General features: G+C 40.4%; 1 protein-coding gene across 4 annotated transcripts; it reads left to right on the top strand.

Moving 5' to 3' along the window:
* The first annotated feature begins 4379 nt into the window (after nucleotides 1-4379).
* Nucleotides 4380-65681, top strand: Ocrl (OCRL inositol polyphosphate-5-phosphatase). 4 transcript variants are annotated; one of them, XM_021240573.2, is made up of 23 exons: nucleotides 4380-4548; nucleotides 8277-8356; nucleotides 14541-14579; nucleotides 29537-29647; nucleotides 30061-30150; nucleotides 30819-30939; nucleotides 31024-31185; nucleotides 32699-32800; nucleotides 33710-33824; nucleotides 35086-35202; nucleotides 35304-35491; nucleotides 37997-38108; nucleotides 40176-40285; nucleotides 42305-42440; nucleotides 46592-46702; nucleotides 47308-47473; nucleotides 47743-47978; nucleotides 57394-57417; nucleotides 60491-60607; nucleotides 61265-61349; nucleotides 62043-62170; nucleotides 63000-63111; nucleotides 63265-65681. In XM_021240573.2, exons 1-23 carry the CDS (start codon nucleotides 4487-4489, stop codon nucleotides 63387-63389), a joined length of 2649 nt encoding a protein of 882 aa, XP_021096232.1. In that variant the 5' UTR covers nucleotides 4380-4486; the 3' UTR covers nucleotides 63390-65681. The 4 variants fall into 4 exon arrangements, with proteins under 4 accessions (XP_021096232.1, XP_021096233.1, XP_087055969.1 ...); XM_021240574.2 differs by having other exon boundaries at nucleotides 60509-60607; nucleotides 63265-63581; XM_087199843.1 differs by lacking the exon at nucleotides 57394-57417.
* Nucleotides 65682-124442: the final 58761 nt, after the last annotated feature.

Below are 124442 nucleotides of genomic sequence, written 5' to 3'. Positions count from 1 at the left end.
CTTAAAGGTCTTTCTCTTTCTCTCTCTCCATTTTTAAAATTTTTTATTAGTACATGTATGCAGTACATAATGATTACATTCATCATAGGGAGTTGGTACATGTTCATGACACATCTTAATTCTATATGTGTTGTGTTGTGTTATTTTGCAGTGCTGGGCATCAAATCCAGGGCCTTGTGCATGATAAGCACATCCCCAGCCCAAGGTCTCAATTTTTAATTTCATCTCTGAAAATCCTGTAAGTTCTAGGTATTTAGTGATAGTTATCTAATGAATAACAGACAGGCACTGAACATCCACTTAATCACATGGAGGGGTGGTAAAGGTGGTTAAGATTTGTGTTCTCTTGAAGAGAAAATTTCATTTATTTCCATTTTATTTGCTGATCATTTAACTCTTTATATTGAGTGTCTCTTATGTGCAATCATCATTTCCTCTGAAAGGGACTTCAGTTTTTAGTGTCCTTACTTCAATATGTTTATTTCCACACAATCTCTTATTATTCACTGAACAAATTGCTATTTAGTACACATTAAATGCCAGCCACCATACATAGTTGCTGGAGATATTACATACTTGGATGAAATGTCTTGCATTTTTTCTAAAAGTAATTTTCTCCATCTTTACCTTGGATCTTTGTTCTTCCCAATTACTAAAGGATTTTGCTTGCACCTTGCTACCTCTCTCTTCTAGCAACTTGAACCACTCTCTCTCCTGGCCCCTTCCACCTTAAAGTGGCTTCAGGCTTTGTGGGAAACCTTTGTTTGACCCTTCTAATTTAATTTAAATTGTATTTTGCTCTTTATTTGATTAAAGATCACCTCTTTAATATGTGATTTCTCACCTTCATTTCCTCATGATACAGTGCCTTTCTCATTCCCTATAATCTTGTTCCTATCCTCACCACTTACTGAAACCACAATTTGGCACTCTCCAGTCCTTGAGAAATCTAAAGAAAGTCTTTTGAGCCTCAATTTCCTTGACCTGTTTTCAGCATTTCACACTGCTAACCTTCCCTTACAGATTATTTCTTTATTTTTCATTTTCACTTATTGCAAACTATTTCCAGTGCAGGGAAGCACATGGGATAACAAAACCAATATACAAGCCCCCTACTCAGTTCTATCAAATCTTGCAACATTAACTTTCAGATTTCTTTTTAAGAACTAAGTATTCTAAACACAGTTGATGTTCCCTGTAGTATACCCTTCTCTAGTTTCAGTCCTCTCCTCTTAAATTTCGTGTTAATGTTCTTCAATGTTTTGTATACTATTACCACATGTCTACTGTAAGTAGCCATGAGCTACAGATGATAGTTTCAGACTTCAAGTAAATACGGTATATGTTTTATGATTGCTTTTTGCTCACCAGTATATTTTTGAGATTTAACTGTTATTACATACATGATAGCTCAAATTCATTCATTTTTAATTACTTTTTCCATTTTTTACGGTGCTGGAGATTGACTCTAGGGCCTCATACGTGCTATGCAAACACTATTAACACTGAGCTACACTCCCAGCACCTCATTTTAGGTTCAAAATAGTACCATATTTAATTTAGTGAATACTATGATTATGCATTCACTTACCAACTAGTATTTAATTTGCTTTCAGCTTCTGAGATTACAAATAATGCAACAAAGGACATGACTTATTTATCTCTTTAGTACAAAGGGTCTATACCTAGGTACTGAATTTATGAGTTAAGAGTACTGTATTCTCAACTTCATTAAATATTATCAAATTGACCACCATAGCAATACTACCAACTTGTATTCTTTCTTGGAGTAGATCAGAGCTCTCTCTGTTCTACATCCTCAACACACTTGGTATTACCTGGCATTTTAAATTTTTGCCAAACCAATGGTTGTGAAATAATATCTCATGTTTTTATTTTTTAATTTCCCTAAATAGTAATAAAGTTAGGCATCTTTTCAGGTCTTTATTGGCCCTTTGAGTTTCCTTGACTATAAATTGCTTATTCGTATATTTTGTCAACTTTTCTTCAAGGTTTTCTTCCTTTTCCTTATTATAGGAGTTGTTTTACATCCTGGATACTAATTAATTAATTCAATCATTCATCTAATCAATATTTTTCTAGCATCTACTTTGTTCCAGCAGTGGTTCTAGGCACTAAAAATACAGCTCTGAACAAAACAGACAAAACACTTACCCTCATGGAACTTACACTGTACTGGGGGAAGGACAAATAAGCTTGAGATAGAACAGAACATAGTGATAAATCTTATGAAGAAAAATAAACAGGAAAGAGGGATAAGGGACATATGTGTATGGGAGTGGAGAAGGGGGTTACTGACTTGAAATTTTTAATAAAGTGATCTAGGAAGGTCTCACTGAGAAAGTGAGATTTGTGCAGACTTGAAGGAGGTGCAAGTGCAAGCAAAGAAAACAGCAAGTGCAAGGAGCCTGAGGCAAAACTGTACCTGACAAATCCAAGGAAAAACACAAAGCCAGTGGGATGAAGCAGAGCAAGTCAGAAAGAATGATAGGAGAAGATGTCAGAAAGGTGATGACAGCTAGATCTCATTCATAGATTATCCTTTGTTGAATATATGCATTTATGCACTGAAAAATACCTTCTTGCACTCTGTGGCTTGTCTTTTTTTTTTTTTTTTTTTTTTGGAGTACCAGGAATCAAACTCAGGTCCTTGTGATTGCAAGGCAGGCAGTGGAACCACTGAGCTTAATCCCCAGCCCTGTGGCTTGTCTTTTGTTTATATTGTGAAGTACATATATTTTGAAATTTGATGTAATTATTGGTATCATTCTCATTCCCTATTTCAAAATAATACAAATGTTCTTTCTTTCTCTTTTTTTGGTCCTTGTTTACGCTAACCATGTGCCATATCACTGCGCTACACTCCAGCCTCCTATTCTCTCACTTGCTTCTGAAAATTGAAATGTATTGCTTTTCACACTTAGATCTGTAGTCTATATGGAATTGATTTTCCCTCTGTGGTATGAGGAAGAGGTCTAATTTAACAATTTTTCATATGAAAAATCAATAGTCCCAGTACCATTTAGAGAATAATCCATCACCCTACTGATCTGAAATATCACATATGCTGAATATCAATTTTCCAAATATGTGTACTGGGGAAAGGGTCCATTTTGAAGCTTTGTATTCTGTTCCATTGGCCTCTCTTATCTCTACACTATACTCTTACTATAGATTTAAAGTCAGTCTTGATTTCCAATCCAGTGTAGTTTCTAAAGCATATGAATAACACAATTGAAACATTACTTTGCGAAGAATATTTTTTGTGTCTGTCCACAGAGATTAAAAACAGTGAGATGGGGAGGGGGTGAAGTAACCCAGATAGGATATCACAAGGGCTTGCAATAAAGTGATGGAAGTGTAAAGGGAAAGAAAAAACTGAAAAATCATTCCAAAGAGAATATTAACAAGATTTGTTGACTGCTTGGATACAGAGATGAGAAGGAAAGCACATGACTTTGAGGTTTCAAGGCCGGGTGGCTGTGTAAAATGATGAGTTTAGTTTTGTCACACAGTGTTGTTATAACAATAGTGTATACGAGGTAAGATGCCTGTGGTAGGGATATATACTTGGGCTTTGCTTACTTAAAGGTGACCTGGAGGGGATGCAAAGGAGAAGCAAAGGCCTGAGCTTTGGGAAATTTTCCAATGTAGGAGATGGAAGGAAGAGGAAGGGGAGAACACTGAGAAGATAACCAACAGGATGCATCATAACCTTGATAAAGGTCTTTTGACTGATATGAGCTCTATTGCCCCAATACTTTTGAGTGCCCTCACAGGTATGAGTGTTTTGTTTCGATGGCAAACTTCAGTGCCCGCAGGATACTGTAATTCTGCTACATCACAAAATAGCATTTAAAATGTATTCCTTGCTGGCCAGGGTAGAGAAGCCCCCTGTCCGACAGGTCTCTGCAGTTCCCCAGGTTGGCCGCAGGGGGCGGAATCTGCGGCGGCCTGGAAAACTGGCGGGGGCGCTAGGCGCCGCTCTCTGTCGGGTCAGGCTCTCGTCTCCCGGCTCCACGGCTCCCAAAGCTTGGCGCGGAGCTGTTTGTCTAGCAACGCGCAGCTGAGCCGGGTGGGTGGCAGGAGGCGGGAGGCACTGTGGTCGGATTTGCCCGCAATCCGCAGCTCCGCCGAGCCTGGAGGCCACCCGAATGGAGCCGCGGCTCCCGGTCGGAGCCCAGCCCCTTGCTGTATCCGCCTGTGAGAAGGGGGAGGGGAGGCCGCGCAGGGCCGGGTGGGCGTCCGAGGGACTGCGGATACCGTAGAGCGGGGGCGCCACGAGGCCGGGCGGCGGAGCTGAGCGGGGGACGGGGCCGGCGCGGGAGGCGATGCTTGGGGGCAGGGGGAGGGCACCTCGGGGGTCTAGAGAGTCCAGTCACCCCGCTCCGCGGCACCCCTCTCTGGCCATGCTTCTGAAAAGGAGACCCTTGACGAGCGCCCGCATACTGTCGAGGGTTTGGAGATGAAGGGTCCTCTCCGGGAGCCCTGCACCCTGACCCTAGCCCAGAGGAACGGACAATATGAGTAAGTAACCACCTGGTTCCCACGGAGGAGGGGACTCTACCTTTAACTCCCAGCCCTAACTGCGACGAGCCACCCACCCTCCCACCGAGGCCACACGGGCAACAGGTTCATGTCCAGGTGTGAAGTGCGAGTGGTCTCTAACAACATACAGGGCTTTGTCCCCAACTTCCAAGGCAAAAGATTGCTCTTGGCTGTATTGCTCAGTGGAAAGACTCAATGGTCGGGGAAGTAGGAAGCCTGGGTTCTTAGTTCCTGCCTCTGCAACTGACATGTGTTGTGTAAGGCAGTAAGACTTTCTAGGTCTTGGTTTCCTCATCAGTTGAATAAAACATTAACTGCCTTACTGCCTTGGAGGATGTAACTGGATAATAATAAACGCGAAGGTGGTTTGTGAAAAGTAAAAGTGCTGTGGTAATGCTTCATTGTTAATGTTGCAGACTTCTTGTCTTAGCCCCATTCAGCTGGTTCCTCAGGGCCGCCCCCCAATTCCAGTTGCTTGAAGGTGTAGTCATTAATTCAGCCTCACTTGGCTATTGGAAAGAAAATGAGATGTGTAGAAATGTAAGTGATACTTGGCATTTTATCAACATGTGTCACCTCCCACTCTGCTTTGGACGCAGGCGCTCAGTAAATGTTGTTGACTGAGCAAAAGATTATTTTGATAAGCTATCACCATAGCTGCTAACCTCACTCCTATGTCACTAATGCCTCGTCTTAAAAGTATCTGTAGTGACCATTGCCTATCAGAGACTCCCATTTCTGTATGCCCAAGCCACTTCCTTTGGTTGTTCACTAGTTTCTGAAGTATTTTTCCTAGTTTAAAACGTGTTGATCACTTAACCCTTGCCATCTCCTGACACTAGGTTCTGCATAAAGACAGCTTTTCTCAGTCTCTACTTTTAAATCTTCTGTTTATGCTGCTTAATTTACACAGAAGAAATTCCCACTAGCCTAACTTGCACTCAGCTGAGATTATTGGTGCCAGTGTAACATCAGCTAGTGCTATGAAGTAGCTCTTTCCAAGGTTTTGTTTGGCCATTTCTGTTGATATGAGAAATTCATCCTATTTTCCCCAGATTTCATCAAACCCTGGAAGACCAGTTTAATAAAATTAAATTCAACAGAAAAGTGAATTGAAAAGTGAAACACCACTACCACTTCCAAAGGTTAGAATGGGTGAAAAGATGTGAACCTTAGTTCAGTTCAAAACCCAGTAGTTTTTGCATGTGTGTCTTGGTTTCCTCTTCTGTGAAAAACAAAATTATGAGAAATGAATAGAATAACTGCATTGTTGAGATGACTTCAGCTCAGGATCTGGTCCCTTGATTTAATAGGTTTGGAACTCTATTCAGCTAATAAAGGAATAAGCAGCTAGCCTTGAGATAAGTGCCATATCCTATCTGCACTTTTGTATTAGAAGAACTTTAAAACTTAGCAGCAGTAGCTCTCCTGACTACTTGTATCTTCCCAAGGAGAGATCAAATTCTCATATTCCAATTCTATATGTTGTGAGGGTGTAACAACAACACACTAACACTTGATGTGTGCCAGGTACTGTTCTGAGCAGTTTTTATTAATTTAATCCTCACAATATTATAATCATCTTCATTTTACCAGAGAAACTGAGACACAGAGAGGTTAAGTCACTTGGTAATTTTTGAGAGATAGTGTAGTTGAGATCTGAACCTATGCAAAGTATTTCTTTCTTTTTTTGGTACCGAGAATCGAACTCCAGTCCTTGCGCTTGCGCAGCAGGCAGCAAAACCACTGAGCTAAATCCCCGGCCCAAAGTATTTCTAAATTACGTTGAGTAGTTTCTTTGGCAGCCATTTGCAGGAGACACCTACAATCATCATGCTATCTGTAATCCTTAGATTCTGTTCCCCTGAATGCCTTCTCTGATTTGGGTGTCCAGAACTTTTGGGCTTTTTATCCTAGAACTCTATCTTAATATGTACATTAGTGGTTCCTACTATCAACTATAGGAGAAATTTACTTGAGGAAATAATTAAAATTGAGTTTTATGGGAAACAGGATCAAACATTCATTTTTTCAAGGGTAATAGATTATGATCTATTATGACAGTAGATTAGAACCTGTTGAATTTCCATTGTATTGCCATATACCTATTTTAAATCATTCTATTCTTAAACGAATAATTATGTTTAGATATTTTTATGCTTCTTATTAGTCTTTTACTTCAATTTATTAAAGGCTAACATAGTAGATACTCAATAAATGTGTACTCTTAAGATCTCAGTTTGTCTTGTGATGGTTTTTAACAATATAGTTCAGCTGAAGCATTACTGCTAATGGTAAACACCATTTCTGTTTTACATATTTTGACGTTATAGTGGTTTATGCAGTATCAGTACTTTTATTTCCCTAGTTCTGTCTAAGCAACAACTTACCCTGGAGATATTCCCTTCAAAGTTAACACATTTGAAAAAGAGATCCAAAAAGTAAAAACAAGCCCCTTATAAAGAAAACAAAATAGAAATCAAACCCTTCAAAAAAATGACATTTTTAATGTCACAAGTTGAACAGATATATTTAAAAATTCACCTCTGCTTATAACTTAATTAAGCCACTTCACTTATCCCACCAGTATTTAATGAACATCTGTTATGCTGCAGACAAAACTGAATATGATCGGGTCCTGGCTTTCAAAGAGTTAAAATTAGTGAGGGGAAGTAAATATAACCATATTGTAATGTGCAAGCACTCTATTAAGGGCCAAGCAAAGTGGGATAAGGCCAGTGGTTCTCCTTGGGAGTAATGGAGAATGATTCACAGAGGAGGAAATGATGTTTGAGCTTGTCTCAGGAAGAAGAAAGGAGTGTTCCAGGTAAAAAAGTACTGCCTGAAGAGTGCTTGACTTTAGGGAAGCTAGTTGATATTCAAAATGGCTGTTTATCCAGGAAGTTAGACTTTGATTCTAGGCCACTAAAGAAGGATAAGTAAGGAATGAAAATTAAAATGTCAGAAATACATGTGTATTTAGAAATATTGCATTTCATACTGGGAAGCCAGGTTCAGTCATGTTCTCAAAGAAATAGCATGAAGTTGAAAAACAAATGGACAAACACAAGGGATGTGAAGGAATTCCGATTGTGATACCTTACGGTCCCTGGGGTTATTTTGACTGATCCCGCTGGCTGAGTATCCCCTCTTATTCCAGCTCCATGAACCTGCATGCTTGTTTGAAGAGAAAGAACCACTCTGGTAAAAGCTATGGGAATGTAATTGGAACGCTAATGTATGAATTTCTGAATTCATAGATTCAACACACATGAATGTCTGTAATGTGCCAGGATCTGTGCTAGGTACTAAAAATACTATGATGCAAAAAGACAGTCATAGTCCTTGTTGTCATGGAGTTCATGTCTAGCTGTTAGTTCTTTACTCTGCTATGCATATTCTAAAGCTGTATACTCTATACCTCATGCTCCTAAGTCTGTATGCTGCTTTTAGGACACAGATAATCACATGTTCTTTATGACATAGAATTGTGTGAGTGTTCTGATATTGATTATCACTAACAACCTTATAGCCCTAGAGCAGTATCTAGCTTTCATGATGCTCAGATCCACAGAACTAGATACAGCAAGTCTAATAAATACAAACTAGAATTGTGCAGCAAGACAGCAAAGTACTTTGCTGCTAAAGATTTGGGAAGATTTGGACTTTTCAGTAGCTATTCATTGATACATTCTTCTGTTTCCTAGGTTAATAATCCAGTTGCAAGAGAAGGAACGGCACAGTCAAGATATTATTCCTATAAATAGCCACTTCAGATGTGTTCAAGGTACTAGCTTTAATTGCTTAGCTAATTTTGTGTTTTCTTTGGTCATTATTACATTGTATTATGTTGTACATATTTAAAGTTGTCACTACAAGTAAAACAAATTACATTACTCTTTGCCTAAAAAGTTAACATTTATAATCTACCATTGAGAAGATAGTATTTCTCTTAAGAGTGCTAAAGGGTTAAATTGTTTCCCTGGCTGGGGTTAGAGGTATATATAGTTTGTTACCTGTGTAGGTGGTCTTTTTATGCTGACTGACCTATATGTGGATTTAAATGACATTGTTGGGGTTAACTGACACTCTGTTCATTGTGAAGTATCAAGGTCACTTGGATTCACACATATTCAGCACTTTATTCCAAAACAATTTGAAATTAAGACATTTGGCAATGTGCCTTGCCAGATTGTACTACCTTACACTCAATTGTGTTAATTCTCAAACATTGATATGGGTGAATCATAAGAAAATTGACTCTGGGAAGGAAATACTTGGCTTCCTGTCCTCAAATTTGGGGTCTGAGATCAGAAAACCTGTTTTATCTGCTACAATCGAACTCAAAAAATATGGAGATTTGTATAGGAGGTGTTGCTTCTACTATCTCACATTGCTCTAGAAAGGAAATCGATTACTAGAAAAACAAATGTATTATATTTCCAGCAGGTCCAGTGGTTTTTATCAGGCAGAAACCTTCTATATTAATTACAGCTTATTGGAAAAATTGAACCCTACCGTGCATAGATTCTTTCTTAAACTGTTCATACTATTTTGATCAAATAGTAATATGCATACACTAAAAAGTTTGGAAAGAGCAGAAAAAAAATAAGTCACCTAAATTCCACTTTATATTGTTCAGCATTCCCTTTGCTGGGAGAAAATAACTGAAATCCACAAGTTAAAAGAGGAGTTTAGTTGCCTCATAACTTTAGAGGTTTCAATCCATGGTTAGTGCAACAGAAACATCATTGTAGAAGGGCATGGTAGAGCAAAGCTGCTCACTTCATGGCAAATGGAAAACAGCGTAGGGTAAGAGCACCAGCAAGATACACACCTTCCAAAGGCACACCCCCAGTGAACCATCTCCTCTAAATGGTCTCTACCTCCTAAGAGCACATTAGCTATGAACATCAGTAGATTAACCCACTGATGATTCTAGCACCCCCATGATCAATCTACCTATCCAGGAGTTTCTTAATCTAGTCAGGTTAACAATTAAGATTACTTGGCACAAGTCTGCCCCTTGTCAACTTGACACCTAATCACATCTCCTTAAACCATACTTAATTTCCAAATAAACATAAGTTAATAATTCTACTTAACATGATACAGTTATCCTGTATACAAAAAAAATGTGATTCCTGAAAGTCTCATCAGTTCTAGCATTGCTCAAAAATCCAAGTCTCATGTCTCCTCTCAGACTCAAGGCAAACTCTTAGCAGTTATGGGTTAGATCTAAAATGTCCCCTCAAGGTCTCATGTATTCAGAGGTGGGACTTCTGGAGAGTTAATGGATTGTGGGGACACTGTGCTTATCAGGAGAATAATCCACTGATGAGTTAATAGTTGAATATGATGTTAGGAGGTGGGGCCTGGTCAGGAGAAGTGGATCACTGGAGGCATGACCCAGAAGGGTATATTCCTGTCCCCAACTCCTCCATTCTGTCTCTTCTCTCTCTGCTTCCTGGTTGCTATGGGTTGAAAAGCTTTTCTCCATTCCATACAGTTTCTGCCTTGGAGCAAGCTGACCATGCAATTACTGAACTCTAAAACTATGAACCAGAATAAACCTTCCCTCCTTTAAGTTTGGATATTTTTTGTTCCAGCAACAGGAAAGTACATAATAGAGCTGTGAAGCCTTGCAAAATTCAAATAGTAGGTTAACATATTCCCAATATACAATGGCACAAGTTCAACATTCCCATTTCAAAAGGGAGAAATAGGGGGATAGGAATAAGACCAAAGCAAGACCAAAATCAAGCTTGGCATACATTAAATCCTGTAGCTTCATGGCAAGATATGAGTTCCAGAAGGGTTGGGTGGCCCCACCCTATGGCCTTGCCTGTTGCATTACACACAGCCTCTCAGACTGGTTCTACTGGCTGCCTACAGCTTTCCTTGACAGAAGTTACTGATTCCTGGCATCTCCAGCTTCCTGATATCTCTACTGCACCTTCAGCTTCATGCCTCTCACTCTCAAAGCCACATTGCCTGGCCTCCCAGGAATTCCTCTCAAATCTAGGTGGAAGCTTTCATGACCCCGCAACTCTTGCATTCTGTGTACTTGTAAAGATAAGAACATGTGGAGAATACCAAGTTCTGCCACCAGCTCAAGCAATAGCCAGCCCTCCCTGGAATAGATTCTAAATTGCCTGGATGATTGAGCACAGTGAAATGAACCCCAGGGAACCAGTTCCCTTGGTAGCTCTTCTTAAGCAGGGCACCTAGGCTCTCTTCTCAAAGGAAAGATTTACACTTTGTCCACTTGAGTCTGTGGTGGGTAAGGTCTTGCTGATTCCTGAGATATCCTCAAGACATTTTTGTGTCCTGGTTCAGATTACTTGGTTTCTTTTTAATGATGCGAATCTCTTCAGCAACCATACCTCCTTTGGTCTCAATTTTATACTTGGTTCTTTTTGGACCAAAATTTAAAATTTTCATATTTTTCTCCTCTGCTTTTTGCTCCTGATTCTCACAGTAAATGTGGCTAAAAGCAGCTAGCAATACCCATGCCACTACCTGAACGTTGGACTTTCTTAAAATTCCCATTGGCAAATCAAATAGTCAACCACCTTTAAATTCAGCCTTATGCAAAGTCTTGGGACATGGATAAAATGTAGACAGAATTTTTTACCACAGCATAACATGCATGCCATCTGCTCCAATTCCTAATAGAATCTTTATCCTATCTGAAATCTCATGAGCCTGGTCTTTACACTATCCACATTCCTATCACCATTCTGGTCTTTTGTGCTTTTACTGGATTTATCCATCAAGCTCTACTTACAGCATTCTTGCCTACAAATCATTTCTATAGACTTCTGAACCACATGGTTAGGTATATTCACAGCAACAACTCCACTTCTTAGTACAAATTTTTTCTATTGGTCAGCTTTCCCATTGCTGATACAAAATCTGACATCTACAAATTAGGAGAGGTTTTTTGGATTACAGTGTCAGAGGTTTCTCAGTCTATGATCAGCTGGGTCTAAGACAGAAATATCGTGGTGGAAGGGTATGATGGAGCAAAGCTCCTTATTTCATGGTGACCAGGAAGTAGAGTACAAGGGGAGAGCTCCAGTGAGAAATAGGCTCTCCATAGCACACCTTCAGTGACCCACCTCCTCCAGTAGGGCACTATCTTGTAACTACCATTCAGCTATGTACATCAGTGAATTAACCCACCGACAAGTATAGTGCCCTCACAATCCAACCACCACCTATCCAAGCATCTCTTAATTCTGTCAAGTTCACAATTAATTGACATACTAACTTTAAATAACATGTCTAACATTTTCCTTTTAGCTACACATTAAACCTCAGAGTAAGTGGAACTCATCCTATATAATTTTTGTTTGTTTATTTGTATTTTTGAGACAGGGTCTCACTATGTATTTCATGCTGGGCTAGAACTCATATAGCCCAGTTGGACCTGGAATTTGTGGCAATTCTCCCACTTCATCATTCTGAGTGCTGGGATTACAGGCATGTACCACCATGCCTAGCATCATCCTATGTAATTTTCTGTCTGTTCCACATGCCATTATATTTTGAGTGCTTTCCATGGTATTAACAGTGATATATTCTTCCATTTTATGGATGTTCTATAATGTAATTATTCCCCTATGTTTGACATTTCAGTTATTTTTCACTATATAAATAGTAATGTGATGACATCTCTATATGTAAATCTTTCTGAACATCTCTTTTATTTCCTCAGAATTTATTCCTCTGAGTGAAAATAGTCAGTGAATATGACTTTTAAAACAGCATGTTAAAAATAAAAGACAGTATGTATTAAGACTAATGATACCTGCAATGAGTAGTATCTACATTGCCTGTATATAGAAGAACAAAGTCATAGCTATTTACCTGCCTCGTGTAAGAGAGATGTGTTAAACAAAGCACCTGCATAACATAGTAAGTTGGCTGTGGTCACCTTGTTTTTCAAGTTGTAGCCCTACACAGAAGAGAAAAACCAAAGGATGTAGCTTAAAATTAGTATCCTATTAGCCTTTTACCTTTTTATTTTTACTAGTTCTAGAGTCTCTCTCACCCTGTTTCTCTTAGTATTATTTTTCGTAAAAAATAGGTTGTAGAGTTGCTTCTTGGGACCCTGAAAATTTCTGCACGTGTACTCTGTAATTCTCTCTGACAAAATGAAAAGTTAATATCTTTGAGTTTTCACTTCCTTTCTTTTTCCTGACCTATGCATCTATTTGGAAAGCTGTCTGCAAATGATCAGGTTTTGTAGAACTAAAAAGATACTAAATAATAGTGGTGAATATGTAATACCTATATCCTGATATCCTGTTTAGTTCACCATGCTAGTAATAGTATTGAGACTACATTCTAATATTAGGCAACTTAGTTCCTTACCATTTGCTTCTGTACTACCTAAATAATGGAGTCAAATATACAGTCCAGTCTTGTAAGGGACCTAGAAAAGTTTGAGACTACTCCTTCTCACCAACATAGGTCCAGGCTAATCCTTAGAAGTCAGTACCCAGGATTCATTTGGCCAAGAGGGCAGGTGCTATTGGTCAAACTCAGAGAAATCAGATAGGAAGAGGTATATTGGGTCTAGGGACAAAATACCTGACATCTACAAATTAAACTGGGGACAAGAAAGGAAGTCTAGGAAAGGCATCAAGAGAAAAGAGAACTGTGAACTTGTCAACTTCTTTGTGCTGTTCTTTTTTCATTGACACAATTGTAAATATTTTGTAGGTACACTATGATAATTCACATGTATACATTGTATAATGATCAAATAAGAGTAATGAGCATTTTTTGTGCTGGGAACTTTTAAACTCTTATCTTATAATTAGTCTAAGTTATATAATAAATTATTGTAAACTATAGTCACCCTGGTGTGCTGTAGAGCACTAGAACTTATCTAACTGTGTCTATCTAACTATACTTTGGTACCTGTTATCCATCCTCTCTCTATCCTCCCTTCCTCCTACCCTTCCTAGCCTCTAGTGACTACTATTTTGTGTACTTCTATGAGATTAACTTTTTGGCTTCCACACATAAGTGAAAATATGTGGTATTTCCCCTTCTGTGCTAGGCTTATTTCACTTAACATAATGACCTCTAGCTCCATCTGTGTTGCCACAAATGACAAGATTTAGTTCTTTTTATGGATGAATAAAATTTCATTATTACGTAGTATGCATTTTTCTTTATCCATCCATCCCTCTGTGTCACCTCAGTTGATTCTATACATTGGCTATTGTAACTAGTGCTGCATTGAAACATGAAAGCATGTTTTATGCATCTTGTTGGTTGTGATAGACCTTGGGCTCACAGGTGTTAATTGAAGACAGAAGGCAAAGAATTTCAGGTATACTCTGCTACTCTGCTATGGTATAGGACAGGGGTAGAGGTAATGAGATCAATGGGAAATTTTCAGTCTAGATCTGAGTTGAGAAAGTAATTTACCTCTGGGCTTTCAGGATCACTTCCTTGACTTTCTGTAAGAAGTATCTAAAGGACACAGATTATATTAAATCAGTATGTTATAGTTGAGGGGAATTAACTTGCCTGCACTTGAAGTAACATGTTGTTACGTTCCCTACTGTTTGTCATTCCTTGATTTGCTTTGAGGAGTTCCATTTGCTTACTTGTTCAGTTCATTGTTCTCTAAGTTGAATTGCTCATAGTCTTTAGAACTAGCACTACTAAAATCCTTTTAAAAAATGCTAAATAAAAAAAGCAAAGGATTTTTAAATATGTTCTAAAACCAAGGAGTAGTGACTGAAAGAAGTAGTTGTTGAGCTGGGCATGGTGGTGCATGCCTGTAATCCCAGCACTCAGGATGCTAAGGCAGGAGGATTGGCCACCAGTTCAAGGCCAGCCTGAATTACAGAGAGAACCTGTCTCAAAAAATATATATACTTCTTTTGGTTGTAATAAATAGTTTTCATTTCCCTCATCTGGTTCTCTCTTTTTTTTCCTTTCAGAAGCAGAAGAAACCCTTTTGATTGACATCGCGTCAAATAGTGAGTATCTTTCCGAATGGAGTTTCATTCAACAAGTATTTGCTTGAATATTCAGTGTATTCAAGACATCATTGTTGGCACATTTTGTATTTTACCATCTACTATAGTTTCCATTTTCTTAAGGCAGCCATACAAATCAACATTGTCTATAAAGCATTTAGGTTAAGCCTAAGAAAAAGCAGGTAGTTGGTAAGAACCTTAGTAAAAATGGAAAATATGATCTGCTTTTCTAATGCTGAACTTTGAACTACCATTATTATTCCTGTCAGTTAAATAATTGCTGTGGAACTGATAATTGTATGAAGGGTTAGTAAAATGTTTAAAGTACTTAAGGTTTATAGGGTTGTTTTGTTGTTTTTTAACTGCTGTTATGTTTTACACTTTTTTCTCTGTTTTTATTTTTTCACATTAAATCATAATGTTTTCAGTTATTTATTACCTTAATTTAGGAGGCTACAGGGTCCCTAAAATTGGTTGTGCAGGTATTCTTTCTCTTTTTTAAGATAATTTTGGTCTTTTATTTAATCTTCATCCTTTAAGGCGTCTCTATCAAAGGGAACATGATCTTCCTTTTCACTGTTTCTATTCTGTCATTTTTATCCGTTTGAAACAAATCATCGACTTTCTGTGCAAGCTGTTCTTTATCATCTAATTGTACTGTGTTATGGAGAAGAGAAAATGGGCCCTTGGCTGCTACCATGACTACTGGGTGGTTGCTATGGAAAAGGGTATCTGACCACATGAATCTAAATTGGATTGCCTTATCTCTTGGTTGAGTCCTTAGATGAGTGGGACTTGGCACTTACCTTGGGGCTGCAGGTTGTATATAATTTTGTTTAGATGCAGTCCTTCCCCTTGGCACTATTAATTTGTTATGAATGGTTTAGGTAGGCCTTTTCTATTTTGGGTTTTATTGTCCCTTTCTTTAATTATTGATTTTAAAGTCTTAAGAACTGTTCCTGAAATGCTAATCTCGCTGCTGGCTTCTGTTGCAAATATCTAAGAGAGAAAATAACTCAATATCTTTGTCTTACTGAGCTTAGACAGAAGAAGACAAAAACAATACTAAAAGCAAAAATCGAGGAAAGTAATTCTGCAGTGACTGACATTACTGTTGAAATAAGATACTGAAATGTTCAGTTCTTTGTGTAAAAAGTTATTCAATCCAAAGCTGAGAAGTTATATTGACCAGTGCCTTTTCTCTTATGCACACTGGATTGTGGCATTAGTTTTAATTTTGCCTATATAGAAGTTAGTCATGTGTTGCTATAGAGTTTAACTTACTGAATCATGAGGGGAAGTAGTTTGAGTGACGGCTTATAGAATCCTTTATTATCTCTCCTCATTTAGTAATGGGTTTCATATAAAAATCTATAGAACACACGATATGTTGTTGGAACCCTGAGTTTGTCATGAAGGCCTCATTTTAGTGTAAACATATATTTTCCCACTGTCTGAATATTGGTATTAAGCACTTTTCAAATAATATTTTTATTATAGTGTTATGGACTGGAGATGTATATCAGTGGCAGTATCCCTACCTAGCATGCACGAAGCCCCAGATACTGTCCGCAGTAGCACAGAAAAGTGTCTGATTATAGAGTTAATACTTCTTCATTATGTATAATTTATAAAGTCAGAAAAATTTAAAGTATCAAATTAAAATTACTCTCCTAGAGATCACTACTATGGCTAACAACTTCATATATTTTCTTCTAGTCTTTCTTCTATATAATTGGGATCCTTATAGCATTTTTGTTGTTTTTGTGGATTTTTAGAGGGGAGGCTATTTTTGTTTTGTGTGTGTGTGTGTGTTTTATGGGGGAAGGGGGTTGGGGAACTGAACCCAGGGCCTTATGTGCTAAGCATATGCTATACCACTGAGCTGTTCCTTCAGCCCTTTGTATATACTTTTTATCTTGCATTTTCATTTACTATTATATTGTGACATTTTCTTTTCTCATTTAAACTTATTTTAAAATATTGTTTTCAGTGACCAATATTTCACTAAATCTACATGCCAAATTTTATTAAATTAATTTATTTTTTAAATTAATTATATTGGTACATTTAAGGTATACAATATAATGTCATTCATCATTGGAAATTTGCACCTTTACATAATCCATCTTGGTTCTTATTTTTCCCCATTCCCCTGCCCTTCCTTCAACCCCTCCCTATCTACAAAGACTTTGTTTCCATTTTTTTATTTTCTCATATTAATTCCATTCCTTTCTTTCCTTTCCCCTACCCCTCCCACTTCTGCTTCCCCTTTGCCCCTTTTCTTCCAATTTCACATTATCTATTATACCTTTCAGTCCTCATTTACACTTTCAGATTCTTACACTAGAGAAACTATTTGGTATTTACACGTGTGTCCTATTTATTTCACTTAAAAGTATTCCCTCAATGTGCATCCATTTAGCGATAATGTCTCTAGTTTCTCGTTCTTTATGGCTGTGTAGTACTCCATTTTATTTTTTAAAAAAGACATTGTCTTTATCCAGTCTCCAGTTGATGGGCAGTTGGGTTGTTTCTAAGTTTTAGCTATCACAAATTGTGCTTCTGTGAACATGGGTGCACATATATCACTATGGTATGATTCTTTTAATTCGCTGGGGAAGATACCCAGCAGGGGAATAGCTGAGTCAAATGGGACTTCCAGTCCTAGTTCTTTCAGGTATCTCTATACTGATTTCCACAGTGGTTGCACCAGTCTACACTCCCACCAGCAGTGGAGAAGGGTTCCTCTTTCCCCACAACCCTGCCAGCATTTGTTATTGGTTGATTTCATAATAGCAGCCATTCTTTCTGGGGTGAGGTGGAATCTCACTGTTTTTTTCATTTGCATCTCTCGAATGACCAGTGATGTTGAACCTTTTTTCATATGTTTATTTGCTATTTCTACTTCCTTGTCTGAGAAATGTCTGTTCATTTCAGATGCCCATTTTCGGATTGGGTCTTTAAATTTGGGAGGTCTGATCTTTTTAAGTTCTTTATAGATTCTAGATAGTAGAACTTTGTCTGAGGAACAGCAGGTGAAAATTATTTCCCACATTGTGGGTTGTCTCTTCACACTGTTGGTGGTTTCTCTTGCTGTGTAGAAGCTTTTTAGTAAGAAGAGAGCCCACTTGTTGACTGATTGTGCTAGTTGACAAGGAACTGAGGTTTTGTTCATAAAATCTTTTCCTGCACCAATGTCTTCAAGAGTTCTTCCCAACCTCTCTTGCAGGCGGTTTAATGTTTCTATTTTAATATTTAGATCTTTAATCCATTTCAATTTGAGTTTAGTGCATGGTGAGAGATATAGGTCTAGTTTTAGTCTTTGGCAAGTTGAATCCCAATTTTTCCAGCACCATTTATTAAAGAGGCTATCTTTCCTCCAGTGAGAGTGTTTGGCTCCTTTGTCAAAGATGAGGTGGCTGAGTGTGTCTGGAGTTGTTTCTGGATCTTCTAATCTGTTCCACTGGTCCTCAGGTCTGTTTCTTTGCCAGTACCATGCTGTTTTTATCACAGTAGCTTTGTAGTATAATTTCAAGTTGGGGATTGTGATACCCCCTACCTTGTCTTTATTGCCTAGAATTGCTTTTGCTATTCTGGGTCTCTTCTTGTTCCAAATGAATTTTTGGATTGATTTCTCAAGATCCATGAAGTATGCTGCTGGGATTTCAATTGGGATTGCATTGAATCTATATAGCAGTTTTGGAAGTATGGCCATTTTCACTATGTTGATGCTTCCTACCCAGGAGCAAGGGATGTATTTCCATTTTCTGATATCCTCTTCAGTGTCTTTTTTCAGAGGGCTATAGTTTTCAGAGAAGCGGTGTTTGATTTCTTTTATTAGGTTGATTCCTAGGTATTTCAATTTTTTGGATGCTTTTGTGAAAGGAATTATTTGCCCCATTTCTCTCTCAGTGAGTCTCTTCTTTGTGTACAGAAAAGTGTGTTGACCTTGTATCCAGCTATTTCACTGAATTTGGTTATTAAGTCTGGAAGACTTTTGGTGGAGCTCTTAGGGTCTTCTGTATAGAATATCATGTCACCTGCAAATAATGACAATTTCATTTCTTCATTTCCTATCTTTATTCCTTTTATTTCTTTCTCTTGTCTAATTGCTGTGGCTAATGTTTCCAAAACTGTATTGAAGTGGAGTGGTGATAGTGGACATCCTTGTCTTGTTTCTGATTTTAGTGTGAAGGATTTCAGTTTTTGACCATTTAGTATGATATTGGCTGTTGGTTTTTCATAGATGGCTTTTATCAGATTGAGACAGAGACCATCTATTCCAATTTTTTGTAGGGTTTTTATCATAAATGCATGTTGGATTTTGTGAAATGCTTTTTTTGCATCTATGGAGATGATCATATGGTGTTTGTCCTTGGTTCTATTAATATAGTGTATTACATTTATTGATTTGCGTATGTTGAACCATCCCTGCATCCCTGGGATGAATCCCAATTGGTCAGGGTATATGATCTTCTTGATGATCTTCTGCATTCTGTTTGCTCGTATCTTATTAAGGATTTTTGCATCTATGTTCATTAGTGAGATTGGCCTATAGTTCTCTTTTTCGGTTGGGTCTTTCTCTGCTTTGGGGATCAAGGTGATGCTTGCTTCCAGGAATGAATTTGGGAGTATTGCTTCCCTTTCAATTTCATTGAAGAGTTTAAACAGTAGTGCCAGTAGTTCCCCTCTAAATGTCTTGTAGAATTCAACAGTGAAACCATCGGGACCTGGGCTGTTCTTAGTTGGTAATTTTTTAATTACATTTTCAATTTCATTAATACTGGTTTGTTTAGAATTTTTAGGTCATCTTAGTTGAACTTTAGTGATTCACATGAATCTAGGAATCTGTCCATTTCTTCTGTGTTTTCCTTGTTATTGGGGTATAGGTTCTCGAAGTAGGTATTGATGATCCTCTGGATTTCTGCTGGATCCGTTGTAATTTCACCCTTTTCATTCCTAATTGCATGGATTTGGGCCTTTTCTTTCCTTTTTTTGATAAGGTTGGGTAAGGGTTTGTCAATTTTGTTTATTTCAAAGAACCAACTCTTGGCTTCATGATTTTTTCTGTTGTTCTCTTAGCCTCCATTGTATTGATTTCTGCTCTGATCTTTATAATTTCCTCCCTTGTATGAGCTTTGGGTTTGTCCTGCTCTTCTTTTTCTAGAAGCTTGAGATTCAGCAAAAGGTTGTATAATTGAGCTCACTCAGTTTTCCTAATATGAGTATTCACTGCTATGAATTTCCCTTGTAAGACTGCTTTCATTGTGTCCCATAGATTTCGATATGTTGTATTGGCATTGTCATTTAGTTGTAGGAACTTTCTGATTTCGTCTTTAATTTCCTCTGTGACCCATTGGTTATTCAGAAGTGTGTTGTTCAATTTCCATGTGTTTATGAAATTCTTGTGGTTTCTTTTGCTATTGATCTCCAATTTCATCACACTGTGGTCTGACAGTATACAGGCGATAACTTCAATTCCTTTGCACTTACTAAAACATGTTCTATGAGCAAGTATGTGGTCTATTTTAGAGAATGACCCATGTACAGCTGAAAAGTATGTGTATTCTGATTTTGTGAGGTGGAACACCCTGTAAACATCTGTTAAGCTCATTTGTGCAAGAGTTTGAGCTCTAGTATTTCCTTCTTTATTTTTTGTCTAGCTGATCTATTTGTGAGAGTGGGGTATTGTGGTCCCCCACTACTATTGTATTAGTGCTTATATGATTTTTTTATGTCCTTTAGTATTTGTTTTATGTAGTTGGGCACACTAGTGTTTGGTGCATATATATTAATGATTGTCATGTCTTCCTCTTGGATTGTTCCCTTTACAACGATGTGGTGTCCTTCTTTGTCCCTGTTAATCAGTGTTGGTTTGAAATCAACTTGATCTGCAAAGAGGATAGCTACTCCTGCTTTTTTTTCGGGGGTCTGTCGCATGGTGTATTGCTTTCCACCCTTTAACTTTCAGTCTATGAGGTTCTTTTTTAATTAAGTGCATTTCCTGTATGCACCATATTGTTGGATCTTGCTTCTTGACCCATTCTGCCAGTCTATTTCTTTTGATGGGTGAATTGAGACCATTAACATTGATGATTATAATTGATACGTATTGCCTTATCCTTGTCATAACTTTTTCTTTTTGTTGGATTCTTCCCCTTTGTGTTTAATTTCTTGTCATGCCTGATGGATTCATTCTGCAGGGCTTCCTGGGGTTGTGATCCTCATTGTCATTTCCTAAGATATTGTCTAAAATGTTTTGGAGTGCTTGTTTGGCATTCGTGAAGTTCCTAAGGTGCTCTTTGTCATGAAAGTATCTTATTTCTCCATCAATTTTGAAAGATAGTTTTGCAGGGTTCATCAGTCTGGGTTGGAGATTGTTTTCCTTTAGGGCTTGAAATGTCACTCCAAGCTCTTCTTGCCTTCTGGGTTTGCATTGAGAAGTCTGCTGTGATTTTGATGGGCTTTCCGTTGTATGTGATTTGTTTCTTTTCTTTCCGTTCTTCTTTTTCTTTTCTTTTCTTTTTGTTCTTCTATTGGGTTGCTGGAATCTTAACTATTATATGCCTATCTATAGATTTTTTTTGATCAAGGCTAGTTGGAATCCTATATGCCTCACTTATCTGTATGTCAAGTTCTTTTTCCCTACTTGGGAAGTTTTCTACCATCCCTTCTGTGATCAGTTTTTTTTATGTCATCTGCACTCTCTCCTGTTTCCTCCTTGACCCCAATCGCTCCGATGTTATTCTTCTTTGCATCATCTATCAGCTGCTGGGTTGATTTCTCGTGGTCCATTACTATTTTAAAGCAATTTTTCTTTTCCTGGTCACTAATTGCAATCTTATCTTCTGTATCTTAAATTCTATCCTCACATTGGCTCATTCTGCTGTGTATACTTTCAGTGGAGTTTTTAATCTCCTGGAAATCTGTTTGCATCTGTTTTATGGATTCCATTTGTTTCCTATGTTGGGATTCCATCATGTTCCTCAGCTCTATTTTTGTTATCTGTGTCCACTCTAGATTTATTATTCATGTCTTGCACTATGGGCACCATCTCTTCTGTTATCTGAGAAATTATTTCTGATTTCATTTTTCCCAGGTCCCCTTTTATTGCTAGTTCAGGGGATCCAGGTGGTTGAGTATCAGATTGTTCCATCCCGTTGTCCTTTGGGGTTCCCTTAGTTGATCTGGAAGTCTGGTGTTGGGACTTATTTACATGCCTTCTCATTTCAACAGATGTAGCCTGCTGTGTCTTTCTTGAGGCGACTTTTTGCTCACCCAGTGGTCTTGAATTCTCAGCGAGCCACCGACCAGCCTTTAATCTGATGCTCACCAGTACACCAATTCCTGGGTTCAGAGTGGTGGCCTTCTAGATCCCTGAGCTGACCTGTTGTCTGGGTGGGCTTCTGGCTGGGCCTTGAGCACACTTTGGATGGTATATAGGCATGCCTCTCACTGGGGACCCTATGTAGCTTTTGTCTGGGAGGGCCTTTGGTTGGGGGCTGTGCACCCCAGTTTCTGTTGTCTGCACAGGCTTTGCCTAGGGTCTCCTCGCACTTATCAGTGGTATCAGGGCAAGCCTCTGGGTATTGCTTGTGTGCCTGTACTGCTCTTCTCTAGGCGGTTCCCTGTCTTGGCCGATGGTATGGCGAGCCTCTCTGGCTTCAGAGCCTCTCTGGCTGAAGCCCTTGTGCCTGTGCAGCCCCTTTCTGGGCAGGCCTTTGGCTTGGGCAGGTGTGCCTGAGCCTCTGGGCTCTGGGTGGACCCCTGGCTGGCATCCGCTAGCAGAGGAACAAGTCAGGGCTACACAGCTGTTCCCTGGGATCTGCCTGCACTCACGGATGGAATGGTCGGCCTCAGGCGGGAGCCTGTGTGCCTGTGCAGCTCCTCTCTGGGCAGGCTCCTCTTAAATTAATTTCTTTATAAAATTAAATAACTGTCAAGGAACATAATACATCTATCAAGTCCTCCTTAGAGATCCCTCTTATAAACTCTGTGCTGTAAAATTTTGTAATTTTTCATTTATATCATTTTTAGGTTAATAATTTTATGGTGAATTATATTTGCTGCTATTGTGAATTGAATTTTATTTTCCAATTGCTTATTACACAAGGATACAGAACAATGAATGAGTTGTAGATATTTATATTTTATCTACTTTACTGCAATTTATTTTAGTAGTTTTTGCTGTTTTATTCTTTCATTTTGATAAGCAATCTTGATTACCTACAAATAATAATTTTGTCTTCTTTCTAATATCTCTAAGTTTTGCTTCATGCCTTATTATACCCATGAAAATTTTGGAACCAGTGTTTTCCTTGGTTAGCTCCTGATTTCAGTAAGAATGCCTCAGGTTATAGTTAAGGACATATGTTCCTGTTGTTTTGACAGATTTAAAAAAAAAAACATGATTTTTTAAAAAAAAATATTAAGAAACAGTTTATTCACGTTTGTGTATTCTTTAAAATCATGACTGTACACTGAATTTTGTTAAATGTCTTTTCATTATTTATGAAGATAGTTATTTTTTTCTTTCCTGTGTTTTTCTGACTTACTAATGGAGTATAGTATACTAATTTCTTGATATCACTTTCCCTAATTTATTATTCAACAAATAATTGCTGAGTGCCTCCTATTTGCCAGGTGTGGTTGTAAACACTGCATAGCATTAGAGAACAGCGTAGATAATGTTGCTGCTCTTGCTTTGATTCTTGCTTCTGTGCTATTTGGTACAAGAGCTACATAGATGCCTACAATTCATTAATTCATATGCCAGATACCATGCTAGGTTTTAGGGATAAAGCAGAAATCAATGCACTTTTCACACTTTATGGATTGTAATGTAGGAAACAGACTTTAAACTGATAAGGTACAAATACATAAATGCAGTTTTGATAAATACTATCAAGAATTAGCACAAAAGTTTATAAGAGGGGTAACTTAAGTTAGGCAGGGCTGTGAGGGAAGGCCTCTTTGAAGAAGTGGCATTTAAATTGAGATTGGGGTTTAAGTAAGAGACAGGTAAAGGCAGAAGAGAGAAGAGTATTTCAGAGAAGGGAACCACAAGCTCCAAGTTGAGAAGTATTTTGTGCAATAAAAGAAGGCCAGGGCAGGGCTGTGGGGAAAGAGGAACCCTGCTCCACTGCTGGTGGGAGTGTAGACTGGTGCAACCACTGTGGAAATCAGTATGGAGATATCTCAAAGAACTAGGACTGGAAGTCCCATTTGACCCAGCTATTCCCCTGCTGGGGATCTTCCCCAAAGAATTAAAAGAATCATACTACAGTGATATATGTGCACCCATATTCATAGCAGCACAGTTTGTAATAGCTAAAACTTGGAAACAGCCCAATTGCCCATCAACTGGAGACTGGATAAAGAAAATGTGGTTTTCTCATAAAATGGAGTACTACTCAGCCATAAAAAATGAGAAATTAGAGACATTTATAGCTAAGTGGATGCACATTGAGGCGATACTCTTAAGTGAAATAAATAGGACACACATGTGTAAATACCGAATAGTTTCTCTGGTGTGAGAAACTGAAAGTGTAAATAAGGACTAAATGTATAATAGGTAATGTGAAATAGGAAGAAAAGGGTCAAAGGGGAAGGAAATGGGAGGGCTAGGGGAAAGGATAGCAGGGAATGGGATTAATATGAGAAAATGGAAAAATAGGAACAAAATCTTTGCAAATAGGGAGGACTGGAGGGGTTGAAGGGAGGGCTGGGCAATGGTGAAAAATAAGAACCAAGAGAGATTATGTAAAGGTGCAAATTTCCAATGAAGAATGTCATTATATTGTATACCTAAAATGTACCAATGATTAGAATGAATAATCGATAATGTAAAATAGGAAGAAAAGGTCCAAAGGGGTAGGGGTAGTGGGAGGGGCAGGGGAAAGGAAAGAAGGGAAAGGAAAAATGATGAGAAATGGACAAAATGGAAATAAAGTCTTTGTAAATAGGGAAGGGTGGAGGGGGTGAAGGGAGGGCTAGGAATGGGGAAAAAATAAGAACCAAGATGCATTATATAAAGGTACAATTCCCAGTGAGAAATGTAATTGTGTTGTATACCTACAATGTACCAATAAAAGAATTTAATACAAAAAAAAAAAAAAAAAGAAGGCCAGGGTATGTGGAACAGGGCTTGAGCACCAAAGAAAGACAGACTAGGACCAGATCCAATAGAATCTTGTAAGCGATGGTGTTGAATCTGCATTTTTATATTTTTAAAAAGTAGAAGAGAATGAAACATTTTATGCTGAGGTATTATCATTTTCATGGAAGCAGAAAGACTAGTTAGGAAGCTGTTTCAGTAGTATATGGTAGAGTATGGTAACAATAGAAATGGAGAGAAATGGACAGATTTGAGATATATTTAGAGTTAAATGAAAATAATAGGAGTTGGTTTGGATGTAGGGGCTGAAATGAAGAAAAATATCAAGAATACTAGGTTTCTGACATGAATATGGATGATGGTACTATTTGCATAAATACATTGCAAAAGGAATGAGTTTTACTTTGAGGGAGTATCATGCACTCAGTTTTAGGTGTATTGGGATTTCTTTGAGACATTTGAGTGTAGATTATAAATTGGCAGCTGAAGCTTAGAAAAAAGGTTTGAGCTACTAGCATATAAATTATATTTAAAACCATGAGAGATAGTGTGATTGCATATATAGTTGTGCTATCTAATACAGCAGCCACTAGCTATATGAATCTCTGTATATTAATTAAAATAAATTAGAAATTCATGTCCGTAGTGGCAGTACTCATATTTCAAGTGTTCATTAGCCACATATGGTTATTGGTTACCATACTGGACAACACATCTGTAGAACGTGCCCATCATTACAGAAATACCTATTGAACAATGCTGGTATAGAATAAGAGTGATTTAGGATTGAACTCAACTCTAATTCTTAAAGATTAGATTAAAGGAAGAGATACCTCAAAGGGCCTTAAAAATTAGTGATGGGACAGACAAATTAGTTGAGTATAGTATCGTAGAAGCCTTTGGGAGAGAGTATTCTAAGCATTGATCAACTGGTGGTTTCTGCTGATAGTTTTAACAAAGTGGCTGAAGAGTAGCCATTGGATTTACCAGTATGGAGGTTATTGGTGACCTTAAAGCAATTATACGAGGTGGTGGGTGTAGAAGTCTTCCTGGAGCTAAAAGAGAAATGGGAGAAGAGCAGGAAGTGACTGTGTTTTTTAAAGAAGCTTGACTGTGGTGGAGGTGGGGAGAATACAGAGATGAACTAGAGTTGGAGGGAAATATGGGGTTCAGGAAGGTGTTCATTTTTCAAATGGGAAAGACTCGGAATATGATTTCATGCTAATGGGGAGGAGCCTGTGAAATAGATATTTTAAAGATATGAGGGTCTTTCTAAGGAGTGGTTATAAGATTGCTGAGAGGATTGGAGGAATTCAAAGTGAAGATGGTCTTGATAGGGGGAATCTTCTTTGTATCAGAAGGGACAAAAAGGAGATGAGAACAAATACAAGTAGGTCCATGTAATGGCTTCATTTATCTCTGAAGTATAAGGTAAAGCAGTTTGCCTGGAACAAGAAGGCATGAAAAGAGAGGGATCCAAAGTCTGAGAAATGAGATTGTAAATGAGAAAGTATTAAAATAGTTCTTCCAATAGTAGGAAACTTGTTGATCATGGAAACTGATTGCTTCTTAGGATAGTGGACCTAGTTGAGGTTGATAAGAAAGACTTTATAGTGATAGCAAATCTCTCTTCCTTTCTCTCTCTCTCTCTCTCTCTCTCTCTCCCCCTCCTCCCCCTCTCCCTCTCCCTTTCCCTCTCTCTCTGTGTATGTGTGGACACGTCTTCTGCTTGCTCAGGTACTATGAGTATAAAGAAGGTATTTAGTTGGATTTCTGATTGTTGGAATTTAGCTCAGTAGATGCCGTGAGAGACCAGCAGTAAGGTAGTTGTGGGGTTTTGTAAGAGTGTAAATATGGCATCTGTTTGAGAAAAGGGAAAGTGGAAGCAGGAGGGAGCTGATGGATAGTGAGAAAGTGGAGGAATCAGTGGGCTGAAGGATCCCATGAGGTAAAGGAATGATGACAACAAAGATAATGAACAAGTAAGTTAGAATAATAGGTCAGTGCAAGATATTTGAATTAGGTTTGTGCAAAAGTCATTGGATGAGAAAGGTGAAGGGGTTAATGGGGTTTTCTGTAGTAATTTTAAAAAGACCCAAAATAATGCCAGAGTTTGAGTGGAAAGGAAGTCTTATATGTTAGATATTGAATCCTGATTGAGAAGTTTCTGGTTTCTACAAGGATGGTAGATTGTCTCATAGAAAAAGAAAAGGAAGAAGATGGTATGGCCCTATGGGTAAGCCTCAAAAGAGAAAACTTTTCCTGAGGGAGGACGGGAAAGAATTGTCTAGAATTGGTATTAGAACAAGTACAGCCACCAGCCTTAAATTCTATCAGGTATAAGCCAGGCATAGGGGTCTCCTGTAGTTCCAACACTCAGGAGGCTGAGACAGGAGAATTGCTTCACCCCAGGAGTTTGACGCCATCCTGGGCAACACAGAGACACCTCTCTCTCTCTCTCGTTCTCTCTCAAAAAAAGGGGGAGGTATTGGGCACAGTGGCACACTCCTGTAATCCCAGGTACTCAGGAGGGTGAAGCAACAGGATCGCAAGTTCAAGGTGGTTTGAGTAACTTAGCAAAACTGTCTCAAAATGAAAATGAAAAGGGCTGAGACTGTAACTCAGTTGTACAGTGCCCCTGCGTTCAATCCCCAGTACAGTACTGCCAAAAAGATAGGATGGGGGTCTCAAAAAATAAATGCTGTCAGATGGGAGAAAATAGCCTCCATTAAGAGGGCTGCAAGGGAAGTACCTGCCTCTTATAGGGACTAACCAGTCAGTTTGCACTTGACTCTGATTTCATTCTGGACTGCATACTAGAATTGCCTGGGGAATATTTCAAAAGCTACCAGTGTCCTGGCTTCACCCATGGAGATTCTGCTTTAATTGTTTTGGGATAAGGTTCAGATGTCAGTGTTTTTTTTTTAAAGTGCCTCTGGTGATTGTAATGCATCCATACGTGAGCACTGCTGATAGGTACAGGGAAATGTTCAGATGAAATGGAGGGTATAATAGTTTTACTGATCACAGAAGGCCAGAGGGTTTTGGAAGGGTGGAGAATAGAAGGTTGGGTCATGGGAAAATTTGTCCACTTTTCCAAGTAGTGTGGCAAGAGCACATCCAATGTTTTGTTTTGTTTTTTGTTTTTGTTTTTGTTTTGGTGCCAGGGACCGAAATCAAGACCTTCAAGCCTGCAAGGCAGGCATGGTGCCACTGAGCTAAATCCCGGGCCCCAACATCCAGTGTTATTTTATACGTAATTTCCAGTATTTTCTAGCTATTAAATGGGCCAGTTTTATGTTTGTTAAAATATATCTTTCAAGAATTGTGGGAGAAAGAATATGAGTTCTTGTTCTAAATTCCTGTCAGATTGAGACTGCTCCTTTTTAACTACTTCGAATATAAATTATCTGAGCAAGGGAGGGCTTGTTATACCCTGAAGGAGTTTTTCCCTGTATCTTTAAGGCTGCTTTCCCATGCCTAATTGACACTTTATTCAGTTCCTGTCCTTTGTTTTCATCATTGCCCTTGGCACTCTCATTAATTTTCTTATCTCTGATCCACTTGGGTGCCTGCTTTCCCATGTTTTTTCTCCATTTGTATCTTTTCTTATGATCAGTGATTTTATTTTCCTTTCTTTAACTTGTAAAGATGCAACAAAAAGTGCAAAGGACAAAAAGAGAGCCAGAGGTTCAGAAGTGGATGTCTGCTATAAGGAAACTAGAATTTTCATTTCATTTTCTCAAGTGTGGGAGAGTTCACTTCAACAGTCATTTATTAAATGACTCTGTGAAGTCTGACACTGATGTCACCAGGAAAGTGACCAGCTAACACAGGACTGGTTTATCTGGGATTTTCTCAGTGTCAGCATTGAAAGTTTTGAGTTGTAGGAAGCCTTATGACTCCAACTCCATCTCCAAGACAATTGGTCACCTAGACCATGGAAAATATTGGGTGACCTGTACGTGTAACTTGCCTCTTATAAGCTCCCCTTACGGAGTTTATAGTTTCCAGGACCAAGGAAAAGCAACATACATAATCAGTTAGAATAGGAATATAAACAAATATATTTGGTTTCCTAAACTACCATATCCAAAGAGTTGATTAAGACAATAACTATAGGCCATCAGAAAGGGAGAGACAGTATATTATACCTGTAAAAAAGTAAAGCCATAGGTAACTTTGCTTCTAATTCTGGTATTTTTCAATTGGCTGTGCTTGAACCAAACCTCCCTTGGACATGGACCATTACATTGCTTTTGCAAGTTTATTCCAGACATACATTTTTCACTTGAGGTAATGAAGTTTAGGTGCTTGTCAGAATACTTCATTCTCACTGTTTTCTTTCTTCATTTATAAATTGAATCTGAACTTAGGAACAACCATGCTACTTCCTTTGTTCCCTTCACGTTTCAGATACTCTTACTATGTGATCTGGATTTAAAACGGTAGCAACATCCAGCCTGAGGATAGGAGGAGGGTGACTGAAGAATTTTATCTTTTGCTAGAATTTGGAGGTCCCTGCATTGACATCTGAGAGATAGATGAGACACAGAAAACCAACTTTAGTATGTAGTATGTCTATCACCAGATCAGGCTGCTTACCGACACAAGTTTTCAGTCCTAAGACTTCTATCTTCCCTTCGGCTTCCCTCTCTGCTTTACCCCTTCTGCCATTACCATACCAAATGCCTTGTTTTTGTCCATGTGAGTCCTCTGTGAGAGTATAAGAATATTTGTGATCTGGACCTTCTGATAACCTGGTACATGAAGAATATGATTCCAATAAAACATTGCATCTCATGGATATATGTGTATAGATTTCAATTCTTTTTAGGTGGCTGCAAAATTCGAGTTCAGGGGGACTGGAGCAGAGAGCGCCGTTTTGAAATCCCTGATGAAGAACACTCTGTGAAGTTCCTCTCAGAGGTCCTTGCTGCTCAGGAAGGTAACTCAAGACTCAACAGTTTTCTTCTGTTCTTTCAGTGGGAGTAAAATTCTAACATACTGATTCAGAAGTGACCATTAGCAAAGCACCTCACCCCTTGGGCTCTGATAGCTGATATTTTTCTTCAGAAACATACCTAGGAATAAAGTTAGAGAGCAAGTCCAGCCAGCTTTAAGGACACTGAGCAATTTCCAGAATGTTCAATGCATGCCCTGCATTTACCTTAGGCTGTAATCCTCCTCTTACCCCAGATGACCCGAGAGCTGCCCTTATTTTCTTCGACTCTTCCACTATTTTCAAGAATACTGCTGGCCCTTACATTTAAGAAGTGTTAAATGAGTAGCTTTTGATTATGGTAAATTCCATTCCCTGTCAAGTTCCGCAGTTTCTGACCATGACTCTTATCTTTCCAGCTCAGTCACAACTTCTTGTTCCAGAGCAGAAAGATTCATCCAGCTGGTATCAGAAATTAGACACTAAGGACAAACCTTCTGTTTTTTCAGGTACTGAAAGGATTCTTTTGTCACTGGTTACTGTGACCATTTTAAAGTCAGTAGGTTTTATTAGGCCAGATGAGATGATGTGGATTAAAGCCAAAGTCAGACATAATCTCCTGTGGAGTGGCTTTATGGAGTCCATGGCCACTGACTTAAGTCCACTCTTTATCCTCTCTGAGGTATAACAGCTCTTCAGGAACCACGTTAGCAAAATGGTAAAACGTAGAGTCCAGAGCCAAACAGCCTGGGTTTGAATCACAAGTCTGGGGCTCGCTAGTTATATGATCTTGGCCAAGTTACTCAACTACTCTGAACTTCCATTTCTTTTTCTGCTGCATGGGGAGATTTTAATAGTACTTACGTTGTGAGGTTTTTGTGATTATTATGGGAAATAATGATATAATCCCATACTGTCAACCATACATTGTGCTAAATCTTCAATAAATGCTAGCTACTCTTAGTCAGATTCCAGATTAGTGTAAACTAGTTAGTGTATCAGTGCTTCAGGGATAGATGTCCTTCTTCCCCTAATCTAACTAATTACTACCCTTATAGTACCTTTTTGTTTGTTAATACCACCGAGCAGATCATGATCAAATCAAAGTCCTGCCCACCCTGGCTATGGTGGATGTTAGCTTTTCTCCCCCTGTGACTGTGGGTTCTCTGTCCTTCAGGGCTTCTTGGATTTGAGGATAATTTTTCATCTATGAATTTGGACAAGAAAATAAATTCACAAAATCAGCCTACAGGGATTCACCGGGAACCCCCCCCACCACCTCCATCTGTGAATAGAATGTAAGTACTATGTTGCAACATATTTCCCCTGTAGGAGACTTATATTTTAAGAATTTTTCCTTGAATTTGTCCTTTATTTGCTAGGCTTCCACGTGAAAAAGAAACTTCTAACAAGGAACAGCCTAAAGTGACCAACACCATGAGGAAGCTCTTTGTGCCAAATACTCAGTCTGGAACACGAGAGGGTCTCATCAAACATATCCTGGCAAAGCGAGAGAAAGAATATGTCAACATTCAGAATTTCAAGTTAGTCTCTTTCCTCCTTCCTGAGTCTAAAAAGTTATGTATAGCAGACAACGACTTTTTGATATTTAAGGTATTAGCTTAAGAGTCAAAGCATGGCCAAGTGTGGTGGCACATGCCTGTAATTCCAGCACTCCAGAGGCTGAGGCAGGAGGATTGCCACAAGTTCGAGGCCAGCCTGGACTACATAGTGAGTTCAAAACCAGCCTGAACTACATAGTGAGACCCTGTTTCAAAAAAACAGCAACAGAAAATAAGAATCAAAGTATAATAAAAAAGGAATGGTATTCTGATGAAAGCCCTTGTCTCTGCGCTGCTCAATAGCATACATATCCAAAATAATGAAGATGTTACAGTTTCCCATGGAGTTTCTAAGAATACCATGTCTACTAATGTTTCTGTCTGCTCTCAGGGAGCTAAATCAAGCTCACATATACTAGAGAATTATCCCCTAGTACATTCCATATGAAAGTGTATTTATCTGTCTAGCCTGATGAATTTTTTTCCAGGCAATATTGGAAAATTAAAGTCCACCATTACTACTAAATCTTAACTTATTTAGTTTGGTAAGTTAACTAAAGAAAGTTTCATCCAATCCTCTTGAATTGAAGGTCTGTTTTGGATTTTTGTTTTCTCTGTATTTTTCATTTCCCCTTTATTTGCTATTATCCTCTTTTCCACACCTGGTATATGTAGTATACGAGGACTGTGATATGGTGTGACATGCATCCCCAATATGTGATGTGACAACATTTTTCTTTGTTATTTATTAACAAAATGTACCCTTTTATTTTATGTATGTATGTATGTATGTATGTATTTTGGTACCAGGGATTGAACTCAGGACCTTGCGCTTGCGAGGCAGGCACAGTGCCACTGAGCTAAATTCCCGGTCCCAGAATGTATCCTTTTAGTCCAAGATTCCAGTCCCATCTACTATCCCATCATGCCTCATTTATTCTAATTCAATCATAACTATGTCCCTAGTTCCTCTGGTTCCTTATATTCCACATGACGGTTATATTTGTATGCAAACAGTTAAAACAGTCATGAATTTTCCCTTCTGCTTTCTCCCTTAATATTGTATCTGCCTCATCAGAATTTCCTACACAAATGTCCTTGTAATCCTTCGGGAAGTGAGTTTGGATTCAACTCTGGCTCCTTATTGAACAACTATCCATATTAGACTAGCTTGCAGCATGAAGATACCTCTTTCCATCTATAAGCTCTACCTTAAAGTATGAGTTTGGAGTTTAATTGGATGGGAATGTGATAGAACAATTAACTTTGTGTTTTTTTAAATAGAGACTTGATTCCTTTCTGTAGGTTCACTTAATATATAACTTAGAGAAAATAAGCCCACTGTCTACAAGTAAATTTTCTTATGTATATGTCAAAATACTTTGAAGAATTATGGTAGCTTCTTATGAACATACCCTTATGTAGAAATGACAAGAAAGAGTTCTGTTTATATTTGATCTTTGTTTTCAAATTATTTTTTGGTCTTACATATTAGATTTTTTGTTGGAACTTGGAATGTGAATGGCCAATCTCCAGATAGTGGGTTAGAACCTTGGCTGAACTGTGATCCAAATCCTCCTGATATCTACTGCATTGGGTAACACAGCACTTCTTGAACTTCTTTTTGGCTTTATGTTTGGTGTTAGTTTACATGACATTTTACCTTCCTTCTTAAAAAAAACTGCTTAGACTATCATGGACTATTTGTAAAAGTTAATTTGTGGGTCAAATTTGTGAGATCAGAATGGAACAGATATCTAACGTGGTATAAGGAAGCATCTAGTCCTCTCAAAACACACAAAAAAACTATGCTTTTCATACACACTGAGACTTGAAGTCAGTTCTAAAAGTGACTATCCCTAGGTCATAAGAGCAAAGCTCTAATATTAAACCTCGTAGGAGGTTTTTATCTTTTCATTACCTATGAATATACTGGTGGGGATTCTTTAGAAAACTACTTGTCCTACACATGTGTAAATACCAAATAGTTTCTCTAGTGTGAGAAACTGAAAGTGTAAATAAGGACTAAAAGGTATAATAGATAATGTGAAATAGGAAGAAAAGGGGCAAAGAGGAAGGGGAAGTGGGAGGGATAGGGGAAAGGAAAGAAGGGAATGGAATTAATATAAGACAATGAAAAAATGGAAACAAAGTCTTTGTAAATAGGGAGGGATGGAGGGGTTGAAGGGAGGGCAGGGGAAGGGGGAAAAGTAAGAACCGAGAGAGATTATATAAAAGTGCAAATTTCCAATGATGAATATCATTATATTGTATACCTAAAATGCACCAATAAAATAAAATTTTTAAAACAAACTAACAGAAAAGAAAACTACTTGTCCTTACTGATAACCTAGGTCAACAGAGTATTTCCATAAAATTTAATCTCTCTCCTATTTCTTCCTTTCTTTCTTTTTTTGGTCTAATATCTCAGCAAGTGGGGCAGGAGATAGCAAGAAATAATTACGGCATATGTATAGATCTCATATCTTTTTCTTTTTCCTGTTAGATTCCAAGAGCTAGACTTGAGCACAGAAGCCTTTTTCTACTTTGAATCTGTAAAGGAACAGGAATGGTCAATGGCTGTAGAGAGGGGTTTGCATTCCAAAGCCAAGTATAAGAAAGTAAGCCACATTTAATTATCTTTTTTAGTATATGACTAAATAGAACTCACTGGAAGTTATTCCATTATTTGTAACTCATTGAATTTTCCATATGTGTAATACTGGGATAGGGCAGACTAATCCTTCGTACTTATTTCCTAGGGAAAAAAATTCCCTAAGTTTTCTGATCCTTTATTTCAGTTGCTTAGATAGCTTGTAGGAGAAAAAAGTTGTATTGTACTCATATCAGTAATTAATGTAAAATAATTATAAGGTAACGGATTTGTGCAACAAAAGTTCCAGATTGAAATTGTTCACTAAGATGGTCAAAATTAGATGCTTTACACAAAAGCAGTGTGAAGATGCAGGTACATAGGGTATGGTTTAGAATCATAATAAGAATAAAAGGTCTGGTGGAATTTAAGTTCTAAACTTGATTGTAGGTCAGGAGTAGAGTTGACTTTAACAAGATGGTCTAATTTGTTGGGTTTTTTGTTTTGTTTTTTGGTTTTTTGAGACAGTGTCTTACTATGTAGTTCAGGCTGGCCTTGGACTCACTATGTAGCTCAGGCTGGCCTCGAACTCTCGGTGATCCTCCTGCCTCAGCCTCCTGAATACTGGGATTACAGGCATGAGCCACCACATGCAGCTCAATTTGTTGATCTTTAGATGGCATGTGTCAGAGGCATTTAACTACTAGAAGAGTTATTTTCATGACAGGGCTACCATATTAAGCTCTTTAAAAGGAGTAATCTGAATGATTTTCCTGTAAGTCTTTTAACAGTTTTGGTAGGTAATGTAACTCCTGAAGATGTTTTCCCCTCATATAGGTTTCTGAGTAATATATATCTCAAGCATATTTCTAGTTCTAGTTTACATGTTAAAAATAATCAAAGTAAAAAAGGATTGCTGTTTATAGAGGCAACTTTCTTAGAAACCATAAACTAGGAAGGAGTAGTAAAATGAACAAATGGGCATAGCAGTTTTGCCTTGTTATTTGAACTTTTAATGCCCTCTTCATTGGCAAAAAAGTGATTAAAAATAGATTTGGAGTTGAGTGTACTCACTGTCACTCAAGACTTTTACCTCTGTTGATGAGAGCCACGTTAGAGCTTCCCCCCATGAGAATCTTGGTTTTGAATTTCTGGAGTCCACTGGGAAATAGAGCATTTGGATTTAGAGTTGAGCATTGGTATGTCATTTTGGTAGAAAAATTAGTTCTAGGAAGTTAAATATGTGGCAAGAAGTGATATTACCCTTTATAACTCTCTGGAACTCATAGGTTCAACTAGTCCGCCTTGTTGGGATGATGCTCCTTATATTTGCCAGAAAGGATCAATATCGATATATTCGTGATGTTGCTACAGAAACGGTTGGAACTGGGATCATGGGGAAAATGGTGAGTTACTTTGAAAATGAACTGGACTATTATTTATGTCCATGTGAAATTAAATTGATGGTTATGTGGAACTAACTGGGAATAATTATACTTGCTAACAGGGAAACAAAGGTGGGGTAGCTGTGAGATTTGTGTTTCACAACACTACCTTCTGCATTGTCAATTCTCACCTGGCTGCCCACGTAGAAGACTTTGAGAGAAGGAATCAAGATTATAAGGACATCTGTGCGAGAATGAGTTTTGTAGTCCCCAGTCAGACCCTCCCACAACTGAACATCATGAAACATGAGTGAGTGATTCTCTCTCCTGTGGCCTTTGAATAATGAGCATAAAATGGTGAGAAACTCTAGAACTGTGAAGGATGAGGGATTGTCATTCAGCGATTGAGGGCACAAAGAAGAGGTATTTTAGGAATAGCAGACTCATTGAGAAATTAGATTTGACATCAGAAGAAAGGTTAGTTGTGTTAATGAAGTGTGTAGAGTAATCCCAGAAGGGTCTGTCAGTTGGAGTCAGTTTTTGGTTTTTACTATAAATTAAAAATATTCATTATAAATTTAATTAAAGATAAGATTAACAGTAAAAACCCCTCACTACTTCTCCTCTGCTGTCCCCAGCTAGTCCTTCACAGTTGGGTGTGTATCCTAGATCTGTACTGTCCAGTATGACAGCCACTGGCCATATGTGGCCATGGTGCACTTGAAAAAGAGTGGCTAGTCCAAATTGAGATATACTAAGCATAAACAGTATGTTGGATTTCAAAGACTAAGGGGGAAATGTAGACTATCTCAATTTTTTTAAAGGAGGAGGGGTTTATTTTGGCTCACATTTTAGTCCATAGTTGTCTGGCTGAATAGCTCAATTTTTTAAAGTTAATCACATGTTGAAATAACAATTAAGATATATTGGGTTAAGTGAAATTTGGTGATGGTTTTCACTTGTTTCTTTTTAAATGCAGCTACTAGAAAACTTAAAAGTATGTTGTGACATGCATTATAATTCCATTAAAAAGTGCTGTTCTAGATGGTATGCATGCACACATACTTGTTGTATAAGATCATATTGTCCTGTTTATTATGGATCCTTTTCGATGCCAGCATGCAGATCTACATTACTCTTTGGCTGGGATTATTAAAAATAGGGGGTGGCAGAGATAGATCCATAAAGAATCGAACTTATAAGGATAGAAGCAGAAATCCATTGAGGAATGGATTGAGTGGTGATAGTGATGATTTGTAAAGATATTAATCCTGGTCATTGAAATTCTGACAGGGTGGTTTAGAATAAATAGTTTGAGATGGGAATTGGTAGGAAAGCAAAAGATAATTTAGGGATATTAAAATCAGAGAGTAGGGTGATTGAGGAAAGAGTAGGGAAGGGTAGTGATATTGGAGTGTTTATTGTCTCAGTAATTAGGGTCATATATGAGGAATGATTAAAATATATAATGTATCAATATATGTGTAAATTTTTAAATTCTTACAATAAAAAACACATTGCCATTAATCCTCCTCAAAATATTCCCCCTTGCTTGCAATACACTTATTCCATCATTCTTCCCACTTCCTGAAGCAGTTCTGGAAGTCCTCTTTCACGAGTGATATAATGTGTTGTGGTGAAAAATAGAATGAATGCTCCAGGTGCCATCCAATAGAAAGACAGGTGCATAAAAACATAATGATGTGTACTCATCCACCTTATTCACCAGATCTGACAACAATGACTTCTGGCTCTTCCACAAAGTCAAAATTACCATGAAAGGCAAACATTTAGAATCAACTTAGGACATTGAGGCAGCCACAGCAGTGTAACTAAAGACACTCAAAACCGGATTTCCATATCTGCCCCCCAGAAAGTGGCAAGAACAGTGGGATAAATGTGTTTAAAGCAAGGGGAGGTACTTTTGGGCGACGGGTAGGGTGGGTGTGGGGTATGACAATGCGTCTTTCACTGTAATAAAGAAAAAGTAAATATTCACCATAGTTTTTGATCATACTGCCTAGAATTATGCTTCATAGTATCAAAGTCAAGGCCGAACTTTTTGGTCATGACATTGCCCTGCAATTCCATAAATTTATTTACTCAGGATTCCAAAAATCCCATTTTGCATTTGAGATTGGTAGAATTATTCACAGGAAACTTGTAATAGCTCACAGGAGAATCCATTTTGATGTGATAATTTCAGAATCTACCTTTCAGCACATCTTGAGGCCTGATGCTATGAGTGGGAGCTAGAATCTCATAGCATTGCTAAATCTCCTTCTTGCCTGGAACTTGCACAGTAGATCTTGTGCAGGGATAAACAGGCTGGCTACACTGGAGAGCTCTAGGCCTAATTTTCTTAGTGGGTCCTGCCTAGGAGAGCCATCATTCAGGCCAGGCAGACCTTAGCAAGAGCCTGTAGAACTTCAGGACTCTGAGTGGCAGAAAACATTGAGATTTCTCCCCCTAGAGACCCGGCAAGCAGCCAGGCAAAATTTTGAAGCTAGTCCAGCAAATAACTAAATGCTGCTCAGTCCATTCACTCCTAGGCTTCTGAATTCCATGGATACATTGTATTTCCCTTTCTTTCCTTCTTTATTTGTGGAGTACCTATTTTCTGACTTATTTTGCAATCTGTTGTTTCTTGGGGTATTGATAATACTTGCTCCCCAAAGGGTTACTGCTTTAAGCCCCTTGCCAGATAATGATAAATGAATCCTTATAATCTACCTATTTCTCTTCTCCTCATTCTTCTCTGATTGATTTTATGCTAATTATTACTACTTCTATTCATATATTTCTTGATCCTCAGCGTTGTCATTTGGTTGGGAGATTTGAACTATAGACTTTGCATGCCTGATGCCAATGAGGTGAAAAGTCTTATTAATAAGAATGACCTTCAGAGACTCTTAAAATTTGACCAGGTAAGTAAAGTTTCAATGGCAAAGATTGTTAGGATTTTAAGCTAGATACATGGGAGACATGTCTTACTCTAGGAAGAGGCAGGAAGATCGTATTGTTTGTAAAAACAGTGTGACTACTGATGTATTGAGTAATACAAGATTTGTAGTGCTTTGATTAAGTGCTTGGATGGGAGGAAGGGAGATAACATTGGTGATAAAAGCTAATATAACATTTATTCAGTAAGTCATTATCAAGCAGAGATTTCAGAGATTTGTATAAATGAGCTGTAAAATAGGTGGGGCTAATTGGCGAATACTTCCTGGAGGAAGTGGGCCTTCAGCTCTGTTGATGTGGTTGGGCAGATGGAGCAGTGAAAACTGTTCTATTATTTCTTGGCAGACTGAGCAGCAGCTTGGAGGTAAAAGAGGGAGGCCCCATGAGTGAGATTGGGAAGCACAGAAAAGTAGGTTTTTGTGGGATGAGTAGCGTAAGCCATGGTCTAATGTGAACTGATTAATAAATTGGAGTTAGCTGGTATATAGTTGTTGTTTTTTTTACAAAGAGCATTTTAATTAATTTCTTTCTTTCTTTACACATAACTGAAAGTGATGTTACAGTACATAAGTTATTTACAACTGTGCAGTTGGTGTATAGTTGTTGATGTAAATATCTACGGAAAAAGCACTGATTCTGTAAAATTCAAGTAAAACCCTGCTATGTGGGACTCCAGTTTCCGTATATGTGAAGCAGTATATATTTGCCTTTGAACCTGGCATGTAACTTGAGTTTTTACTTAAGAATATAGATATTGGCCACTAAAAGTCAGTGCTTATTTTATTTTTATTCACATATATTAATTGTACATGTTAATGGTGTTCAGTGTGATACAGCAACACATGCATATAACATGCACCAATTGAATCCAACTCCCTTTATCCACCCTGCCCCCTACCCTTTCCAGCATTTAGCAGTCACTGTTCTATGTTCAAGTTGCCTTTTTTAGCTTCCACAAAAGAGTGAGAACATGCAGTATTTGGCTTATTTCTCTTAACATAATGATCTCCAGTTCCATGTGTTTGGTGCAAATGACAGGATTTCATTCTTCATTATGGCTAAATAATATTCCATGCATTTTCTTTATCACTTCATCCATTGTTGGGCTGAATAGTGTTACAGTAAACATGAGCATACAGGTATCTCCTTTGTGTGGTGATTTCATTTTCTTTGGATATATACCCAGAACTACATGGTACTGGCATGAAATTGCTTCTTATTGAGGAAAGAAAAATTTTTTTATCTTTTGTTTTGCTCTTTATATTTTGGGTTTTTCATATAAGAGAAACCATGTGATATTTAAGCTTGTGTGACTGATTTATTTCACTTAACATTATGTTCTCAAGGTGTATCTGTTTTCCTACAAATGATTCAAGTTTATCCTGAGGAAAGAAAATATTTTGACTTGATTCAAATGTCTTTAAATTCTTATGAGAGCCATTTTGATCGTAGTCAAAATTCAAGAATTTTACAGTAGAATGATCTTTGTAGTGAGCCTTTCTTGGCTCTCTGCCTTCACTTTGAGGTTGGCTGGTTCATTTCTTTGTGTGTCTTCCTCTTTCCTGCCTCCAAGTGGGTACAGTGGAATATTTTGAGTCTTATGTAACTCTGGTAAAATGTTTGAGTGAGGATAACTTTCACAACAGTTTATAGCAGTTTACTAAATTTTGTTTTGAGAATTGTCCATTTAACATTTGTGTGCTTTTTAAAAGTTATTATAATCATGTTAATTGGTTCCTGCCCACTACAAGGAACTTAAGATTATTCAGATTTCATGGTTCCATTTTACCCATGGCCGCTATTGGCAATAAAAACAGTGGTATGCTAATAATGAGCCTCTTATCTGAAGGTGACTTTAGATGCTGTGGGAATGCAGAGATTTAATAATAAGATACAGACATTTTATTTATGTACTTACATTTATAAAAGCTATGGAACTGGATATTTAGAAATGGGAACGATGGCTAATTAACTTGATTGTCACTTATATTAAGATGTTATCCTGCTTACATGATACTTCTTTCTATCTGTAGCTAAATATTCAGCGCACACAGAAAAAAGCTTTTGTTGACTTCAACGAAGGAGAAATCAAGTTTATCCCTACTTACAAGTATGACTCCAAAACAGACCGATGGGATTCCAGGTAAAGTAATAAGAATCTTTTCACAGAATGGGTAAAGGCTTGATCTCATATCTATCCCTTCATGTTGGCAAGAGACTAGGAATCTTTTAGGTCATACCATAAGCAAAGATAAAGACCTAATAGCCTAGTGCTATTCCAAAAGAGTTTTTTATTCCTGGGTACTCAAAGGTGAGCTTGTTTTAAGAGTTTTACCTGTATGTCAGGGTGGTAAAATGTTACGGGCTACCTGCAGTGCCTTATTTCTGTGACCTCAGCCGACTTGCTTAGATTTTCACCTCCCTGATGTTGCCATATTTCTCACCTACTGGCTCTTTTTGCCCAAACTGCTTCTTAGCTATTTAACTGGATACCAGAAGATTTAAACAGAGAGACATGAAAAGTTCTTCTAATGTAGTAGTTGTCAATCTCAAGAACACAAAGAATCTTTTGGGGGAGCTTTAAAAAATACTGATGCCTGGTTTGTAATAGCTAAAGCTTGGAAGCAGCCCAAGTGCCCATCAATTGGAAACTGGATAAAGAAGATATGTTGTTTTTTTTTAATAAAATGGAGTACTACTCAGCCGTAAAGAACGAAAAACTAGAGTCATTTATAACTAAATGGATGCATATTGAGGCCATACTCTTAAGTGAAATAAATAGGACACACATGGGTAAATACCGAATAGTTTCTCTTGTGTGAGAAACGGATAGTGTAAACAAGGGTTAAAATGATTAAAATCAATAATTGATAATTTGAAATAGGAAAAAAGGTCCAAAGACGACGGGGTGAAGGGAGGGGAAGGGGAAAGGAAAGGAGGGAAAGGAAAAACTGTGAGAAAAGAAAAAAAATGGAAATGATGTCTGTGTAAATAGGGAAGGATGGAGGGGGTGAAGGGTGCACAGGTAATGGGGAAAAAAATAACCAAGATACATCATGTACAGGTACAAACACCCAGTGATAAATGTAAACAAATTGTATACCTAAAATGTACCAATAAAAGAACTTACAAAAAAAATACTGATGCCTGGATCCCTTGTCTGCCACTGCTAGAGAAAACAGAACAACTGCCTAAGATATATTTGGGTTTCCTAATCACTCCAGTAAAGTGCCCCATCAGTAAGTTCTTGTTAACTGTTTGTCCTCTACATGCTATCGATACTTTTGTTTCTTATAGTTTCCTACCTGGCTAAATACAGAAGTTTGAAAGAGAAAGAGAATCCTCTGAGCGCACTCAGCTGCTTCAAACTCAGCAGGGTGGGGTGGAGTAAGAGTCAGAGGAGTCTGTATTCCTATCCTCTGAAGGAGCTGGTCAGCAAATGAAAAGTGACACTGATAGATCATGTACAATTTGCCTTTTCTTCCACTCACCCAACTTGAGAGCCAACTGAAGAGCTATTGATAGGAAATATTTGGGTCACCTTCTAAATCAGGTGTACAAGCTGTCACTTACTTTAATAAAATGAATAGGTTTTTCTCTACCCTTGGTATTCTGTGGACTATAATATGCTCAGACTTTCATGCTACATTTTAGTTCATTATCAGAAGATACTAGATTTGTCCATTAAAGTTCAGGTTTAAAGGAGAAATCTCTACTGTTAGTCCTCTCTAGATTAATCCCTATCTAGGAACATAGGACTGGATTTTTATACCAGATTAGGGTTACCTGTCGTGAAGTATCACTGCAGTTCATACAGCAAGGGAAGAAGTGGTGTACAGAAGAGAATCCTGACCTTCTGAGGATATTTTAAGAAGGTGCTATTATATTTTTACTTGTGGTGACATTTCTGAAAAGAATCCTGATCTTAGAACCATTTTTAATTTATTAGATTCATTGAACACTTACTTTGCACCAGATACTGAGGTTGTAGGAGTTCACTGGAAAATAATCAGACATTCCCTTAGCAGAGCTTGTAACATAGCCAGGAAGATGTTAGGGTTTGTTCAAGAAAGACAAGCATATGGTTCTGGATCTAAACTACTGTTAGGTATTATGTTCTTGGGTGGTATGTCCTCTTTATAACACATTCCTTTATTTACAGTGGAAAATGTCGGGTTCCAGCCTGGTGTGACCGAATCCTTTGGAGAGGAACAAATGTTGATCAGCTTCATTATCGGAGTCACATGGAACTGAAAACTAGTGACCACAAGCCTGTAAGCGGCCTCTTCCATATTGGGGTAAGCACTTGTTTGTTCATTTGCATGTTAAATGTCTTATTTGTAAAGCATTATATAGACTCAGAACAGATTTGTAATTTTAGTATACGTGCTGCTGAAGCGAGCACCAAATTTGTAATTTTGTGAGCCATAAATGTCCATAACCAAATAATCATTTGGAAGTTTGAGAAATCAGTGCCCTCGACCCTTCCAAATTCTGTTATTATAGCTCTTCATGTGCCAGGCCTTTTCGTGACACAGAAGTTTCTCATGCCACATAATGGTTGGGTAGTAACTTAAGCCTCCTAAAGCCAGTAGCATAAAGAAGAGTTAGAAGCTAAGTCTCAAAGGATGACTGGCTTTTCATCAGAGAGATAGTAAGGAAAGGAAACACCAGGAAAGAGATTCTGGGTGCAGAGGTGTTCACAGCAGAAACAAAGGCACAGATGGATCAAAATATGACCAAATTTGAGTATTGCCTTATGAGGTATAGTGCCATCCTTACTAGAGTGAAGTCTTCCTGTTCAGAACCATAGGTTTTAAGTTTTTCTTTAACTCTGTTGCATCCTGGGCTAAATAAATGGACAGTTATTTAATTTTTGTCTGTATTGTGAGTTAAGTTTCTTTCCTCATTGTATTTTTACCTGTGATTATATATTATAATCTTGCTGACTTAGTACAGCCATCACATTTGCATTATTTCTTGTGAATTTTTCATACCTACAGTCATATAATCCTATCAGAACGTATCTAGTGCAGTGTTTAGTGGGATGAACTTTGTAGTAGACTGCTTGGATTTGCATCCCAACTAAACTACTTTCTAATTGTGTGACCATGAACAATTTATGTAACATTTCTGTGCCTTAGTCTCCTTTTCTATAAAATTTGGAGAATAGTACCTACTCATGAAGATTAATGAGTTCAAACATGTAAAAAGCATAACAGGGTAGATTTCTTTTGCCTGTATTTATGTCATTGGGGGGGGGCAGCGTCTGAAATAGGTATTACCCACATGTCTTGTCTTGTACCTCTTTTAAAGAATGACCTTAGGGCTTTTCTTTGATGATCAAAATTAGTTCTTGGTCTTATAATTTTATCAGGACAATCATAACTTTGTGTCCATTTGGAAATGTTATTGTTAAAGACTTTTGGTCTGAGAGATTTTTTATGTGGTGCTAGAGGTGAACTCCAGGACTTTGTACATGCTAAGCACGTACACTGAGCTATGCCCCGGTCCCCATTTTTAAATTTTAAAATAATGATCGGTAACAATAAGCATTGCTCAGATAGCAGCTAGTGGCTGTGTACCAGGAACTTTGCTAGTAATTTGTATATATTTCATTTACTCCTCACAACAGCACTTTGACTTAAGTATTTCCCGTTTAACAGATGAGCAGGTGGAAAACCAATGAGTTCAGTATCTGAGATTATTCAAACTAGGAGAGCTGAGATTCAAGTCTTAACTCTGTAACTCCCAACTAGGAGAGCTGAGGTTCAAGTCTTAAGTCTGTTACTCCCCAAACTATGCTGTTTCTACTACCCCAGCATGCTCCAGTAGTTCTAAAGTACTTATTGATTAAATATGCCTTCAGATACTACTTTTAGCCTATCTAGTTCCAGTTTGTACTTGGGGACCACCGTTTCTTCTTCATTTGAATTCTCTTAAATCTACTTCCAGTGGATGTCTTTCCTTAAAATACTGATCTCCCTGGTTTAATCAGCTATGCTTTGGCATTTTGTTTGTATTTCCTTTTAGAACCGTGGAATATTTTTAATACTCCATACACATTAATCCAAAGCTCCTGTGGATTAGTTAACAATTCTCCAGGCTTTCTGTATATTTTTGTGTATCTTTAATCAAGTTCTACCTTTCTAGTTTTTAATAACTTTTAAATTATATAGCAGTGCTTTTTATTTAAAGCTCTAGACAAAATTTACAAATAAGGCTTGCAGCTCTTCAATCCTGGTCATCTTCCACTCCCAACTTTGACTTAAACTGCCACTTCCCACCCAGGCCAACTTTCCTTGTGAGTTTGTGTGTTTCTGGACCAGCATTGTCTACTAGAACTTTCTGTAGTGATGGAAATGTCCTGTATCTATGCTGTCCAGTCTAGTAGCTGCTAGCTGCTGGTGGCTGTTGAATAGCTGAGAGTGTAGTTTTTAGTTGGATTTAATGCATAGTAATTTAAATTTAAATGCCCCTGTGTGTCTAGTGGTTGTTACTGGATAGTACAGTTCTAGACTTTGCATATGCTTTTCTGTTGACCCCTAGACAAAAGCCTGCCTTGTGGGTAAGGGTGTGTGTATCATAAGTGGTCTCATACCATATGTGTTGGTCTGCAACCTGCTTTTTTAAACTTTTAATAGTGTGTCTTAGAGAGCTATCGGTGTTATTACGTAAAGATCTAGCTCATTGTACTTTCTTCTGAATTCCTGATTTTGTTGTAATTTCCTTTTCTCAAATGGGTGTATAGGTGATGAAATTTGGCGGGGGGGGGGGTTCTCTCCTCATTATCCTTGATGTGCCATTAAATCATTTAATCCACTGAGAAAGGGGTTGCTTTCATTGAGTAACTACTCAATATTTTGGACTCAGGTATACTATGATTAGAGGCTTTAAAAACCACATTATATTTTTACCACCATTGGCACAATGACTGGTAGTAAAGGAGCCAAGCATCCATGGCCAATTAATTTCAGAAAATTTGCTATGGGATGGCTGAGATTAAGCTGAGATAGGATTCCACCTGTGCATTTGGTACTGTGATCTCTTGCAGCATTCTCACAGTTTAGTGGACCTAAGAATTCTCCTGAGAGCTTTTAAAAAAGTATAGATGCTTAGGTCCCACCCCTTGGCGATCATTATTAGTAGTTGCAGGCACTTGTGATTTTAAGACTTATCTGACATCATTCTGTCACATATGGAGTATTTTGGAAAGGGTCTGGCTAGTGGTCCATATGTCGCCTTTGGTATTAAGTAATTAAGTACGACAGTGAGCAAGTTAGTTGACCTTTTGTATCTCAATTTTCTCAACTGTCAGGATATTCATTGATTTTGTAGCCTTGCAGGTAATGAAAATAAAAAGACATGGGTAAAAATACTTTCTTTGAAATAAAAAGTTGCAAAATTTTGTGGAAGTATAAAATTCATCTTAACACGGTGTATAGTATGGACCCAGGTTACGCTGAAGTGATTGATCTTCATTTCTCTCAGAGCTATGGTCCAAATAACGTAAAAAGCCTCCCCAGTCTGAGATATTTGGCTCAGCTTTGGTGCTCTGTTTTCTACATGTACTTTAGAACCTTTGCTATGTACATGAATCCTATATATGTTTCTGTGAAATTTTCTAAAAAGAGACAATGTCTTGATATGTTAAAATTATATTTTATGTTAATTTTTTGCTTGTATGAAGTTCTAATATTTATAAAACAGCTGTATCAGGAAGTTGAAAGTGCTGTGTCAGGTGGGAAATTTTCTGATCTATTAGTGCAGATAATTTGCTTATCTGTTGTAGTTTTACCCTAGGATATTTTGTGTCAGCCATGGTCTAAAATGGCCATAAGTCCCATTTACTGACACACTTTTGCCATTATATAATCTCAGGTTCCATTCACTAACAAACTTTTGCTGTTATGTAATGTGAGCAGTGATATGATTCTTGGCATTGTACATAGCAGCTAATGGAATTAAATGTTTCACTTATATTTTCTGCCGTTTTAGAAACAATAATGGGTATATTTTGACACTATTATTTTGTATAAAGCAAGAAATCATTTTTACCACAAACATCACATTTTTCCACCACCAAGTAACTTAACACTGGAGCAAAACATTCTTACCTATACTTTACCTTACTTACCTTACCTTAACTTTAACATTTGTGCTTCTATAGTACGTATTAGTTTAATTTATAGTTGCTTCATTGGCCTTTTAAAAATTGTTAGAGAATTTTGGAGACAGGTTGAGAAGAAATAAGACTAAAATAAGGATCTATTTTCTTTCAGGTGGAGGTTGTGGATGAAGCAAGATATTAAAGTTTTTGAGGATGTTGTTTGGATCACAGTTTATTTTAAATGGTTACTGTAATGACCAGTTTTAAATTGTTAGATAATCTCAAAGGGCAATGAACTAGGAGTGTATAAGGTTGAAAAGAAGATTCATTTTCTTTTAGGTGAAGGTTGTGGATGAACGGAGATATCGAAAGGTCTTTGAAGATATTGTACGCATCATGGATAGAATGGAAAATGACTTCCTTCCTTCCCTTGAACTCAGCAGGAGGGAGGTGAGCCAAATACATGGCCTCCTGTTCTACTGCCCATTGTGATTGCACAGAAAAGACCTTAAAGCCAAGTGGTTAAGACCATGTGTTCTGGAGTCAGACTGCCTCCATTCTTGTCCCAGCACTGGGATTTAGTAGATATATGACCCCAAGCAAATATCTTACCCTCTCAGAGCTGTAGTTTTCCTTCTCTGGATTAAGGACACATGTAAAGATTACATGAGTTAATACATGTGAAGCTCTTAGAACAGTGTCTGGCACTAGTGAACCCTCAAGTTAGCTATTTTCATTTTATATTGCAGAGTTCATGTCTCAGGGACCAGGACTTGGTCACAGGATGAATGACCTGGACCAGAGTTGGGTCACCTTCTTAGGACCTCAGGAACAATCAGAGTAGCTAGAGAAGTAGCAAGAGCCACCTAACTCCTCCTCTGCTGTGTGAGTTTAATAATGTATGTGGATGATGTGAACTTGGCTCAGTTGGTGAATGCATATGGCAGTTATACACCTGGTGAATAATTACTTTATTCATAGTCTCCATGGAATAATCCAACTGACTTACTTCCCCTACTAGTGATGCATGTTTGTGTCTGTCTGTTATTCCCCAGTTTGTGTTTGAGAATGTGAAGTTTCGGCAACTACAAAAGGAGAAGTTCCAGATCAGCAACAATGGACAGGTTCCCTGCCATTTTTCTTTCATCCCTAAACTTAATGACAGCCAGTACTGCAAGCCATGGCTTCGGGCTGAACCTTTTGAGGGCTACTTGGAGCCAAGTGAGTTTTCCCTTTACCATTGTCTCTGCTTGCCATGTACCATTTCCTCAGAACTCCCATTCCCTTGGTTTAACTTCTTATTTTCTAACCATATGTATGTCTCTTACCTTCACTGTCATTGTATTGGTAATACCTCTTTTCTGTGTCCAGTCTCTTTCTTTTTGTTGCTTGGTGATTTTTTAGAGGCCATCTGTTCCTTTGGTTCCCATAGCCTTTTGCTTTTCCATTGGAAGTTTCTGTGATACTGTGTATCATCTCCTACATTTCAGATGAGACAGTGGACATTTCTCTTGATGTGTATGTCAGCAAAGACTCTGTGACCATCCTGAACTCAGGGGAAGATAAGATTGAAGATATTCTTGTCCTTCACTTGGATAGAGGCAAAGATTACTTCTTGACAATCAGTGGAAATTACCTACCAAGTTGTTTTGGTACATCATTAGAGGCTTTGTGCCGAATGAAAAGACCAATCCGAGAAGTTCCTGTCACCAAACTCATAGACTTGGTAAGAAGCATCCTAAGATGTAAACCTTTACATAAAAGTTTTGCAGTACTCAGGAAATATCTTCATTATCTCTGTGCTTTCTTTCTTTTGAGGTAGGAGGGCTGTCAGATTAAGCCTAAGAAAGAGAAGTTAATTGGCGGTTAGTTCTTATTGGAAATATAATAGATAATATAGAGCTCTCCAAATAAGAGTAAAGGCACCTGCCTCAAAGTTCTAATGCTTAGTTGTTAAGCTCTTCATACTCTCAAGACACTTCTATATAAATTAACATGTATGCAAGATACAGTAAGTGAAACATTCAGTATTATTCTCATTAAGCATGTGAGAAAACTGAGGCATGGAGGCATTAATTTGCCAAAAGTTAAATAAGTTAGTGACAAGTCTATCACCCAGATTTTCTGACTCCCACTCTGAGATTCCTTCTTATACCATCTCACATCTAATCACAGTAAAACTGCACTGCTTCTAGAAGCACAGGCCTAGAATGGAACCTTGGAGCACCTGCATCAGAATCCTTAATGCTTATTGCAAGTACAACTTCCTCCCCCTGCTCACCTCTGGCAGCAGAATCAGATTGTGGGACCTAAGAATCTGCCTTTTATCAGCATCTTGAATGATTATCATGTTTATTGAAGCTTGATGCTTACTTAATGTGACTCAAGAAAGGAAAGGAGGATAATTGTTCTCCCCCCTCCCCAAAGCCAAGTTATAATATCAATGTCCTATGAAGGAAATGCATATTATTTTCAGTAACATAAATTGATTTAATATCAAGTTCAAACTATTAAGAACTTTTCTTCTAAATGAAAATAGTGTTAGATTTGTGGGCAGACCTCTTTTGGTTTCAAAGTATATTGTTGTTCTTTTACCAAAGAAAATGAAGTGAAATGGCAGCCAGACATTATAATTGTCATCAGTATTCATGGTGATCCTTTTGGCCTAGCCAGAGCAAGTGAGTGTATCATCCAAAGGGGAGGGCAGAGCAGCAGGCTGGCTGCTGGCCTGTCTGAGTGGAAGATGTTCCGTTGCCATGGAATTGTTTCAGCTGTGATTCAGATAGCAGACTAAAGTACTTGTGTCCAGTCCCAGCATTCTTTCTCGGAATTATATTTGTTTCCCTAGAGCCCTCATGACTGTTTTACCTCTGTCTGAGACAGAACTATTTTCTTCAGAAACTCATACGCTGCCTTCCTGGTATTTCTCATGATAATTGTTTTTCTTTTACCACCATATTCCTGTCTTTCAAATTTATTGTTTCATCTTTTAGAATACATTCAGAATGATGTTTTCTTCTACCTCCTTCCCCTCATCCCAAACACCATTTCCTAGCTTTATTTGTCCCAGGTTTTTATTGTGAAAAATGTCAAGTGTACAGAAAAATTTAAAGGACAATACAGTGAACCCCCCTTGCCTTAGGCATGTACACACACACACACACACACACACACATGCACTCACGCATGCACATGCACACACTTTTTGCTGTACCATTTGAAATTAAGTGATAATAGCATGTCAGTTCACTACTAAACACTTCAACCTACATCTCTTAAGAAAAAGGACAAACTTCTGTGTATGGACAATACAATTTTTATGCCTATGAAAACCTGCAGTGTCATTAAACATACAGTCCATATTCAGATTTTTCCAGTTGTACAAAGAATAGCTTCTTTAAAGCCAAAATCCAATCTGGGTCTATGCAGTACATCTGGTAAGATCTCTGTAGCCTATTTATTTATTTGTTCGTTTATTTATTTATTTATTCATTTATTGAGATAGGGTCTCCCAAGCACTGGGATTACAGGCGTGTGTGCACCACCATGCCCCACTATAGTCTATTTTAGAGTAGAACAATCCTTCATTTTTTTCTTTAATGCCACTGGCTTTTTCTTTTTTTTTTCCCTTTTTTTAAAATTCTGTTTTGCTACTGGGGATTGAACTCAGGATCTTGCACTTTCGAGGCAGGTGTGATGCCACTGAGCTAAATCCCCAGCCTGCCATTGGCTTTTAAGAATACAGTATAGTTGCCCAATCAAGAGTCAGCCATTTCCTAAATTTGTCTGATTGTTGATTCTTATTTTTTAACTTACCCTTGTATATTCTCTCTTCCCTTTTTTTCCTGTAAACCGTAACCTAGCTTTTTTTTGGGGTCAGTGTCACTGGAGGCTATAATTATAATACCCTTTGCCATAATCTTTTTTCAGTTTAACTCTGGAAGTGTCTGGAAGGAAACTCAACAAACATAAAAAGGTTTTATTTTATGTAAAATATATTAATCAGGCAATCCCACCACATTTGCCCATAAATACAAAGCCAAGATCATTAGGAAAATTGATGACATTGTGAAAACCCCTCTTCTTTCCTTTTGTGCAGAAGTGATTCAAGGTTAAAAAAATAGATCCCTGATCATTTTTATTACAGAATTGCTTGGTTTTTATTAAGTTGTGTGTGGTCATCATTTATTTTTTTAAAGCTTTTATTTTGTAACATTTAGTTTTCTTGTTCTTCTCACACCCAGTTGTGTCTCAGTGTTACCAAATTCCTATATCATAGCTGAGGAATTTATCCATATTAGTGTGAGGCAGTAAACGAGAAGTCTGAAATAACAAACACCCTGTTTTTAATACCTTCCTACTCTATCCTGACCTGATTTTGGCCTTTTTTTCATTACTGAGGATTGAACCAAGGAAGCACTAAGCTACATTCCCAGCCTTTAATTTAATTTAGTTTTTGAGACAGAGTCTCACTAAGTTGCCCAGGCTGGTCTCAAACTTGGGATCCTCCTGTCTCAGTGTCCCAAGTAGCTGGGAGTACAGGCTTGTGCCACCATATCCAGCCTCCTGAAATATTTCTTTTTTTGTTGTTGTTCATTCGGTTTTGGTTTTTGTTTTTGTTTTGTTTTGGTACCGGGCATGGAACTCGGGACCTTGCGCTTGCGAGGCAGGTGCCGAAACCACTGAGCTAAATCCCTGGCCCCTTGAAATATTTCTTTAAGTCTAATGTTTGTTCTGTGTTTTTTTCCAAGACCCAAGATGATATTTGAGATCCCGTGAGATGATACATTAATAGTGGTACCTAGCCTCTATTATATTATATACTCTAAAATTATGGGGAATCTGGAAGTAAGTTCAATGCATTTGCTGTCCCCTATGTACTGTTTCTGAAAACTTCTTGTGCCACACATTTTTCCTACTCTTCTCACAAGCAGTGACTTTGCCACTCTTGGGATAGTTGGGATTCTCACAAGTGAAAAACATGACAGTCTGCATTTTTTAATCATCTTTATTCTTTCCAGAATTACAATAGGTTTTCCTATTTTATTAACTAATATATTAAGTAGCAAATAATCATCAATATTTATCAAACATTGGATATAAAGTATATGAAGGTTTCGCAGGCTCCTATATTTGCATGTACAATATGACTAAATCCTAAATCACAGCTCCTGGAGAGTTTGGTTAGAGACCATCTGAACATTAACCATCTTTACTGTCTAATGTCAACTTATTTGGTAACTATTTTGGAAAATCATTTAAAATGAATACTGTGGAGCTTGTAATTTGTGTTAACAATAAATTCCTTTCCTGTGCTGTTTACTCAAGCCCTTATATGCTGTTAAAGCTTATTGATTGACCATCTAATCTCTGTAAAAATCCAATGGCAGAAACAGCCTATTTTGGTTTTGATGTTTATGCATGTAACATTAGCATGACCTAGAAATAAGTTCAGTACATTTAAATAAAACAAATTAGGAAAGTGATTTGAGGTTACTCATTGAAGTAGTTTCAGTTAAATTCAAGTACTTACGAAATATGTACAGTATTCATATATTGGGTGAGCAAACTCTTCCAGGCACAAGAGACATCTTGAATATAAAGGATAAAATGTGAAAATGTAAAGACCATGTATGGAAAAGTGTAAGATTTCCTTGTAAAGAGTGAAGATTAAGGATAGGAGCATATGAAACAGGTTTGTTAGGGTAAGGCCAGGTGATACAAAGTTTCTTAAGTCTGCATATGAATTTATGCTTGAGCTAGAGGGCATCTAGACCCTTCAAAAGGCTTTGAGGACTAGCATAGTGTCATAAATTGACATGCTGAGAGAAACGTTCTGCTGTTGATTGTAGAGCAGTCTAATGGAATGAAGACCACCCTTGAACTGCTAGATCTGGCTAAGAGTTGGTTGTGAATACACAGGTGAAAAATTTGATGAATGGCAGAGAAATTGTATTTGCTTGGAAGCATGTCAGGGTATCAAAAATCCAAAATAACAAAATAACAACTTGGTGATTAATTTGTTCCCGGTGATCTTTTCACTAAACCTTTACTTTGCCTTACTGATCTAACCACTCATATCTTAATGCTGTTAGGTGTATGGTTTGTTTCTACTCTGTATTTCATATGAACTAAATCTTTTGAGAACTTGAATTTCCTTCCAATTTTCTGCTTTTCTAAATAACTCCTCTGTATTATTTGGGCTGCGTGTACTACTGGGAGCAGCCTTCTGAGCGTAAACGTTGGGGTAAAGAATGATTTTCATTGCAGTTGCTCTGTGCCAGGGTTGTCCCACAGAGAAATCCTAAACTGTGTTCCCTTTTTAAATGAAATCAACACATAGCTTTTTGCTTTAATTCCATTGAACTAAGTGATTGGTAGTAATCTTAGGACCGACCACCTTAGGAGTAGGCCATTTATTAGTGGAGGTTAAATGATATTTCTGTTTTCAAAATTGAGATTAGCATTTTATTCAATATAATTTTCATCTATTTTTAATCAAAGTCCTTTTTAGTCTCTCCAAAGTTTTCTCTTTTGTCCATTCTTTTTCTTTCAGTACTGGGGATGGAACCCAGGGCCTCATGCATGCTAGACAAGTGCTCTACATCCCCAGCCTATCCATTAATTTTTTACTAGTACATGTGTGCCATACGTAATGATCACATTCATTATGGGGAATTTGGGGCTGGGGATTTAGCTCAGTGGTGCCGCCGCCTGCCTCGAAAGTGCAAGGTCCTGAATTTGATCCCCCGGTACCAAAAAAAAAAAAAATTCAGCATTATGGGGAATTTGTACCTGTACATAATATATCTTAATTCTTTTTTCCCATTCCCCTCCCCTCCCTTCAACTCTTCTTCTCTTCCCCATTTACAGAAGCTCTGTTTCCATTTTTTTCCTCCATTCTTTTTTAAATCCCTTTTGCCTTTCTTCCCTTGCCCCTCCTCCCTCCTTTGTTCAGCTTCCCATATGGACAAGTTCTTTCTACTTCTCAATAACTATCCTCCATTTTTATTCTTATTTACCATTTGGATTTCTCACACAAGAGAAACAATGTGATATTTAAACTTGTGTGTTTGATTTGTTTCACTTAAGATTATGGTCTTGAGGCTAGGCCTGGTGGCGTATGCCTATAATTGCAGCACTTGGGAGCCTGAGGCAGGAGGATTGCTGTGAGTTCGAGGCCAGCCTGGGCTACAAAGTGAGACCCTGTCTCAAAAAAAAAAAAGGATTATGGTCTCGAGATGCATCTATTTATGTAAAAATGTCTCAAGTTTATCCTTCTTTATGCCACAGTAGTACTCTATTGTATATAAATACCACATTTTCTTTATCCATTCATCTGTTGATGGGTATATGGGCTGTTCCCAGATTTAACTCTTATAAATTGTGCTCATATAAACATGAGTATGCATGTTCACCGTGGTATGATGTTTTACTCTTTGAGGAAGAAAGATTGTTATCCAAAAGAGGAATAGCTGGGTCAAATGAAACGTCTAGTTTTAGTTTTTTGAGAAACCTCTTTACTGATTACCATAGTGGTTGCACCAGTCTACACTCCCACCAGCAGTGGAGCAGGGTTCCTTTTTCTCCCCACATCCCCGCCAGCATTTGTTATTGGTTGATTTCTTGATAGCAGCCATTCTTTCTGAAGTGAGGTGGAATCTCAGCGTTGTTTTCATTTGCATCTCTCGAATGACCAGTGATGTTGGACATTTTTTCATGTATTTATTTGCTGTTTCTACTTCTTCATCTGAGAAGTGTCTGTTCATTTCAGATGCCCATTTATGGATTGGATCTTTCAATTTGAGGGATCTAAATTATTGAGTTCTGTATATTCTAGATAATAGTCTTTTATCTGAGGAGCACCTGGCAAAAATATTTTCCCATTCTGTGGGTTATTTCTTCACTCTGTTGGTGGTTCCTTTTACTGTGCAAAAGCTTTTTAACTTGCTGTAAACACAGTTATTGATTCTTTGTAATATTTCCTGCACAGTCGGGTGGGGTCCGTCACAATCCCTAATTTAAAGTTATACCACCAAGCTACAGTAAGAAAAGCAGGCATGGTATTGGCAAGAAAACAGACTTGATTGGGCCTGGGGATTTAGCTCAGTGGTTCCGCCGCCTGCCTTGCAAGCACAAGGTCCCGAGTTCAATCCCCAGTACCAAAAAAACTCCCAAAAAACCAGACTTGAGGATCAGTGGAACAGAATAGAAGATGCAGAAACAATGCCAAGCACACTCAGCTACCTTATCTTTGACAGAGAGGCCAAACACCTTCACTGGAAGAAAGATAGCCTCCTTAATAAATGGTGCTGGGAAAACTGGCTTTCTGCATGCCAAAGATTGAACCTAGACTGCCATAGCCCCATTTTAAAAAATCTATTCCCATTATTAGTTTTAAGGTATTTACTGTCTCTTGTTTGATCTGCCTTGTTAGCCTCTAATGTTTCCCTTTACCTGTGTTTCTCCCTTCCATTTAAATTTTCCTGTTCAGGGTTGTCAGATTGATCTTTCTGTAGTACTGCTTTGAGGTCTGCTACTTCCTTAAAGTTAGCAGCTCCCCCCCAGCTGAATACAATCCAAATTCCTTAACATGTTTTTCAGGGTCAGATTTATTTCCCACTATTTTTCTTAACATTCTCTTAGGTGTCTTCCCACAAATTTATCGTGCTCCTCAACTGTGCCTTTGGCTACACTACTGTGCCTCACTTGCCTCTTCCACCTTCTCCGTCTCTACCCTTTAAAATCCTATGAAATAAATCAGATATAGAAGGTTAAATATCACATGGCTTCTCTTATATGACAACCCCAAAGCATAAATAATTTAAAGAGCAAAATAAAAAAAAGGTTTTAGGAAGCAGGGAGATAGACTTCATGGAGATCGGAAAGAGATCTGGAGATAGAGGGCGAGGAGGGGTAGGGGAAGTAAAAAGAATCAAAATGCAATATGTTTATGTACCAGTACACCATGATTAATATATTCATTAATAAATTAAAAAAATAAAGTCCTGTGAACTGGGGGACAGAGTGTTTGCCTATAGCATGTACAAGGCCCTGGGTTCTGTTCCCAGCACTGTGAAAAAAAATCCTGACTCTTTTATGGTTAATAACCATTTATTGAGAAATTGTACATGTGAGTTATGACAATGTCAGGCCAGAAATTCTGGGACTCCATACCCCAGATCAATTGCAAACTAGAGTAAGGGACCAACCACATCTTTCTTTGTGTGTCCTCATTTCTTATTGCCCTCTCCCCAAAGGTATTTAGCACAGTGCTTTGCACTGGTAGATGGTCACCACTCAAAGAAAACTTCTTTCAGGGCCTTGTTTGACAGGTTAGTATATAACATTTCTGCCTACTTTTACTCGTAACATGTGTCATGTTCTCGTGGGAGGAAAAAGATAAAGTCTGTCAGGCAGGGGAATTCTTTATTTGTTAACAAGTATTCCTAAATTTTATAAAAGGGTGTAGTCCAAAATTGTATTAAATTAGATGTTTGGCACTCAGAATTAACTTTACATTAAAAAGTATTATGATTACAATACTATAAATAATTTGTGCCTTATAAAGTATTATTGCCCTGATTACTTTATTTCATGTGGTTTAAGAGCCTAAATAAACACACAAAAGTATGTTTAACTTATAATGTGTCTAACAATATTAGAAAATCTGGCATGTATAACAACAGTTTGGGGAAAATGCATTCAGCATTAGCACTTGGAATATCAGAGAGTACATATTTGTCCCTACTTCTGGCCCTCATGCATTGCAGGCAATGACATTGAGATTTCTCCTTTCACTGACCAGAACCAAGACATATGATTTATACTTGAGTGCTTAGCGGCCCATAGCATGAACAGGAGGAACCCAGGAGGGAGTTGCTAGGGTGGTATGCCCCACCACCTCTTGGTTTAGACGGTTTCATTATGCCTGTGAGGTAGATATTATTATCCCTGTCTTGGGGATGAAGAAACCAAGGTAATGTGAAGTTTGGTAACTTGCCTGGGGTCTATAGAGAACTAACAAGGTGCAGCAGGAAGATTTGTACCCAAGACTGCCTAACATAATGCCTATCCTCTTTCTGTTAACCATGCTGCCTCGTAAGTAGGTTTCTCACTCTCTTCAGCTTACTATGGAGAAGACATTGTCACAGCTTTCCCCTCCTGTTCCATCCAGGAAGCAGTTATATTGTCCCAAGGGAGCATAGTGATAATGACTCTGGAGTTAGTCAGACCTAGGTTCCAATCCTGACTCTGCCCCTTACTACCTAAGAAGGACCTTGGACAAATAATTTAACCTCTCAGAGCCTCAGTTTCTTCATCTATAAAATGAAAATGATACCTACTTTGTAGTTGTGTGCAGATTAAATGACAGTGTACATTATATATAAGCACTTTGCGCAGTTCTTGCTATATGGCAGATGCCCCTTCAGTAGTGATGGCAATTATTGTTACTGTTGTTTTTACTGGATTGTAACAATAGCATAAAAGACAGAAAAGATTAAAAAGTTACCTTCTTCCCTTTCCCATGCTACTCTTTTTTATCTTGTACCTACAGGAAAATAAAAGTAATGATAGATCTTCTGATTTACAGTGGTCTAAAAGAAAATTCCTTGATTTCAGAGGGACCTTCAAATCTAGGGACTCTTGGGCCCTGTGAGAGAGGAAAGTGACTATGGGGAGTTGGAAAGGACAACGCTCAGAAGGCTGACTGTGATGAAAGGAGTGGCAGTGAAAAGGAGAGCAGCTTATCTTCTGCTTCCGAATGGCCACTGTCAGGTCCACAACCAAATTCTTCCATTGAGACTACTTTGAGGGTTAGCTAAGAAGCTGCACAGTGCAGGAGACCGACAGGAAGAGACATCAGTGGGCATTTAGCAGGTCAGCTGGCAGGGCCCACAGAAGTCTAGCCCTGCAGAAGTGCGTCTCTTGGGTGATATTTTTAATAAACTGCACAATAGAGGACTTTACAGATGAAGAATGTGTTCATTTCTCACCAATCATATTTAAGAAGTCAAAGCTCTGAAAAGCATGTCTCTCTAGTAAACTTATGAGTTCTAATACTGATCTGTTTCTAATTCTGCAAATTAATTCTAATCATTTTCTATCTATCAATGACTTTTTTCCTGCTCTGCTCTCAGGAAGAAGACAGCTTCCTAGAAAAGGTAATGCAATCCATTGGTGGTTATGAGAGCTTTCTTGTGCTTGCTTAACACTTAACTGTGCTCCCTGGAATTTGTCTCTAGGCATGCCCATATCAGAGACTTCTGACTCGGTGAGAAATCCCTAAATCCCAGCTATCTTTGAGGTGTTCAAAGCTTGTTCACTGTACCAGTCAAGTTTTGAGACTCAGTGCATAAGGTTCCAGATTTGTGGGGGGGGTTGTTTGGTTTTGTGGTGCTGGGCATTGAACCCAGGGTAAGTGTGGTACCACCAAGCTACACCTCTGGCCAGAATTGTGGTTTTGAGCTAAGAAGTAACTATAGCACTTTCTTTTATTATTGTTTTGCTTGTCCTTGTTTAGGGGGTGGATGTTCATTTGTTGCAGTGCTAGAGATGGAACCCAGGGCCTTGTACATGCTAGGCAAGTACTGTACCACTGAGCTCCATGTCCAGCCCAGAGGTGTCTTGATACACCTGAAAGCTCACAGGCTGGAGGAGGATGCCACTTAGCTGTCCTGTTTCCAATGGTAGTAAAGCTAAAAGAAGTGCATTTCTGTTGCATCAAGAGTGATCCAGGGGGCCCTTAGCTCAGTGGCACTGTGCCTCCCTTGCAAGCACAAGGTCCTGAGTTTGATCCCTGGTACCGGGGGTGGGGGTGGGGTTATCCGGGACTATTGATAATAGTGATTAGTTACTAAAAGAATTCACAGTTAAAGTCTAGAAATAGAGTTTAATAGAATAGAATTGTGAAGGTGAATGAACTCATAAGAGATCATCTGGTCTCATGCTCTGCCTTCAGACAGGGAAAGGTATTTTTCTCCATTCTAACAGACAAGACAACCAGGGCCAAGAAAGCTAGGAAACCCTGAAAGTCATTACCACTGACAGCAGGAGAATGAGGTAGAGGACACTAGAACCAAGGTTTCCTCATTGCCCAGTGAGGGGCGCCCTCTCCATTGCCTCACAGCCTCTCCATCTTCAACTGGAATGTGCCCAGCTCCGCACAGGCTATCAAGTAGAGACTGGCAAATGTTCTACAACACTTTCATACAGTAGTAGGCTCTCCCCACTGGGTGGAGTTAAATGCATTTTGATGGTGGGGGGTAATACACTGTTTTTGTGCTTTAGTTAGTAGCACTAAAGTTATAAAGTATAGGCTTAGCAGGCATTGAGTGTGCCTTGTTGAGAGACGGCAAAGTGCATCAGTTTCCCTTTGAAAATCATAGTTCTGAATAATTTGTGGAATTTTAAAAAGTATTGTTTTGTTCTCTCTTTTCTTACTATATCTTTCTCTAGATTTCGGAGACACAAGTATGACATTTAGTATTATCACACATGAATTTGAAAATGGCTACTGGGTGGTGTTTATAACCTACTGACATTTTATTAACCTTTTTAAACCACTAAGATTTGAGACAACTCTGCCTCCCAGCCCTTTGCTATTAAGAACAGTACATGTTCAGTCTATTCATCCTGGACACTGCCTTATGTTGCCTTAATGCCTTGGTACAGGAAAGCTCCAACTAGTTGTCAGATTTTCTTTGAAAGTACATGAATCTGTGCTGAATAATTTATATATGTTAAGCTTAGAGGCATCTGCTAAAGAATCTGTATATGTGTTGCATTTGGTCCAAAAGGTTAGCAGAGTACAATATAGACAGTGTTTTGGCTCAGATACTGTGTGCATATCTGCATTTAATATTTGGAGTCAGAAAGCAGTCAATGGGTAAATCATGGATAGACATTCTGACCACCACAGGGAATAGGAATTTCAAGTGATAGACTCCCAGGGAAAGGAAGAAGGGAAGCAAAGTAAATGTAAATATATATAACAGTAACCAACTGTCAAACTCGTCTTCCTTAGAAAGGCACAGTGCCTTAAAAGGTTATCAGTGCTTATTAAAAAATAGTGTTAAGAAGAGACCTTGGCACTATTGTACTGTACATGATTTCTGTGAAAATAGGGAAATGTTTATTTTCTCTCTCTTGAAGCTACATGGCTTGGGGTTGTGGAAGGAATTTATAGGTTGCACAATGTTGGGCAACAGTTTCTTAAAGTTGAACATATATAATACATGATGTGGAGGTAGGGAAGGGAGAAAGATGCAAAAATTGGTCATGTTTTTCTCCACTAGGATTTTTTGAAGGCTGCCTTCAAGTGCCTTTTAAGCTATTTTAGATATCTTTTTTATATAATTTATAATTGACTACATAAACATAAGGTAACTGAAGGTAGTTGTATTTTGTTTTGTTTGTTTCTTTTTAGTGCTGAGGGATAACAGTTTATTCCCTGACCATTTCAAGTTCAAATTCAGTTATTGATCTAATTTGTGTCACTTCTGGATTTTTCTCATACATTTTTCCAGAAGAATCTTAACATAATAGAAAGGTAGGTGAAAAAGTAAAAACTCCTAGAAATATTTATAAACAATAACTTCTGGATTTAGACCTTAGACTTTTATGGGATTTCTGGCTCTTCAGATGCTATATTCACTTTACTATTTTGGGATCTTAGGCTTCTGAGTTTTAGTGCCTTAGGATTAGAATTTCTATCAACCCTGACGTATGTGGGCCTCGTGTAGAAAGTTGTCTTTAATTCCTGAAAACCAAAGAAGCTCAATTAAACCAGTAGTAAAAACAGTAGTATTTATGGTAAAATCTGAAGGAAGAGTGATTTAAAAGTAAATCAAAACCTAAGTGCACACATGGTCTCTCAAAGTACTGTATTGACAATTGTAATTTAATAGTACGTAAGTCACCCATGGTATATGGACTCCTGGATCACTACAGCACTACTTCTCAATGTTACCCTTGAAAAAATGTACAACACAGAATACATCCACATGCTAAACATCATAAACCTGAATGAAATACTTAATGACTAAAGCATTTAGGAAAGGAGATCCTTTACCTGTGAGAATCAGTATGGAGTGCCTTCCGAACAGGTGTGTCCCCAGGGAGAAAAAATGAAAAATCTTAAGAGATGAAGATCACATTGTGCCTACATGACCATCATTTGAAGATTAAGTGTTTATTCTGAGACCCCTTTTATTGTCATCCATTTTCATCCACTAGGAAAATTCCCTCCTACAGATGGTTCCCTTGGATGAAGGTGCCAGTGAGAGACCCCTTCAGGTCCCCAAGGAGATCTGGCTTTTAGTAGATCACTTATTCAGATATGCCTGTCACCAGGTAAGTAAGAGTAGGCCTTCCCTGCAACTTCAGAATGAGTTCATGCCCTGTAAGAAATTATATTTCACACCAGCATAATGCTTATAACTTTCCCAGCAACCCCCACGGCAGCATTGTCAGATTGCCTGGGTAGATAGAAGCATCCCTATTCAAACGTGACAGCCGAAGCCTTCGAGCTAAGTGATTTACCCAAGACCACAGTCTAAGTGTACTGACAGAGGCAGGACCAGGACTGAGAATGTCTCCTGGCTCTGCACTCCTGGACAGCTGAGTACCTGAGTCTATCAAGCTGTCATGGAGCCATCACAGATTTTAAAGCCCAAGCAAACTTCAAGTCCATTTCTTTAATTTGATCCTAACTTTTCTTTTAAATCTTACCTAATACACTAGCTTCCCTCAACCCATTCACCCAAACAAGAGAACTTCCTTGAACCAAAGTGAAAGGTAATATTTTCTTACCTACTGGAGAGTAATGTAACTTGAAAGCAAGGTTTCACACAAATATGCATTTACTCCTTTCCCCACATTCAGTAGTGTCAGTACTTGAACATGATTGTTTGCATTCTGCCTTCTTGTCTGGAGGCTCCTTGGACAATCTTCAGAACCTAAGTGGTGATTTATCTTACCTTATTGCCTTCATTCTGACTTCTATGGTAGGAGGACCTGTTCCAAACCCCTGGAATGCAGGAAGAGTTACAGCAGATCATTGACTGTCTGGATACCAGCATTCCCGAGACAATCCGTATCCTTTGTGCTCAAGGCTTAGAAATCTGGATGGGTATTTGGCCAAACTCTTTTTTTCCATCTACATTTGATTTTTACTTATATTTATTTTCTTTGTAATTGTACTTTATTGTAAGATAATCACTGACTATCCCGTTGTTCCTCAGTTCCTTTCAGGAACTTTTGGCCTCTCTGTGTCAGGCTATTGCTAAGAAATCAAAGCTGGGGATTTAGCTCAATGGCACTGCCCCTGCCTTACAAGCTCAAGGTCCTGACTTTGATCCACGATACCAAAAAAAAAGAAAAGAAAAGAAATCAAAGGGTAGGTAACAACAATTCTTAATAAGCATGGAGCCTAGGAGCCATAGCACTGGTACTGTTCTCCATTGGCCACCCTCCCTCCATGTATACTGCCATTAAGACAAGGGAGAATGATGGAAAACGCTGGCAACGAGTTTATAGGTGTGATCCAGTGGGAACTATGATTCTGCAGGCTGTATTCCTGAGTCTGAAGTTGGACCAACCTTACAAAGGACTTTGACCAATTCTGTAACAACTCAGCTTCAGGGTACCTGGACCAATAAAATAGCAAACCCCAGTTAGGATCATAGGTCTCTGAATAAAAGAAGAAAGCCCTCCCTGCAGGAACGGAGTCTGTCAAGTTCATGGGCTTTCTTCTGGAGCTCCTTTCCCTTGACATAAGGTGACTCAGCTGGCAGTAATCACTCTGTAGCTGAAGCACTGCTCATTTTCCTGGAAGCCTTGCCAGAGCCAGTCATCTGTTACGAGCTGTATCAGCGATGTCTTGACTCTGCTCATGACCCTCGGATCTGCCGACAGGTGAGTTTTAGTGATCTGAGAAATCATCAGTTTTACAAAGCCAGACAAGCAAACCAGCTGTGTAGTAAGATAAGTCTAAGTCTGTTAGGGCACCAGCATTGAGAGTTGAGCCCCTTGAGTTTTAGGTTGTGTTATATCCTGGTATATTTGGCACTTTTTTCCAGTTGGCCTATTTGTGTTTACAGAAAACATAGTGGGGTGGATACTTCTATCCTGAGGTAAGATTAGTGAAGCTGATTGTACATGTAATTCTGGCTGACATTATCAGAAAGAGAGGGTAACATTTGGAAGCCTTTCTTGTTCTTGGTGTGTTTTTAATCTTGAAATGATTTCCATGCACAATAGGTGAGACTACTTGTGATGAGATTAGTGAATATTGAGAGGAGATCCCATTTATGCTAAGTGACAGTAGAGAAAACCATTCACCTTGGTAAATGCCTTGACTGCCTATCTGGGGAAAGGGGAAAACAGATTAAGACCTACCTTCTCTTATATTGTTTTTATTTGTACCTTCTTGTGAGGCACTGTGTGTGTGTGTGTGTGTGTGTGTGTCTGTGTGTCTGTGTGTCTGTGTGTCTGTGTCTGTCTGTCTGTCTGTGATGACTGCATGGACTGGTCATTGAGTAGACAGTGACCGAGAGACCAAACAGTATGGCACATTCTTTCTTCAGAGTTATAATTTGGCAAGTATTGTGTTGGTCATGAGTAAGTAGTAGAGGGTAATGGCAGATGAATGGGGCTTATAAAGTTAGGATTATAAATTACTTTTATGGCAGCTGTAAGTTCTTCTTACTTCTATTTTCGTCATGGTTCATCTTTTAAAAAACAGGTTATTTCCCAGCTTCCACGATGCCATAGAAATGTTTTCCGCTACTTGATGGCATTCCTTCGAGAACTCTTAAAATGCTCTGAGTACAACAATGTCAGCGCTAACATGATTGGTAAGGGTACTTTATAAGAATGGCTACACACGGGTGTTTGTGGAGGACAAACTTCCCTCCTACTGTCCTTGTCCTCTGCCCCCACCCCAACCCTGGGCTTTTGCTTAGATCGTATCCAACAAAGTTTCCCCTTTTCTTTCTGTCACCCTCTAGCTACTCTCTTCACTAGTCTTCTCCTAAGGCCACCACCCAACCTTATGGCAAGACAGACATCAAGTGACCGCCAGCGTGCCATCCAGTTCCTTCTGGGCTTTCTGCTTGGAAGCGATGAAGACTAAGTCTTTTCCTCTTTGAGATTCCAGAAGAGGAAGATGTTGGGCTCCAAGTATTTTAAAATGATTGGAAAAATCATGCCACAGGAAGGGTCTATTGCAGAATCTCAAGTTCGGTTAATATTACAAAAGGAAGAGTTTCCTAATCCCTCCTAAACCATATCCTACACAACAAAATACTTTTAGACTTATATTGCCAAGCCAAAGTTACCGTATTTTGGTGTTTTTGTGTTTTCTCTTTATAAGGCAAAGAGGTGTTTACACTCCTTTACCAAAGGATGTGTTTGTTGCCTCCTGCCCAGATTGCCTGGGCCTGGATTCTGAGATTTTCCCATTCTAGGCCTAAAAGCACTACTTGCTATAGCTCAAGACTTGTCTTCAGTCCTTTGTATAAAGCACTTTTGACCCACTTCCTTCCCATATCACTCCTTTGCACTGCCCTCCACTTATTCTGTCACTTTGAAGGCATCCTGGGTAAGATTCTGGCTCCTTGGGTGTCCTCAACAGTGAATTTCACTGTTCACATGTGGTTGTTACATGCATTTGTGCATTTCTACTACAATGGCATTTATATGTCACTGTAACATGGGCCTTTTCCTGGATCTACTCCAGGTAGAACCGTAGTCTTTTGTCTCAGATCACATTTAGTAATCTAACCTTAGGGACTATGGTGACGGCATCCCATTGATGTAAAAGAATCACAATTAAAATGGAAGCACTTTGAGTATTTTAAGAGTACAAGTATTCATGTTTGACAGATCCTGCTTCCTACTCTCCCTTCCTATTATTCACATTTGACATGATGATCAGTCCTGGATATTAGGGACCTGTCCCCCACTTAGAAATCTGCCTTCAGAGTAACACTTGCAGTTAACAGGGGCATCTGGGTACTTCAAGCAGGCCCCTTTGGAATTATTGCACCTCCCTTAGCAAGAGTATTGAGGATGACTGTCAGAACCCCTTCTCCAATCTTCTGAAGTACCAGGGCATAGATATTCCTCCCTCCCTCAGCAGGGTTGACTCTGGGCTCCACATCCACCTCCTGAAAAGTAAAGGATATAGAGACTTCCCTTCACCCCCTAGTCACTGTGTCCAGTGCTGTGTAAAAGAGACTGGCCAGTAGAACCAACTACTTACCTTACCTCTCCCACTCAAGATGACCCTCTGAGCTTTTCATTTATTCAAGCTTTGTGGGACAGCCTTTAAAAAAAATAATCTACTGGTTGACAGGCCACCAGCCACTGACTAAAACACTGGCTTCCCTTGTTTTCTTTCATTAAAGCCACCCCAAGTTGATTCATTCTTGCGTGTTAATACAAGATAGAAGGAGCATCATGTACAGACTCTGTGCAGTCTTAGGCGTTGATTCCATGACTCTCCTAGCCCATCCAAGGAGAGGGCCAGGGGATACTTCACCACTGAATGGTTGTCCAGTCCCCCTGTCTCTTGAAAGTTGAGTTACCTGGGGAAGAAAAGGTATGTGTCCTGTGATTTACTGGTTAACTCCTTTCCTGATTGGGAGTTAGAGAAATAGGAATCAAATCATGTATGCCAAGTAGCTGAGGATCTGATACATCAGGGGCTGGGTGGTGAACTTAGCTAATGGAAGATAGAGTATGGAAGTTTTGTATCTCTTGAAGAGACCAGAGAGTGATCATGGAAAGAGGAAGGAGATAGGAGCTGGGGCTGGGTTATAACACAGGAAAATGCCTTTCCTGGGCCCGTTTTCTAGTATCTTGCCAACTTGGTGTCTTGGGTGACCAGAGGTATGATTAGTGAAGCCCCTGTGTAGCATGCACACAGTGCCCTCTTTTACTTTATCAAGGCAGAGCACTAAGTTCGTTTACTGCCTCAGCCTTTTGCCTGGCTCATCCTGGGATGTATACAGGGATGAGAGGTTTAGACAATCTCTAGGTAGGGGAGACAAGGCGAAGACCGGAAATAAAAAATCTGCTTACCTACCATGCCTGTCCCAGCACCCCAGCCACTAATTCCTACATCTTCCAAGATACTGTTTCATAGTTCCTCTAAATTAAGGATTTCAGATCTAGTTAGTAGGAAAGGAGGCCTCTACACCTATCATTCTAAGGAAGAAATGGTTCAGACCCATGGGTTGACATTGCATTAGTCTCCCTTTTGCTGTTTTCTGATTCTTATTCTGCAATTGTTTGTTATATTTCCCAAAAACGTCTTGGTCACTAAGCGAAGAAGCTGCTAGTGGGATTCTGTATTTCATGTAATCTTTTTATTATAATTTATTGCAGTTTTTTTCTGAATAAATATATGTTGTGTGCAAAATCGGTGTGATCTTGCTAAGAGCTTAGGAGGGAGCTTGTGTCATTGGATGCTGCTTAACTTTGCTGTAGTGCCCACCAGCGATGCCTGTACTGTCCTCACCTGTCTTACAGGGAATATTGTAAGAATTCTCAAGCTGCGGGCACGAATCAGTGGTGGAGCACTGGCCTGGCATGTATGAAGCCTTTCAGGACTGAAAAAGAACGTTCAGTGTATTTGCCTCATAAATGAGGAGTCATATATTTTCAGAAGTCACACATTTTCACAGGCAACCCAAATACTATATTTTAATGATGAAGGTCCAGGCAACAGAATGACTTCATTAGAGGAAGGGAGATTGATTTTTTTGTTTGTTTTTGAAACAGTGACTTGTTAAACTGCCCAAGACTGGCCTTGAATTCCTGGACTTAAGTGATGCTCCAGTCTCTGCCTCCCCAGAAGCTGGGACTACAGGCACACACCACTGCACCTGGCTTGATGTTGGTCCTTTATGCACATAAATGTCACACTGTATCAGATCCATGATCCTTCCAGCCCCAGAAGTCTGATAAACCCTAACATACACATTTGGGGAGAACCCAGCGGTACTTACTGACATAACTTCAGTAGGGTAGACGTGACTCCCAAATGGCCTATTTTCACATAATCCATTTTACAACTTTTGAAAACCACTTCTGAACTTTTATTACCTCTTAGAGTGATTAGTATATAAATGTAATACTTTGTGGGGAGAGGCTCTGATTCAAACTCAGTACACTTTGAGAGGATACCTCCAATCTTGCATGGTTCTGTTGTTCCCTAACTAACCTCTCTTATGAACTTGTGCATTTTGATTCCATTCCCTATGAGACTGAAGAGGCCTCAGCTGGAGGTTTCTTCTCAACCAGGGCCCTCTTCCAGTTCCTTCCGGCTATGAGCTTGACCCTGATGAATGTGCTGACTCTTTGTTGTCAGGAATAGTTTCTCTATCTCCGCCCAAAGGCCTGGCAGAAGTAGGTGTTTCCGTTTGAGTATGACACCCCACCACACACACACTCCTGCTCATGGAGACTGACACCAGCAGTTTTTACACTGCAGCAGGCACTGTGGCCATCCTTTCCTGAGGGTAGAGAGGAAAATGCAACCCCAGCTACTGGACTTCTCTTTCAGAAGACCCATTGGGACCTTTCTGATGGCAAGGCAAGTTGAAGAATTGGCTCTTGGTATTGTCTGATAATCAAAAGCCACCCACTGCAACTGTGGGATCATGAAATGTTTTGGGAGAGAACCTTCGTGATGATCCACTCTCAGTGTTCAAGTGGGAGAAGTCTCCAAGGGGACAATGATTCACCTCAAGTTATATAGGGTAGTGACACAGCATAGCATCGTGGGAAAAGCTTAAGCTTTGAAGTTAGTCCTGGTTCAGTGAACACCCTGTATAGCCTTAACCTGGACTCATCATTTTGCCACAGCTGCCTTATCTGAGAGAGGCCTGCTTTTCAATCTAGTTTCTGTCACTTCCTCATTGTGTGTGACCTTGGACTAGCTAATCTCTGATTTCCTTGCCTGTAAAATGGAATGGTCATAACACTGATCTTATATGACTTAATTACATCATTCTCATCACTTCCTTGTTAAAAACCCTTCAGGGACTTGCCAGGGCATTTACAATAATATTCAAGTTTTCCCATGTTCCTCAAGGTCTTGCTTGGATCACACTTTCAGGAATACTTCCCTGAATTATCTGATTCCTGCCTACCAGTTTCACTACCCTACCCCTGCCAATATACTGTGGCACTCTTACCCCTGCCAATGAGCTGAGAGCTCTTTCCCAATTCAGGGCCTGTGCATGTGAGCTTGCTATTTTCTTTACCCAGGCAGCCTGTTCCCTCCCCCTTGCATTTTGGAATGCCTTAGCCCCTATTTCTGCTATGCCTAACCCTAAGTCACCCACCCTGTCCCATTCACTTTGTCAGCTCCCATTCTTTGACTTTCTGTCACAGCATCCTGGCTGACTCCCTAGACCTGCCATGTGTAGCTCCACAGTTCTCTTCCTCCCTTGCTGACCTTTCACATGCCTGCTCCATGGCAGCGAGGGAGATAGAAAACTTTTGTTCATATAGGCTCCACCAGACAAACTGCCTGAGTTCAAATCCCAGCTCTGCCACTTCCTAGATGTATGAACTTGGTTTCTACATCTTTTCCCCAGCTTTGTTAAGATATAATTAATAGAAATTGTGTATATTTAAGGTATAGCCACATCTTGGTCCATTTTGTGTTGCTATAACAAAATACTTGAGGCTGAATACTTAACACAGAAGAGTTTATTTAGCTCAGTTTAAAAGCATGGGGCTTGGGCCAGGCATGGTGGCCCATGCCTGTAATCCTAGCACTTGGGAGGCTGAGGCAGGAGGATCACCGTGAGTTCAAGGCCAGCCTGAACTACATAGACCCTGTCTCAAAAACAAAATAAAAAATAAAAACATGGGGCCAGCATTTGCTCATCTCTGGTGAGGACCTTCTGGCTATATCACAACACAGTAGATGCCATCATGGCAGGAGCACTGTGAAAGGAAGAAATCTCACAACAACTCAAAAAGCAAGAGGGATTGAAGAGAAAGCTCTCTTTTTATAATAACCCATTGTTATAGGAGCTAACTCAAGTCTCTTGAGAACTATAGTAATCCCTTCTGAAGGCAGCATACCCAATAATCCAATCATCTTCCACTGGGCTATACCTCTTAAAGGTTCCCACTACATACTCTTAAGTGAAATAAATAGGACACACATGTGTAAATAATGAATAGTTTCTCTGGTGTGAGAAACTGAAAGTGTAAATCAGCATCAAAAGGCATAATAGATAATGTGAAATAGGAAGAAAAAGTCCAAAGGGAAAGTGGGAGGGGTTGGGGAAAGGAAAGAAGGGAAAGGAATAAATATGAGAAAAGAAGCAAAAAACAAACAAAAGATTTGTAAATATGGAGGAGGGGAGGGAAGGGGAATGGTGAAAAAACAACTAAGATATATCATGTACAGGTACAAATTCCCAATGATGAATGTTATCATAACGTATGCCTAACATGTACCAATAAACTTAATGGGAAGGAAAAAAAGGTTCCCACTGCACCAGCATTGCCGCACTGGGGACCAAGCTTCCAGTACATGAAATTTTGGGGTACATAATCAGACCATAACTAAACTGTATTGGCTTTCCCATCACTAGAACAAGGCACCCAACACACAAAGGAAGAGGGGTTTATTTTACCTCACCGTTTCAGTGGATTCAGTCCATGGTCAGCTAGCTCCAATGCAGGCAGCACAGAGGAAGGGCATGGTGGAGCAAACCTGCTTAGGTTATGGCAGCCAGGAAGCAGAGTAGGGGAACAGTGCCAGAAAGGAAGGGACCAGGGACCAGACCTAGACCACAGCCCATGCCTTCAGGACTCACCCAGACACACTCAGAAGTGTGCTCAATCAATCCCGTGGGTGGATCCCAAAACCAAGTTTACATTCCACCTTAACTGCCACACACACCATACCAATCCATATCTTAAAAGTATTAAAACCTTTCCTCATAGGATCATCAGGAGGATATAATCGGTTAATACATTTAAAGGGCTTGGAACAGTACCTGTACTGTGAAGTAAATTGTAGCCAGTATTATCCTCAAACCTTCCATTGTTCTCCAGGTCTAGATCCCTCTTCTGCTGCCCTTCACTTTTCACCCAGTGACTACACCTTTGACTTTGTGAAAATGTTAAAGTGGTCCAGCAGAGGCAAACCCTCTTAGAGCCCTTCCCTCCACATCAAAATGTTTCTAGTTTCGCCCTATTCCCCCTCTTTCCCACCCATCTCAGAAATAAATGGTCCTCTTCACTGGCAAAGCCACAACTGTTCCACCTACACTTTTCAGCCTTTCTCCCACCCTCACCTGATTTTTCCTCATCAACCATCACCACTCCTCTTGCATCTTCAATATCAGTCATTCATTTGGCAAGTACTTGTGGAGTGCCTCATATATGCCCGGCACTGTTGAAGATTCTGGGAATGTAGAAGTAAAACAACACAGATCTTGGGAGCAGTTCTAACAGCCTCGGGGAAGGAGCCCATGCTGCAGAAGCCAGACTGCTTGGATAGGCTCCCTACATACTCTCCCTCCCACCTGGAAGAGGAAATTCAACGTGGGAGTTAACCACAGCTAGGGTCTCAGGGAAGCCTAGACTGCAGCCAGAGAAAAAGGAGCGCCAGCAACACAAAAATAGACAATCCCTCCCCCCATCATCCTCCCAAACTCGGAGGACACTGTCACTGCAGCATCCTGCCCACCACCCACCGTTCGGCATCAAAGGAAGCCCCTGCCCTAGCACAGAGGGGCTGGACTACAGGAGTTGTGGGCCGCACAGATCTTGCTGGCAGGGAGCCACACATGTATCCCCAAGACATGGCGGGGGCCGGGGTGGGGGAGATTCAGCAGAGCTGGACCAGAGCTGGCAAACTCCTGTTGTTTCCCCAAACGCCACAAAGATCTGAGGCAGTGTGACATTCTGCCCACCCCTGAGCCCCCATCCTGCACTGGGAAAGGAGGCCGTCTGCTGACCCTGCTAACTGCGCCAAGTTCTGCAGGTCAGAAAGCAGAGCTCTTGAGACAGGGACCAGAGACAGATAAAGGTCTGAGGGTGAAGGGACAGAAACAGCCCCTGGGGCAGAGGGCTTCTGGTGATAATACTGGGCAGAAGGCCCCGGAAGGGAGAGCATACTGACAACCCTGAGATTTGCCCTGGAGTAGGAGGTCCCTGGCAGAAGGTAACAGAACTGAGTGTTGAGCAAGCTACACCGCATCCTCTCCTTCCCAGATTAATTGTGGTTGTTGGTTCTTGGGACAGAGACAAAGGTCTGTAGTTAGCCATGCCCTAAGCATGGCTTGCAGAAAGGAGACAATCAAGCAGACCACAGGGAAGAAACAGGCTTAGGTGCCCGCAATCAGCCTATGACTACAGCACAAAAGAGATTGTGCTCCTCACTCTATGGTACAACTGTGTGAAGGGTTTTTTTCTTTGTTTTCTTGATTGTTCTGTTTTCTTTTTCGTCTCCAGCTCTTTCTTCCTTATTAATTTTCTGTTTTGCTTTGTAGTTTAAAATGTTTTTCCTTGACTTAGTCTTTCTTCTCTTTTCTCTTTTTAACTTTCTTTCCTCCCTATCCTTTTTCCCTCAGTCTTCCCGATTTTCTTTATACCTTTCTCTTCTTTCTCTTTCTCTCCACCTTTCATGTGGCATATACATATGGCAGATGCCTGTATATGTGCACGAGAGAATAAGAATTGAGTAATGCTTTAACTTGAATGGTACCATTCATGACCATGTCCAGGTAAACCTTAATAAAACTGTGCTTAGAGAGCACAAGTAAAACTAACTACAAATGCTAGGTGTGGTACCACATGCCTGTAAGCCCAGCACTTGGGAGGCTAAGGCAGGAGAATCGCTGCAAGTTTAAGCTCAGTCTGGACTACACAGGGAAACTGTCTCAAAAAAAAAAACAAAACAAAAAACGCCTAACTATAAATATATTAACAGGTTCTGACAACCTCACAGCTTCCTTCAATCTCTAATTACACTTCTCTCCCTCTGTATCCCTCCTACCACTTCCACAAATATTTGCTCAAACCCCCTCAACATTGACCCTTTACACCAGCTATAAAAGTAACTCCAACAGAACCTGAGCTCCTATCAATTTTTTGCCTATTGAGATTTCTCATATCTCCTCCTCTCCTTACTGACTTACCCTGTCTTTTTCTTCTGCTTTCCTTCCCCCCTCCCTCTATATTCCAGCCTAATCACTAATAGCAGTACAGTATAGCCTTTAAGGGAAATTAATAAAAGGGCAAAATTGTCAAAACAACTTTTAATGTTCAAGATTGATGTATGGTTGGATCTGTAGATGCTGTTAATAACCAGTAGGAATTCTCTCCTTGCAATACAGTAACTGGATCCAACTCAATTCAACTGAATAGGTTGAAGTGGTAGACAATACCTCTTGACAACTAAAACCAAGATCACATCACTGGGAAACAGAACCTAAATAAAGAGATATTCATCCCAACAACAAAGGCTCTTCATTCTATTTCAAACCCCCGCCCCACCACCACCACCACACAACAGAGAGATGGGAACATGAAAAATGCCTCCAATGACTCCTAATTCCCCCAAAGCAGATCCAGAGGACACCATTGGGGAGGAAAACAAACACCGTATAGCTGACAAATGATTAAAGAGAAAGCAAAGAAACTCAGCAAACTCAACAATGATATAACCAAACATAGTGGAATAATTAACAAACAAAATAACCAATGTGGTTATTAAAGAATCAACTAAAAAATAGAAGAGCTAACCAAAAACACTCAAAACATGGTAACACATTTACTAAAGAAACGGAGTACACAGAAAGGTGCCAAACAGAAATCTTGGAGACAAAGAATTGATCAATGTGAAGAAAGTGTCAGATGTTGAGGACAAATCAAAAACATTGGACCATATACCTAGAGATACCCTAAAAAAGAGCGAGAGAGCAAAGAACATCAATTCAACAACTACTAGAAGACACTAAGAAAACTAATCCAACACTAATTGGAATTAGAGAATAATTAGAGGGAAGCACACATAGAATAAAAAAATTCATTTACAGAAATCATAATAAAAAGCTTTGCTAATACAGGGGAAAAAATAACATACCAGTAAGCAAGGCATATAGAATACCATGTAATTATAAAAGAAGAAACTCCTTATAACACATCATAGTCAAAATCCCAGAAGTCCAAAACAACGACAGAACCTCAAAAGCTGTCAGAAAAACAAAAACAAATCTTATAAAGGTAAGCCCATTGAAATTACAGTAGACTTTTCATCACAAACTTTAAAGGTCAGGAGGACATGGAGTGAAGTGTTTCAAGCCCTAACATTCAACTTTAGACTCAGGCTAGTATATCCTGCAAAATTGATTGAAAAAGAAACTTTCATGACAAAGAACACCTCAAGAAATTCATGAATCTATATAGCAGTTTTGGAAGTATGGCCATTTTCACTATGTTGGTTCTTCCTACCCAAGAACAAGGGATGTCTTTCCATTTTCTGATATCCTCTTCGATCTTTTTTCAGAGTGCCATAGTTTTCAGAGTAGAGGTCTTTTATTTCCTTCATTAGATTGATTCCTAGATATTTCATTGTTGGGGATGCTATTGTGAAAGGATTGTTTCCCCCATTTCTCTCTCAGTGAGTCTGTCATTCGTGTACAAGAAGGCTATTGATTTTTGAGCGTTGACCTTTTATCCAGCTACTCTACTGAATTTGGTTATTAAGTCTAGAAGTCTTTTGGTGGAGTTTTTGGGGTCTTCTATATAGAGTATCATGTCATCTGCAAATAATGACAGTTTAACTTCTTCATTTCCTATCTTTATTCCTTTTACTTCTTTCTCTTATCTAATTGCTGTGTCTAATGTCTCCAGAACTATATTGAACAGGAGTGGCGATAGTGGGCATCCTTGTCTTGTTCCTGATTTAATCATGAAAGATTTCAGTTTTTGACCATTTAGTATGATCTTGGCTGTCAGTTTTTCGGGAGTCTGAAATGAACAGACATTTCTCAGATGAAGTAGAAAGAGTAAATAAACATATGAAAAAATGTTCAACATCACTGGTCATTTGAGAGATGCAAATAAAAACAATGCTGAGATTCTATCTCACTCCAGAAAGAATGGCTATTGTCAAGAAATCAACCAATAACAAATCCTGGCAGGGCTGTGGGGAGAAAGGAACCCTTTTCCACTGTTGGTGGGAGTGCAGACTGGTGCAACCTCTGTGGAAATCAGTGCGGGGATTCCTCATAAAACTAGGATTAGAAGTCCCATTTGACCCAGCTATTCCCCTACTGGGTATCTTCCCAAAAGAATTAAAGGCATTATACCACAGTGATATATGCACACCCATGTTTATAGTGGCACAATTTGTAATAGCTACACGTTAGAAACAACCCAAATGCCCATCAACTGGTGACTGGATAAAGAAAATGTGGGGTTTTTAAATAAAATGGAGTACTACTCAGCCATAAAGGATGAGAAACTAGAGACATTTATAGCTAAATGGATGCACATTGAGGCCATACACTTAAGTGAAATAAATAGGACATGCATGTGTAAATATCGAATTGTCTCTCTGGTGTGAGAAAGGGAAAGTTTACGTAAATAAGGATAAAAATATATAATAGTGTGAAATAGGAAGAAAAGATTCAAAGAGGAAGGGGGAGTAGGGGGTGTGGGGGAAAGGAAAGAAGGAAAAACTGGAAACAAAGCTTTTGTAACTATGGAGGGGTGGAAGGGAGGGAAGGGGAATGGGAAAAAACAAGAACTAAGATATATCATGTACAGGTACAAATTCTCCATGATGAATGTGATCATAATGTATACCTAAAATGTACCAATAAAGTCAATTAAAAAAGAAATTCATGACCACCAAACCAGCACTCCAAAAATGTCTCAAGGTTATCCTAGACAGACAGTAGGGCCGGGGATTTAGCTCAGTGGTTCTGCTGCCTGCCTCGGAAGCGCAAGGACCCGAGTTTGATCCCCAGTACCAAAAATAAATAAATAAATAAATAAATAAATAAATAAATAAATAAATCCAACAATGCCAAAAAGTCTGATGGAATGAATACAACAAGCAGGGTGACCACTTAAACAAAAAGGGAAAAATAAAGGAATCAACAACAGAAAAATAAGGCAATGACAGGAATAAGTCAATACCTTTCAATAATAACTCTCAATTGGCCTCAACTCCTCAACTAAAAGACATAGATTGGCTGACTGGATCAGAGGGAAAAAAACATTTGCTGCATAGAAGAGACACATCTAATCCAAAATGAAATTCATAGACTACTTACCAAAGGATGCAAAATGATTTTCCATACATCAGACCCTGAAAGCAAGCAGGGGTAGTGATATTATTCTCTGACAAAGTAGACTTTAAGCTAAAACTGATCATAAGAAACAAGTAAGGTTACTACATATTAGTTAAGGGAATAATTCAACAGGAAGAGAAAACAATTTCAAATATATATGCACCTAATACCAGAGAACCTAACTTCATAGAACAAACACTAGTGGAGATCAAAAGAAAAGAAACATCAACACAGTCACAGTGGGGGAATCTCAATACCCCACTCTCATGAATAGACAGATCAACTAGACAAAAAAGAAAGTAATATCAGAGCGGAATCACACCTTCCAACATAGGAAAGTAGTTGTTATCTACAGAGAGTTCTACTCTACTACAACAGAATATACATTCTTCTCAGCAGCACCAGAACTTTCTCCAAAATAGACCACATACTAGACCACAAAGCTTGCTTACATAAATCAAAAATAAAATTATCCAATATATATGATCAGATCACAATGCACTAAAACTAGAAATTAATGGCAAAAACACAGATTTTAAAAACACCTGGATATTAATGGATCACAAAAGACATCAAGCAAAAAAATTAAACAATTCCTAGAATCAAGTTATAACACCAGGACAACATATCAGAACCTATGGGACACAATGAAAGAAGACCTAAGAGGGAAGTTTATTGCTGTCAATGCCCACATTAGAAAAACAGAGTAAATTCAAATAAATAACCTAATTATGCATCTCAAGGTCCCAGAAAAACAGAAAGAGTACAAACCTAAAGGTAGTACAAAGAACAAAATTGCACAGATCAGAGCAGAAATTAGTGAAATTGAGACTAAAAAAAAAAAACCCCAAAGAATCAATAAATCAAAGAGCTGCTTCTTCAAAAGAATAAAAAATAGACAAACTGTTAACCAAACCTATGAAAAGAAGGAAAGAAAAGACTCATAACAATACAATTAGAAGTGAAAAATGTGAAATCACAATGGACATTGCCGAAATCCAGAAGATCATTAGTAACTACTCTCAAAACTAGTACTCCAACAAATTGGAGAATCTAGAAGAAATAGTCAGATTTCTAGACACATATGAATTACCAAAACTGAACCAAGAAGATATAAATACCCTGAGCAATCCAATAACAGGCAACAAAATAGAGGAAGTTGTACAAAACCTGCCAAATAAGAAAAATCCCAGAATTGATTGGATTCAACACTGAATTCTGTAAGAACTTCTGGGAAAATACAATGCCAATACTCCTCAAACTCTTTAATGAAATTGAAAGGTAAGGAATACTGCCAAACTTCTTCCAGAAGCTAGCATTACCTTGATTCCAAAACCAGAGAAGGACCCAACTAAAAAAGAAAACAATAGGCCAATCTCTTTAATGAACACAGACACAAAAATCCTCAACAAGATACTGGCAAACAGAATGCAACAAATCATCAAAAAGGGCATGCAGGGCTGGGGATTTAGCTCAGTGGTTCTGCCGCCGCCTGCCTTGAAAGCGCAAGGACCCGAGTTTGATCCTGGTACCAAAAAAAAGGGCATGCATAGGAATACAAGCATGGTTCAAATATGCAAATCAATAAATGTATACCCTACATAAACAGAAGCAAGACCAAAACTCATATGACCATATAAATAGATGCAGAAAAAGCCTTTGACAAAATCCAACATCCATTCATGACTTTTTTTAAAGCCCTGAAGAAAACAGGTATAGACAGTCCTTATCTCAATCTGATAAAAGACATTTATGACAAATCTACTGCCAACATCATATGAAATGGGAAAAAACTGAAAGTTGTTTCTCTGAAATCAGGAACAAGACAAGGATATCCACTATTACCACTTCTGTACAATATAGTACTCAAAACTTTAGCCAGAGCTTGCATCAAACAAGAGGAAGAAATAAAAGGAATACATTTGGAAAGAAAGAAGTCAAAGAACCACTATTTGCAGATGACATGATCCCTTACAAAGAAGGCCCAAAATATTCCACCAAAAGACTCCTGGAATTAATAACTAAATTCAATATAGCAGGATAAAAAAATCAACACACAAAATCAATAGCATTCTCCTAATGGATAAATCTTGGGCATAAGACAGGAAGAAAAGAGAGAGGAAGAGTGGCTGAGGGAGGAAGAATGGGAAAAGGATGAAAGGAAGGGGTGAGTGAGGGAATGAAGAAGAAGGAAAGGAAAATGGAGGGAGGAAAAGAAGGGAGGGGGAGAAAAGTATGGTGAGACAATCAAGGAAAGAGGGCAAGATCAGGACATTCTGTCTCCTCCATCTGGACCCTCCTTGCTACTGCCCACTTCTCACACTTCATGGAATTCAAACCCTCATTACCTCAGGCCTGGAGTAATATGGTAACTTCTTTGGTTGTTCCTCTACTCCAAACCTCTCTGGGCCCCAACCCCACTTACCACAGAAGTTGTAGTTCTTCAGGCTGGCATTCAAAGCTCTCTTTAGTCTCTTCCAACCACTTCTGTGACTGAATTTTTCACTCTCAACCTTCTCGTACCTTCTCCTTCCCTAAACTTACACACACTGTGCTTTGGTTCAGTATATAGCAGCCACTTAAAACCCTGTAGCCCCTACCTCTCCTCCAGTCCAAACTCTATTAAACCATGTCATTTCCTCCAAAAAAGCCTTCCCCCATGACTGCTACCTCCCCTGAATTACTAGAACCTTCCCTTTGTAACACTATGTTAACATACCACACACCAGAGTATTGTTGCCCCTTTGAGAGTGGAACCTTCAAGAGAGTGAAAAACAAGCTAAAGGTATTCTGGGTTTCCCCATAATGCCTTGCAGAAAGTAAGTGCTCAATGATATTTGGTTAACAAATAAAGACTATCCCTCAAAGCACTTTAAAACATAAGTCTGCATGCAATAGGCTTTCCTAAAATGTGTTTTCAATTAGTTATTCATTCTGAGCTCTGTTAACTTCAGAAGAGTTTGTGTATGAGAGGGGGAGAGAAGATAGACAGATATCTTGTAAAGAGAAATTATGAATTTCTGTGAATTATGTTCACATATTCCAAAAAGGTAATAGTTTTTAGTAGCAACACTGTACTGTTAAAATTCTATTGTTTTGTAGGCAAAAAGTGTGCCTTGTTGGATTTGCTTTTGCAAAGTATTTCTCAAAATTCTTTAAAAATTAAAAATAGAACTACCATATGGTCCAGCAATAATTCTGGGTATCTATCTAAAAGAATTGAAAGAAAAGTCTTGATATATTTGCACACTGATGTTCATAGCAGCATTATTCCCCAAAATCAGAAGGTGGAAGCAACTCAGGTGTCCAAGGATGAATGGATAAATTATATATATATATATATATATATATATATATATATATATGAATATCTTTCATCCTTTAAAAAGAAGAAAATTCTGACACATGCTACAACATGGATGAACCCTGAGGACATTATGCTAAGTGAAATCAGCCAATCTTATGTTTTATATTGAGATGTACCCCCAAAGCCTCACACCCTCCTAAGCAGTGCTTTGGGGAGGTGACTGGATAATGGAGGCATAATATTCATCAGTGGATTAGCTGACTATGAACTAAAACCTCTACAAACTGTGAGCCAAAATAAATCTTTCCTCCTTTAAGATGTGGGTGTTGGGTATTGCACTGATGAGAAAATAACTAAGACAGATTTTGATACTGAGTGGAGTTATTGCTGTGACTACTTGACCATGTGGTTCACAACCCTTTGGAACTGATTCGTGGGAAGAGATTTTAAAGGTTTGGAGAAGCCAGCTTGAGAAGCAGCTGGAGAATTCTCTAAACTGGGCTTGGTGGAAAATTTCTGATTGAAGCTCAGAAAATGGGAATACTGTTAGAAATGCAGATGGAAAAGGCCAGGCATGGGGGATTTCATTTGGGAACAAGGACTCCATTGGCAGTTCACTCCAGACCATGTGTGTCATGCTCTGGTGAAAAAATTGTCTACATTTTGCTAATGCCCTGAGTCTTTGAGGGAGACTAAGATTAAGGGTGGTAGACTAATTAACCTAACAGAGGAGATTGTAAAGCAGACAAACATTCAGGCTGTGGCTGCAGTATTGTTGGGGGATTTTACCCAGCTCTATATTGTGAATCAAGAACAAAAAGCATAGCTGATAATTTTAAAAGTTTTGAGTTTGGCCAGAAAGGAAGCTCCAGTAAAGTTGGGGCCTGCAAAGATAGAACAGAGGAGAGCTTGGATGCTAAAAAGATTAGTATTAAAAAGAAGCCAGGGGCCAAACAGATGAACCCATGCCCCCATAGGATGGACAGACCCAAAACCCCATGCAATGTCCCCTGACCAACTCCACACCCAGGGATCCCACATCCTAGCCACAGCCACCACCAACGCTGAACCAGCTCTGGATTTTGTTTTCCCTCTGCGAGAGGCCACAGACATCCGAACCAACCAACTGACCCGATCTTGAGCAAGGCTGAAGCCTGGGATAAAAGATCTTGGTTGGAGAGAAGCTCAGCCAGTCCCAGCACCCAGAAGGATGCTCCCCGCCTCCATCCCAGGCTCCTAGGGCAGTGAAGCTCAGCTGGTCCCAGCACCTGGAAGGAAGCTCCCCGCCTCCATCCCAGGCTCCTAGGGCAGTGAAGCTCAGCCGATCCCAGAACCTGGAAGGAAGCTCCCCCGCTGCCATCCCAAGCTCCTAGGGCAGAGAAGGTGAGCCGCATGGGCGCCAGAAGCACCGCCCCCCCGTGGAAATGAGAAGACACATAAACAAGCCTCAAAAACAGACTTCCAGATCACCTACAGCAACCCCAAAGGGAAACGAGATGGAACACTCTGATACTCAACCACCTGGACTCTCTGAACTGCCAACAAAAGAGGATCTGGGAAAAATGAAATCAGAAATAATTACTCAGATAACAGCAAAATTTGTGCTCATAGTGCAAGACATGATTAATAAATCTAGAGAGGACACAGATAAAAAAATAGAGGATCTGAGGAACATGATGGAATCCCAACATAGGAAACAAATGGAATCCATAAAACAGATACAAACAGATTTCCAAGAGATTAAAAACTCCATCGAAAGTCTGTGCAGCAGAATGAACCAATGTGAGGATAGAATTTCACATATAGAAGATAAGATTGCAATTAGTGAGGAGGAAAAGAAAAATTGCTTTAAAATTGTTAAGGGAACATGAGAAATCAATCCAGCAGCTGCTAGACGATGCAAAGAAGAAAACATAAGACTGATTGGAGTCAATGAAGAAAGAGGAGAGAGTGCAGATGACATAAAAAAACTGTTCACAGAAGTGATGGCAGAAAACTTCCCAAGGAAGGGAAAAGAACTTGACATACAGATAAGTGAGGCATATAGGACTCCAGCTAGCCTTAATCCAAAAAAATCTACACATAGGCGTATAATAGTTAGGATTCCAGAAATCCAACAAAAGAATAAAATTCTACAAGCAGTGAGAGAAAAGAAACAAATCACATACAAAGGAAAGCCCATCAGAATCACAGCAGACTTCTCAATGCAAACTCTCAAAGCAAGAAGAGCTTGGAGTGATGTATTTCAAGCCCTAAAGGAAAACAGCCTCCAGCCCAGATTGATGTACCCTGCAAAACTATCTTTCAAAATTGATGAAGAAATAAGATACTTTCATGATAAAGAGTATCACAGGAACTTCATGAATACCAAACTGGCACTCCAAAAAATTTTAGACAATACCCTAGGAAAAGACAATGAGGATCACAACCCCAGAAAACCCAGCAGAATGAATCCATCGGGCGTGACAAATTAAACGCAAAGGGGGAGAATCCAACAAAAGGAAAAAGTCATGACAAGGCTTTTAAAACTTTTGACTTCATCTCCCTAATGAGTGTATAATTCAATCTTATTATTGTACTGATTAGTACTTTTCTGATTCTAGAATTGCACACCATTCCTTGTGCTATACTGGCTATTTATCATCTTCTTATGTCTACATTTTAATTGGGTTGTCTATTAATGAGCTCTAAGAATTCTTTATATATTCTGCTCATAGGTTATATGCATTGTAAATACGGTCTGTTTAAGGACAACTTTTCATTTTAATGATGTCATTTAAAGTTCTAAATTTTGATGGAATCTCATTTATCAATTTTTTTTCTTTTATACTTCATGTTTTTTTGTATCCTAGGTAGTTCTTGCCTACCCTGAATTCATAAATATTTTCCCTTATAATTTCTTCTTAAAGTTTTATACTTTTAGGCTTTCTTATTTAGGTTCATAGATCCCTTCAAGTTATTTTCATATATGGAAAAAAAGGGTTGAGGTTAATATTTTATATATGGATACCAGGTGTTCTAGTGCCATTTGCTGAAGACACTATCTCTTCCTCGGCTCTTGAATCGAGTTTATATTTTATAAAATGCTAATGTTAAATAATCTTTCAAAACTCAGTGGACCATATATGTGTGGTTCTATTTCTAGATTCTCTGTTTTATTCAAATGATCTATATGTCTTTCCTTACACCAACACTGCCTTGATTACTGTAGCTTTAGAAGAAGTCTTAAAATTGGGTGCTAAACGTCTTCCAACACTGTTTTTGTTTTTGTTTTTGGCTTTTCTGGGTCCTTTGTACTCCTACATAACTTTTAAATTTCAATATCCAGTTCTTTATTTATAGCAAGTATACACAGACCTGAATTTTTATGTATACCTTGTGTTTTCTAATCCTGCTAAATTCAAGTACAAGTTCTAGGGGCTCCTAGAGATTTCTTAGTATTTTCTCTGTAGATGATCATTTCATCTACATATAAAGATTTTACATCTGTTATGCCAATCCTATCCTAGTTGTGTCATTTTATTGACAGACTATTTTGGTTTAGACCTATGTTTCAAAGTCTAATGGACAGATGAAGAGTGGGCATATATGCCCTTGTTCCCCACTTTAGGGAGGAAGCATTGTATCATCTCCATTCATAGAAGGAGTTTTTGTTGGAAGTATGGAGTACATGTCTTTGATCTGTTGAGAAGTTTCTATTCTACTTCTAGTCTCCTGATAGCTTTTACCATGAACAGCTGTAGAATTTAGTCCAAAACTCTTTTCTCCAACTAGTGACAGGATCATATGGCTTTCTCCTTTCCTCTGTTAAAATGATGACTTTTGGGGGTGGATCTTCCAATGCTGAACCAACACTGCCATCCCTATAACAAAACCACTTTCTACATCCTGCCAGATCTGACTTCTAAGAGTTTGTTTTGTTAAACAAATTTCTATCTATGTTCATACTTTTTTCTTCTATTATCTTTATCCAGTTTTAGGATTAGCACAATGTTGAGTTCCTAAAATGAGGGGAGAAGTGTTCCTTCTTTTTTCTGCTTTAATTGTTTGATATAATTTATCAGTTAAAATGTTTATGAGCCTGCTGTTGTCATATAGGTAGGTTTTCAAGCTAGAAATATACTTTCTTTAATAGGTGCTATTCAAATTTTGTATTTCCTCCAGAGTTAGTTTCATTAATTTGTCTTCTAAGTTACTTCTTAGAAGTTGTCAAATTTATTTCAAAAAAGATTTTTGTAATATGCTTTCTATATCCTTTTAAATTCTGTAAAATCTGTGGTAATGTCTCCTAGATCTTAATATTGTAATTTAAAAATGTATAACTGATATTGTGTAACAGGAAGAAAAGGTCCAAAAGAGCAGGAGAATTGGGAGGGGTAGGGGAAGGGAAAAAAGGGAAAGGAAAAAATATGAGAAGAGGAAAAAAATGGAAACAAGGTCTTTCCAAATAGGGAAGGGTGGAGGGGCTGAAGGGAGGGCAAGGGAAGGGGAAAAAAATAAGAACCAAGAGACTCATGTAATGGTACAAGATCCCAGTGATGAATGTAACTGTATTTTATACCTAAAATGTACCAATAAAGTTAATGGGGAAAAAAATTTAAAAAAAGAAGATCTTGGTTGGATTCCACTTAATTTACCTGGGGATATTGGAAATTCTTCATTGTTGCAAATAGTCCTAAAAAGCACAGAGCCCCACAGGTGACTATCAAACTACCAACCTGATTGAGGAAGATGTCAATGACCTGGAGGAGAGGTAAGCCTGGACCAATCAGCTGCTTCATGGAGAAATAATGGATGGGCCAACAGCACTGGCCCCAAGAAAAGCCCACAGTTGTTATAAACAAAAATAAAATAAAATAATAAAATGAAATAAAATCAAGCATGAGCTTTTCCCTGAGGGTGACTTTTTCACAGTGGGATAGAGTTGAACAAAAAATTTCAGTGCAGCACCTGCCATATTGCCAGAGAGAGCTTAATCAGGTGCCATCGCAGGAAGTGATTGATTGTGTGTGACTGAGCCACAGAACAAGCATAGTACAGCTTTGCTCCAGGACTGGAGTGTTACCTTACCAAAGTTACTAGCTGAGAAATAGCCATGGGAGACAGACTGATGAGAGGGTGAGACCTAGACATAGATCTCCAGAGATTCCCCGAGTTCAAACTCAGAGCAGGAAGGACACAGGGTCTGCTTTCTGTGGTGGGAGGACAGGTTTGGTGGGTCTGGCTTTCAAAGGTGGCTGCATCTGAAGGTGATGACATTGATCCCAGTGGTCTGCTTGAGTGTCTGCCCTGCTGCTTACATCCAGAGGAGACCAGTGGTCTGATTGCTTTTGCATGTACTACCTGAATGGGGACATATCTCAGCTCGGATGGTTACCACGGACTGGGGTTTATAGATGGAGAGACCTCTTGAACACATGGGTCACCACACAAATCACAGGGTATAAAGAGGGGCAGAGAAGACTCCAACTTTCTGGATTCCAAAGACGGCAGGTCCTGGGAAAAAACTACTCATTTGGAAATGCATAGGAATGTTTTATTTTGTTTTTCGAATAACCCAATTTTTTCCCTCCTCTATTGGGGGTTTTGGGGGATTTTTTTGTGCTTTTTGTTTTGATTTGATTTTTGATGGTGTTGGGAGTTTTAGCTCCCATTTGCTTCTTCCCTCCCTTTTTTATCTTTGTTGATTTGTTTGATTAGGGTCTCTTCTTTTCTCTTTTGTCTTTTCTCTCTCTCTTTTAATTTGATCCCTTATTATTTTTATTTTTTTCCTCTAGTTTACTCTCTGTTTTATTATTTATCCTTTTCCTTGGTGGTTTTTTTGTTACTTTTATCTAATATTACTAATTTCCTTTTACTCTTTAATAGGAACCTTTATTTTAATTTTATCACCTTCTTCCCATCTTCCATTGCTTAATTTTTCATGTTCCACTTTTTGAATGCTCCCGTTCCCTGCCCCCTTTTTCCTTAAAAGTATAATCTTTAAGCTTCATGAGTCTATTGGTAGTTAACTATATCTTACTATGGCTGAACCCAGTTGTATTGTTAATGGAGGTAACGTTGTTCTATTGAGTAGATTATTTAATGTAGATCAATATCTGGTTTGTTTTAGAGTTTATACTACAAAATAGATCTCATCTATGGCTAAAGGTGCTGCATTATTGCTTCTTAAGGTTTGTCAATATTCAGTTTGTATTTGATGCTATTGTTACTGATTTTGCTATTTTAGCCAAGGTGACTGTTTCAGTTACTTTTTCTCATGGCTAAGACAAAATAGCTGATGTCCAAAGTTAAAGGAAGAAAAGTTTATTTGGCTCATAGATTGTAGAGGCTTCAGTTCATAGTTGGATGGCTCCAAGGCAGGGTGGCATGGCAAAGGGGCATCACAGAGGAGAAACAGTTCATGTTAGGGAAAAGGCAGAAAGCAGTAAGGAAGCAAACTATAAATAACAAGCAGTGACCCTCTTTCTGTTCCTTATATTTTAGCCAGGCTACCCACCCTTATGGCAGGTAGCACTCACACCCAGGGTGGGGCAGACTTAATCCTAGAATCAATCCCAGCATCACATCCTTAATCCCAGCAGCATACACCCTAGATCCAGCCACCTGCAAAAAGCTCCACCTATGACCACATGAGGCTTTTGGAGGACATCAAGATACAAGCCATAACAGTGACATAGTTGTTGTCAGTTAGTTTTCTCTATGCCAATATCTGGATTGCTTGAGGGTCATAAAGAATACTGCAGCCCATTCCCGAAGAGCTGGGAACTGGGCCAATTAAGCTGCAACCTTTCTTCCCAAGTAAATGGAGGTAGTTGGATCCTGGAACAGAGGCAAAGGCCAAGAATTAGCTACCCACAGAGGACTTCTCTGAAAAGACATAAACTAAAGAGGTCTCCATACTAGCAACAAAGCTACCCACTATAATCAATCCACAAACCTCAGCACCAGAAACAAACCAATGAAAAATAGAAACATGAGAAAACAAGGAAACAAAATGCCTCCAAAAGCTCCCAACTTCCCCAAAGTCAATCCAGGGGTCATCTAGGGAGAAGATATCAAAAGGCACACAGCCAAAATATCTGAAAGGATAACAGTGGAGTTAACAAAATAGATCCATAAGGCATTTGGCAAATTTAAAGCATGTATAACTAAAGAAATAATGTTCCTAAGGAAACAAATGATCAGTGAATCTAGAAAATACACTAATTAAAAAAATAGAGGAGCTAAAGAAAGAGATGCAAACCATGAATCCCCAGCATAGAAAAGAATTGATGTCCATAAAAAAGTTTCAAACAGAAATGCAAATGCAAAATATTAAAAATTCTGTGAAAGTATGGGTGGCACAAGTGACCAATGTGAGAACAGCACAAGTGACCAATCAGATCTGGAACACGGATGGTGGTTGGTGATCAATTAATGAGAGCTACCTTAAAAACAATATAACATGAAAAATGAAGCCAACACCTGATAGATGATGCAAAGAAGACTAAGATAGGATTAATTAGAATTGGTAAAAAATCAGAAGGTAGCACAAAGGGTATAAAAAAACCTGTTTATAAAAGTAATAGAAAACTTTCCAAACATGGACAAAGAATTTAATACACAGATAGGTGAAGCTTATGAAACCCTAAATAGCCACGGTCAGAAAAGAACCACCCCAACACACATCATAGTCAAAATACCAAAAATTCAACACAAGAACAGAATCTTAAAAGCTATTAGATAAAAGCAATGAATCACTTTAAAAGAAAGTCCATCAGAATTATAGCAGACTTCTTAATACAAACCTTAAAGGCAAGGAGAGTTTGGTGTGAAGTGTTTCAAGCCCTAAAACAAAGCAACTGCCAGCCCAGATTGATATATCTTGAAAATTATTTTTCAAAATTGATGGAGCAATAAGATACCTCCATGATAAAGAGCAAATAAAGAAATTCATGACTACCAAACTAGCACTCCAAAAAATTCTCAGGGATATCTTAGAAAGAGATAATGAAGCTAAAAATGCTAAAAGGTCCAATAGAATGAATGCACCAGGCAGGATGAACAGTAAAGTAGAAGAGAAATAACGGGATTCAGCACCAGAAAAATAATACAATGACAGGAATAAGTCAATGTCTATCAGTTATAACTATCAATGTGAATGGTCGCAGTTCAAAAATCAAAAGACACAGATTAGCAGAATGGATCAAGAAACAAAATTCAATGTTATGCTATATATAAGGAAAACATTTAACCCCAAAAGAAATTCATATGCTAAAAATCAAAGGATGGAAAACAATATTCTATGCAATAGGAACCCAAAAACAAACAGAAGTAGTTATCAGAAGTTAGCAAAACTAGACAAAGTGGACTTTGAGCCAAAACTGATCAGAAGAGGCAAAGAAGGACACCATATGTTGGTTTAGGAAACTACTCAACACAAAGAGATAACAATTGTAAGCACATATGCACCAAATAATAATGCACCCAAATTCATAAAACAAGTACTACTGGACGTAAGAGGTCATATGAACATCAGTACAGTTATAGCAGGGAACCTCAGTACCCTACTATCACAATTAAACAGATCCACTAAACAGAAAATCATAAATATCAGAGTTGAACAAAACCTTCAAACAAATGGACATAGCAGATATATACAGCAACAACAGAATGTACATTCTTTTTGGCTGCACATGGAACTTTCTCCAAAATAGACCACACACTAGCTCATAAATGGACTAGTAAGTAAATGTGTAAGTAAATGCAAAATAATCAAAATTATTCCAAGTATATTATTAGATCATAGTGCAATGAAACTAGAAATCAATGGAAAAAGAACAAAAATTATGAAAACATATGTAAATTAACACACTCTTGAATAATCAATGAGTCACAGAAGAAATTAAGGATGAAATAAGATAGTTCCTACAAATAAATGATAATGCCAGTACAACATACCAGAATTTATATGACACGGTGTGTTAATTACTTTTCTCTCACTGCTGAGACAAAATACCTGACACGCAAAATTAGAGGGGAAGGGATTTATTTGGTTTACAGTTCATAGAGGTTTCTGTCCATAATCGGCTGGCTCCAAGGCACGGATGGCAAACAGGCCTTGCAGAGGAGAAACAACATGGCACATACAAGGTAGCAAAGGCAACAGAGAGATTAACAGTGTCTTCCTGCCCCTTTTATCCTATTCAGACTACTGGAATTAGGGTGGTGCCAGACAAATCACTCACTTATAGTGGTTTAGTAATCACCATGCCCTTAATCACAGCACCACACATTCCAGACTCTGAAAAAGACTGCATGAGGCTTTGGGGGGACAGCTAGACACAAACCCTAACACAGTGAAAGCCGTCCTAGTAGAGAAGTTTAAAGCTATGAATGCACACATCAGAAACACAGAGTGAAAAAGACAGACAGAAACAAAGAAAGAAAGAAAAGAAAGAAAGAAAGAAAGAAAGAAAGAAAGAAAGAAAGAAAAATACACAGAGTGAGCCCCAAAGATAAGATAATGATGCATCTCAAGGTCCTAGAAAAACAAGAGCAATCCAAATCCAGATCTAGTACAAGGAAGGAAATTATAAAGATCAGAGCAGAAATCAATGAAATGGGGGTAAAAAGATAATTTAAAAAGCAATAAAAAGAAGAGCTGGTTCTTTGAAAGAATAAAAAAATAGACAGACCCTTTGCCAATCTTACCAAAAAAAGGAAAGAAAAGACACAAAGAAATTCAATTAGAAATGAAAAAAGTGAGATCACAAAGGACACTGCTGAAATCCAGATTATTAGCAACTACTTCACAAAACTGTATACCAATAAAGTGGAGAACCCAGAAAAAAATGGAGAGATTTCTAGGTATATACGAATTACCAAAACTGAACCAAGAAGACTTTAAAATCCTAAATAATCCAATAACAGGCAATGAAATTGAAGCAGTAATAAAAAAAAATCTACCAAGAAAAGCCCAGGGGCTATCAGATTCACTGCCAAATTCTACAAGAACTTCAGGGGAAATCTAATGCCAGTACTCTTCAAACTCATTAATGAAATAAAAAGGAAAGGAGTACTTGCAAAGTCATTCCTAGAGCTAGCATTACCCTGATTACAAAACCAGACAAGGACTCAAGCAAAAGAGACCACAGGCCAATCTGTATAATGAATATCGATGCAAAAATATTCAACAAGACACTGGCAAGCAGAATGGAACAAATCATCAAAAAGTTCATACACTATAAACAAGTAGACTTCTTCCCAGGGATGAAAGGGTGGTTTGACAAATGCAAATCAATAAATGCAATCCATCACATAAACAAAAGCAAGGAAAAAGCTCATCTCAATAGATACAGAGAAAAGACTTTGACAAAATCCAACATCTATTCATAATATTAAAACACAAAATAAGTATAAAAGGACCTTATCTCAATCTGATATAAGCCGTTTATGGCAAACCTACTGCAAATATCATATTAAATGAGGAAAACCTGCAAGTTTTCCCTTTCAAACCGGGAAGATGGGGCCGGGGATTTAGCTCAGTGGTTTCGCCGCCTGCTGCACAAGTGCAAGGACCTGAGTTCAATCCCCAGTACCAAAAAAAAAAAAACCAGGAAGATGACAAAGATGTCTACTATCACCACTCCTGTTCAACATTGTTCTGAAAACATTAGCCAGAGTACTCAGGCAAGAGAAAGAAATAAAAGAGATATGTAGTGGAAAGGAAGAAGTCAAAGAATAATTATTTCCAGATGACATGATCCTCTACTTACAAGACCCAATAAATGTCATTAAAAGATTCCTCAAGGGTTGGGGATTTAGCTCAGTGGCACTGCACCTGCCTTGCAAGCACAAGGTCCTGAATTTGATCCCTGGTACCAAAAAAAAAAAAATCCTCAAATAAATAAGCAAATTCAGAAGTGTAGCAGGATTCAAATCAATACAAAAATCAATAGTGTTCCTATATACAAATAATGAACTCTCTGAGAAAGAAATTAGGAAAACAATACCATTCACAGTAGCATTAAGAAAAATTAAATTCTTGGGGCTGGCGATTTAGCTCAGTGGTTCCGCTGCCTGCCTCGCAAGCGCAAGGTCCCGAGTTCGATCCCCAGTACCAAAAAAAAAAAAAAATTAAATTCTCAGGAATTAACCTAACCAAGGAAGTGAAAGACCTCTACAATAAACATTACATCTTTCTGAAAAAGGCTATTGAGGAGGACACCAGAAAATGGAAAGATATTTAATATTCCTGGATAGACGGAACCAATAGAGTCAAATGGCCATATTTCCAAAACTGATGTATAGATTTAACATAATCTCAATCAAAATACCAGCAGCATTCTTCACAGATCTAGAGAAAACAATCCAAAAATTCTTAAGGAACCAGAAGACATCTAGATCAGCAAAAGCAATTCTGGGCAACAATAGCAAAGCAGGGGCATCACAATCCCTGAATTGAAATTACACTACACAGCTAGAGTGATAAAAACAGCATGGTAGCGGCAGAAAACAAAAACAAAAACAGATCCGAGGATCAACAAAACAGATTAGAAGATTCAGAAACAACTCCAAACACACTTGGCCACCTTATTATTGACAAAGAAGCCAAATACCTTCACTGGAAGAAAGATAGCCTCTTTAATGAATGGTGCTGGAAAAACTAGCTTTCCACATTCTGAAGATTAAAACTAGACCCATATCTTTCACTATGCACTAAATCAAAATTGAAATGGGTCAAAGATCTAAATATTAAAACAGAAACACTAAATCTGCTGGAAGGCAGAATAGGTAGAACTCTTAAAGACACTGGCATAGGCAAAGAGTTTACGAAAAAAAACCCTGATCATACAGGAATTATCACAATCAACAACTGGGATCTCATCTTATTAAAAAGCTTTTTTACAGCAAAAGAAACCTCCAACATGCACAAGCACAAGGACCAGAGTTCGATCCCTGGTACCAAAAAAAAAAAAAAAAAAAAAAAGAAAAGGAAAAAGGAAACCTCCAACAGAATAAAGAGACAACACACAGTGTGGGACAAAAATTTTGCCAGCTGTTCCTCAGACAAAGGATTAATATCTACCATATATAAAGAACTAAAGTGCTGGAGATTTAGCTCAGTGGTTCTGCCGCCTACTTCGCAAGCATAAGGTCCCGAGTTCGATCTTGAGTTCGATCCCTGGTACTAAAAAATTAAATAAAAAAAAGAAGCCCTGTCCTAATTTTGGGCCAGGGATTTAGCTCAGTGGTTCTGGCGCCTGCCTTGCAAGTGCAAGGTCCCGAGTTCAATTCCCAGTATCAAAAAAACCCTAAAAAATTCAGACCCCCCCAAATTTAAAGTCCCAATCCAAAAATGGGCATCTGAATAGACACTTTCCAGATGAAGAAGTACAAACAGCAAATAAATATATGAAAAAATGTTCAACATCACTGGCTATTCAAGAGATGCAAATGAAAACAACACTGAGATTCCATCTCACTCCAGATAGAATGGCTATTATCAAGAACTCAACCAATAACAAATGCTGGTGGGGCTGTGGGGGAAAAGGAACCCTTCTCTACTGTTGAGGGAGTGTAGACTGGTGCAACCACTATGGAAATCAGTGTGGCGATTTCTCAAATAACTAAAACTACAGGTTTCATTTGACCCAGCTATTCCCCTTCTTGGTATCTTCCAGAAATAATTAAAAGTCTCATACCACAGTGCTATATGCACATCCATGTTTATAGTGGCACAGTTTGTAATAGCTCAATCTTGGAAACCGCCCAAATGCCCATCAACAAATGAATGGATAAAGATGTGGGGTTTTTTTTTAATACAATAGAGTACTACTGTGCCATAAAGAAGGATAAGCTTGAGAAATTTTTAGGTAAATGGATACACCTTGACACCATACTCTTAAATGAAATAAATAGGACACACATGTTTAAATACCACATTGTTTCTCTGGTGTGAGAAACCAAAAGTGTAAATAAATGTATAATTTGTTATATAATGTATAGTATATATATATATATATATATACACATAAATATATATAAATATATAATATATATAAATATAAATGTATAATGCCAAAATATATAATTAGATATTGGGAATGGGAAGAAAAATGTTCAAATGAGAAGGGAAACAAAGGAGGAGAAGGGGGAAAGGAAGAAAAGGACAAGAAAAAAAAGAATACAAGGAAAAAGTGGAAAGAAAGCTTTTGTAAATAAGGAGGGGGAAAGTGGTTGAAGGGAGGGTAGGGGAATGGGAAAAAAGAAGAGGCAAGATATATCATGTACAGGAACAAATTCTCTATGATGAATGTTATCACTATGCATATCTAAAATGTACCAATAAAATGTTAAAAAACAAAAAAATATGCAACTGAAATGAATAGATAATTCTCAGAAGAATTACAGACGGCAAATAAACACATGTAAAACTGTTCAACATAGCTGGCCACTAGAGAAATGCAAATTAAAACAATACTGAGATACCATCTTACTCCAGAAAGAATGGTTATCATTAAGAAATCAAATGATAACAAATGCTAGAGAGGCTGCAGGGAAAAAGAGACCCTTCTACATTGCTTGCGGGACTATAAAATCATACAACCACTATGAAGATCATTGTGGAGATTTCTCAGTGAAAAATAGTTCCATTTGACCCAGCTATTTCCTTCCAGGTATCTTCCTAAAAGATTTAAGGTTATCATATTACAGCAATACATGCATACCCATGTTTATAGCAGCACAATTCACAATAGCCAAATCTTGGAAACAGCCTATATGCCCATCAACAGACAAATGGATAAAGAAGAAGTGGTGTACATACCCAATAGAGTACTACTCTGCCATAAAGAAGGATAAACTTGCAGCATTTGTAGGTCAATGGATGTATCTTGAAATCATAATGTTAAGTGAAAGAAATCAGATACACAAGTTTAAATATTGCATGGTTTCTCTTAAATTAGAAACACAAAATATAAATAATGAGGAAAATAAAAGACAGATAGTAGGAAGTAGGGAGATCTTTTTCAAATAAGAAGGGGAATAGGAGGTGCAAGGTGGGGCAAGAGAGGTAAGGGGAAAAGTATTAAAATAAGGAGAATTGAAGAACAAATGGAAATAGAGCTTTTGCAAATGGAAAGGGGAATAAGAGTTGGAGGGAGCAGGAAAGGATGGGAGGGGAAAGGGATGCTAGAAGAATTAAGATGTGTTATGTACATGTACAAATGCCTCCACAATAAATGTAATCATTGTGTACTACAAACATGTACTAATAAAGATGAGCACAATGACAACATAAAAAAGAAGCTACATATAGTAGTTTATAAGACAAAGGGAAAAATACCTTGAGGGAATGTGAGGAACCAGCAAGGCTCCACCTTTTGCAGGCTCTGAACTGCACAAGTGAAAGACTTTATTTTGAGAAGAGTCCCAGGGCACTCTGTTGGAGAAGAGCTACCAAGGGAATTGGTTCCTGGAAATTCATTTTATCAATGCTCAGTCATCCAGGCACTCAGAGGCCAGCGCAACCACAATTCAAGGAGGCCTGCCTACTGCTCCAGCTGGCAGCAGACCTTGGCCTCATCTGCTTGGTGCTGGTTTTATACACATGCAGAATGCAGGATTTGTGAAGTCAGGAAGGCTCCTACACAGATTTTAGAAGAAAGCCTGGGAGGCTAGGCAGTGAGCCCGAGAGGGCCGTGCATGAAGCTATGAAGAGTGAGCTATGAGAGTGAAGCTGAAAGAGCAATGAATACCACAGAAAGTTGGAGAAGCCATAGAGATAATACATAGGCTAAAAATTTGTGGAAGCTGATGCACCAAACTGTTAATAGCAGTCACCCTTAGATGGTGGCATTGTGGACTACGGTGGCTCCCAAATGTTCATACAGGAAAGTTTAGAAGCCATTAAAAAGTAGGCTAGTGGATTTGTCTTGAGGCTGGGAGCAGAGTTTTGCCTTAAATTGCATGTGCATTCTAAGTGACTTTGGGGGTGTTTATGGAGATAAACATGTCCAAAGCACTTTGATGCCAACCTCAATGATTTCTTTTTTTTTTTAAACTTTTATATTTCTCTGGTTTTCTAAACGTTTTACAATGAGCATATGTATTACATTTTACAATCAGAAAATGATTAAGGAAAACTTTATTTCACTAAAGAAAGACATGTCTGTGTGTTGGAATGAATGAACACAGTGTCCCACTCAGGCAGAGGCGGCTGGAGAGGCCTCGCCAGCCCAGAGCCAGCTGCTCACCACTGCTGCCTCGTGTTGCAGCCCTGCCCTGCCCTCACATCCATGGGTGTCTCTCCTTTGGCTCTGACACAGTAGAGAGAGCTCCTTGGGACATGGAGCTGCAAGGAATGTTCCCCACCAAGGGCAAAAATGGGCCATTTGTCTGACAGTAGCCCTTGCTTTGAAGAGCCAAGAGCATTTACTGATTATAGTTGTGACCAGTAGATGGCAGAATTATGTAAGCAGTATTTAAAGATGTAGTTACTTTTCTTACTGTATGATCATTTCTTTCTATTTGGAGGAATAACTGATTATTCTTCTTACAGTCTCTTACCTTCGGCCAAAAAAAGCCAACAAACCAAAACATTTGGGGGGATTGTGTTGAAACTGTCTAAAAGGCCATGAAAGTTCCATCCTTATCTTTTGCTGAACAGCAGGCAAAATTAAGTAACATTTTCCCCTCAATATTTCAAGTTGTTTAGCAAGCGTCAACAAAGTTTGGGAGGTAATTTCACTGCTGAAAGCTAATGACTTAAATCTTCCCTGGAGAGGGGTCAGTCAGGAATGATGGAAGAGACGAGGCCTGCAGAAGGGGTTGGTGGAAAACAAAATGAAAGAATAGAATGATCCCTGGCCAGAGAATTGGAGAAGGAAATGGAAAGGGGAATTAGTCTTGTTATGGGTTAAATTGTGTCCCCTCCCCCACAAATTCATATGTTGAAGTCCTAACCCTTGGTGAATGTGACTAAAGTTAAAAATAAGATTGCTTTCAACGTAATCAGGTAAGTTGAGGTCAGACTGGAATAGGGTGGCCCTACTCCATTATGACTGACATGCTTATACAAAAGGGGAAATTTGGACAAGAGACACGGGGGATCTGATTTTTTTCAATTCTTTATATATTCTAGATAGTAGTCCTTTGAGGTACAGCTGCTAAAATTTTTTTCCCATATTGTAGGTTGTCTGTTAGCTCTGTTGGTGGTTTCTTTTGCAGTGCAGAAGCTTTTTAATAAGATGAGATCCCAGTTGCTGATTCTTTCTGCTAGTTCCTGTGCTGCTGAGGTTTTGTTCATGAAGTCTTTTCCTATGCCAATGTCTTCAAGAGTTCTACCTAACTTATCTTCCAGCAAGTTTAGTGTTTCTGTCTTAATATTTAGATCTTTAATCCACTTCGATCTTAGTTTAGTGCATGGTGATAGGTATGGGTCTAGTTGTAATCTTTGGGAGGTTGAAATCCAGTTTTTCCAACACCATTTATTAAATAGGCTATCTCTCCTCCAATGAGGGTGGTTGGCTCCTTTGTCAAACATGAGGTGGCTGAGCATGTCTGGAGTTGTTTCTGGATCTTCTAATCTATTCCACTGATCCTCAGGTCTGTTCCTTTGCCAGTACCATGCTGATTTTATCACAGTAGCTTTGTAGTATAGTTTCAAGTTGGGGATTGTGATACCCCCAGCCATGTCTCTGTTGCTTAGAATTGCTTTAGCTATTCTAGGTCTCTTCTGGCTACAACTGAATTTTTGGATTGTTTTCTCTAGTTCTGTGAAGTATATTGTTGGAATTTCAATTGGCATTGCACTGAATCTATATAGTAGTTTTGAAAGTATGGCCATTTTCACTATATTGGTTCTTCCTACCCAGGAGCAAGGGATGTCTTTTCATTTTGTTGTATCCTCTTCGATCTCTTTTTTCAGAGTGCTGTAGTTTTCAGTGTAGAGGTCTTTTGCTTCCTTTGTTAGAGTGATTCCTAGATATTTCATTTTTTTGGATGCTATTGCAAAAGGAATTGTTGCCCTAATTTCTCTCTCAGTAAGTCTGTTATTTGTGTACAAGAAGGTTATTGTTTTTTGAGTGTTGACCTTGTATCCAGCTACTCTACTGAATCTGTCAATTAAGTCTAGAAGTCTTCTGGCGGAGTTTTTTGGGTCTTCTATGTAGAATATCATATCATCAGCAAATAATGACAGTTTAACTTCTTCTTTTCCTAACTTTATTCCTTTTATTTCTTTCTCTTTTCTAATTGCTATGGCTAATGTTTCCAGAACAATATTGAACAGGAGTGGTGGTAGTGGGCATCCTTGTCTTGTTCCTGATTTTAGCGTGAAAGTTTTCTGGTTTTGACCATTTAGTATGATGTTGGCTGTTGGTTTTTCATAGATAGCCTTAATCAGGTTAAGATAAAAAATCAGACCCCCCAAATTCAAAGACTCAGTTCAAAATTGGGCTTCTGAAATGAACAGACATTTGTCAGAAAAAGAAGTAAAAGCAGCAAACAAATATATGAAAAAATATTCAACATCACTCGTCATTCAAGAGATACAGATGAAAACTACACTGAGATTCCACCTCACCCCAGAAAGAATGGCTGCTATCAAGAAATCAACAAATAACAAATGCTGGCGGGGTTGTGGGGAGAAAGGAACCCTACTCCATTGTTGGTGGGAGTGCAGACTGGTGCAACCATTGTGGAAATCAGTATGGAGATACCTCAAAGAACTAGGACTAGAAGTCCCATTTGACCCAGCTACTCCCCTGCTGGGTATCTTCCCAAAAGAATTAAAAGAATCATACCACAGTGATATATATGCACCCATGTTCATAGCGGCACAGTTTGTAATAGCTAAAGCTTGGAAACAGCCCAAGTGCCCATCAACTGGAAACTGGATAAAGAAAATGTGGGGTTTTTTTTTTTAAATAAAATGGAGTACTACTCAGCCATAAAGAACAAAAAACTGGAGTCATTTATAGCTAAATGGATGCATATTGAGGCCATACTCTTAAGTGAAATGAATAGGACACACATGTGTAAATACCAAATAATTTCTCTAGTGTGAGAACCTGATAGTGTAAACAAGAGTTAAAATGATTAAGATGAATAATTGATAATTTGAAATAGGAAAAATGGTCCAAAGACGAAGGAGTGAAGGGAGGGGAAGGGGAAAGGAAAAGAGGGAAAGGAAAAACTATGAGAAAAGAAAAAAAATGGAAATGAAATCTATGTAAATAGGGAAGGGCGGAGGGGGTGAAAGCTGCACAGGTAATGGAGAAAAAAATAAGAACCAAGATATATCATGTACAGGCACAAACACCCAATGATAAATGTAAGCGAATTGTATACCTAAAATGTACCAATAAAATGTACCAATAAAAAAAGAGAGAGACACGGGGGCAACACTGTGTGAACATGAAGGCAGAGGTCAGGGTGATGCATCTATACAGCTAATAATGCCAAGCAAACCACTGAGAGTTAGGAAGGAGGCATGGAACAAATTCTCCCTCACAACCTTTGGAAGCAGCCAACCCTATCAACCTTGATTTCAGACTTCTGGCCTCCAGAACTGTCAGATAATAAGTTTCTATTGTCTAAGGCTCCTACTTGGCTCTACTTTGTACAATGGCCCTAGGAAACTAATACAGGACTGCTTGCAGCAATGAAATAAATGATGGCAGTGCAAGGATGGAATTTCTTAACTCACCCCAAGACTATTTGAACTCATACAAAGAAGTGATGGCTGAAGGATATAACTTTCCTGCTCTACCTCTCTGTCACCCACCTCCACAACCACACTTCTTGGAAGAGTCGTCTCTACTTGCTGTCCCCACTTACTCACTTTCACTAACTCCCAACCTTCTTTAGCCCATTTCTTAAACAGGCCTCTCACCAAGGTCACCAGCAACTTCCATGCTGCCAAAGGTCATTTCTCAGTCCTCACCTTACCCAACCTCTCAGCAGAATCCCCTACCCCTTTCTGGAACAGTCCCTTCCCCGGGGTGCCTGGACTCCACACTTCCTGGTTTTCCTCCTACCTCAGTGACCACTTCCGCTCAGGCTCAGTCACAGGCTCCTTTTCCTTTTTAGTTCTCCACTAACTGATGTCATGCACTGAAGTCTGTGTCACTTCTCTGTTTACTTTACATTCTCTCCATCCATTGAAGTCACCCTTCTGTCTGCAGTTGCCATCTGGGTGCTACTGAATCCCCAAATTCTGAAGCAGTGTCCATCTCTGCCACCTTCTGCCTCAGATTCACTTACAGTGGTATCACATCCTATTCAAATTTTCATTCTAAATTCAATGATTGAAGGCAAAATTGAGTATGCCCAGAAAAATTCCTTAAATACCCCCAAGGTGAAATAATGGTCTTGGGAAACTTCTCTCCTCTCCTCTCCTCTCCTCTCCTCTTTCCTTCCCTTCCCTTCCCCTCTCTTTCATCTTTAAGTACAAAGTTTGTACTTAGCCCAAGGATCCCAAGGACATAGCTACACCATTAAAGACATGTTAGACTTGAGTCCCACTGAAAGAATAGTAGAACTGCCTCTTTCATCTCACATTCATTCCAGAGGACCTGTGCAGTGAAATGAATCCTAGGGCACCAATTCCCTAGGCAGCCCTTCTCAAAGAAAAAGCCCTTCTCAAGGGCTCCCTTCTCAAAGGAAACATTTATATTTTTGCACCCTTGAGCTTGCGATGGGTGGGGCATTGCTGATTTCAGATATGCTCTCAGGGCATCTTTCTTCTTGTCCCTGTAAAGTATTTGGTTTCCTTTCAATGATGCTAATCTTTTCAGCAACCACACTTTCTTCATCCCCAACTTTAGATGTGGTTCTTTTTGGGCCAAGTTTTAAATTTCTCAAATTTTTCTGCTCTGCTTTTAACCCCTGATTCTTACTATAAATCTGGCTAAAGCAGCCAGCAGTAACCAAGCCACAGTCTGAATGTTGGGCTGTCTTGACATTTCCCCTACCAAATCAATTAGTCCACTCCTTTAATCTCAGTCTCTAGCAAGGTCTCAGGACTTGGGAAAAATGTAGAAAATTTTTTTGCCAGAGTGCAACACACATTTTGCACCTCTAGTCTAACTGCCAGTGACTCCTAGTTCTTGTTCCCAAACGAAATCTCCTGAAACTTGCCTTTGCCAACCACATTACTATCTCCACTCTGGTTTTCTGAGCTCAAACCAGAATCACCCATCAGGCTCTGCTTACAACATTTTATGGCTTTTCTAGCCCACATCTCCAAATCTTTCTAATCTCCTACATCATCCTAGTTCCAAAGACTTGTGAACCACATGATCAGGTATAGTCACAGCAATCACCCCATTCCTGGTACCAATTTTCCTGCTACAATTAGTCAGTTTCTCTGTAGCTGTAATACAGTACTCAACACTCACAGTTTAAAGGAGGAAAGATATAATTTGGCTCACGGTTTCAGGGGATTCAATATGTGATCTCTGGCTCCAAGGCAGAAACATCATGGCAAAAGGGTGTGGTGGAGCAAAGCTGTTTAGTTCATGGTGGCCAGGAAGCAAAGCAGAGGAGCAGTGCCAGAGAGCAAAGGTCAAGGAACTAGATATAGTACCCAAGGGCATGCTTCCATGACCTACCCAGACACCCAGAAGTGTGCTTTACTTCTTGATAGCTCCAAAGCCAGTCAAGTTGACACAAGTAAACTTAATTACCACACCAAGGATTGGCTAATGAGCTAACAGAAGCAGTTTGGTGAAAGCAGGGGGATACACCTCTACGAAATGACCCTAGTCGAGATTTCAGGGCCAGGGCCAGAAGACTCAGAATGCAAAGATGGCCTGCTCTTGGACCCATTGAGGGACCTAAACCAGAAGCTCTCCCTGGCCACAAAGGCCCATTTAAGATGTCAAGGACTCTGGATGACCTTGTATTTGATATAACACTCTCCTGTTTGAATAATGTGTAATTTGCCTCTGGACAAGTCCTATAGAATTATGTCTCAGTTACTCTCAAGGGTTGGCAGACTATGGCTCATGGGCCAAATCCAACACACTATCTGTTATTGTAAATAAAGTTTAATTGGAACACAGCCATGCCCATTTCTTTTCATGCTATCTATGCCTACTTTTGTACTACAACAGGAGAGTTGAGTGGTTGCTTCAGAGAACATATGGCCAACGAAGTCTAAAATATTTAGTATCTGACCCTTTTCAGTCAGTTTGCCACTCATTGATCTAGTCTATGGTCGTCTGAACCCCTATTCTGAAGGCTGGCACCCCTTAATATAGTACTTCCAAGACTGGAAGTTGGCCTGGATAATAAGCACATATCTTATAGCATTTAATTCATAGGAATTCACATAGTCAAAGAAGTGCTTTGTTATGGTTTATATCTAGATATCCCCTCAAAGCCTCATATGCTTATAGCTGGGGCTTTTGGAAGGTGACTGAATTATGAGGATGTGATAATCATCAGTGGATTAGTCCACTGGTGAGTTTATAGCTAAATGTGATGTTGAGAGGTAGAGTCTGGTCAGAAGATGCATGGCCTCCAAGGGTCTATCTCCTTTCGTAGCTCTCCCCTTGACATGTTCTTGCTTCCTATCCACCATGCTGTGAGCACCTCTCCTCCACCATGTGCTTCTGCCATGCTTTCCTGCCTTGACACCAACTGACTATGGACTGAAAAATCTACAAACTGTGGGCCAAAATAAATTTTTCCTTCTTTAATTTATGAATGTCAATATTGTGTCCCAGTGATGAAGAAAGTAACTAAAGACATGCTTAGAACCAGAAAAAAGGAGATTAAAAAATTTTCAGTGCAGCAGTTTTACCTCCCTACGATTCAGTGAGCAAATACCTAGAGTGAGGGTGAAATATATGGGAATTGTGAATCTGCTCTTCCCTTATTCTGACTCAATCCCTACATGCTTCTCATGTGCAAGTATCTTATTGTGCTGACTTGATTCTAATGTTTATTATTCAACAAGTGGTGTTGGGACCTTGGGTGGCCATCTGGGAGAAAATAAAGTTGGATCCACACCACACACCTAAACCAAGATAAATTTCCACCATAAGAGACCTAGAAATTTCCCTTGCTTGAGGAGGTCATTGGCAGGAAGGTTATGTTAGAGACATGGGAGATGGCCAGTGCATTATGGGACCAGTGTCTGCGGGGAACTGGGATTTGATGAATTGATCTACAGCAGACAGACCCCTTAGCTGGAGAGAAAGTGCCCCAGGAACTTAATCTTGGGCTTCTCAATGTGTATCTTTCAGAGCGGGTCAGAAGGGAGGCTAAAACAGACAGTGTAGGTGGGAGCAGAGTAGGCCAGTGGCTTACATAAGGAGTGTATCTTGATGGCACAGGAAGACCACAGCCCCCCTAACAGAGTGTCAGGCAACCTGCTGTTCATTGGCTACTGGAAGATAGTGGGGATATTGCACAACCTGGTGACCATGGCTGTGGTGTCCCTACTTGATCCACAGAATCCCTTGAGGTTCACATTCTGGAAGACTCGTAGCCCATGGAGCTGGTCCAGGACCTGAAGTAATCTTAGAGAAGATGGAGCAATCTCTGTTTCATTTTTCAAGTAGAAAACTGGAGACTATGTAGGCAAGAAAGAGCAATTGAGGAACTTCAGATCCAAGTTGGTATGTTGACCCTTGTAGAGACTCAAGTTCAGACTTTGGGAAATATTAGAAACAATAAAAATCACAACAAAAAGCACTTTACATGTTTTAGCTTATTTAGCTTGCATGACTACCTTGTGAATTGTTAGTATTCTGATTTGATAGATAAGATACATGGTAAGTTGTATATTTCTCCAGTGTCCTGGGCTCAAGAAAATAGGAGACACGGCTCCCGGAAACATGGCAAAGACAAACAGCTAAAACCTGATAGAAAGCAGAGGGGATACCATTCTTCTCAGCCAGATGGTGTAGAAAGCCAAAGGGAGACACTGGGATGGGGTGGGGGTCAGTGATAGTCTCGGCCTCTATACCACATCCAGTGTGTCCCCTGCACCCTGGAGTCTGAGGGTGAGAGAGAGAGCAAGCCGAGTTTCTTGAGCCAGGCTTCTTTAGAAGACTTGTTCAGTCCTCCACAGTAGCCTTGAGCTCTAGCTCAAGTCATCTGATGCCTGGTTGTCTCTCAGCTCCTGCTCCTTGATGCACAGAATTTTGCCTCTTGCCACACACTCCCAGGCTCTGGTATGTAGGGCACTTGGTAGGCTATTTCTGGCTGACTGTGATCCCAGAGAGAGAGGTGGCATGCTGGAGGGTTGGTCATCCATCTTTTGTGGTGGCTGCTCAGCCATCTGCCCTGAGATATGCCCACTATGGTGAACTCAATTATGAGATTTCTCTTCCACCCCGTCCCTGTTTTCCAGGTGGAGGTGTACGCAAGTAGTTATGTGTGGATCCTCAAATACATCCAGCTTTCTTTGTAGATTGGTATATATGAAATCCAGAAGGCTGAAGATTCCAAAGACTCTGACCAATTCAACCCAGAACATCTTCCTGAGTCCTGCCAAGAATGGAGACCCCGGGGCCCAGTAGTTTGATGCTTTGGATGTTATCTCAGGCTACCTGTTACCAGCAGATCTATCAAACAAACATGTGGCTCACTTCTTCCTTAACAGCAGAGAAGTGTTGACAGCACTTCTGAGGGATGCCCAACAGCAGGGACAAGACCCCTAATTTTTTGATGTGAATTTTCCCCAGTGATCTGTAAACTTCTGGTCTCATTTTTCCATGCAGTATGCTTTGTGACCACTGGGAGGCACTGTTGGGTTACAGGAAACCCAACGAGGCCAGAGGACCATTTCAGCCCCAACCTTCTGGAGGTGAGGAAGCTTGGAGATTTCTATGACTCTTTAGGATTTCCCTCCCAGATAGGAAGAATCTTTCCTATTCAGCAATGGGCTGAATGCCTCATGCTTGCTATTGTGAGGAGTGATGCAGAGAAGACAGGAACAGAGACCTGAAAGGGCCCTTACTTCATCCTAGGCACCAGTCCCTGGTCGAGGACCTGGTCAAGCAAGGTTGGGGAAGACCCTGTGCAGATCCAAGTGGGAGGCAAGATGAGCAGGGAAGGTCAGAGCTCCTGGCTTCAGAAGTTCTCTAGTATTTTTTTTGGAAGGACCTTTGACCTCAGAGAATGTGGTGGTTGGGTGTGGCACAACAGGTGGAGGACCCAACACAGAGTAAACAGCCCAGGCTGGAGATTTCCTGCAGTGTTTGACACTTTCCCTTTCTTTCACAGTCCCACATCTGGTTCTTTCTGTTTTCTGGATAGCCCTTGGATTTTTCCACTTCTACCCAAACTCTACTATCTCCATCCTGTCCCAGCCACCATTATCTCTGCATAATGACTCTAAAGGTAGGGATACCAGATAAAATACAAGATTTCTTGTTAAATTTACATGTCAGATAAACAGAATCAGAAAAGTAGTACACCCTGTATGATACTTGATGTGTGATTATACCAAAAAATTATTCTCTGCTTTCCTGAGGTTCAAATTTAACGTGGCAACCTGGGTTTCATTTTGTTTGTTGCTTGTCTTGTTTCTAAACCTAGCTACCTGACCAAGAACTTCTCCAGCCTTGCGCCTCTGTAAAGGAGCCAGAATGTGCTGACAGAAATCCAGATCTAACCATGTCACTGCCCTGCTCAAAGTTCAGAGATGATTCCCGATTGCCTATGGATCAAGTCCAAGCCCTTTGAGAGGCACCCAAGACTCTCACTTCCTCCCTGGCCACCTCCCAGTTCTCACCTTCACCCTGCATTGTTCACCCAAACCCACACTATGCCCCCAGCATACCTTAAACAAGGCCTGGTTCAGTACCTCCCTCCATCCAGTCCCCTGAGGAACTTGACCTCTGTCATCAAACAGCCACAGCCTGTTCTCATGAAGCTCTTCCCTCACGTGCCTGCCTCCCTCTAGCCGAGCACACTCTCTCTGCACTGTATAATGGCTCTGTACAGATAACTTATTTAAGTCTCAAAACGACCTGCTTCAGTGTCACTGTCTTCCCTACTGCATTGTGGCCTCCTTCGAGGATAGCCCTTTGTCACTCGGGCACAGCATGGCATGTGGCTCAGAATGGGGCACTCAACAGAAGTGTGAGGCACGAATGAATGGATGAATGACGAGGGGGAAATTATTTTAAATGGGCCATGGAAAGTGACTGCAGTGACAGTAGCGGACACCAGGGGGCAGAATAACCTTATTTTTCGTTGGTGGGGGTTGTGGCACGGAAAGCTGACTCCGGGCTTTTGCCTCCATACTCCAATTCCAAGGAGAGAACTTTCTGTTGTTTTGTTTGGTTTTGTTATTTTATTTTTAAGTCATGGAAACACGAAACAGGAAAAGACCTTAAGAAAGCATGTGGACCAGTCATCTGCTTTCGCATAGTTAGAAAAAAGCCTTTCTATTTCTAGCTACTCTCAGGTAGTTTAAAATATACTTGTTATAGACAAATCACAGAGAGGTTAGGGAACTTGCTGCACGTTAGACAGCAAGTGAGCAGTACAAGGAGGCTTGGGGCCCAGAGCTGTGTAGACGCGGCCCTGTGAAGGGGATGCCATCATTATCTCGCAGGTGGGGAACAGGCACAGGGAGGCTGTTGCCTCTCTAGATCACCTAGCGTGGAGCAGGGCTTGGGTGGAGATTTCCTATCTTCCTCTTTCATGCCCTTAACTCCCTCAGGCTCACAAAACTTTACTTGCATTTGGGAGGGGGAAGTGAGGGGTGCTATTTGGAGGTGGCCTCGTTGCACACATCACTTTGGCTTCCCTGCGGAGAGCCTGTCTGTTCTGGCCAGGCATAGCCACATCTAGGCTGGCTTCTGTGCTGGACACAGATCTCTAGATCCTCAATACCCAACTCAGTACCCTCGTGGGCCTCAGAGGTGCCGTGAATCCCATGGAGGAAACTGCTGAGCCAGGGTCAGTACAAATGGGGCCAGGATGAGGGTCCCCTGAGTCACAAATTTAAGAGGCAGTCACCCACTCTCAGGGCTGTGCTGTGCAGGGTCAGCTCCTGAGAGTGCATCCCTCAGGACGCTCGGTGACCTAGGGGGCTCCCTTGCCTAGTCCTAGGCTCTAGTCCTGGCCCTGGGGATAACATTTGAAACTGAGGCCCTACCCTCCCTTCCTCCAACTGCTAGGCCAGCCTAGCCCTGGAGGGGCAGCAGGGAAGCGGGGGTCACTGGAGCACTTTGAAGAAAGCTAGAATGAATTGTAGGTAACCTAGCCTTGCATTCCACCCGTGTAAATGGTGTAGTCTCAAATCTGTGGGATACCCACGTACAGTGATTTTCTTTTTCTAGAGTCCATCTTAGAAGGATTCTGGAGATCTCCGCATTTCAGAGTTCCCTAATGTGGGAGAAGCTACTGGACCACTACTTCTTCCCCCACTCACATACACCTGCTTCCCAGCAGTATCCCCAAAGCCTTTGTGCTGGGTCCCCAGGCCCAGCAGCCAGTCCTTTTGGACAAAATAAGGTAAGACAATTTAAGCATTGTTTGCTTAGCCCAAGGACAACGCAAGAAGCTGCTGCCTCAGCTCTGTGCCCAGCCCTCTCTCCACTTTTTCTTTAGTTTGTTCTCAGGCAGAGGATCAGGGCAAAGCCACAAGTCTGCCACCCAAGCAGATGTGCAGCTAGGCATGAGATGCCACTCTTCCCTCTTCACCCGGACTCCATGGCTTAACAGCATTCTCTTAAGACCTCTTACCTGGCTGGGGTCCTGAGGGAGAAAGAGGCCACTGCCACTGGGGTAGCACAGAATCTCCTGATCACATAAGCCCTCCCCCCCGCTGCTTATATAGCTGGGGCTGAGGGGAGGAGAGCCGGTTTGGGAGGCTTTGGGGGGGCAGGGGCAGAGAGGGAATCTTAGCCTGTGCTGGCTAGGCCAACATGACCACTGAGCTGCACTTCAGCTCTTTTGACTTTTATTTTGAGACAAGGTCTCCCTAAATTACCCAGGCTGGCCTGGAACTTTTGATCCTCTTTGCTCAGTCTCCCAAGTAGCTGGGATCACTGGCATGCACCACCACAACCAGCTCAGGAGCTGATTAGTAAGCCCTAAGGGAAGCTTTGGGCCTCTGTTGTGGGAAGCTCTCTCTTAGGGCTTTTCTTCAGCTTTGAGCCCTACTTGCCAGTTCTAGGGTCCACAGAAGACCCACTCACACACTGTTGGATGTCAGTTTGTACACCTCGGCTCCAACTTCCAAGGACTGGAGACAAAATGAGTGTCCCTTACTGACCTCAGCTGTTTTAAATTGGGTGGAGACGAGGCTTAGCATATCAAGTTGCAGGAGACGGAGAAAGGGCTTAGCAAGGGTTCCTTTCCATGGCCGAGGCACCTTGGGACAGAGAAAGAACAATTCCTTGTCACTGGATTCATGCTTCTTGCAAGTCATGAATCTCTTTGAGCTTCAGTTACCTTGTCTGTAAGCTGCAGGTAACACAAACATCTCAGGACTATAGTAAAGATTAGATGAGATTATATACAGATAACTTATATTAATTGGAAAGCCCTGTTCAAAGGAGAAGTGCTCAGTGTTACCCAATTAGAAGAAAATCCCTATTCTCCAAAACCTTGCAGGGGTTGGGGATCAACTCAAACTAGATCGTGATGGACAGCTGAGCTGTGGGAGGCAGTAGAGAGCAGTGGTTAAGATCAGGGCCTTAAAATCAGAAATGTTTGGTTTCTAGCTGTGCCATATGCTAGTTGTGCAACATCAGGCAAGGTTCTTCCCTCTCTGAACCTCAGTTTTCTCAGATGTAAAGTAGGGATAATAACCATACCTCCCTCTGGATCTGGGAGTCAGATGAGACAACATACAAGAAAACTGAGGTAGCACATGGCTTGGTGGTAGTGGAATACAAGAAATATTGGTTGGAGCTAGTGTTATCAGGAAATGAGTGGGCATTACAAAAGGAAGGAATTAAGGAGATTTTCCTAGGGGAGATTAGGCTTGAGCTTTGCCTTGAATGAGGAAAAGGGTTTGTAATATCAGATGGAAGAAGGTGCTTGTAGGTAAATCTTGCCAACCATTAAAATAAAAAAACCCCAACACACACACACATACACACACACACCAGGTTCACTTCCATCCTTTCTCATGAGTGGTCTAAAGAGATGGTCGTGCAGGTGGCATGACCCAAGAGGAGCACACCTGTGAGAAGCCATGGGGAAACTGAAGTAGTGACATGGGCCTCCTACTCCTGGTGAAATACAATCTGCCTCAAGGGGCAGCAGAGAAATACCTGAGCCACGCTGTGCTGTTGGCCTCCTACTTTGTGACTCAGGTTGGCCATGAGGCCCTGGGCCTGCCCCTCCAGCCTTCCCTGATAATTGGCCCTTGAGAATGTGCCTGTTGATCATCAGTGGACAAATGCCCGACCTCCCCACCCCCGGTTGCTGGTATGCATCTCAGTGGAGGCTTTCTAGAAACAATTGCCTTACCTCTTGGTGTTTCCCAATGCTTTAGCAGCTGGAGTGCTTTTCCTTGAAACTTCATTGGATTATTGAGCAGGTGTTTTTTGTTTGTTTGTTTCGTTGGTTGGTTGGTTTGGTTCGGTTTGGTTTGGTCCCAGAAATCAAACTCAGGGCCTTGTGCTTGCCAGACAGGTGCGGCGCCGCTGAGCTACATCCCCGGCCCTATTGAGCAGTTTAAATAGACCTGTTTGCTGAATCCCAGGACCCAGGAAACAGTTTGCATATGTCTTAACACCCAGGATTCATAGCTTCATGCTTAGTCTTCAGGGCAAGCTGGGTCCGAGCAAGAACAGCTGGAGTGCTCACTTGCTTTTGATCTTGTTGAGACAAAAATGGTATACCATGTTCTTTTCTCTGCCACCTGTGTACTGGTCAGGAGATGCTGGGTTATGCTGTGGTGACATAGAAGCCCTGAAGTAACAGTGGCCCAACAGGAAAGATTTCTTTCTTGTTCACATATAGTCTGGTGCAGACTGGGAGACAGATAGTTAAGGTTATCTGAAATATGCGTCCTCTGAGAGGTCCAGAGCAGAGGAAGAGACATGAATAAAAGCACACAGTCTTAGCTCTGGCTGCCATAGCAAACTACCAAAGACTGGGTGGTGTAAACACAATTTATTTCTTACAGTTCTGGAGGATGGGATGTCCACAGTCAAGGAACTGGCAGATTGAGTGTCTGGCGGTGGCTTGCAGGCGGCTAACTTCTTAGAGTGTTCTCACATGGTAGAGAGAAACAATTAGCAAGCTCTCTAATATTCCACCTTATCAGAAGACCAATCTTACTGGGCCAGGGCCCAACCTCATGACCACATTGAACCTTAATTCTCTACTCCAAACACAGCCTCACCAGGAGTTGGGGTTTTGGCATATAGGGAAGGGTCATTCAGTCCAAAACATCACATCAACGCCTCCAACTGCTCTGACCCAGGAATGACACACATTACTTCCACTGACTCTGTAGGTCAGAGAGCATCACGTGTATTGGGCATGGTGGCCTACTACAAATGACTGTTTATCCTAGCACTCTGGGAGGCCAAGGTAAAAGGACTGTAACCTGGGCAATTTAGTGACTTAGTGAGAACCTGTCTCAATCAATCAATCAATAAATAAATAAATAAAGCGAGCTGGGAAATGTAGCTCAGTGCAAAGGCCCTGGGTTCAATCCCCAGTACCACAAAAGAAGAATTCGTCATATGACCTAAACTTAATTGCAAGGGAGGCTGGGAAATTTAGGAGAACAAAAGAATATTTCTTGAATGTAGTACTTGCTGTACACTGTCCCCTGGGCTGAGCTGTGCCGAAGAAGATGGCCTTGAAGGTCAAAAGAACAGTTCAGCGATGTCAGGTAGGAAACACATACCTGGGACTGTCTGCCAGGTAGGCACCAGGAGCCACGATCTAGAACCTGACTCTGAATAGGATTCTGGTGGGAAACGGGGCAAATAGGGAACATGTTCCTGTGTTTGGTGTATTTTGAGGTTTACCGTCTCCTGTCCAGAGTGTGAACAGAAACATTTTGCCATAGATATAACAACAGACACTGGGGAAATACTGATGAATTGTGCTGAACACAGGGAGAAGAGATAGGGATCCTCTCTAGAGATCCTTACTGTCTAGAAGTAACAATACAAATAACAAGTGACATTTATGTAGTGCTTATTATGTACATCTTTCACCTATAAACTCTCAAGTCTCACAGAGGCCCTACAAGGTAGGGGCCATTATCATTCCCATTTTTACAGATGAGGACACTGAGGCTCAGAGAGGTCAAGTAAGTTACTTGAGGTCACACAGCTGGTAAGTGTGAAATGAGCTATTATTAGTCACTAACCAGGGGAATTCGCCTGTTTTTGTTTGTGGTTGTTGTTGACCCCGGCTGCTTAGGAAGTGCTACATCAACTCCTATTGCAGTTTAGATCCTGTCTGCTGACAGTTGTGGTAAACAAACAATGCCCTAGATACTGCTGCGTTTTCTCATTGATTTTGTATGCGATTGAATAGTTTTGAACCTCCGTCCATGAGGCCCTTCTTCCAGAGTGTAGATTGCAATAGCCGGTCTTGGCAAGGAAGTCATGTATAGTTTTTCTTTGTTCTACGTTAGGCTCTCACACTAGCCAGTTTAATGGATTCTTTGTAGGCTTTTTTCTCCAACACCATGCCTCTCCCTAAGGAACAGCTGAAAATGTGTTACAGTGTAAATACCATCCTATTTGATATAGCACTTACAAGTCATTGAAATCAGTGAATTCATTCATCCAGCAAATTCTTCTTGAGCACCAGCTCTGTGCAAGGTATTATTCTTGGTCCTGGATTACAGCTGTGAAGAAAATAGCCTAAAGGCCCCTGCCTCCATGATGCATATGAAGTAATAAAGAGGGCCAGAAAGCAAAAAAATGTCATTTGATGATAAATGCCATTGGAGAAAAATAAAGCACAGAGGGGGGACAGGGCGAGGGGGGAGCTGGTACAATCTAAATGGGGTGACCAGGGTAGGGCTTCCTGAGGTAATGACTCATCGCCAAAGCTCTAAAGATGGTCAGGACAGGTAGGTAAGTCCTTAGGCATGGCCTAGCTTGTCCTAGGTGGATCTCTTCTTTCAGTGTCTAGTTGTGTTTGTCAGCAATGGGGCAGGGTGGGGCACTAGCAGCTAGGCCCAAGGTCCCCACCTACCCCACCGGGGCTTGGGAAGCTGCTGTGCAGCTGAAGGAAGAGAACAGGCAGAGAGCCACTAGGGGCTCCCGAAAGTCTTAAAAGGGTAAGCCCCTTCCCCAGCACCTTCTCAGATTTCCTTCAGCTATCATCCGTCCTTCAGGTTTGTATTTTTAGTGTGAAGGTAGCCCTGGCGAAGCCTCCCGCCCCCCTGCACCCCTTCAACTTCAGTTCTGCAGTCTCATTCCTGCTGAGAGTCCCAATATTTGCACTAAAGTGGTTTTCAAGGCTCAGTATGTGCCTGTGCATGCCTTTGCATGCGTGTGCCGTGTGTGTGTGTGTGTGTGTGTGTGTAGGAAGATGTATCTCAGACTCTCACATTTTATGGATTCATGTTGACTTTTGCTCTGAGCATAGGACTAATGAGGTTGTCATCATGGACTCCAGCTGTTTTATTCAGTCAATGGTATTGCATGGAGTTACAAGCCTGACTCTAGCATCAGATCGACTTGAATATTAACCTGGCCATGCCTCTGTTGTATGGCCTTAGACATATGCCTCTGAACCTCTCTGGGCATTGCTTCCTCATCTTTAGGATGGAACCACAATGCAGGACTTTCCTGATGGGGTTCGCAAGATTAAGTCAGACTGTCTTTGTAAGTAAGGCATCTAGCACTGGGCCCAGTCCACAGTGAGCATTCTATAAATGACAGCAGCTATTACTATTCGTTAGCAAGGCCTTGCTGAGCACTCTCTGTGTACTAGGCATGGTGTAGGTGCTGGGAGAGGATTCAAAGATGAATCAAAAAGACTCAACTTGGCTACGTTCCTTGAGTAGACACTGCTGCCCAAATCCAGGCACCTCAATGGGGAGATCTCCCAGGGACCAGGCTGGAGAGAGGTGCTGGCTGACTTGGTGCAACACCCATGCTCCATCCCAAGAACCCTGCTTCTAGAGGACCCTCTGCATGCAAAGGCTGCCTTGCAGGGTGTACCATGCATTTCCAGCTGTGTGGGGGAACAGAGGGCCCAGTGCCAGGGCAAACAGCTGTTCTGCAAGCCTGGCCCAATATAGTGGTGGAGATCTGAACTGAGTCAGCATTTGTCTGTTTATCCTCCTCAGTTTCTTAGCCACCAGCAAAGCATCAACACTACCTATTCTTGAGAAGTGGCTTCCCCCCCTGCCAGAGACTCTTCTTATTTTGTATTCCCTTCTTCTTGCCACCTGCCCACTCCCCATTGTCCATCTTCGGGTGCTACTAGCCTCAGCGGCCAGGTGATCTCCATGTTGACGAGAATGCCCACTGGATCATGTCAATATGCCTTACTGGCCCACAGGGCATGGCCCATTGAGAGCAAGTGGGGTAAGGGAGGACTTGGCCTCTGCCTGGCTAATGGATTGTGTTCATTCATGCAGGAGGATGTTGTGGAAACCCAGGGGCCACTCAGTACACAGCCCCATGCTCACCAATACAACCCAGACTTTCTGTTGTCCAAGAAGATGGGAAGGACATTGACAGCCACGCAGACGTGAGACTGGCTAGACTTTGAAGGAGAGGAGGGACTGCAAATGGTGTGGGCAGACTCCATCCCAGGCCCGGTGGAATGCAATCTGCTGTCTGTAAGGCTGGTAGCAAGGACAGACAGGCAATGAGGAGTGAAGGCGATCTTCCTCAGAACCGGAAAAGAGTCAAGCACTCAAGGTGGAGGGCAGCTAGGGGATGGAAGAAAGGCACAGAAGGAAGGAGCTTTGGTCAAATGTCTGGAGAGGCTGTGGGCATAGCTCTTTCTCTCCAACTCTCACTCTGTTCTCTTTTTAGCCTTTATGTTCTTCATTCCCCACTCTCTTTCCATCCCTTAGATGACCTCTTCACTATCTTCCTCCTTTTCTTCTGAATCTCAGTTATTTCATCTGCAAAATAAGGGTGCTCATACTGGAGGCCAGTGATACTGCTTCTCCAGCCTTGTATTCTGGTTCGGAGATGGGATACAATCTGAACTGCTCTCTCGGGGCGGCCCTCCCAGGTCTGGCCTGGGCTCTCGTGAGGTATGCTTCTGGGGAGAGGCCTGGGGGCCAGGCTCTGAGCTTCTTATTCTGGCTTGCTGGAGGTTGTGGACAGGCCTGTTTCCCTCCTCACCCAGGCTGGAGACAGGTGAGGATGCCCAGTCTAGACATTGCTTTGCTTCCAGAATCAAATGGCTTCCTCTCAGCATCACAATCCCTTTAAGATGAGAGAGAAGCTAAAAGAGATGATCTTTGATGTTGTTCAATTGAGAAATCCATCAGGAGGGAGCAAGCCCGGAAATGCCAGAGTGAAGGGCTCCACAGTCGGCTGCATTGGCGGGGCCCTGCCTGGACTTTGTTTGCTGCTGGCAAACGTCCCCTGACATAAACATAGTCAGAGTAGGGAGAGGAATAACAACATTCAGTCCCCAAACAAACAAAACAGGAATGAGACCTGCCTTGCATGGGGGGTGGCTCTTGCTGCACTAGTATAGTTCAAGGGGCCTTCACTGTGGAATTTCTTGCTTTAAGCATGATGGATTTTCCATTCTTGCCCTCAGATGAACACTGTCCTTAGAGCCCAGTGAATGGCCAGTGGGGCTCAGCAAGGCCCTTTGGGAAATGGGCCGGTCACCTCAGCTGGTCCAGAGGGGCAAGCCTGCATTCTTGAGTCCAACCCACAGTGAGTGCTGCTCTACCCCTCAGAGCTCCACAAGGCACCTGAAGACTGCTTGAAATCTCTGTTTCTGCCTGCTTTTGGACTACTCCCCTTCATATGCCAGACACTCCAGCCATACCAACTGCGTCCCTGCTTTCCTTGAGGGCCCAGGCATTCTCCCTGATTCTGCTTATTCTGTTCCTGACTTGGACCACCCCGCCCTCACCCCCTTTCTGCCCATCCAAGACCCACTGTAGCAGAGCGGTCATGAGCATGGGATCTGTCTGGGTCTGATTCTAGGCTCCATCACTTACTATCTGTGCGGCCTTGGGCAAGTCACTGAACCTTTCTATGTCTCCATTCCATATCTGTTAAATGAGGGTGCTAATGGCACTTACTTCACAAGACTGTGCTAAGTCCTAAATAGGCTACTATTTGCAGTGTCTTAGAAAGCTGGTGTGTAGTAAGCACTGTGTAAAGTGTTAGGAATTAATATGTGAATCCTACCTGCTTTCAAGGCTCAACTCGAATGCCATTTCCTCCACAAAAATCTTCCTGATTCATCCCAGGGGAAATGTTCCCTCCCCTCTCTAACCTCCCACAGCCTTTTAGCTGAATTGCTCCTGGGGAATTTACTACCTGGTATCAAAACAGTATATGCACGTGTATCAGCTACCTGAAGACTAAGTCAGGGCCTACCCTCAGCAGGGGCTCAATAGATCCTTGGTAAATAAATGGAAGTGACAAGGACCTGGAGGGACAGTACAGCTGCTCCTCATCCCTGGCTGGCCTCCCCAAAAGAAGGTGAAGGACTTGACCCATCACCAGCGACTTATGGTCGATCCACATCTCAGGCCTTCTGCGAGTACTGGCAAAGTTTGACAAATTCAGCGAAGGGATCTAATAGAAATACAATGCAAGCTGCAGGTGTCATTTTAAATTTTCTGGTAGCCACATCGAAAAATTAAAGAAATGGGTGAAATTGGTTCTTTTTCATCCTCTAAGGAGCAATGGAGAAGTTGCTGAGAAATTTTTTTCCCAGTGTTATTGCTGTATATATAATTGACATGTAGTAAAGTGCACCTGTTTAAAGTGTAGTTTGAGAGCTGGGGTGAAACTCAATGGTGGAGCACTTGCTTAACATGCATGAGACCCTGAGTTTGATCCCTAGCCCCTCAAACGTACAGTTTGATATGTATGCTGGCACTGGTAAAACCATCACCACAATCAAGATATAAGCACATCTATCACCCCCAAAAGATTCCTCGTGCCCCTTTATAATTTTATATATTTAATAGTATGTTTTACGTAGCACAATATATCCAAAATATTGTCATTTTAGCATGTAATCAGCATAAAAAGCAATAATGAGATACATTCTTTTTTTCATACAGAGTCTTCAAATTTTGGTGTGTATTTTATGCTTAGAGAACTTGCTCTTTTGCACTAGCCACATTTCAAGTGCTCCATAGCCACATGTAGCCTGTGGTAATGGTTCTGGACAGTGGAGATCTAAATGATTTCTGAGCACTTTTTCCTCTATGGTTTTAATGTGATCCCAAAAGCTCATGAGCGGGAACATTAATTCTCATTGTGGAGTGTAGGAAAGCAGGATCTAATGGGAGGTGTCTAAGTCACAAAGAATCCTCTCTCATGAACGGATTAAGGCCTTCCTATAGGACCTGGTTAGTTCTGGTAGGAATGGCTTAGTTCCTGAGAGGTGGCTTGTTTTATAAACAGGCTCTTTTGCGTGTGCTCTCTTGCCCTCTTGCCATGTGATGCCCTCTACCATGAGGTAATGTGGCACTAAAGCCTTCAAGCCCTTGACGGAGGCTGTCACCATGCCCTTAGACTTGCTAGCCTCCAGGACAATGAGCCACATAAACTTGGTTTCCTTATAAATTACATAGTCTGTGGTATTTTGTTATAGCAGCAAAAACACCATAAAATACCATCTCTCATAATAAAGAGTTCTGCGTGTCTGTATCTCCTGAAATGAGTTCTCATCTTTGGTCTTCTGTGTGTGGATCATTTGAGCTGGCCCTTTCTGGATCAGAACCAGCTATTTGCCACACACTTAGAGGGTGGTGAGTAGGCTGCTTCCCAGTGTTCAAGGGAGCTAGAGCCAAGTACAGCTATTGCTGCTGTCTGTGCAGCATGGGGCCTGGCTTCCACTGCAGCCTCCTGTCCAGATCTGTAATCACCACCATCTCAGCTTGTCTGAGGCATTTACACAGGGACCTCTTGCTAGCATGGATCTTAAGTGTTTCCCCAATGGCCCATGGGTGAAAACGTTAAAGGCTTGGTCCCCAGGGTGGTACTATTGAGAGGTGGTGGAACATTTAAGAGGTGTGGTGTGGTGGGAGGTCTTTAGGGCATTGGAAGCAGGCCCTCAAAGAGAACTGTGGGACCCCAATCTCTTCCTCTTGCTCTTTTGCTTTCCAGCCATGAGGTGAGCAGTTTTGTTCTACCACACACTTCTGCACCATGATTTGGGCCGCAGGCCCAAAGCAATGGAATCAACCAATTAAGCACCAGCACTTCTAAGACTGTGAGCCAAAATAAAACTCTTTTCTTTTTAAGTTGATTACCTCAAATGTTTGTTACAGTAACAGAAAGCTGACTAACACACCTCTCCTTGGAACCCCTCTCTTATAATAGAAATTCAGAGCAGGCTCTGGATAGGGCCATTTCCCATTTCTGTGACTGACAGAATTAAGGCAGATCAGGTTTAAGGTATGTTACTAATAATAAAATATCAGAGGTCGAAAATAAATGACTATATTACTATGAATTTGGATTCAGGATTACTTTCATTATAAACAAGTTTGCAGTTATAGCTGCCTCTGGACTATGGTTACTTTCCCGCCAACAGGCCTTCTTACATGGGAGAGAAAAGGGCCAGGGGGCTACATCATTTGTGCTGGGAATTGCACATGACCTTAGCTTATGCTGAATCACTAAAAAGTGTACCCATGATTACTACAAATTGAGGGGAGGGATTATCATATCCCAAATGTGCTAATGGAAGCATGCTTGGAGACTGTTATAATGCAGAAGAGATTGAGGGGTAGTGGAACTGGGTACCAAGACAAGAAAAAAGGAGAAGGTCTTTGAAGCGAGAGATCTCAGTTTGTCTAGGGCCGAGTGCTGTTCACAGAAGCACCTATAGAAGACTTAGAAGCTAAGCCATGTCCGGTATGACTATGATGGGGTGAGAAGGCAAGCACACCTTCCAGACCCAAGTGCCCTCAGGTCCTCTTTTGCAAAAGGTGCGAAAAGAGCTATAGACAATTACCTTGTTTCCTTTAAGCCTAAAGGGTGTGCTGCTATGGATGGAAGGATTTGCCTGTCTTCCTGTGGGTCAGGGAAGGTAGCTAAGAGTGGTGGGAGCTGCCTGGGACCCCACAACTCCTAACCTCTAGAATGACCATTTGGGGCCCAGGGGAAGCTGGCGCTTTTGCTTTTGCAGCTGCAGCGGCAGTGAAGAAAGCAGGAGGGCATCCTGAAGCGGGAAATGCCTATCAGTGTCAGTGTCATCCCCAGCTGCTTCCGGCTTCCTCCTTCAAGGATTGCATGACTTCTCTGTGTCCCTGCCCCAAGTTCTTGCAGGCAGCTGTGAGTCCCCCTCAGGGCCCATACAGGTCCTCTGAGGAACTGTCAGCTCCCCATTGTTCTCTGGGCTTCTCCAGCATTCCTTCAGCTTATGAAGGGAAATGCCTGAAGCTTCACCCCCACCTCAGAGATGCTTGTTCTAATAGTCACCAGCATTCCTGGCCTCTCAAGGACACTGCTTGAGAGAATCCGGCTGGGCTGGCCGCACTAAGGACACCTGCTGAAACCCAAAGATGGATTCTGAGGTGCTAACTAAACTCCTGTGCCTCAGGCTCACCCTGACCCAGCCAGGCATCTTTGCCCTCTCTATCCTGAGAATGAGTGCAGTTACCCACACTTACACACAGTCCCAGGCATCTCTGACCCTACCCATGGTCACCCAGGGCCACACACTCCCACCCAACTCATTCTTCAGGGGAGAACATCAGGTGTGGGAGGGCCAGTAGGTACTTTTGCTGTGAGTATGGGACTGGGTCTCTTCCCGGAAGCCTTCCCTAACTGATGGGCAATACTTTCTGGATGGAAGCTGCCATGCCTTCACATACTGTGTGCCAAGCTCAGAGGCCCTGGGGATGAGCAGAGAACACACAGACAAAACCCCTACCCTCCTGTGTTAGTTACTTTCCTCGTTGCTTAGACAAAATACTCAACACCCACAAGTTAATGGAGGAAATGTTTAACTCACAGTTTGTAGAGGTTTTAGTCCATAATTGGCTGGCTCCAAGGCAGGGTGGTATGGCAGACAGGCATTGCAGAGGAGAAACAGTTCACAGTGGGCAGAAGGTAGCAAAGCAAGCAAGGGACCATAGCAGCATCTTTCTACCCCTTTTATATTCTGTCTAGGCCACTGGAATTAGGGCAGGTGCTAAAGCAATCAGTGGAATGATTTAGTAATCACCCATCCTTAATCCTAGCACCCTAGCATTTCACCATGAATCACTCACACACTGTAGATCCAGCCACCTCTGAAAAAGCCCCATCTATGACCACATGAGGCTTTGAGGGGACATCTAAACACAAGCCAAAAGACCTTTTGAAGTTTATGCCCTGGTGTGGGGAGAGGAGGACAATAGACAAGGAAGTAAAACATATACCATGGCGGGTGGTACTGAGTGGTATGGATAAAACAATAGAAGTCCCAAAACTTTTTTTGTTTTGTTTTGTTTTTGGTACTGGGGAACGAACTCGGGACCTTGCTCTTGGAAGCCCCAATACTTTTAGCATACTGTTCCTCTTTTCCCCAGACAGATCTGGCTTCCTTCTTGACTTCCTCTTCATTTTTTTTTGTTTGTTTGCAGTTCTATTGTTTTTTTGTTTGTTTGTTTTGTTTTGGTTTTGGTACTGGGGATCAAACTTGGGACCTTGCGCTTGCGAGGCAGGTGGTGGAACCACTGAGCTAAATCCCTGGGCCTTGTTTGCAGTTTTGTGGATGAAACCCAGGGCCTCATGCACTCTACACAAGTACTCCACCACTGAGCTATAACCCCAGCTCTTCTCTCTTCCATTTTTTAGTGCTTACTTTGCGACAAGCATTGTCAGACACACATGTGCACAAACAGAGAACGTTAAAATACATGATCCTTATGAGGCAGGCACTATCGTCAGATCCATTTTACAGATGAGGAAACCAGCCCTGAGCAGTTCCGTGCCTTACCTGTCATCTCACAGTTGATCAATGGCAAAGCTGGGATCAGAACCCAGGCCATCTGGCTTTAATGTTATGCTCCCAACCATGGGGCTAGACCGTATTCTGCCTGTGAATGGCAGCTTGTAGTGGAGCTGCTACCCTTGTTGGTCAACGGCCACTCACTCACAGCCACCTTGTGTGGAAGTGGCACAGCAAGGCATAATTTGGGGTTATCAGACATCTGCACACCTCCATAGCACCTCTACCTGTCATGTGGCCTGAGGTGTCTCCCTCCTGGGCTCCTTTGGAAATGAAAGTCTCTACTAAACCACTAGCCTCAGTGAAGGTTTTGCCATGAGTCTTTCTGAACTTTGTAGGACAGCAGAGCCCTGAGAAAGACTGGACCAGAGTAGAAAAGTATGAAGGAACGAAGGGGAAACATACAGGGAAGCCTGTCATTGCCCATTCGTCTAGTGCTTATTAAGTACCTACTGTGTGCCTGTGCAGGGCTGTTGGACCACAGCAATGGGTCAGAGAGGCATGCCTCTATAGTGTGAGCTCACAGCCTAGAGAGGGAGACTAACTAGCACAGAGACTACAAAGAAGGAAACTGAGACCCAAAGAGGTCAAATGATTTGCCCCAGGAACATAGAGCAAGCTGGGACCCACAATCAGTGCTTGGTCTCCCAATCCAGTGTCATCTCCATTACAGTGAGAACAAGCAAATGTAAACAAGCTTGAATGCAGGATGGGAGTTGTGAAATGCAGGCAGATGCTCTGGTCTGAATGTATCCCCTCAAATCTATGTGTTGCATCTTAATAGCCAATGTAATAGTATTAAGAGGTAGGACATTTAGGAGGTAAATCAGGATGGGATTAGTTAGGGCACTTATAAAGGGCTTGAGGGAGTAGGTTTGCTCACTTCTGCTCTTCCACCATGTGAAGACACAGTGTTCTTCCTCACTGGAGGATGCAGCAACAAGGTGCCATCTTGCGGTGGAGGCCAGCCCTCACCAGTTATTGAATCTACTGGTGCTTCGATCTTGGACTTCTGAGTCTACAGAACTGAAAGAAATACACTTCTACTGTGTATAAAATACCCAGTCCCTGATATTGCTTATAGCTACACAGACTAAGAGGGAAAGGATGTCCAGGTGGGGGTGTGCGACTTGGGGGAGCTCAGTGCCCATTGAGTCCAGGAAAGCCACTGACAAGTGGCCTGCACATTTGGGTAATTCCTGGGCAGCCAGGAGGGGGCACCTCCACCAGACCCACAAGTCTTACACATGGCCAAGCAAGGCCATGCATTCAGAAAGTGGGGAAATGACTGTTGCTGTCTCAGTCTAAGGAAGAAATTACAGATGTTTTTTATGCAACATGGCATTCATGACACCTCCCTGAGTTTCCATGGTAACTGGGAACCAGCCCCCTCCCCGTCCCAACTCACAAGATGTTCTGCCTGTTGTGACCAGGACTTGTGTCATGTTTCAAATAAATAACACACATCAGCCATAGAAATTGGACTTATTCTAGAGTCACTCCTGACAGGGCAGCAGTACATGTGGATATGGGGGGGCGGGTAACAGTCTCTAATATCTTGACTGCATCTACTTGCTTCGGCTCAGTGAAGGCCATGGCCCAGCATTCATCCTAGAATCTCCTATGGGAACTAGTAAGGAGGAATCCCTGCTGCCCACAAAGAGAAACTCGGTGTCTAATACATTCAAGCCTCAGTAACTTCCTCCCTTAAGCTTCCTTTTTCTCACATTAAAGGAAGAGAAGTATGCCTCTTTCAATACCTGTTACAAAGAAGAAATAAGATGACAACTAGCATAAGAAGCATATCCTAGCATAATGGCCAGCATATAGACACTGGGGATAGGGTGCTTAAAGAAGTCAAACCTGCAAGTTAGGTAGAACTCTCGAAGAAACTGGCATAGGAAAAATTTTATGAATAAAACCTCAGTAGCACAGGAACTAGCACAAACAATCAACTGGGATCTCATCTTTTTGAAAAGCTTCTGCACTGCCAGAGAAACCACCAACAGAGCTAAGAGACAACCTACAATGTGGGAAAATAATTTTACCAGATGGTTCTCAGACAAAGGTCTACTATCTAGAATATATAAAGAACTCAAAAAAAATCAGACCCCCCAAATATAAAGACCCAGTTCAAAAATGGGCATCTGAAATGAACAGACATTTCTCAGACAAACAAGTAAAAGCAGCAAATACACATATGAAAACATGTTCAACATCACTGGTCATTCGAGAGATGCAGATGAAAACAACACTGAGATTCCACCTCACCCCAGAAAAAAATGGCTGCTATCATGAAATCAACCAATAACAAGTGCTGGTGGGGTCATGAGGAGAAAGGAACCCTTCTCCATTGTTGGTGGGAGTGCAGACTGGTACAAACACTGTGGAAATCAGTATGGAGATACCTCAAACAACTAGGATTAGAAGTCCCATTTGACCCAGATATTCTTCTGCTGGGTATCTTCCCAAAAGAACTAAAAGAATTATACCACAGTGATATATGCTCACCCATGTTTATAGCAGCACAGTTTGTAATAGCTAAAACTTAGAAACAGCCCAATTGCCCATCAATTGGTGACTGGATTAAGAAGATATGGGTTTGTTTGGTTTTTTAATAAAATGGAGTACTACTCAGCCATAAAGAATGAGAAACTAGAGACATTTATAGCTAAGTGGATGCACACTGAGGCAATACTCTTAAATGAAATAAATAGGACACACATGTGTAAATACTGAAGAGTTTCTCTGGTGTGAAAAACTAAAAGTGTACACAAGGATCAAAATGTATAATTGATAATGTGTAATAGGAAGAAAAAGTCTAAAGGAGTGGGGAAGTGGGAGGGGTAGGGGAAAGGAAAGAAGGGAAAATAAAAAATATGAGAAAAGGAAAAAAATGGAAACAAAGTCTTTGTAAATAGGGAAGGGTGGAGCGGGTAAAGGGAGGGCAGGGGAATGGGAAAAATAAGAACCAAGATACGTCATGGAAAGGTACAAGATCCCAATGATGAAGGTAACTGTATTTTATACCTAAAATGTACCAATTAACTTAATGGGGAAAAAAAGTCAAACCTGGAAAGTCCATTCTAAACACTTTTGCCTGCCCCTGTGTATTGGTCAGGTTTCTGGTTGCTGGGACAAAATACTTGACACACACAACTTAAAGGAGGAAGTGATTTGATTCATTTGGCTCACAGTTTCAGAGGGTTCAGTCCATGGTAGGCTGGCACCAAGGCAGGAACATTATGGTAGAAAGGTGTAGTGAGCAAAGCTACTCACATCACGGCAGCTGGAAAGCAGAATACCAAAGAGCACCAGCCAACAATACACCCTCCAAAGGCACACCTCCAGTGACTGAGCTCCTCCAGCAGTGGGCCATCTTTTAACAAGTTGTTCAACTGTGAACTCATCAGTGGATTAATGCTCTGATAAGTATAGTGCCCCCTGTGATCCAATCACCTATCCAGGAGGCTCTTAATCCAGTCAAGAAGACAATTAGGATTAACTGGTACACCCCACAGTGGAACTTTCTCTCCCCAGATTCTTATTATGAACCCCACAAATAGGTAGAAAGACAGAAGCTCTCAGTAGTCCTTGGAAAGTCAGGGAACTCAAGTTAGAGAGAGGTCATCCAGAAGTTCATAACATCTTTATTTATTGAGAGTGGTCCTACAAACATGGCAAAGTCCTTTAGTTCTGGTTATATTAATGACTGGCTGTGGAACCTTGGGCAAGTCACTCACTCTCTCTGGTTCTCAGTCTCTGCATCTGGACTGTGAGATGGACTGGCCCAGAGACAAAAGTTTTCACATTGTGTTCTACAGAAGCTTAAGTGCTTGAGAGACACCAGGGTTTGGTGAGATTGAATGAGTGATGCTCAGGGCCCCCTGAGCCTTCCTGGATGGAATTTCTGTGTGTGTGGCTTTAAAAATAGTTTGAAAACAGAGTCCATGGCTTTGCTAGGAAAAGATGGGTCCTTGGCTGCTTCTTTGGCCCCAAATGCAGGGATCCAAGTGGTGTGGAAGCAGCCACACCAAGAGAGACTGCAAAGATGCCCCAAAGCTCCATTTTCTCCTACAGCAAGCAGCCTAAGCCCTGCGCCTATCCCAGACCTTCTCCTTCACATTCCCGACTGCTGAAATCCAGACTACTTCAGCCAGACACCCTAAGGAGCAGTATGGTGAGGGGGGCTGTCTCTCTCCTTTGAGAGGGAACAGTAGGAGCCAAGCCTCTAGGGCACTGAGCCAGTGGCTGGACCTCCCTTGGCTCCCAGGGTGTTCTAACTGAGAGTACAGGGTGGGGGCCTAATCGGCATTTGAGACAAAGCCTACCTGGTGCTTCAGTGTTGTTGTCATGGAGACTCAGAAAGGTGTTATTAGCATCTTTTCAACTCAGTGGCCCTGTGTGGTCCGGTCCCGTGCAATCTTAGCAGTAGCACACCATCACCCTGGCAACCCATTAGCTTAGTGTTGTTACCATGGAAACCCCAGCAAGGTCGATCAGTTCAGGAACTTCCCTGAGGAGATAGTGCTTGGGGATCTGCCTCTGGCAGTGGCCACTCCCCAGGGTTCCAAATGACAGCGACCTGCTTGATGGACACTGAAGGCAGTTTAGGGTCTTTTCTGGAGTGAGCTCACTCTGGGGTGAGTCCACGTGACAGAAAACAATTTGGCCCCTGTAGAGTAGCAGGTCTTTGCCTTGTTACCATGGAAATGCTGCTTTTGAGGATCTCAAAGCATGATGTAAAATGAACTCTCAGGAAATTAAGGCTGGCAGGAAAGGAGGTTGTGAACCTGTACTTCATTCACTTGCCCGCTCATTTATTTGTTCATTTGGCATTTAGGGAGCACCTGGTGGTACAGCAGGCGCTACTACACTCTGGGCTCTAACTGGAGGAAACAGTCCCTACTCAGCCACTCTCCTCAACTGCAAAGAACAGCAAGGTGGAGGGAACCATTTTGCTTCCTACTTGAATCTCCATTTGGTGAAAATGGTGTCACAAGAGTGAGATCAGGTCTCTATGTGTCAGGGGGTGCAAGGAGAATTCTTGTTTTCTGTAGCCTCCTATTTTTAGCCTATTTCCTGCTTGAGTCTTCTGGAAACTTAGATCTTTGTATGATCTGAATCACCAAAGGCTTGGCCAGACATGCCAGGAGATTCTAGCAGCCACAGCTGTGTGAGATCCGAATGGGCTACCTCGGAGAGTAATGAGCTCCCCCATCAGAGGAGGTGTGTGAACAGAAGCAAAACAATTGCTTGATGAGGCTTGTGTAGAGACTATTAGAGTACAGTGATTAACACCACAGGTTCTAGAGCCAGACAAGCTATAACTCTTGGCCCAGTTGACTACCTTTGTGATGTTTGGCAGTTAAGTTTACTGAGCCTTGCTTTCCTCATCTGCAAAATAGGGATGATAAGAGCTTCTACCTCATGAGGCTGTTGTGGGGATGAACTGAGTGTAATATATGTAAAGAACTTAGAATAGTACCTAGCATATAAGTGCTCAATAAATGTTGGCTTATATTATCTAATGACAGTTAACTGAAATCCCTACCTAGCTTGGGATACTATTTGACTATTGGTTACAAGTCTCTCTGTACACTCTGGGGATAAAAATTGGATTGGGGGGGGGGCTCGGGACAGACCAAGGATGGGCTGCAGGCAGTACTTTAGAGCTGTCAGTGCCCCCACTTGCACCTTTCCAGCAATGGTTTTCTTTTCTGAGTGCTTATGGATTCAGCATCTCAGTTGAGCCTAAAGATGCCAGCAAGAGGTACAATGACCACCCTTGTGTTGTAGATAAGGGAAGTGTAGTGAAGATGGGAACAGTGACCCAGCTAGCAAGTGGCAGAAGTGGGATGGATGCTTCCCTTCTCTCATACCACTTTATCCATTTCCAGGGCCACCCTATGGGGAGGACAGCACCCGGGAGGGGCCAAGTCATGGAGTGGGCAGAGGAGCCGTGCCTAGTGACGTTAACTTTGGAAAGCTGCTCCCCACTCTTCGTATTTCTGCAAGGAAGAGCCAAGGCCGAAGCTGAGAGGGTAGTGCAGGGTATTTCCTAGAAGTGTTTCGGGTGTGGCTGTTGTTCTCCACCCATGGGCAAAGGACAAGGCCAGGGCTGAGGATGAGCTCTTACTTGAAGCTGATTACTGGAAGCTGAACTTGGCTCCTCCAGAGCTCCCATCCCTCTGAGCTCACTTGGAAAGCTTTCCCTTTGGTTAAAGGCCAAAGAGGTCATTACACTCTGATGTGACATTTCTGTTCCTAACCTCAAGTATTTTACTGATGGCTCCTGGCATCATCAAGGGATTTGGCTTGCTGTGACTATGAAGGTGGGCTAGTGTTTTCATGCCATGTGCAGCAGCAGCAAAAAGGGTTGTCAGAAGAACAAAACCTTTCTGTTAGACTAGAGAAAAGAGTAATTCTCTGACTCATGGCCTTCTGAAGCTCTGGATTAAAATAATATATGTGTTATCTGGGAGTGTGGGAAATCGACACGGCGGCGTCTTTCAAATTCTTTGATAAGCAATGTGGCACAGAGGCATCGACTAATTGGAATGTGCTGGCCAGAAACACCTGGCAAGGCTCACCAGCGCAGACAGAGGGAAAGAGCAGCCTTGGGTTTGCACCTCAGCTGGAGGCTGTGCCCAACAGCACATGCTGGAAGTAGATGTGCTTGTTGCCTCCAGAAGCCACGCAATTACCCACAGAAGCTGCAGGGGCACAGGAAGTCCACCCTCTGTGGGGAAGACTGGTGGGAACATGGAGTTTGCGGAAGAAAGACCTCCTTGGGAGAGTCTATGTCAGTCCGTCATGTAAGGATACCAAGGAGACCCACTGCTGCTCTTTGCCACCACAAACTTCACCCCTGTACCTGTGGGTGGCAACATCTCTCTCTGCCTCACCCACACTCCATCCACAAGCACAGTTAGTTTGCACACAGACTAATACCGTCCATTGCAGGTGTAAATACACGCTTAGCCACTCGGGGTTCGCCTCAGGCACACCGGGAGCTTGGTGCTGGGTGGAAATCACTGCAGTTCCAGGACTCGGCCTGCAGAGGGCAGCCTCTCATGCCGCACTGGATTTCAATGGTGACTAAACTGGCTTGGGAGACAGGAAGGCTGAGAGACTGCATGCAATAAGAGGGAACTTTTCAATTATCCGGCCATCCTGTAAACTGGCTCAGGTGTACGCAGCCACAGACTCGTGTGAGTGGCGAGCCTCGGACCCTTTGGAGCAGCTGGTGAAATTGACAGAGCATTCCGGAGAGAATGTCTTAGCTACCGAAGTGCACCCTGCTGCTCAGTCTAGAGCCAGGAAGTGAACGGGCCAACTTGCAGGAATTAATAGAGTCTTGCACTGGGCAAGTCACAGACTCTGTCTGGGCATGCTTCCTCATCTATGAAAGGGTTTAGGAATAACTCACGGACTGGGGATGTAGCTCAGTGATTGCCTAGCA

Source organism: Heterocephalus glaber, unplaced genomic scaffold (assembly GCF_053883595.1).
Source record: "Heterocephalus glaber isolate CG9 unplaced genomic scaffold, H.glaber_assembly_v1.0 deba00001729, whole genome shotgun sequence".
Lineage (NCBI taxonomy): Eukaryota > Metazoa > Chordata > Mammalia > Rodentia > Bathyergidae > Heterocephalus > Heterocephalus glaber.
This window is presented reverse-complemented; position numbering and strand designations above follow the sequence as displayed.

Coding starts and splice junctions, on each gene's coding strand:
- Ocrl (XM_021240573.2), top strand. CDS start 4,487: ATGAAGGGTCCTCTCCGGGAGCCCTGCACCCTGACCCTAGCCCAGAGG. Junction 14,580..29,536: donor GATTGACATCGCGTCAAATA/GTGAGTATCTTT, acceptor AATTCTTTTTAG/GTGGCTGCAAAATTCGAGTT. Junction 32,801..33,709: donor CCTGATATCTACTGCATTGG/GTAACACAGCAC, acceptor TTTTCCTGTTAG/ATTCCAAGAGCTAGACTTGA.